We start from the raw sequence: 132,421 nt of genomic DNA, 5'->3' as shown, positions 1-132,421 counted from the left end.
ACTGCACTTTTCCCCCTAGCTTTTTTCTTTTATTTTTTTCTCCTTTTTCTTCCTTTTTTACATATTATTTTTATTTTATTCTTGATTCTAGTTTTTTCTTTTCATGCCTTTTTTTCCCTTTTTATATTTTTCTTCTTTAGTCACTTTTTCATTTTTTTTCTTTATTTTTTCCTCTTTATTAAAGTAATTTCTTGCATAAGATACATGAAAACTGGTAATATATAGATTAAAGCAATTTCCCACCGAGCTTTTAATTTTTTTTCGTGCTTTTTTCCCCCCTTTTTCTGTTATTTCATTCTTTTTGTTTTGTTTTGTTGTTTTTCCATAGATAGATGTCTAGATAGATGTCTAGATAGATGTCTAGATAGATGTCTAGATAGATAGATAGATAGATAGATAGATAGATAGATAGATAGATAGATAGATAGATAGATAGATAGATAGATAGATAGATGGATGGATCTATATCAGATAGATAGATAGATACATAGATAGATAGATACATAGATAGATAGATGGATAGGATAATATGGAAAATTTGTAGAATAGTAACATTTTGAAGACCTTCAAATAAATATTTCAAACAAAATGTCGGCTGTTTTCTTTTTTTTTATTATTTGAATTAATTTGAACCTGGCGAAAGTGATCTATGAGGAAATGAAGTAATAAAGAATTAAAACAAAATATATGGAAAAAATAATCTCTTAAGTGGGGAAAATGAATACAATGAATATACAAGGAAATTAAAAAAAATAAAACAGAAAGAGGAAATTAATACAAATGACAAGTACGTATTTGCATGTATTTTAAACATAATAATAAAACAATAACACTCATTATTCACTTTGTCGTAAGGAAAATGCTGTTTTGTTTAAAAATCTTTCCCACTAGCGCACTATATACACGGTCCCATTCCCGTATTCTGAGGCAACTGTCGTAAAACGCACGTCAATCACGTTCATTTCTGGCAAACATGGCTCTTTGTGTCTTCGGCTGAGCATTCACGTCAAACAAGATCCAACCGAATTTCGACTAGATTTATTTATTTTTACTCAATTTCTCGACGAACAAAAAGAGAGAATTTCTCTTATACGGCTTCATGGAATCAGGTTTGCCAGTTTTAATGTTCTTCCTAGCTTCGCCCTTGCCTAAAACGAATCGACGAAACCTTGACATTTTAGATACGAAAACATGTTTTTTTAACATCAATATATTTAAAACGCTATGTTCTTAAACTTCCAACAAAAAAACAATAGCTGTAGTTTTTCCAGAATGAAATAAAGAATGACACCGAAATCATACCGTACATCATGGACTTGTGAGCCAACTTGCTACTTCCATCCATTATCTGCACCGCTTATCCCCAGTAGGGTCGCGGGGCTTGCTCGATGTACTTAGTTATTTATTCATTTAAAATTCAAGAGTTTTCAAGGATTTCAAGCACCCGTACCTGTCGCCTTTGAACCAAGATTCAATGCATGTTTCCTGTGTGTTCAGAGGAGCAAGCTCGGAATCGCTTCCAATCGGAGTTGGAGTTCATCCAATGTTTGGCCAACCCGAACTACCTCAACTGTAAGTGGAATGCATTACATGGAACAGGGGGATGTCAAAGTCATTCGAACTCTGGGGCCGCCTGGTAGAAAGAAATAGTCACACAGGTGCCGTAATAATAGATTTGAGAGAGAATTAAAGAGAGAGACAGGGAATGTTAATTAAAGAGGGAGAACAAAAGAGAGCAAGAGAGAGAACAAGAGAAAGCGAGTTAAAATAGAGAACAAGAGGTAGAGAGAGAGAATCAAAGAGAGATAACCGAAAAGAGAGAATGACAGAGAAAGAAAGAGACAATGAGAATAAGAGAAAGAGAGCAAGCGAGAATGAAAGAGGAAGAGGGAGAATGAGAGGAAGAGAAATAAAGAGCGAGAATGAGAGAGGAAAAACGAGTCTTGGAGTAAACGAGAAAGGAAGAGAGATAAAGAGAATAAGAGAAGGAGTTTAAGAGAGAAAAAATAGAATAACAGAGGACAAGAGAGAATCTGAGAGAAAGAACAAGAGATGGAGAGGAAACAAGAATAAGAGTGAGAAAAAGGGATAACGAGAGAAGGAATGAGAGAGAATGAATGAGAAAAAGAAAGAGAGGGAAAGAAAGAATGAGAGAGCATGAATAAGAAAGAGAAATAGCAAAAGAGAATAAAAGATCACGACAGAAGAAACAAAGAGAGAGAGAAAAAATGAGAATGAAAGAGAGACAGAGAACTAAAGAGAGAGGATGAGAGAGAGAGAGACAGAGAGAATTAGTAAAAGAGAATGAGAGCGCATGGATAAGAAAGGGAAAGAGCAAAAGAGAATAAAACTTCCAAAGAGAGAGTGAGAAAAAGATCAAAAGAGAGAGAGAGAAAAAGAGGGGAAAGCGAGAAAGAGGGAGAACTAAAGAGAGAGGATGAGAGAGAGGGGATTAAAGAGAGAGAGACAGAAAGAGCAAAAGAGAATGAGAGAGGGAGAAAGAATTAGTAAAAGAGAATGAGAGAGGGAAAGAACAAGCGAGAATGAGAGAGAAAGCATTAAAGGGAGTGAATGAGAGAGGGAAAGCGATAGAGGGAGAATGAGAGAAGAAGAGCAATAATGAGAGAAAATGAGAGAGAAAAATACAGCTCCAATGGCTTTGTGAGTGCCACCTGTCTTTGGTGACATCAAGTGGACATATTTCGAACTGCAGCTCTATTGTATGTAATTAAAACCCTTGGCGGACCTCATCCGGCCCACGGGCTGCATCTTCGACACCCTCAAAAAACATGCTCACCTGAATACACGTTACCTGCGTTTCTCACTTGCGTGATGTGTTCACAGTCCTGGCTCAGAGGGGCTTCCTGAGGGAGAGACCCTTCATCAACTACTTGAAGTATTTGTTGTACTGGAAGGAGCCGGAATACGCCAAGTTCCTCAAGTAGGTTCAGTCTCCAAAAGGTATCCTCGTGTTGAAATACATGCGTTCGGGGGCGGAGATCGCAAAGCCAAATGGGAACAAACCCCCAATGAGAGGATAAAGGAAGAGTTTATTCGAGTGCCAAAGAAATGCCTGCAAATTATATGTTACTCTGCCGCCATCTCCTGGCTTAAAGTCATGATTGCAACTCCAGATTCCACCTTTAAGCGATCATAAACCTTACACACGCAACATGGCACCTATTTACTCACAGCAAGACAGACCGTGTGGAACAAAAACAGATAATTTATGTGAACAAGTTTATTTTATTTACAGAATAAATAACAAACAAATCTGTCAGCAACTTTCTTAGTTTTTTCCCACAAATTCAATGTTGCTTATTACACGTAGCAAATTCGCCTTGCTCGCGAAAGGTCCCCGGTTCGAGACCGGGTGGAGACATTTGTGTGCTTGGAGAGGGATGGGTGCCACCAGGCTGTACTTGCCCAAGACACACCACAGAAGTGGTGTCTCTACAGCCCTAGTGGTTAAGGGAACCTACAAATATATTAAATAAAACGTATAAAATACTGGGCAAAGATTAAAATTGACATATATGTCATTTGTATCAACATAAGGAGCTTTACAGAGGCTGCAATGATGGCACAAGCCAGGAGATGGCAGTGTAGAGTAACAAAGTTCCAAACTCTGTACACTTCCTTAAAGGGATTCCCAAATTCTAAAACATACTAAATGTGAGAGAATAGTACATGTTTTTATATAAGTATCTCATCTCATCAGCTGCACCGCTTATCCTCAGTAGGGTCGCGAGGGTGCTGGAGCCCATCCAATCATCGGGCAGTGGGCAGGGGACACCCTGAACTGGTTGCCAGCCAATCGCAGGGCACACAGGGACACACAACTCACTCGCTCATTCACACCTAGGGACAATTTGGACCGGCCAATTCACCTGAAATGCATGTTTTTGGAATGTGGGAGGAAACCGGAGTGCCCGGAGGAAACCCACGCAGGCACGGGGAGAACATACAAACTCCGCACAGGAAGTCTGGAGCTGGATTTGAACCCACACAGGAGGTTCTCATAACTTGAACTGTGCCGCACATGTGCTAACCACTGCGCTGCCGTGCTGCCTATATAAGTATATATATGTAATTGGGATATTCAAATTATTTTCTGAGATAATGCATTTTAAAGACAGTGTGTCTCCTCTTCGACTTCCTGACCTGTGATGTCATGCGAAGAACACTGGCACCCTAGCAAGCAAGTCACCCAATTGGTTTACATGGTTAACTAGTTGAGGAGAGTTTTGGTAGTCATTGTGGAGAATGCCTAGGCAATGTGTCGCAGATGGGTGCAACTGTATTACACCAAATGGCGAGTATCCAAAATGGGGCCAACTGGCAAAAATAACACAGAGAACTAAGAGGGGCTTAAACAGTCCAGACACGGCAGGCTAGCCGGCTGCCATATTGGAGGAACCGGTGCTGAACGGCGAAAAAAAAAAAACAGCAGGCTGGCTGAATGAAAACATGCAGTAAGAAGCCAGGATAACCACGAGCCACAGCAACAACGGGAGAAAAAAACAATGAGCGTGGCAGGCAAGACCAAACAAAACTGGATGCCTTCGGGAGACCGCACCCTAACTCTGTCTGGACAAAATATCATTTGCAAGACAAGTGGCAAAAAACGCGAGAGGAAAAGTCACAATCGCATACCTAGAATGAGGCGAAGGCGAAAAAGGAACACAAACTGACGCTTTAATGATCAAGCGGTCTGTTTTTCAACGGGACCTGCCACTGTTTTGCTCCCTGGGTCATCCAATGACGTCACAGCTCTAGGGGTATACGAGTTCAAACCGTCTACTTTGAGAATTCACTTTTTAAACCGGGCGAATCTCCGCAGGTACCCTCACTGCCTGCACATGCTGGAGCTCCTGCAGTACGAGCACTTCCGCAAGGAACTGGTCAACGCCCAGTGCGCCAAATTCATCGACGAGCAGCAACTTCTGCACTGGCAACATTATTCCAGGAAGAGGACGCGATTGCAGCAAGCGCTGGCCGAGCAGCCGCCCACGCAGCAGCAGCAGCCGCCGACGCAGCACGCCAACGCCGCCGGCAAATGAACTCTCTTCGCTTCGAGACGTGAAGAACGGATCGCTCAAGAAACAATCGCGGTGTTTTGGTTTTTCGAAAATAAATTTGCTTTTAGTAGCTTTTTGATTGACGCTGTTAGGAATTTCATATATTATAATGTACCGTTTACCAAATTGTTCGAATTAGTTTAGACCGATAAGAGTCCGGCATTTCCACACGGGGGCAGATTTAATTTCTTAAAGTATTTAGCTAAGTGAACTCCATCGAATTAGTGTCGCTCGAGTCTCTGTCAAGTCTCTCGATTCTCCCTCCATCTTCTGAAGTTCTGCTCCCGGCCCACGTTTTTTTCCATAAGCTGGTGTGCCGGCTCCTCCCGTGGGCGCGCCAGGAAAAAAAAACCCACGTGGCCCCAGCATCTCGGAGAACAGCGTCGCGATGTCTGTCCTTGTGCGTCTGGCCTTCTCCGTCAGAATCCTGTCATCAAAATTCCCCAGCCAAAACATTCTGCATTTGGAACGGCGTGACCTGAAGCTCTTTCAGTGAAAATCTTCCTTGCACTCGATAAATGTAACTTGTATTTAATCGTATAAAATATAAAATCATTCAACATGGGTGGGTTGGACCCAAGAGTAGGTCACAGGACTTTGCCATGGCAAATTATTGCTACGAGAAGAAAAGTAAATAACTGAGGGTCAATGACACTCCTAAAGGGACAATGTTTATTATTTAGCGCCACCTGGTGGTGAAAAAAACAACCAAATTAATTTAGATCAGGGATCAGGAACCTTTTTGACCATAAGAGCTATAGAATAATTTTTTGGGGATATATTTAATGAGAGAGCAACTCCATACGTTTTAAGCCATTATACAAAAAAAGCGCTAAAACCACTATCCAGACAAAAGCAAATTCTTCGGCACATTTTATTTCACTGTGTGGCGTTTGATGGTTTCATAAAACCAAAGAACTAATAATGTCAAAGTCTGTGTCCTACATCAATATAAATATACCACTTCAAATTGGTCTCCCTCACGCAGTGTTGAGGCTTATTGTCAAAACAAGGTGCAAGCAAAGTCCTTTAGTAAAAATGTCCCAAAATACTGCAGTCATGAATACCGACGTATTTACCCTCAGTGCAGACGGCGCTGGGCGAGAAAGACCGCGCGCGCCTCCTGTCCTGTGCATAGCTTCCCCGTTCCTATCGCTCGCCCAATCAAATTGCTCTACATGCTTTGCTAGAGCTACTGGGTAAATGTTTCGGGTTGAAGCTTGTTCTGTGGCTTTTCATCATTAAGTGTCTTTAAAATGATCATAGATAGTTTAATGAGCTTCCATGTAAAGGATTATTCTATACTTTAGTTAAAATTCTGCCCTATAAATACTGGAGTAACTGGACTGAAGCTTCGGAGTATTAGCATCGCCTCTGCTTTACATGTGCTACAAATGGATTTGCGTGAAGCGATGACTTGAAAAATTTCACATTTTTAATCTCTGACCTATATTTATATATTCATGAAAAGAACCATTTGTGGCTCGGGAGCCGTAGGTTTCCAAACCCCCATTTAAATAAGCAAAAATATATGAACAAGATCCCTTTTTTTGAATACCTAGCGATCGAGAAATTAGCATTTATTTGACATGTGATCCTCACCTAAAGGGAGCTGACATGATTGGCAGCCATCTTGCTTCCAAGGCTGCCATCAAGACCTGTGTTTTTTTTCCTATTTTCTTTCTCTTGCAAAAAAAAAGGCAATTATTTTCATTTTTCACAGATTTTTTTTTTACTGTTCCACCGTAAGAAAATGTTTGCTCATTCAAAATAACATTTTCGTTATTTATCTTTTTTTTTTAATTCTCTTTTTCTCCCCTTTTCCCTCTTCTTTTGTCCCTTGTTAGTGGCTTTTTCCTTTTTTCAGTTGTTTCTTTTATCCCTTTTTTCTTTGTTATATTTTTCTCTTTTCCCCTTTTTAACATCTTTTCATTCCTTTTTTATTTGTCTGTTGGTTCTTCGTATAAAAAAGTGAGTGATTCTGATGTATTTTGGTCACTTGGAGCCTCCGTAGTTTGTTCTTCCTTGTGCACCTCACGGAATGACAGATACATCCAGTGGTCAATTTTTACACACTGCGCCTTTAACAATGTTTGTGCAAATGTGAGTCAACACAGCAGAAGAAGACCGATAACGTTTGTTGACACATTTTGGGAATCAGCGGAGAATACATGAAATATGGATTTTATTATATTGAAGCTACTGAAGTAAATTCGATTGGAATTCCTTAAAAATGTATGTATATTATTTGAACTCTAGATGTCGCTGTATTGCGTAGTACAAACTATGGATGTACAAACAAATGTGGTCAAAGGGGTCATTCTTTTTGTTTTTTGCGGGAAAAAATGTATGTGAAAAGGAAGAAAACAGGGAAAAAGAGGTATAAAATGAAAAAAAGTAGAAAAGGGAAGAAAAACGGAAAAATAAATCAAAACTGAAACTGAACAGAGTAAAAACAAAATAGAAAAGGGGGTTAAAAAATCGTAAAAAAAGAAACAAATCATAAAAATAACGGAGAGGGAAAAAAGGAGAAAATTGAGAAATTGAAAACATGGGAAGAAAAATCTGATAACTAAAGAATTAAGAAACAAAAAATCTGAAAAATAAAGAAAGGGGACAAAAAAGAAAAAACACGAGATAGAGAAAAGAAGAGCACACAAAGAAGGGGAAAAGAAAAAGGGAAAAAACAAAAACTGAGAAAATTTAAAAAAGAGCAAAAATAAGAAAGAAAGGAAAAAAATAGAAAAACTAAAATCTGAAAAATAAAAGGAAAGAGAAAATAGAAGGGGAAAGGAAAAGTAGGGTAAAGAGAGAGAGAACAAAAGGCAAAAAGAAATACCGAAAATGACTAGAAAGGAAAACGAACAAAAAAACCATAAAAATTAAAATAATAATAAAAGGACAAAAAAAAAGCTAAAAACTGAGAAAAAGAACAGGGTGTGTGTGGAAAAAGGGAATCAAGAAAAAAGAGGGGGATAAAGAAACATTTTAGGGTGACGTGGCTTGTCCACAAGTGAGAGCAATTGAAAACCACTGATTGAAACCACACAATGTTCACTCTTATTTTGAAGTCGCGTGACCGGAAGCCTTGCTAAACATGTATACATCGCTTGATTTCCTGGAGCAAAGTCTTAAACAGTAGAGAACTAAACGGCGACATCGACATTTTCTTCAAGTTTTATCCGAAAACTGCAGGTACGTTGATGAAACCGTTTTTTTTCTAAATAAAATTTTTAGATGCTTTGTAAAGTTCTCATTTGTACCACTGCCAAATATCTCTGGTATTGTTTCTATTCTCTTCGAATCAGACTTTCCATTGTTATTGAAGACAAGTTAGCCGTGCCTCGATTTACGAGGATGGTGCTATTTTCAACACGTTTGAGATACGATTCGTCACTCGGACGCTTTTATTTTTGGTTTCGGTTTGCGTTGACTTGTATAACGGTAGCGGCTTTAAATGGGATTTTCTACAATAAAATGTATGTACATATGGTTCTGATGTTGTTCAAGTTCCAGTTTAGTTTCTTATTAACTTATTATGTTTTGTAAGTTCTAGAACCGCCTCCTAATCTCGTACTGGTTGTTGTACTGGTTTTAGAGCTCTTCCGGTTTTATGTTGCGTTTTAGATTAGCGGTCTTGAATGTAGTTGTACTTCTAGATTCTGATGTTCTGATATTTGATATACCGTAATTCTAGATTTTGTCATTGTTCATGTTTTGACTATATGAGCTTGTTATAAGTCTAGAATGATTAAGATCTGGATCTTGCATAGACCTGGTTGTAGTCTGGTTCTACATCTCTTCGGGTTTTAGGTTGCATTTTCGATTTTCGGTCTTCAATATAGTACCTCTAGATTCTAATGTTCTGATATGAGACATAATTCTAGATTTTGTCTTTTTGTTCATGTTTTGATTATTTAGGATTGTTATAAGTCTAAAATAATTAAGATCTGATGTATAGAACTGGTTGTTGTACTGGTTCTAGATCTCTTCAGGTTTTAGGTTGCGTTTTGGATTACCGGTCTTGAATGTAGTTGTACTACTCAATTCTAATGTTCTGATATTAGATGTAATTCTAGATGTTTTGATTATTTAAGATTGTTGTAAGTCTAGAATGATTTAGATCTGGATCTTGCATAGACCTGGTTGTGGTTGTTGTACTGGTTCTACATCTCTTCAGGTTTTAGGTTGCGCTTTAGAATACTTTACCTTGTTGTGGTTGTAGTCTGGTTCTACATCTCTTCAGGTTTTAGGTTGCGTTTTAGATGACCGGTCTTGAATCTAGTTGTACTTCTAGATTCGGATGTTCTGATATTTGATATAATTCTAAATTTTGTCATCGTTCATGTTTTGATTATTTAAGATTGTTGTAAGTCTAGAATGACGTAGACCTGGATCTGGACTGGTTGTTTTACTTGTCCTAGATCTCTTCAGGTTTTAGGTTGCGCTTAAGAATACCGGTCTTGAACCTAATTGTACTTCTCGATTCTAATGTCTTAATATGAGATGTAATTCTACATTTTGTCACTGTTCATGTTTTGATTGTTTGAGTTTGTTTTAAGTCTAGAATGATTTACATCTGGTTGTGGTGGTAGTCCCGGTTCTAGGTCTCTTCAGGTTTTAATTTGTGTTTTAGATTACCGGTCTTGAATCTAGTTGTACTTCTAGTTTCTAATGTTCTGATATAATATCTAATTCTAGATTTTGTCACTGGTCATGTTTTGATTATTTGAGTTTGTTTCAAGTCTGGAATGATTTTGATCTGGAACTTGCATAGACCTGGTTGTAGTGCTGGTTCTAGATCTCTTCAGGTTTTAGGTTGTGCTTTAGAATACCGGTCTTGAATCTAGTTGTACCTCTCGATTCTAATGTCCTAATATGAGATCGAATTCTAGATTTTGTCACTGTTCATGTTTTGATTATTTGAGTTAGTGTTAAGTCTAGAATTATTTAGATCTGGTTGTAGTCCTGGTCCTAGGACTCTTCCGGTTTTAGGCTGAGTTTTCGATTACTGGTCTTGAATCTAGTTGTCCTTATAGATTATAATGTTATGGTATAAGATCTAATTCTGGTTGTGGTCTTAGTCTGCTGCTTGCCCTCTTTCTTGTTTAAGGTTGTGTTTTAGATTATTGGTCTTGAGTCTACTACCACTATTACACCTTTATAATGTACTCATTTTAAATGTACCTCTAGATTTGGTCACTATTCAGGTTTGGTTACTTGATCTTTTTTTGATTTAAGTTTTGAAACATTGAGACCTGGATCTTGGCATAAACCTTGTTGTAGTTGTGGTACTCGTCCTAGACCTCTTTCTAGTTTTAGGTTGTATTTTGGAAACTAGATCTGGACCTTGGCATCGACTTCCTTGTAGCTGTAGTACTAGTTCTATACCTCTTACTGGTTTTGGTTTGTATTTTAGATTACTAGTCTTGATACTAGTTCCACTTCTTGATCTTACTGTTGTGAAGTATGATCTACTTCTAGATTCAGTCATTATTCAGTTTTTGCTTACTTAATCTTGTGTTGCAAGTCCAGTTTGATTTAGAGCTGGATCCTGGCATTGACCTGGTTCTGGTTGTAATGTAGTTCCAGACCGTTCTCCTGGTTTTAGGTCGTATTTTGGATTACTAGTCTTGTTACTAGTTCCACTTCTCGATCTTACTGTTGTGATGTATGATCTACTTCTGGATTCAGTCATTGTTCAGTTTTTGCTTACTTAATCTTGTGTTGCAAGTCCAGTTTGATTTAGTTCTGGATCTTGGCATTGACCTGGTTGTAAAGTAGTTCCAGACCCTTCTCCTGGTTTTAGGTCGTATTTTAGATGCTGGTCTTTACATTTGTCCTTTAAACTTTGGTGTTCCATCTGGAAGCTAACTGGTACCGGTTTTGGTTTTAAATCTGTTTGTGGTCTACTTAGGGTACAACCAGATAGCAGCTGGTGAAATATATGCGGACTTTCCCTTTTAGATTCCAGGTGTTCCTGATTCGGTTGTAATGGCTACTGCATTGCTCCGCGTTGCGGTGGTCGGCGCAGGGGCCGCGGGACTATGCGCAGCCCGGCATGTTCTCTCCAAACCGGACCGCTTCTCCCCCCCGGTCGTCTTCGAGGTGGGGGACAACGTGGGCGGAACCTGGTGCTACCAGGAACGGGTCGGACCGGACGTACGTTGCAGTATGTACAAAAATCTCAGGTGAGAAGTTCTTGTGACCGGATTGGAATGTAGTCCTGACCCTAATTGATTTCTGGTTCTACGAATAGTTCAAAGTTTCGGTCTTTATTTGTTACGTGCTAAATGAAGCGTCTGCAAGTTGCTATCGTTTGGATTATACAGTGCCTAGCGAAAGTATTGGCCCTTCAAGGACCTTTTGTCATATTGTCACATTTCAGGCTTCAAACTTAAAGCTAAAAAACTGGAGAATATTTTCCAAGAACAAACAACAATTGAGATATAATCGTGAAGTGGAACAAAATTATTTCACTCTTTTATATCATATGTACAAAGAAAAAACTGAAAACTAGGTGTTGCAAAATATAGCCCCCCCTTTTTTTTCCCCTTAGACTTCAGAAGTTCCCTGATGACTTCTGAATGATCCACTGCCGACTTAAGAGACCAACAGAGTGCATTAAGTCTAAAGTTTAAATGCACCTGCTCTGTGAAGGGCTCAGAGTTCTGTGAAAGGAGACATTGGAAAACAGACAGCATCAGGCTGGTCTGGGATAAAGTTCGAAACTGGTATGGGATGCAAGACAATTTTGCAACATTTACAAATCTCCCTGATCAGTGTGCAAGGTATAATATCAAAATAAGAAAGAGGATAAAACCACTGCAAAGCTACCAAGACCTAGATGTCGCTCTAAACCTTTGGCCCGAACAAGGAGAAAACTAATCAGAGAACAACCAAGAGGTCAGCCACTCTAGCTATAATTCTGTTCTAAGTGTTACTGTTGGTGAGATTCGGTCCTGATATCCAATTGACTGGAGATTTGTGTCCTACGTACTTTCCTGGAAACTAAGATCCTAGATCAGATTTTAGTTGACAACCGGAACCCTTACGATATAAGCTTTACATATTAGATCTTCCGGTTGTATATTGCAGCTAGTACTAGATCTGAAACCGGTTTTATGGCGCAAAATCCAGTCATGGTCTTTGTACTGTGCTTGGTCACATATTGCGACATTTCAGGCTTCAAGTTTACAGATAAGAAAATTATAATCGACAACATGTAAGACACAAACATGAAAAGAAACCATATGTATTTAACATTTTACACTGCACTAACAAGTACAAAATTGAAAAGTAGGTGTTGCAAAAGTATTGGCCCCCTTTGAGTTAATACTTTTGTACGACCTCCTTTTGCTGCGATCACAGCCATGAGTCTTTTGTGGTGTGTCTATAAATTTTGAACATATTAAAACTGAAACATTTGCCCATTTTTCTTTACAGAACAGCTCAATTCCTTTAGGTTTGAAGGTGATTGTTTGCTTAAAGCATTTTTCAGATCTTTCCACAAATGTTATATAGGATTGAGGTTTGGAAAGCTAAACCTGCACAGACTGCAACAGATTTTCTGTATTTGGGTTCCTCCATCTTCCCATTAACTCTAACAATCTTTTCAGTCCCTGCTGAGGAAAAGCAATCCCAGAACATGATGCTACCACCACTATGTTTGACGATTGGGATGCTGTTTTCAGGTTGATGTGCAGCGTTGCCCTTACGCCAAACATACCACTTTGCATTCAGCGCAAAAAGTTACATTTTGGTCTCATCTGACCAGAGCACCGTGTTCCATGTGTTATTTGTGTCTCCTTTGTTGCTTCTTGCAAACACCAAATGCACCTTTTTATGGTATTCTTTCAGAAAGGGCTTTTTTTTACCACTTCCATAAAAGGCAGATTCATGCAGAGTACAACTAATTGTTGTCTTATGCGCATATTGTTCTGCCTCAGCTGTGTATGCCTGCAGGTCATCTAACTTGATCATGGGCTCTTGGTTGTTCTCTGATTAGTTTGCTCCTTGTTCAGGCTGAAAGTTTGGAGGTACGGGCAGGTCTTGGTACGTTTGCATTGGTTTTATGGTCTCTTCATTGATATTATTGCTTGAAGAGTGCTCCCGGAGATGTGTTAATGTTGCAAAATCTTGCCTGGTGTGTTCTTTGGGCTGTTTTCCAGGGTCTCTTTTCACAGACGTCTGAGCCCATCACGAAGGAGGTGCATTAAAACTGATACTCTCGCTAGGCACTGTAAATACTACTGATAATAGTTGGTGTACTCACTGGTACTACACTTAAAACGCTCGTGCCCTGTCAGCAATGCTGTTCTCCGGTTCTAAGGACCAACATTCCCAAGGAGGTGATGATGTTCCCGGACTTCCCGTTCGACCAGAAGCTCCCCAGCTTCCTTTCGCATCGGGATGTGCAGCGCTACCTGGAGGACTACTGTCGCCATTACAACATCCACCCGCACATCAGGGTAAAGACTTATTGTTTACATTTAGATCAGGGTGTCTCAACTGGTGGCTCGGGACCCGAAAGTGGATTACTGAACCGTTTTCAGTGAGTCGCGGGCCTTTGCTTTGGCAAAATACTGCTTAGAAGAAGAAAAACAGAGGCCAGACGAGTAGATTAAAGAGAAAGCGAGAAAAAGAAAGAAGAAAGACAAAAAGAAAATAAGGAATATGTATAAATTAGTAAATTTTGTTCTAATGAAAAAACAACTTCTGCTGCCAACTTTGTCCCCATAGTCCTTTTGTGTCTACAACAAAAATACTACTACAAAACGAAATATCAGATTTAATGCTTAAAAACAAGGGCCTTATATATTTTTTTGCTTTCATTCTGAAAAGAAAAAAAAAATATATGAATACGACCAAAATACTACCACAGTAATAGAATACTACTCAAATACTACTTCAGAAATATTACAACAGAAATACTATAAAAATACAACTGGAGTAATATTACAAAAATACTAAAGAAAAACACAAAATATGACGATGGAAATACAACAAAAATACTACAAAAAGACTACTATTGAAATACATCAAAAATGCTTTTCCAAAAATTGGACAAAAAATACCACTACAGTATAATAGAAAAATACTACTACAGAAATCTTATGACAGAAATACTACAAAAACACTTCTATAGAAATATAATGACAGAAATACTACAAAAACACTTCTATAGAAATATAATGACAGAAATACTACTAAAATGCAACTACAGTGATACTACAAAAATACTACAGATATACAAAGAAATATAGTATGGATGTACTACTGAAATACGACAGAATACTGCAAAATACTACTATGGAAATACTGAAAAATACCAATGCAGAAATACTACAACACAACTACAGTAATACTACAAAAATACAACTGCAGTAAAGGTACAAAAACTCTAAAGAATACAACAAAAATACTACAAAACTACTACAAAAAGACTACTATGGAAATACTTCAAAAATACCCTATACGGTATTACTATAATACAAAAATAATACTACAGAAATATTACAACAAAGATACCACAAGAACACTTCTACAGAAATATTACGACAGAAATTCTTTAAAAGTGCAACAACAGCAATTCAACAAAAATACTACTCATGAAATGCTACAGAATTCCTACAAAAGTATTACTATGGAAATTTTACAAAAATACTACTGCTGAAATACTGCAATGATAAAATCACAGCAATACTACAAATATACTACAAAAGTCGTACTTCAAAAATACTACAAAAATACAGCTACAGTAATACGACAAAAATGCTAAAGATATAGTACAAAAATCTAATATGGAAATACTACAAAAATACTACTGAAGGAATACTATTAAAAATAGTACAAAAATTACTACAAAACAAAATAATAAATTCAGTGTTTTTAAAACGGGGACTTAATGCATTATTTTGCTTTCATTTTGAAAAAGAAAAAAAAACTACAGATTTACGACAAAAAAATATTACAAAATACTACAAAAAAGTGCAGTCACATTACAAAAAAACAGCAAAAATAAGACGATGGAAATACAAAAAAAAAACATTACAGAAATACTACAAAAATAACTGTCCAGTAATACTATAATATAGAAATACTACTCCAGAAAATATTTTGAAATACTACGAAAATATTACGACAGAAATACTACACAAATGCAACTGCAGTGATACTACACAGATACTATGGAACTCCTACAAAAACACTACAGTATTACTACAAAAACACTACTATGAAGATACAGCACTACAAAAATACGACTGCATAACTACTACAAAAATAAAACCACACTAATACTACAAACGTAGTACCAAAAATCTGACTTCAGAAATATTACAAACAAAGCTACTTATTATAAAAATTCTAATACGGAAATACTTCAAAAACACTACTGTGAAAAGAGCAATATATAGAATAGAATAGAATAGAATAGAATAGAATATGCCTTTATTGTCATTGTTACAACATGGGATATATTGTAACAACTAAATTGGACGACTCCAGTTCCACATTTTGGGGGGGGGGGTGATGAGGGGGGTGAGGGACAAACAGAAATGGTGGATCCAACTGGATGTTTGCTCTTACAGTACACACAGTCCAGTGTTTTTTCCCGAATTGCTCAGTCCGCTCACGAGCCATAGGTTTCCGACCCCTGGGCTACGCTAGCCCCGCTATCACCTACATCCAATTTCACCAACCGTGTTTCAGTTCCATAGCACAGTGGAGGAAGTGAAGCCCGTCGTCACGACTACGGAGGAGAGCGAGAAGCCCTCCCGAACGTCCTGGGAGGTGACGACCTGCGACACTCGAGGGGGCCGAACAACCGACACCTTTGATGCCGTTTTCGTGTGTTCAGGGTCAGTCCGGACAAAAATTCAACCAAGCTTCATCCATCCAATCGTGTCTTTCATGTTTTGTTTTTGTGCGGCAGACATTTCTCTGTGCCCAACATCCCCGATGTGCCCGGGATACACAACTTTAAAGGTAAGTTACGTCCGTCTGTTATATAATCTTCAGTTCTAATCAGGGTTGGGTAGGGTTACTTTAACCGGATTACTTTCAATGACTTTTGGATTACTCCGATACCAAATATGCTAATAAAAGACAAAAGAAACTAAATATGAATAAAATGATGACTCACAACTTGTGGTAAGCTTTCTCTCCTGGCTTTGATCTCTGTGATCTCCGGCAAATTGAACATCAAATGCGACAGAAACAACATGAAAATAAATCCCAACATCATTTTTGCCGTTCCATGTATTCCGTTACTCCCCAAGCCTGCACAAATTTTTTTCATTTTCTTCATATTTAGTTTCTTTTGTCTTTTATTAGCGTATTTGGTATTGGAGTAATCCAAAAGTAATTGAAAGTAATCAAGTTAAAGTATCCCTACCCAACCCTGGTTCTAATTTACTCATGTTAAAAAAAAAACATTGTTTGTAGGACAGATTCTCCACAGTCACTCATACAGGAGCGCAGAACCTTTCAGGTCTTGTTCAGTTGTGGTCTTGGGGGCCAAAGCATCCGGCACGGACATTTCCTTGGAGTTGGCACAAGAGGGCGCCAAGGTAAAAAAATTAACAAGAAACAGAAAAGACAATGATAGCTCAATTTAGCACTAAGGTGTTCTGAGTTCCTTCTTTAGTTGAGAAACTTAGTGTTTTGTTCAGTTAGAATTAATTGTCTTTCTGTGATGTATTTTTTCTGGTTAGTGTTGGTACAGGTAGGGATTTAATTTACGCCTCAATATGTCCGCCCCCCCTACTTTCATGTTTTTTTCAGTTAGAACTAGTTATGTTCTGTTAGAGCTGTTCGGTGTCAACTTTTAGTTTTACATTTCACGCCTGAGTATGTTTCTTTGCGGCCTCTTCTCTTCATGTTTTGTTCAGTTAGAACTTGTTGGTATTTCAATATGTCCTGTATTGTCTGACTTTGATGTTTTGTTCTGTTGGAGCTAGTTGGAATTGGAATTTTACATAGTGGTTTAATCTATGCCTGAACATGTTTTCATTTGTGTTTTTTTTTATGTTTTGTTAGTTAGAGAGTACCGTATTTTCCGCACTATAAGGCGCACCTAAAAGCCTTTATATTTTTCAAAAGCTGACCATGCGCCTTATAATACAGTGCGCCTTATATATGGCTCAATATTAAGTCGCAAGGTCTCGCACCTAACTTGCAGCCGCCGACTAGATTTTCCCCCGAACACCAAGTAGTCCGCGGTGTATGCTGGGATTTATTTACCGGCGTTTCATTTCCTAACCAATGTGTCAATCATCATTTGAATCGATCACTATTGGCTAAAGTTATTCGGAGATCAAGGGGCGGATCCTTTTTATCATTTACAGGCTGGCATAGGCTGAAGCGGCCAAACAAAGCCTGCAATTGGCCGAAAAAGATGAATGTGAATCACACGCTGGGTTGCACTACGGCATAGAGAAAACATTTTTTACTATTCTGTATTTGTAAATATTTTATTCTCCTGGATTTACCACACTCACGGATATAAGAGGACCATGGCTGCACATTATTATTGAACACAAGGACTTCGGTGAGCTACTCCGGCTATATATTTTCCCTGTATCTTGTTTCAGACTGAACTCGATGTTTCTGTGATAAGCGGTGCAGATAATGGATGGAATGGAGTGTCTGTTTTTAAATTAAACTCAATTCCAAGTGTTTATTGTCATATGTACACTAAAGTTGCGAGCGAAAAAGAAAATAGAAACTAAGGAATGGTTGGCATTTCTTGAATCCTAAGACTTTAACCTTCCGAATGATATTTGGAACGATGCATTTGAGTGACATCGTACGGACACCGCATCCGCACGTGTTCTCGACACGTATTTGCGTCCTTGCAAGCTTTGGGAATGTTAAGGGGGTAATAAGTTGGACTGAACTATCTGACTGTTTAGTCGACGTTCCCATTGTAGCGCCTTATAATCCGTTGTGTCTTATGTATGTCAAATATAGGACCAAAAACTATTTTTTCAGGGTGCGCCCTATAACCCGGTGCGCCTTATAGTGCGGAAAATACGGTAATTGGAATTAAATTATATCCTGTGGTGTTTCTTTGTTGTCTTTCATGTTTTGTTCTGTTAGGGTATTAGAACATTGCCGTTCTTCAATCTATGCCTGGCTTCGTTTTCACGCGTTCTCTTCCTTTCATGTCTTGTTAAGTTAGATCTAGTGGGGATTTCAACATATCCTGCGGTGGCACTGTTTTTTTTTTTGTTCTGATGAAGCTGATTGGTGTAGGGACATTATGTGATTACACAATCTGTGCCCGAATGATTTCCACGAGTCTCTCTTTCATGTTTTGTTCAGTTAGGGCAGTTGGTATTCCAACATATCCTGCATCTTCTTACTTTCATGTTTTGTCCATTTCGATGGAGTTAGGGTTCCTGTGCCTTGCCATCCTGTTTTTAACATTTGTTTTGATTTATTTTCCTTTTTCAATCCATGTATGTATTTGGTGTTCTCGGTTGTTGGGGTGGGGGCAAAAAGGGGCCGGGGGGAGTACAGTATTTTCTTTTTTGTACATTAATTGTTTTAGACATCACCTTGAGTTGCAAACGTGCTATTCAGATGAATTAGTTCGTATGTCAAATCACACACTTTCTTGTGCCACGAACTATTAATGGTAATTGGAGTAAACGCTGCCATTTTTTAAAGCGTCGTTTTGTCTCCCCCTGCAGGTGACGCTGAGTCATCGCGGCCCCCCCTTAGAGGCTCGTTTTCCCGCTGAGATCCGAGAGGCGAGTTCGCTGGTGGCCGTCCAGGACGATGGCACCATTCGCTTCCAGGTGAACACTTTTATTTCGTTTTTTACGGAGATTAACATTTTTTAATAATTTAAGGAAATAATCAACTCTCATTTTGAAATATTTCTAACAAAAAATAAGTTGATTTCTTTTTTAAAAAAAAATTTTTGTTGAACTGCATTTAGCCATAAATAGGATATGGATTTTATTCAGAGCAACACGTTTATTTCAAAATAAAATGTTGAAAATAATACAAAATGGAGTAAATGTCTCTTGAAAGTTATACACTATTTAAATAACGGATGTTAAACAGGCGGCCCGCGGGCTGGATTAAGCCCACTAAGGGATTGAATCCAGACCGCGAGACAACGCTGAGGGAAGCGCAAGAGAAAAACGAGCTGCAGTTTGAAATATGTCCACTTGTTTTTGCCAAAGCTAGGGACCTCTCACAAACGCTGTACTTGTATTTCTTTCTCTGTCTCTCTCTCTCTCTTTCTCTCACTTTCTATCTCTCTCTCTCATTCATTCGCTGTCTCTTTTTCTTTCTTTGTTCCTCTTTGTCTCTTTCTCTGTCTTTTACGTTCTTTTGCTCTCGCTTCCCTTTTTCCTTTTCTCTCTCTCTTGCTTCCCCCTCTTCTTTCTCCCCTTCTTTCTTTCTCTACTTCCCTCTTTCTCTTTTTATTTCTGTTTGGATTTCTTTTTCTTTCCCCCTCTCTCACTATTTCTCTTTTTATCTCTTTTGTTTAACATTCTCTGTCTCTCGCTCTCCTTTATCTCTCTCTCTTTTTCTCCCTTTCTTTGTCCCACCCTCTCTCTTTTTCTCTCCCTTTCTTTCTCTTATTTCTTTCGATCTTTTTTTCTCCTCAATCTACTAGTCTTTCTTTCTTTCTTTTGTTTCTTTGTTTCTTTTTCCCGTTCTTTCTTTCTTTCATTCTTCCTTGTTTCTTCATTTTTTTCTTTTTTCCTTTCTTTCTTTCTTTTTTTTACTGTCGGGAACCAATTAGCTTTGAATGATTTCCTATCAGGAATTTTCGCTCGTTATATGAGCAATTCGAGCTATAAGCACGATTCTGGAATGCAGGGCAGTAGCCCTGCAGAAGAAAGTGTAAAGTGTTCATAATATGCGCTAATATGGTTAAAGAATACAAAAGTAGCATATACCAAATTTCCAGAGAAAAGGGGTGAATCCGCTGTGTGCCCTGGCATATCTCTCGTCTCATGATGCCCCCCTCCCCTCTCAGTGGTATGTTCGATGATGCCTCATTCGCAATTTGGCGAAAACCTGTGTGAACATGGCTTCGAAACGGCAACAAGAGTCTGAAGCGGAGAAAAGAATAAAAAAGAAGAAACAAGATGAAGCTCAAATGTTGCTTGCAGGTAGTCAATGTTAAAACACCCATTTGGCGCACTGTTTTAAAGGGCGCGCTGTCCTTGGTTCAAATGATTTTTTTTTGGTTAGCTCATATGGTGCACTCGGCTATTGGATAAGTCTCACGCGACCGCCTTTAATACCAAAACAGATTTAAAAGAAAAAAAAAGCTTTTGTGCTTCATGGCTAGCACTGCCCGAATGAATTAAGCTTGTACAGTGGAACCTCGGTTCTCGACCATAATCCGTTCCAGAACCCTGTTCGAAAACCGATTTGTTCGATCACCGAAATCATTTTTCCCATTAAAAATAATGTAAATCGTTTTAATCCGTTCCAACACCCTGAATGTTTACCTTGAATGTTTAACGTAATCATAAAGCTAACCCAGGCTAATCGTACGTCCGCGCTATCGTAATCTTCCGTACGAAAGATTACGCTAACGTGAACGTGTAAAAATAAAAAAATCAGCTCGTTTACAAGTCACTTAGCACCCGGGTCTCCACAACAAGTGGTGAGCGCTTCATTGGAAAGGGGGCTCCGTTCCAACACCCTGAATGTTGGGCTCCGTTCCAACACCCTGAATGTTTACCTTGAATGTTTAACGGAAACATAAAGCTAACCCAGGCTAATCGTACGTTCGCGTTATCGTAAGCTTCCGTACGAAAGATTACGCTAACATGAACGTGTAAAAATGAAAAAAAAAGGATAGAGAAAATAATTATGCATAGGATTTCTTACCTTCTAGCCAGCGCACAAAAATGAGGGCTCAAAATGACTAATTAAGAAGCGACTTAAGTCAAAGTTACAGTGCATGAAGGTAAAAATAGACGGGTTCCCCTGACGTTGTGTCCTAAATGCGGTATTTTGAAGTCGAGTCGAAGTAGAATGAAGTTGAGTAATGTTTTTCGAGAACCGGCTTCTTCGGCTCGGCTCACTAAAAGGAACCGGCTCTTTCGGGTCCTCAACGGCTCTTCAGGTTGTTTTTGCTTCTTTAATCCCAACATGACCAAATATTATGTAAAATTGTGCACAAAATGACTTAAAGGAAGGGGGGAATAGAACAAAAAAGAATACCAAAATGAAAAAGTAGTGAAAAGCTGAGAAAAAAAACAAAAGGAAGAGAAAAAAAGAAGGAAAATTTAGAAAAAAAAAGCCAGGAGAAAAGAAAAAAAATGTAGGAAAAAAGTAAATAGAGAACAAAAAGAAAAAAGTAACAGCTCTGAAAAAATCAACTCAATGCGATTTTTTTTTTTTTAAAGGAATTAAAAAAAAAGTAGAAAAAAACACGGAAATAGAAGAAAAAGTTTGTGTTGCATTCAAATAATTTCCAATTATATCGAGTGAATCTTGTTGCCAACATTGTACTTCCACTAAAAAATGTGATTAAGTACAGTTCTGTATCTTACGACCGACTAAATAAGCCCCCCAAAATGTTAATATTATGCAACAAAATATATCAGGAAATAAAAAGAAACGGATATCTTGTGAAAGAATCGTATGAACAAACGACGTTTGTAGGCCGTACAACCTTTGCAATAGTACATGAGTCAATTCATTCAAATGAGAAAAATCATTTTGCATTGCCGGAAACTCAAAATGTCAAGTTTTGCACATGTTTGATAATGAATTATCTTGCCACACTTGGGATTACGGTTGCTCACTGTTGTTTCAAGCGTTGCTCACCGACTTTGTGTGAACGCTCAGACCCGTAAGGAAAATTACAGGGAACATTGATTACCGACGTTCGAACTCCGATTTTTTGACCGAACAGCGAAGCAAGAATTTCTGGAAATTTTCGGTCGGACTCCGATTTGTCGGAACTGAGAGGCGTTCGAAAACCCAGGTTCCACTGTACGTAAAGGTAGCACGGTAGTTCAACCTACCTCCGCGATGCTCATCCCAGGACGGTTCGACGTGCGGAGCCGACGTTCTTCTCTTCTGCACGGGCTACAAGTTGAACTTCCCCTTCCTGGAGGGCGCACAACTGGGGTTGCAGCTGGACGAGGAGTTGGTGGCGCCGTTGTACCGCTTCATGATGCCGCCCGACTTCCCCTCGCTGGTCTTCGTCGGGCTCTGCAAACATATCTGCCCCTTCCTCACCTTCCATTGCCAGGTTCTCTTCGCCCTGGCCGCCATTTCCGGCGCCCTGGCGCTGCCGTCCCGGGCCGGGATGAGGGCGGAGGCGAGACTGGCGCTGGAGAAAATGGAGGACGGGGGCAGGGCGCGACGACATTTGCTCGTTTTGGGCAAGGACCAGTGGGAATACTTGGCCCGGCTGGCCGCAGAAGCCGGTTTCTCGCCGCCGGCGCCGGTCGTGGCGAGCCTCTTTGATGAAGTGTGGAGAATGCGGGCGCTTTGGCCTCAAGACTACCGCAAAACGGACTACCGGTTTGTGAGTGACACCTGCTGGCAGGTTTTGGACCCTACAGCAATGACGGTTGTAGAACCATAATGGTTTGGGTTGCTGAAGAAAGCATTTAAAAATCATAAAATTCAGTTGCCAATGTATAATGAAATGAAATGATCTGCATTTATATAGTCAAGACTTCCCTAAGCGCTAACCTGCTTATTGGGGGTATTAGGGGTTCAGTGTCTTACCCAAGGACACTTCGACATGTTACACGAATGAGCCGGGATTCGAACTGCGATCTCTTGATCCCAAGACGAGCGCCCTACCTCCTGAGCCACTGCCGCCGCTTAAAAAATTCGGCCAAGGTCAAATACACTGTTGAAGAAGTTCTAGAGCAGGGGTGTCAAACTCAATTCATATTGTTTATTCAGCCAGTATAAACCATAAACATGATATATACAAGAATTCATTTGACACGCAAACTCTCAATAATGATAATATAATAGATTTAAAAGAATAGAGTAAAAAAAGATATTGTAGTGTATAATACAAGGTAATTACCGTATTTTCCGCACTATAAGGCGCACCTAAAAGCCTTTATTTTTTTCAAAAGCTGACCATGCGCCTTATAATACAGTGCGCCTTATATATGGATCAATATTAAGTCGCTAAGTCTTGCAACTAAGGCAAGCAGCCGCCGACTAGATTTTCCCCCGAAGGCGAAGTCGTCCGCGGTGTATGCTGGGATTTATATACCGGCGTTTCATTTCCTAACCAATGTGTCAATCATTATTTGAATCAGTCACTATTGGCTATTCGGAGGTAAAGGGGGCGGATCCTTTTTATCATTTACAGGCTCGCATAGGCTAAAGGGGCGAAACAAAGCCTGCAATTGGCTGAAAAAGATGAATGTGAATCACACGTTGGGTTGCACTACGGCATAGAGAAAACATTTTTTACTATTCTGTATTTGTAAATATTTAACTCTCTTGGATTTACTACACTCACGGTTGTAAGAAGACCATGGTTACGTATCATTATTGAACGTGATGGCTGCAAGACAACTTAGGTGAGCTATGCGGCTTTATATTTTCCCGGTATCTTGTTTTACAACGATCTTGATGTTTCTGTGATGAGTCTATTTTTAAACCAAATTCAATTCAAAGTGTTCATTGTTATATGCACAGTAAAGAACCCCGTTTCCCTGCACAATAAAATTCTTACTTTGCTGTCCACACAGTTGCCAGCAAAAAATAAAATGGAAACTAAGAAATGTTTAGCATTTCTTGAATCCCAAGACTTTAAACCTTCCGAATGATATTTGGAACGATGCATTTGAGTGATTGGTGACATCGTACAGACACTGTTTCCGTACATGTCTGAGACACGTATTTGCTTCTTTGCAAGCTTTCCGAATGTTAAGGGGGTAATAAGTTTGACTGAACCATCTGACTGTTTTGTCGACGTTCCCATTGTAGCGCCTTATAATCCGGTGCGCCTTATGTATGGAAAATATAGGACCAAAAACTATTTTTTGGGGGGTGCGCCCTATAACCCGGTGCGCCTTATAGTGCAGAAAATACGGTAAGTAGAATAGTTTAAAAAGAAAATATGTAAATAACAAGGCTAGAGTAGAATATGTCGGAGGAACATCCTTGGCATAATAATACCATACATAATAATCTGATAATTTCGGTAAAAACTCTCTAAGACGTGTAGTCTTGCGCACAATGGAGCCAAGACGGCGACCTGACGGCAGGTAATCAAAGTACCTGTGAGCAGGGTGACTGGGATCGGCCATAATTTCTAGTGTCCGTTTTCTCGTACGTTCGATGTAGATACTATGCAGGGACGGAAGGCCAGTACCTATTATTCCTCTGCCGTCCTCACCACTGATTCCATCTTTGACAATTATTTCTGATTGACGCCACCAAACTGTGATTGACCTAATTAAAATGAATTCAATGATAGTACGATAAAAATTGACTAGAATGAATTGACAGACTCCGAATGATTCGAGTTGACGAAGGAAGTAGAGCCTTTGTCTGGCTGACTTTGGAATATCGATAGCATTGACAGTCCATGTGAGGTCAGCTGACAAGTAAGTACCTACAAAACTTGAACGAATGGACCAGTTCGACCTCACTATCATTAATTGACAGTGGCACATGCGGAAGAGGCTTAGTACGGAAATCTATTATCATCTCCTTAGTTAAATAACAGATTACTCTCATGACACCAGGTGGAAAGTGAATCACTTTCTGCTCGGTATTCAGTTTCGTCTCCTTTTGAAATAAAGACAGAAACCGTGATGTCGTCTGCATATTTAGCGAATAATGAATGGTCAGAATTGGGTTGACAGTCATGAGTAAATAGGGAATACAAAGTTGGAGAGAATGGACCGCCCTGAGGCGTACCAGAGTTGAGGACAATAGAACATGAATATTTCTCACCAATGCGAACGAACTGTTCTCTATTGAGAAGGAAATCTAAAAACCAATATGAGGGAAAATTGAGGTCATGAAGAAGTTTAAAATGCAATTATGAAGGATTGATAGTGTAAAAAGCCGAACTAAAATCTATGAATAAAACCCTAACGTATAAATTCCTATGCTCAAGATGACTTAGAATCTCATGAATACAAATTGAAAAGGCAAAATTTGCACTTGTATTAGCACGATACGCAAATTGGTACGGATCTAGATTCGATGTTAAAAAGGACTTCATGAATTTCAATACGATCTTCTCGAAAGTTTTCATGATCACGGACATGATCCTGAGAGGGTAAAAATTCAAACCACACCTTTGGTCGTGGGCCGAACAGGATAAATATTTATTAAATACACTAAAGATTTGACTTTTTTTCAAAACATAAATATTATTCCAGAATAAACAAACTTAAAGATGAAATAACCTTAAATACTCTCCATCAAAAACCTTAAAAACCCAGCATAAGGCAACAATACCTCTTCAAGTATCTTGACATACACTAACTGATCCATGATCCCTGGTATGCGATAAATGGGCCTGACACCAAAGTAGGCGAAACGTACCTGGACCATGATACTAGCACCACCATGCTTCACAGTCTTCAATGGGTACTGAGGTTTGAATTCAGAATTTGGGGGTCGTGTCACGCACGGTCTGTGGCCCCTGGATCCAATAAGGCTTATTTTACTTTTATCAGTCCACAAAATGTTCCTCCGAGTCAGACCTGTTTTTTTTCTTGACCAAAATTGATGAACTCAGATTGGTTGCCACACTGCTATTTTTTTAACACACTCCTTGGAACTATTTGCCCAGTTGCCTTCAGAGCGTGCCCTATTATGAATGCCGGGTCTTGTTTGTTTTCGGAGAATCTACTGCACCTACTGGTAACTTGTCTGGCATGTAACAATAAAAAACTATACGAAAACCTGAGATATTTTGGTTAGTCACATTGCACTGCTTTTATTTTGAAAGGCACTGGCCCTATTTACATTAGTTCTGTGACTGCGGTCACTTCATCATCTTTATAATCACCATCACTATTTCCACCTTCATCATTATCATCACTTACATTTTCAGCCTACCTTATAATAACAAAAATTCTAACGGGTGCTCATGGTGACAACTGACTGTTTTGTGGTGTGTGTTGTCCATTATACGTCGTATCTTTGGACCTACTCTCACAGGAGGTCTGCCCCCAGGAATCATAACCACTTATTGCTAAGTGTCTTGATTTGTGCATTCAAAAAACAAGGCATGGGAGCTTGAGCCAAAGCCCTCCAGCATTAACCCCCCCATTTGTCTGCCCTAACTATGAGATCTGCAGGCCATGTCTGTTTCGTGTTCTTATTAAGATATATATCGATGTGATTGTATCTTTATTTTTTAGTTTTTTACCAACATCGCCAACATGTTTATTCACCTCATTGTTTTCTTTATGGACATAGCTCAGATTCATATTCAGATATACTTTATTGTCATTCTTGTACACGTGTATACAGAACGAAATGTCGATACATCTGACCCGCACAGTTTCCTTGAATGTACAGATATAAATAAAATGTTGTATTGAGTTGGAGTATTGAAGTACTAATAATATACTAAATAATTATAGCTATGTATAGTATTATGCAGTAGTGCAAAGAGTGCAAGAGGAGCAGCTAACCAGATGTGCAGTCCGGTTAAACAAGTCACTATACAATAACAATAACACAATAACATAGTTCCAGATTGTGCTGATTTTGACAGCAATATAACAACAACATTCAAAAATAACAATAAGAATAGACACACGGTTTATGATAATAATAACAACAGAAACAGTAGTCGTGATAATTCTGTTATTATAATGATAAGCTTAATTATTGCTTGACCCATCTATTGACTATATAAGGCTTTTGGTCATTAGCATTTCTTTATACCATTAATAATAATGATAAATAATAATAATAGTCACCTAAAAGTTATAATGATAATCATATCAATAGTTAAAATAATAACACATTAATTTAGTTGTAGCCATCTATTTACTCAATAATGCTACAAATTCATGAAATTAAAAAAGAAAAATCGTACGATAACGAAAAAAAAGGCTGGAAAAAGGTTGCGAAAAAACGGATGTTGGCCAATAAAATGGCCTTGAGCAGTGAGTGAGACGTTGAAATCTCCAAATCCCCTCACAAATATGAGTCCCCCTGATAGTGTATCTAATAACAGGGCCGTTCCCAGACATGAGCCCCAGGGGGGGCTCAACTATTAATTACCCACCATTTTTTTTTTGCACAGGACTGTTTCCCGGTGTTCTTCTGGGATGTGTTCCACGATTAGGGTTTTTAAAAAGGTTTATTCTTGTTTTTTTGTCTTTTTTTCGTTCTTCATTCATTTTGTGTAGAATCTTACTATTATTATTAGAAGTAATTTATTGAACAAGGGGTCTTTTTACCTGCCTTTCTTTTTTTTTTTCAAATATTTTTCCCTTTTTCTTCTTTTGTTTCATTTTCCTAGCTTTGAATTCTTTTTGCTTGCTTTTTCCCATTTTTTCTACTATTTTTTTCTTTTCTTCTTCTAGCTTTTTACTTCTTTTATCTTTATTTTTTTGTTTGTTTTCCATTTGGATTTGTTATTTTTTCTTCCTTTCTTTCTAGCTTCTTCTGTTTTTGCTTTTTCCTCTTTTTCTTTCCTACTTTTTTGCTTCTTTGTTATCTCTTATTCCTTTTTTTATCATTCTTTTTATTCTTTATCCCTGCTTTTTTCTTCTTGTTTCCTTTTTTGAACCTTTTAATTCTTTTTTCCCCCCTGCTTTTTCCTCTTTTTCTTTTCCTGCTTATTTTCTTTTTCTTTTCTCTCTCTTCTTCCTTTTCCTTTGATTCTTTTCTTCTCGAGCTTTTTACTTCTTTTTTTCTTGCTTAATTTATTTCTCTTCTATTTTGATTTATTATTTTTTCTTCCTTTCTCAAGCTTTTTCTGTTTTTGCTTTTTCCTCTTTTGCTTATTCTTCCCTACCTTTTCGCCTCTTTGTTTTCTGTTTTTCCCTTTATCTATTATTCTTTTGATTCTGTTTTCCCAACTTTTTACTTCTTTCTTTTCCCCTGCTTTTTTCTTATCGTTTCCTTTTTTGTGGCCTTTCAAATCTTTTTTTCCTGCTTTTTCCTCTTTTTCTTATGTTTTGCCTGCTCATTTTCTCTTTTGCTTTTCTCTCTTTTTTTATCTGATCGTTCTTTTTCTTCCCTAGCTTTTTAGGTCTTTTTTTTTGCTTTATTGTTTTTTTTTTTCCTATTATTTTTTCTTTTGTTCCTAGCTTTTTCTGTTTTAGCTTTGTCCTTCTTTATGTTATTCTTTCCAACTTTTTCTTCTTCTTTTTTTATCTGTTTTTCCTTTTTCCTTTGGATTCTTTTTTTTTTCCACAGCCTTTTACTTCTTTTTTCTTGCTTTATTATTTTCTTTCCTATCTCTTTTCCTGTTTTTATGTTTTTCTTTTTTTTCTTTTTCTTTATCCACACTGCCCTCACTACTACATCCAGTTTTCTTTGGACGGGCAGAGCGTGTCCACGGGTGGTCACTACCCAGCCCTGGCCCCTCTGGTAACGCCCCTGCTTTATAATCCGGGCTGTTCAAAAAAACAAGAGCAAGAGAGAGAGAGAAGAGAGCAGCATCCTCTCGCGACGAAAATCCACTCGCCACAGAAAGCTAACTAGACGGAGAGAGCGGAGAGGAAGATGAATTTGGAAGCTTGCTGAAGCCCAAAAGAATTTCCACTTCTCTACACTTCGGACGGGAAAAGAGGAGCATGCCGCTCCGGCCACCGCCAACCTTCTAGAATGTTCATACATCGTGAGTCTTCCCTTATTCTATTTATAAGATCTATTTATTTATTTAGTTGTGTGACTTTCTCCGTACGCCCGCGCTCCAGTCGCTTATTATGAAAGATTTACGAATTGCGAAAAAAAACAATCGGGGAAAAAATAAACCTCGATTGTAAAACTCCCAAAAATGAAGGGGATTTTTAAGGACTTTCAAGCCAATTTCCCTATGTTTCCAGCACCGTTAAAAGAAAGAAATAATACATGATTATATTGTTAAGAATAATAGTTATTATTGACAGTTGACAGGGGGGTGCGAACCAAAATGTTAAAAGAGCCCTATTGGAGGAAAAAATCTCCAAAAACAGAAGCCGCAAAAATAAAAGGCTTGGATAAACAAGAACATGAACGCGACACATGACTATTTATGGGAAGAACAACAACAAGTAAACAAACAAACAAAAATAAATAAATACAACTAAATCAAACGAGCAAATCGACTAAAAGCCATCCTGGAGAAATGCGTTTATATATATATAAATTGGGATTTTCTAGGGAATGGGATTTCCAAATGGCATGGTGTTTTAGTAGTGAAGGGGCGTCAAACTCATTTTCAACGAGGGCTACGCTTTTTCTTTCTGTCTATCTATTTTCTTTTTCTCTATATTTAACTCTGTTTTTCTATCCTTCTTTCTCTCACTATGTGTCTTTCGGTGTCTATTTCTTTGATTTTTCTTATTCTCTTTCGTTCTCTGACCCTCTTTCTTTTTGTTTCTTTGTTTCTCTTTCCCACTTTCTTTCCCCTTTTCTCACTCTTTTCCTGTTTCTCTGCATCTCATTCATTGTCTCTCTTTCTTCCTTTTTCCTTTTCTCTATATTTGTTTCTATTTCTCCGTCTCTTTTTCCCATTTCTCTCTTTTTTTCTGTCTCTATCCTTTTGTTTTTTTTCTCTTTCTCTCCTACTTTCTTTCCCTCTTTTTCTCGCTCTTTTCCTCTTTTTCTCTCCATCTCTTCTATCATCTCTCTTTTTTCCCTTCTCCTCTCTACATTTGTTTCTCTTTCTCTTTCCTTCTGTCTCTTTTTCTCTTTCTTTCTCTTTCTTTTTTCTTTCTTTGTCTCGCCTGTTGTTTTTTCTCTTTCTCACCCACTTTCTTTCTCTATTTCTTACCCTTTCCCTCTCTTTCCCTCCAAATCTTTCCTTTTCTCCTGTCTTACTTTTTCTTTTTCTCTATATTTGTATTCTGTCTTATTTCCCTTTTTCTCTCTTATTTTCTATCTATGTCTTTCTGTGTGTATTCTTTCCTTTTTCTTTCTCTTGCCCTTTCTTTTTATTTTTCTCTTCCACTTTCTTTCCCTCTTCCTCTCACTATTTTGATCTCTTTCTTTCTTCCTCTTTCTTATTTCCTTTTTCTCTTTATTTGTTTCGCTTTCCCTCTCTCCTTTTTTTCTATGTCCCTTTGTTTCTTTTTCTCTCCTACTTTATTTCTTTATCTCACTCTTTCTCTCTGTCTTTCTTTCTCTCACTCTTTCCGTCTTTCTCTCTGTCTTTCTTTGTCGTTTTCTTTCTTCCCCCTTTCTTTTTCTTTCTGCCTCTCTCTGTCTTTCTCCCCCTCTCTCTTACTATTTCACTCACTCTTTCTATCGTTCTCTCTTTTATCCATTTATTTTCTTTCTCTTGATCTCGCTCTCTCTCTTTATCTCTAAACTACCAGTCGGTCTCCTGCAAGAATGCTTTTTCAACCATGTGGCCCCTGAGCTCAAACGATTTTGAGACCCCTGGTTTAGCCAATCAGAATGCAGAACACATTTCACGATGAAAATCCGCAAAGTAGCAAAACCCCGGTAAAGCGAGGGATTACTGTACTTCTAAAAACCGGCAGCCTTTTGTGCTATTCAGAAAAAGATCTCTTATCTTTAAAAATACTGTTGACGCGTAAAGACGCTGCAAAACCAGAGTAAGAAACGTCGGAGCGCACAAACACATGCGTGTTGCGTCGCATCCATAAACATGCAGCCGAATTTGCATGGAGTCACACACGCTTTCTGTCAAACCACAGTCGCCATGGCAACACACTCACGCGCGTGAACTTCAAAGACTATTGATTTTGCCCGCCGGCTTTTATTTTGGAAATTCCGATTTTCCTTTTTGCTCATTTGAATATGCGTTGAGTGTTCCTCTTTTGAGTCATAGAAAGTCACTTTATGACTTTTTGTGTGTGCGGAAATGCAGTGCTTTTTGTCAAGGTATCATATGTTGTGTTCTGAGCAGACTGCACACAGCAAATGCTATCAGAAGGGGCAGGTTGTATGAGTGTGTGTTGGGTGAGTGACTGTCTGAATGACAGCATACACCAGCCTATCACGGTCAAGCATACAAAGATATGGGCGGGCGCACGAGACGATATGTACACCAAAACAAGCTAATGTTTCGTGGCTCATTACACTAAAAATCAATTTTAAAAAATTCAATCACACTTTGAAGAAAGTTAGAAAAGCGCATAGAAATGTTGATTAGTGGGTGCTCTGTGGATTGTTATTGGGTCTGGGAAGGGACTAATACGGCGCAGTGAAAGACCGTAATACGCTACGGTTAAGCTATGTAACAATTACCCCTGTGAAGCCTGTATATCACCAATGCCAGATCCATTACCCACGAAACCGATGACCTGGAGCTAAAAGTTGTGGGAAACAGTTACATCTGGGAGAGTTGTACTTTAATCGTTGCGGAGAACTAGCGCAATCCGAGGATACCCAATGCAGCACAGGACCAAATCCAGGCTCGCACGCAACCAAAAAGGATCTGACCCAGTCCCAGCTTATGGAGCAACCAGAGAGCCTTGAAGCAGTTAGCATGTAGCAGTTAGGATGAAGCTATAACAATTAGACATTATCATAATATTTCAGCATGTAGCTGTTAGCATAAATTGTCAATATTTAACTGTTAGCAAGTAGCTTTTAGCATATTTTTTAAGCAAGAAGCAGTTAGCATTGACCAAACAGTGTTTACAGCTAGCAAGAGTAAGCATAGCATCAGCCAATCCCAGGAAATATTTGGGCTGGCTCGTCAACAGTGTTTACAGCTAGCTTGCGCTAATACGCACCGCCCAAGCCACCAACACACTGCATTTTGTAGTCCAATTCCCACCAAAATAATAATTATTTTATTTTTTTATTTTAATGAAATATAATACAAGGATTGGTGCAGATAATTAGTAAGTATTAAGCCTCTTGTAATGATTTGAGTGTTATAAATCACTATTAGATGTCAGGAGTGCTTTTGTTTAAATCTTTGCCCACACATCGAAGGTGCCCCCACTTCCTGGTGTTGCTTCATATATCCATCGATTGAGTGTAGGCGGCCCCATATGGTGAGTAGGTAGTGAAGCAGTGTGTGAGAGAATCAAAGATAAGTACGAACAAAGCTTTTTCTTTCAAAAAGATGACGAAGTCCGTTCGTCATCTTTGGGGAAGAGAGGGATGACGTTTCGTGCATGAACACGATCGCCACGGTGACCGAAATCGGGAAACAAGTTCACGCCTCAGACATGCATAAGCTCAGCTTTTGTTTTCTAAACAAAAGTAAAAGCTAAAACATACTTTCCAATGAAAAGTAGTGGTTGAGATGTCGTATGCCTACATAGCTACCGATCAAAATTTTCTGTAGGCCTTCAAAAATGGGTTGGCACCGACTTTTCCCATTTAAGAGAAACGCATGACATTGAATGAGTCAACTCTCTTTTTCAAGGTCAAGAGTTGGTGTTGGGTTTTAGGTTTTGTTAGGAATTAAATATTAAAATGTACCGTTTACCAAATCGTTCGAATTAGTTATCTGACACCATTAACCAAACACAACCTGCATTTCCACACAGGGGCAGGTTTAATTTCTTTAACAATTCAACTAAGTGAATTCCATCGAATTAGCCGAATTAGTGTCGCTTGAGTCTCCGTCAAGCCTCCTCTCTAGATCTTCTGCCTTTCTTGACCCACGTCTCTCTGCAAGCTGGTGTGCCGGCTCCTTCCATGGGCGTGCCAGGAAAGCCCCCTCGCCTCGATGTCTGAAATGGTGAAAACATCCCCGAGCGTTTCTACGTCACCAGGGCCCCTCTGCATCGAGAAGTGCTGATTATTTTATCAGCCCTTTGTCCCAGTTCCCCGCTGTTCCTGTAGACATCACAGCTCAGCCAGTGAATATCTTTTGCTTTTAAATGTAATTTGTATTTGATCGTATAAAATCCTTCAGTTTGAATGTTTTTGTTATGATTAATAGGTTTAGTGCGACTACGCGATGCAACTTATTGTTGACATAAGTAGTTGTGTGTGTAAAATTGGGCTTGCAACAAGGTCACACACACAGCAGCTAAAAATAACAGCGTAGTGGAGTGTAGCGTGGGCCGAAAGTGCCGGATAAGCGTCTTTTCTCCCGCGCTCTAAACTCAGCTGACGCTGAAGACGCCGAGGACGAGAGAGAATCAGAAACCAGAGGGGGGTCGCGAACCGCCTTGGACTATGCTAACGGGCTGCGTAAGCCTAACCTAGCCAAACGGTTTCCTCATCTTGCATCCTGGGTAATAAGTTGGTGGTTGGTAGTTCATTGATCATTCAGGTAGTTTATTAGTGGATGTGTTATGTTCGGTATTTTGTAGAATATTCACTCATTGATGGGAAAGTGAAAATCCACATTAGGTACACACCAATTTTCCCTCTAAGCTGCGCCGTGCGCAATCGCGCACTGCTCGCGCATTCTCAGCGCACAAGAAAATCTAGCCAGCTCACAAAAATCAGGGCTCGAAATTGCTAATTAAGAAGCGAATGAAGTCAAAGTTACAGTGCATGAAGGTCAAAATACACGGGTTCCCCTGACGTTGAGTCCTAAATGCGGTATTTTGAAGTCAATGTCGAAGTAGAACGAAGTTGAGTAAAGTCAGTAGAGTTTGTCGAGAACCGGCTTCTTCGGCTCGGCTCACTAAAAGGAACCGGCTCTTTCGGGTCCTGAACGACTCTTCGGGTTGTTTTTGCTTCTTTCATCCCTATATGACCAAATATTAAGAAAAAGTATGCACAAAATGACTTAAAGGAAGGGGTAATAGAACAAAAAAGAAAAAAATACCAAAATGAAAAGGTAGTGAAAAGCTGAGAAAAAAACAAAAACAAAAGGAAGAGAAAAAAAAAGGAAAAATTCAGAAAAAAGCCAGAAAAAAAAAAAGAAAAGAAACAAAGGAAAAAAAGTAAATAGAGAACAAAAAGAAAAAAGTAACAGCTAGGAAAAAATCAACACAATGAGATTTTTTTAAAGGAATTAAAAAACGGGAAAAAGAAGAAAAAGTTTGTGTTTCATTCAAATAATTTCCAATTATATCAAATCAAACTTGTTGCCACTTTTGTATCCATCCCTATGTAGTGTTGGTCTATGCCACTCAAAAATGTGATTAAATACAGTTGTGTATCATACAACCGACTAAATAAGCCCCCCAAAATGTTAGTATTATGCGACAAAAGATACCAGGAAAAAAAAGAAATGGAAATCTTGTGAAAGAATTGTTGTAAAGACAAATGACGTTTGTAGGCCGTACAACCTTTGAAATAATACATTAGTCAATTCATTCAAAAGTGAAATTTTTGCGAATTGCCGGAAACTCAGCAAAATGTCAAGTTTTGGACATGTTTGATAATGACTTAGTTGCCACGCTTGGGATTGCTGTTGCTCACTGTTGTTTCAAGCGTTGCTCACCGACTTTGTGTGAACGCTCAGACCCGTAAGGAAAATTATAGGTACACACAGGTTTTTCCGTAGCCAAATTCAAGCACTTTTTACAAATACACTTTTCATACTGCCCTGTTAAGTTGTAGCATGCCCATATGCAATGACTCTATAGGGCAATGCTATACAAACTAATGTCAGCTGCCGTTATTCACGAAGAAATGCAAAAGTAGAGTGGAGCAGTGTCAGTGTCATTTTCAAGCAGACCTGTTGCTGCAACAATTTTAAGCACCTAACCCAAAATTCAAGCGCTTTTTAAACTTGGAATATACAACATTAAAATTTGAGCATACTCAAGGATTTTAAGCACCCGTACGAACTCTGTCCCTGATCACTTTTGAATGATCGGGTTACAACCTGAATGACTAACAATGACCACTCACAAGGTGCTCTGGTCAGATGAGAGCAAAATGTAACTTTTTGGGCTAATAGAATATAGAATAGAATATACCTTTATTGTCATTGTTACAAAATGGGTTGAACATATTGTGACAACGAAATTGGACTTGGCACTCCAGGTTCACATTTCACAGTGAGGATAAAAGAAAACAAAGAAGATAAAGGAACAAATGCAAAGCGTTATGTTTGAAATGAAAATAACTGCACATTACCCTGAAAACAACCGCCCCACTGTCAAGCATGGTGGTGGTAGTATCATCCTCTGGGGTTGCTTTTTTTTCAAGGATGGAGCAAAATACAGGGTGATTCTGGCAGAAAATCTGTTGGAGACCTGAGAATAGGGGCCTAAGTTCACTTTCCAACAGGGCAACAACTCTAAACATAAAGAAAAAGCTAAAATGAGACTTTAAAACTAACAGTATAAAGAATGGCGAGGGGTCAGCTCTTTTCATGAGTACGTGGCTCGGAGATAAAATAGAACTCGTGCAATCATTTCATGTTTTGTCACACATGAGAAAGCGAGATGATACGAGTGAATGTTGGCTTCACTCCAGTACATATAGGACACCATTTTGTCTGAAGTTTACCCTGTCACACCAACAGACCCCGTTTTAGCTGTAAATCCCTAAATAATCCTTTATATGGAAGTTCATTAAACAATGTATGTTAATTGTTGAGACACTTTAGGATGAAAACACATACAACAACCTTTAACCCAAAACAAACTTTTACCCAGAAGCTCTAGTAAAGCAATAGAGCCTTTTGATTGGGTAAGTGGTAGGAATGGACGGAGCTACAAATACGTTGCTATCCTTGTTTTGCAGTATTTTGTGACATTTTTACAAAAGAACTTTGCTTGCACCTTGTTTTGAAACCGTTGTTTAGGACAAAAATGGGCCTCAACATTATTAAGTGACTGCCTGAGGGAGACAAATTTAAAATTGTTTATTTATACGGATATGGGACACAGGCTGTGGTATTATATTATTTCAAAAATGTTATCAAACATCACACAGTAAAAAAAAAGTGCTAAAGAATTAGCTTTTTTCTGGAGAGCAATGCTTTTTCAAGGTAAGGACCACAAGATGGCAGCAGAGTTGCCAATGGTGATTGCTTCCTACTATAACCTCGATGCAAGTCAAGTCAAGTCATGTTTATTTGTATAGCCCTTTATCACAAGGTGTCTCAAACGGCTGCACAGATTATTGCAAACTACAGACTATTATTACGGCATCCCCTGATCTAAAACCTACATGAGGGCAAGGAAAACCTCAACATGAGGAAAATGAAGAAACCTTGAGAAAGAACTGCACATGAGGTCATCCCCTTTTCCAGGATGACCAGGCTTCAATGGAGGTGGCAATAACAAACATCCATCCATTTATTATCTAGACCGTTTATCCTCAGTAGGGTCACGGGGGTGCTCGAGCCCAGACTCCTTAACCAAGAAAAAGCGTTTCGATTTTTGTGCATCGTATATTCTTTTCTATTAATTAGTTCTGTAGGTTTTTGGGTATATTTCAGCGTCACCTTAAGAACGCTAGTACACTCAAACCAATCTGAGAACTGCCTTCTGTTTCCTTGGCATGTCCAGAGGCGAGCAATCAGATCTGAAGAGCAAGCATGAGCGAAGTCATTACAAAAATAGAGACGTTTTTAGCATTTAACTTTTTACATTAAATAATTATTTCAGGGCGGCGCAGTGGTTAGAGCAGTGTGCGGCACAGTTCTAAGGTCTTGGGAACTTCCTGTGTGGGTTCAAATCCAGCTACCGGACTTCCTGTGCGGAGTTTGTATGTTCTTCCCGTGCTTGCGTGGGTTTCCTCCGGGCACTCCGGTTTCCTCCCACATTCCAAAGACCTGCATTTCAGGTGGATTGGCCGGTCCAAATTGTCCCTAAGTGTGAATGAGGGAGCGAGTTGTCTGTCCCTGCGATTGGCTGGCAACCAGTTCAGGGTGTCCCCTGCCCACTGCCTGATGATTGCTGGCAGCACCCCCGCGACTCGACTGAGGATAAGCGGTGCAGCTAATGAGATGAGATCATTATTTCATCCATTTCACTCACTTAAAGCATAGACTTACACTACATATGGATGGATACAAAAGTGGCATCTTCTATCAATGGAATATTCCAGAAAATACAGTGGTACGCTGTCATTCGAGTTCTTCTAAACATGAAAATATCTGTATAAGAGTTATTTTTAAACAAAAATCCACCTCGCCAAATGAAGGGAAACCGAGTTTACAAGCGGTCCCACAAGAGGCCGCTCGAGACTGCTTACCAGCAGCAAGAGCTTGTCCAGTTTGGGCATGCAAATTACGACAGGTAACAAAATAAAAATGATACTGTAAAAAAAATCGTGTGTAACTTTAATTTTAAATTTACAGTAAGTGATTCAGGGTTGGGTAGGGTTACTTTAACTGGATTACTTTCAATGACTTTTGGATTACTCCAATACCAAATATGCTAATAAAAGACAAAAGAAACTAAATATGAATCAAACGACTAAATTTCGTGCAGGCTTGGGGAGTAACGGAATACATGGAAGGGCAAAAATGATGTTGGCAAGCTGTTTGGATTTATTTTCATTTTCTTTCTGTCGCATTTTATGTTAGTTTTGCCGGAGATCAAAGAGATCAAAGCCAGGAGAGAAAGCTTACCACGTGTTGTGAGTCATAATTATAGTCATATTTAGTTTGTGTATCATCAACAGTCTCTCATACCTCTCAACCTCAGCCAATTGCTCCCTTGATTGCAAATCCTTCCCAAGCGATAATAAACCTTACAAACGCAACGCGGCACCTATTTACTCACAGCAAGACCGACGGAGCAGTAATGCACACAAGTAAGAAGGTCACTTGTGTCACGTCGCAGTACATGATTCCTACTTTGCAGAAATTCACTTGACACGAATGCTTACGGAACGGATAAACCCGTAAGAACAGAAGAACTAGCTTAGCGGGCTAACCAGTGTTCCCTCTAAGCTGCGCGCGTGCGCAATTGCGCACTGCTCGCACATTCTCAGCGCACAAAAACGAGGGCTCAAAATTACTAATTAATAGAATAGAATAGAATATACCTTTATTGTCATTGTTACAAAATGGGTTCACATATTGTGACAACGAAATTGGGCATGACACTCCAGTTTTACACATTCACAGTGAGGTATGAGCCAAGAAGATAAAGGAACAGAGAAGATAAGGTTATAAAACAAGGGGGATAAGGCTATAGTTATAATTTACATGGTATTTACACAAGAAATGTCGGCATGTGGGATGTTACATACAGTGTTGTCGTGATACCGTTGGTATCGTAAGGGTTGTGCAATAATTAAGAAGCGACTACCAAGAAGTCAAAGTTACAGTGCATGAAGGTAAAAATACACGGGTTCCCCCGACGTTGTGTCCTAAATGCGGTATTTTGAAGTCGAGTCGAAGGAGAACGAAGTTGAGTAAAGTTAGTAGAGTTTGTCGGGGAACCGGCTTCTTAGGCTCGGCTCACTAAAAGGAACCGGCTCTTTCGGGTCCTAAACGGCTCTTCGGGTTGTTTTTGCTTCTTTAATCCCAACATGACCAAATATTATGTAAAATTATGCACACAATTCCTTAAAGGAAGGGGGGAATAGAACAAAAAAAGAAAAAAATACCAAAATGAAAAAGTAGTGAAAAGCTGAGAAAAAAAGAAACAAAAGGAAGAGAAAAAAGAAGGAAACATTTAGAAAAAAAGCCAGAAAAGAAAGAAATGTAGGAAAAAAGTAAATAGAGAACAAAAAGAAAAAAGTAACAGCTCGGAAAAAAACAACACAATGAGATTTTTTTTAAAGGAATTTTAAAAAAAGTAGGAAAAGAAAAAGGAAAAAAGAAGAAAAAGTTTGTGTTGCATTCAAATAATTTCCAATGATATCAAGTGAATCTTGTTGCCAACATTGTACTTCCACTAAAAAATGTGATTAAGTACGGTTCTGTATCTTACAACCGACTAAATAAGCCCCCAAAAAATGTTAATATTATGCGACAAAATATTTTAGGAAATAAAAAGAAATGGATATCTTGGGAAAGAATTGTAAGAACAAATGACGTTTGTAGGTCGTACAACCTTTGAAATAATACATGAGTCAATTCATTCAAAAGTGACATTTTTGTGAATTGCCGGAAACTCAGCAAAATGTAACGTGATCTCAAGTTTTGGACATGTTTGATAATGAATTAGTTGCCACACTTGGGATTGCTGTTGCTCACTGTTGTTTCAAGCGTTGCTCACTGACTTTGTAACACTCAGACCCCTGGAAAATTACAGGGAACATTGATGCTAATGTGTCGGTCTCTCGTCCAGGTTACGGCGGTGCGGAGCTGCTTCTGGTTCTGTTCGGCCTGGACGCCTCACTGCCGTGCCCGCACCACTGCGTCTGCTACACCTCCCCCAGCACCGTCTCGTGCCAGGCGCACAATTTTCCCGCGGTGCCCGAAGGCATCCCGCCGCACGGCCGCCGCGTCTTCCTGCAGAACAATAAGATCGGCCGGCTCCTCCGCGGACATTTGCCGCCGGCCGTGGCCACTCTGTGGCTTTACTCCAACAACATCTCCTACATCCAGCCCTCCGCCTTCCACGGCCTGCGGCAGCTGGAGGAGTTGGACCTGGGGGACAACCGGTACCTGAAGGCGGTGGCGGGGGACACTTTTCGAGGCCTGGCCCGACTACGCTCGCTGCACTTGTACCGCTGCGGACTGCTTAGCTTGCCGGCCGGCATCTTTGCCGAGCTGCATAAACTCCAATACCTTTACTTGCAGGTGAGTGGTTCTTCGCACTCAGATCAGAGAGCATACGGTGCCTTGCAAAAGTCTAGCCACCAATGTTCCCTCTTCCCCATCATTCAAAAGTGATCAGGGACCGAGTTCATACAGGTGCCTAAAATCCCGGAGAATGCTCAAATTTTAATGTTGTACAGTGGAAACCTCGGTTCTCGACCATAATCCGTTCCAGAACCCCGTTCGAAAACCGATTTGTTCGATCACCGAAATCGTTTTTCCCATTAAAAGTAATGTAAATGGTTTTAATCCGTTCCAACACCCTGAATGTTTACCAAGAACGTAAACATCAAGCTAACCCAGGCTAATCGTACGTTCGCGTTAGCGTAATCTTTCGTACGGAACATGAACGTGTAAAAATAAAAAAATCAGGTCGTTTACAAGTCATTTAGCACCCGGGTCTCCACAAAAAGTGGTGAGCGGTTCATTGAAAAGGGGGTGACAGATTAATTTGGGATATTAATCTCTGGCTGATATGAGAGTCAAGGAAGATGCAGGTTTGATATCAACAGGAGGCCCCCAGTTACCACAGGGAGCAAAAACGGACCCACTCCTCTGAATGACTCCTCTTTCTCCCCGTGGCCCAGTGACGCGATTGTTTTTATTTAGAAGAAGTCAAGCAGTTGTAAAAACATACCATGAGTTTCCTGTACCTTTCAAAATAAAGACTGAAAGTATGCGTGTTTTTAAACAGAATCATATAAAAGAGTAGAAAAATAGAGAACAAGTCATCAAAAACAGTATGAAAGCAGGTATATTCCATCAGAGCCATTTGTAACGTGAGTAGTTGAGAAAATTACAAATAACTAGATGTAATATACCTTACAGGGGCTCCGTTCCAACACCCTGAATGTTTAACTTAAACAAAGCTAACCCAGGCTAATCGTACGTTCGCGTTATCGTAATCTTCCGTACGAAAGATTACTCTAACATGAACGTGTAAAAATAAAAAAAAGGATAAAGAAAAGAATTATGAATAGGATTTCTTACCTTTGTGGTGGTCAGCAGAAGGCGCAGGTTGACGGTGGGGAGAGGGATGGAGGAGGAAGGGAAATTATTGTTTGGAAGGATGTTCTTTTCTCTTAAAATACCGATCTAATGACACTTGCTTTTGCCTTCTTTTTAGCACTTTTCTAAAGTGACTCATGACAGTGTCATTAAAGTCATCGTACTATCGTACCGATCGTAGATTTAGCCATGCTGTATTCCCTAGCAAGATCGGAAACTCGCACACCTCTTTCATATTTAGCTATTATGTCTTTCTTAAAGGCAATAGTTGTACGAACAACTTTTCTTTTTTCACCTGTAGCACCTGTCCTGCTTGCACCGACCTTCTTCCGAGGCATAATTAGGGGCTAAAACACTCCGTTCACCGATATTAAAAGCGAAAGCAAAAAGAAGCAAGTGCGCACGTGATAACAGTTAGTCACGAGGGGTGGGGGCTTTCTACACCCGTACGCTGCTCAGTATCGCACTCTAGCGTACGCAATCACGCAATACCGGCGTTCGAACTCCGATTTTTTGACCGAACAGCGAAGCAAGAATTTCTCCAAATTTTGGGTCGGACTCCGATTTGTTCGAACTGAGGGCGTTCGAAAACCGAGGTTCCACTGTATATTCAAAGTTTAAGAAGCGCTTGAATTTGGGGTTAGGTGCTTAAAATTGTTGCCATGTTTCTCAACAGGTCTGCTTAAAAATGACACTGACACTGCTCCGCTCTACTTTTGCATTTCTTCGTGAATAACGGCAGCTGTCATTAGTTTGTATAGCATTGCCCTATAGAGTCATTGCATATGGGCATGCTACAACTAAACAGGGGAGTATGAAAAGTGTGTTTGTAAAAAGTGCTTGAATTTGGCTATGGAAAAACCTGTGTGTACCTCTAATTTTCCACGGGTCTGAGCGTTCACACAAAGTCGGTGAGCAACGCTTGAAACAACAGTGAGCAACAGCAATCCCAAGTGTGGCAACTAAGTCATTAGTAGTACGATACACAACTGTACTTAATCACATTTTTAGTGGAAGTACAATGTTGGCAACAAGATTCACTTGATATAATTGGAAATTATTTGAATGCAACACAAACTTTTTCTTCTTTTTCCCTGTTTTTTTTTCTATTTTTTTCAAATAACTTTAAAAAAATCTCATTGTGTTTATTTTTTTCCTAGCTGTTACTTTTTTTTTTTTGTTCTCTATTTACTTTTTTCCTTTGTTTCTTTCTTTTCTTTTTTTTCTGGCTTTTTCTGAATTTTTCCATCTTTTTTCTCTTCCTTTTGTTTCTTGTTTTCTCAGCTTTTCACTACTTTTTCATTTTAGTATTTTTTCTTTTTTGTTGTATTCCCCCTTCCTTTAAGTCATTTTGTGCATAATTTTACATCATATTTGGTCATATAGGGATGAAAGAAGCAAAAGCAACCTGAAGAGCCGTTTAGGACCCGAAAGAGCCGGTTCCTTTTAGTGAGCCGAGCCGAAGAAGCCGGTTCTCGAAAAACTCTACTGACTTTCCTCAACTTCGTTCTCCTTCGACTCGACTTCAAAATACCGCATTTAGGACACAACGTCAGGGGAACCCGTGTATTTTTACCTTCATGCACTGTAACTTTGACTTAATTCGCTTGTTATTTAGCAATTTTGAGCCCTGATTTTTGTGAGCTGGCTAGATTTTCTTGTGTGTGGAAAAGCTCTCGGTAGTGCGCAATTTAGATTTTCTTGTGCGCTGAGAATGTGCGGGCAGTGCGCGATTGCACACGCGCGCAGCTTAGAGGAAACATTGTCACATTTCAAGCTTCAAACTAAAGGCTCAAACAAATGGAAATATAGTCTAGGAATCAACAACAGGTGAGACACACTCGCAGAGTGGAACTAACCAAATTTTATCAACATTTTGTATTATATTTACAACAAAAATAACAAAATATTGGCCCCTTGTTTTCTCAGCTCAGCCAACTAACTCCTAAAGTTTCCTGATTACCAATGTCGACCTAAATGACTACCAATGACAAAAAAAGAGTCTCAGTTTAAATGCACCTGCTCTGTGGTGGGCTCAGAGGTCTGTAAAAGAAGATACTGGAGCACACGCATAATTAGGAAGACCAAAAAACACATTAGGCAGGTGAGGGTTCAAGTTGTGGAAAAGGAAACATTCAAACATCTCCCTGAGCACAGTACAAGCAATAATATCAAAATCGAGAGAGCATAAAACCACTGCAAACCTACCAAGACCTGGCCGTTCTTCTAAACTTTTGGCCCAAACAAGAAGAAAACTAATCAGATAAGCAACCAAGAGACCCATACACACATTGGATGACCTGCAGGCATACAAAGCTGAAGTGGGACAATTTGTGCATAAAACAACTATTAGTCATACTCTGCATAAATGTGCCCCTTGATGGAAGAGTGGCAAGGAGAAAGCCCTTTCTAAAAGAATACTATAAAAAGTCCTGTTTGGTGTTAGCAAGAAGCCACATGGAAGACACAAATAATATATGTAACAGTGCTCTGGTCAGATGAGACCAAAATGGAACTTTTGGGGCTGAATGAATAGCGCAACGCTTTGCGTAAGAGTAACACTGCACATCACCATGAAAAACCATCCCCACTGTCAAACATGGTGGTGGGAAGATCGTTAGAGTTGATGGGAAGATGGAGGGAGACAAACACCAGGGCGATTCTGGCAGAAAATCTGTGCGAGTCTGTAAGTGATCTGAGAATTTGGCACAGGCTCACCTTGCAACTGGACAATGAAAAGCAAAATCTACAATGGAATGGCTTAAAACTGACTGATATAAAGGTGATAAAACGGACAGGCCAAAGTCCAGATTTCAACCCTATAGAGTATTTGTGAAAAGATCTGAAAAATGCTGTGCAGAAAGGATCACAGTCAAGGAAGAGTCAGCAAATATTTATATTTCAAGATTTGCAAAACTAAGAAAAACCCAAAGACTTGTAGCTGTGATTTCAGCAAAAGGAGGTTGTACAATGTATTACCTCAAATGGGGCCAATATTTTTGCTACGCCTACTTCTGTATTTTCAATTTGTTAGAAAACCTTTTGGGAGTTTTATCTATGGGTTTTAAGCCTAAAATATGGCAAAATGTCAAAAGTTTTCGGGGGGACGATACTTTTGCAAGACACTGTACACATATGATGATCTCTAGGTGTCTAACAACATGATCTCTCTTCCAGGACAACGAATTGGAGTTCTTGGAGGATGACCTGTTCATCGACTTGATGAATCTGAGCCATCTATTCCTGCACGGAAACCGGCTGTGGAGCCTCCACCAGAACACGTTCCGGGGCCTGGGGGCTTTGGACCGCCTACTCCTCCACCAGAACCGCATCCAGTGGGTGGACAGGCAGGCCTTCCATGACCTAAGTCAGCTCACCACTCTCTACTTGTTCAACAACTCCATGACAGAGTTGTCTGCGGGGAGCCTGGCTCTCCTGCCGGCCCTGGAGTACCTTCGGCTCAATGACAACCCTTGGGACTGCGACTGCGGGGCGCTGCCCCTTTGGGACTGGTTACGAAACTTCCGGGGTTCCACCTCCTCGTTGGTGTGTTTATCTCCTCCCGAGATGGTAGGGAAAGACCTGAAAAGTCTGAAGAAAGAGGAGTTTCCCCTTTGCCTGAAAGGGAAGGGCTTGGAAAGCCGTGGTGTGGGCATCGAGTCATTGAACCACCTGAACCACCGCCGCCGGCAAAACCAGCACCAAGGACCCTACCTTCCCCACGGTGACCAGCAGGAACTGCCGCCTCCTTCACCTTTTCCACGACCAACCAGGAGGGGTCGGGGTAACTGCACCCGGCGAGGACGAAAGGCCAAAGGGGGGCCCAACGAGGTGCGACTGTTTCGCAAGGGGAAGGAGAAAAATTTCATGGGCAAACAAGACGTGTTCACTAACGCCAGGAGAAAGAACATTTGCGTCCCAAGTACTACGTTAGGAACCCCAAGCGGAGTCCAAAAAGCCTCAAACGAAGCAGCACTAGTCTTTTGTTGGGATGTTCTCCCTTTGGTCCTGCTAGCGTCATTGCTAACAATGTAGCGGTGAACCAGGATTTTTGACGGGATCAAAGACAGACCCGCAGTTCGAGTGTCAAACAGCAGAAGAACTGGACCATGTCTGATGTACATTCCAGAATTTGTGCCAATTATCGTATTTTCCGCCCTACAAAATGTACCAGATCCTATATTTTTAATACATAAGGCACACCAGACTATAAGACTTCAGTAAGCTCATCCGTGTGTTAGAGTACATATTAATGCAAACCATTAATATGTGCCTCTAATTCCAACGACAAAACTTTTCGTACAATAGGAATCGAGCCCAAGTAGTGGCAGTGAGAGCGTCGACACATTTCCACTAGACCACAAGTGGTACAGATGACACACGAAAAGGCATAAGAGCTTATTTCATCATCTCACTACTTTTACTCACCGTGCCACAACACTGATTCTGATAGGTTAAAGAGTCTCTCGATTTCTACACCTATGTGTCGATAATGTTGCGGATTAACTGTAAGTCAGCTTTAAGCTGACAACAGACATCTGGCAGGATGTTATGAAACAATGTAGATACAAGAAATCACAAGTTGCTGACAAAGCGAGTCGATTCCGAGAAAAAACACTTTGGAATCCGAGAAAAACATCACGTGGTCAGGCGAAGACAGTATAAAAAGCCCAATGTCTCCTAGATGAATTTGAACGTGGATGAATAAACTGGGTTCCCTCTCTGCCATATTTCGTCTCTGTGTATATTTTGAGGCTACGCCCAATGATGTCCTCTCCAAAATAAGTGGCACCCAGGACCATCCTGCAAGATGTCTGTTGTCAGCTCAAAGCTGACTTACACTTAATCCACAACAATAACCATTCGGGTATTAGGTATGTGTATATAAGCTTGTACAGTATTTTGTTGCAATACTTTGTTTTCTCCATCCTCTAACATTCACTATGCAAATGGGCGATGTGTATCGATTTGATAAATTATTGCTCAAATACAGCATTACAGTAAAACCTGTTGACGCATACCAATGATTACTGTGTGCACTGGTTATAAGGCGCACTCTCAAATTTCTGGCTAAATTGGGGTTTTCAGGTGGGTCTCATAGTCCGTAAAATATGGTACTTTAAAATAATCAAACCAGGGGAAAATGACTGGAACTGATGTCAGTGTATATTCTCACCTCCCCCTTTTTTAAAGCCTTAATCACTTGGTCATGGATTACTGGTGATCAAGACAAAGGGACATTATTTAAGATTTTTGTCTTTTCAGTCCAGTCGGTTGTTTTTTTAACTGGGCTAATTTAATTTTCCACTCAATCCACTTGTGCCAGGTACTAAGTATTGGTAGAACAAGAGCTTGGTCCTTCACTGCCATCAAAACCACAAGGACCACCAACAAGCAAAACTTGGAATGAAAAGAAAAAAAACCTTTATAAGTTGATTTTGTTTTTTAATATCGGACAAATGCAGAGATTTTATAGGATGCCAGTTCTTTATTTTGACTGGTATTGCGACATCATTGTCGCTATCGGCCAATCAGGGTTCGGTATGGTTACTTTAACTGGATTACTTTCAATGACTTTCGGATTACTCCAATACCAAAGATGCTAATAAAAGACAAAAGAAACTAAATATGAATAAAATGATGACTCACAACATGCGGTAAGCTTTCTCTCCTGGCTTTGATCTCTTTGATCTTCGGCAAAACTAACATAAAATGCGACAGAAACAAAATGAAAATAAATCCAAACAGCTTGCCAACATCATTTTTGCCGTTCCATGTATCCCGTTACTCCCCATACCTGCACAAAATGTAGTAATTTTATTCATATTTAGTTTATTTGTTCTTTTATTAGCATATTTGGTATTGGAGTAATCCAAAAGTAATTGAAAGTAATCAAGTTAAAGTCACCCTAACCAACCCTGCGGCCAATCATGTTGCTGTTCTTTGACATCCACACCACTTAGGACTGCTTTTTGTAAACTTTAAAGATTTAATAAAAAAGCTGGGATGAAATTCTCTTATCTGAAAGGCTCTCTCCCAGTCCTCCGAGTTCAAACTTTATTGATGTCTTCTCTCCTTCATTTGAGTGTCTACTAAAGTTTAAACTACATAAATAGAAGTCCAGTTTCCTTCAACAAACCCCAAAGGAAACGTCCTGTCTCCCACCAAACACGAAATAAAAAAAGAGAGTGTCCTCAAAAGACTGTCCTGCTGTGTGAGTAATTTTGTGCATGTGTAACAGACTCACTAGTAAATGAAACCTGAGGCACATTGATATCAAGCCAGCAAGAGGAAATAATAGGGAGGGAAGAATAGTGGGAAGAATTTTGGCCTCTCTGGTGTCCTACTTCCACTGTCATATGCAATATGAGACACACACACAAATGCACACATAGTTGTCAGAGCATGTTATCTTTGAGGGGGTGTCAGGTCCAAGAGAGTGCTAGCATTAGCAATCTTAGCACGCTGCACTTATTTGTCGGGCGGAGGGTGATGAGGCCTGGCAGCGTCCTGGGACTCCGAGAACATGGAGGATTGGAGAAGGATGTTTGGAGTAGGAGGAAATTGTAAAGAAGAGGAGTTGGAGATGAAGGAGATTTGGAGTGACAAGGTTAAGTCAAGTCATGTTTTTTTGGATAGCATGTAATCACACAACGTCTCAAAGGGCTTCACAGACTAAAAGTCGGAGAGGTTAGGACACTTCCGAACCCTTTTTTCCCCTCACACATGTCAAACTTCAATAACGTTCCCTGACCAGAGGAACATTTACAGTTGCCTTCCTTCTGTGTGATGTAAAAACTGGAGCAGACCTCAGGAGGTGGTCGCGTTCTCATTAAGGCTTTCAATAACAATCTGTCGAGTTTATGCTCGTCCTACTGAGGCAAATACAGCAGCAGAGTGAGCGGCGGCTAAGTAGGAAGTCAAAAGAAAACAGGACATTTTGTGCAAGACATGATCTGCACCTGTCAATTACAGTCATGGTGGCGCCGTCTCAAGCACAAAGTACAAGGAGGGCGCTGTATTTCTCCTCATGGAGATATTCTACCTACCATACACGTGTGGCTGCGTACACACTATCTACCAAAGCTATATCCCCCTCATGGGAGGCGGCTAGAGTCAAGAACTAGCTCACATTCACCAAATATTCATTCTGCTTCGCTCTTCCCATCCTGACATCGAACATTAATCCCACGGCACAACAAGGGGTGAGTTGCTGTGCCACGCAACCTTTCATCAGCAGAGAGGCCCGACAGCATTAACAGGTTTACCCCCTCCACATTATGGAGATATTCTCCCTACCATATATACATATATATATATACCACATTATCTGACATTATCTGCACCACTTATCCTCAGTAGGGTCACGGGGGTGCTGGAGCCTATCCCAGCTATCTTCGGGCAGTGGGCAGGGGACACCCTGAACTGGATGCCAGGGCACACCGAGACAGACAACTCACTCGCTCATTCACATCTAGGAACAATTTGGACCGGCTAATCAGCCTGACATACATGTTTTTGGGAATGTGGGAGGAAACCGGAGTGCCCGGAGGAAACCCACACAAGCACAGGGAAAACATGCAAACTCCACAAGGGGAGGCTGCTGTAGCTGGACTTAAACCCTAAACCTCCGCACCCTGGGACTGCGCACTAACCATCCATCCACCATGCCGCCCCTATTGGCAAACAAGTAAATCCAAATCCAACTCCATCTGTCTAAACTTCCCTACCTTTAAACCACAGGTGTCAAACAGGCGGCCCGCGGGCCAGATCAGGCCCGCTAAGGGATTGAATCCGGCCCGCGAGACAACACTCAGAGAAGCGCAAGAGAAAAACAAGCTGCAGGTTGAAATATGTCAACTTGATGTTGCCAAAGCCAGATGCCTCGAACAAAGACACTGTACTTGTATTTCTTTCTCTCTCTCTCTCTCTCTCTCTCTCTCTCTCTCTCTCTCTCTCTCTCTCTCTCTCTCTCTTTTCCACCACTTTTCTCCCATTCTCTGTCTCTCTCTCTTTCACTCTCTGTGTCTCTCTTTTTCTCTTCCTTTGTTGCTCTTTGTCTCTTTCTCTCTCTCTGTCTTTTTAACTTCTTTTGCTCTAATTTCCTTTTCTCTCTTTTCTCTTTCTCTCTTCCAACCCTTCGTGCTTTCTTTTCTCTTTTCTCCCCTTCTGTCTTTCTATTTCTCTTTGGATTTCTTTCTTCCTCTCCCTTTCTTTTCCCCCTATCTCACAACTGATCTCTTTCGTTTCTCACGCTCTCTCCCTCTCTCTTTTTCTTTCTTTGTCCCGCCCTCTTTCCTTTTCCCTCCCTCTTTTTCTTCTTTCTTTATCTCTCTTTTTCTTTCTCTTTAATCTACTAGTCCGGCCCCCCGACAGAATGTCTGTTCTATGGTGTGGCCCGCGAGTTCAAATGAGTTTGACACCCCTGCTTTAAACCACCTTCAGAATTCTGATACCAGTCACCATGGCAACCGCCTCCCCCTCCCACCACACGCTTTCACGTGGGTGCCGCCTTCATCTGGCCCGTCAATCAAAGCTCCAGATTTTTGACAGTCTCAATGAGAGCGATAAAAATAACACGAGAAGTTCTGTGGAGCTCTTCAAAAAGTCAAGCTGCTCTTTTAATATCGTCCAAGACAAACACAAGCGTCACACCATGGCGTTACGTAACACTGCCGGACTAAATTAAGACCAATGAAGTAACTGTTGGCTTGAGCTCTGCGTTTTTTTTTGTTCTTCATTTTCTCATTTCTGTGAAGTTGGGACACTTCTCCCTGTAGCGATGGAGCTGACCCTCACGGTTTCACACACACCGACTACCCTCAAAAATGAGGTCTACTTGGATTTGATATCCTCCGTCGCTCATAAAGCTACCGTATTTTCCGCACTATAAGGCGCACCTAAAAGTCTTAACTTTTTTCAAAAGCTGACCATGCGCCTTATAATACAGTGCGCCTTATATATGGCTAAAACGCAAGGTCACGCAACTTACGCAACAGCCGCCGACTCGATTTTCCCCCGAACGTGGAGTAGTCTGCGGTGTATGATGGGATTTATATACCGGCGTTTCATTGGGTAACCAATGTGTCAATCATCATTTGAATCGATCGCTATTGGCTAAAGTTATTCGGAGCCTCGGATTGGCTAGAGGGCCGAAACAAACCCTGCAGTTGGCCAAAAAAGATGTGTCAATCATCAGTCAAATCGATCGCTATTGGCTGAAGTTATTCGGAGCCTCGGATAGGCTAGAGGGCCAAAACAAACCCGGCAATTGGCTGAAAAAGATGTGTCAATCATCAGTCAAATCGATAGCTATTGGCTGAAGTTATTCGGAGCCTCGGATTGGCTAGAGGGCCGAAACAAACCCTGCAGTTGGCCAAAAAAGATGTGTCAATCATCAGTCAAATCGATCGCTATTGGCTGAAGTTATTCGGAGCCTCGGATTGGCTAGAGCGCCAAATCAAACCCTGCAATTGACCGAAAAAGATGTGTCAATCATCCGTTAAATTGATCGCTATTGGCTGAAGTTATTCGGAGCCTCGGATTGGCTAGAGGGCCAAAACAAACCCTGCAATTGGCCGAAAAAGATGACTGAATAGCAAGCTTGCTAAACTACGCCATAAAGAAACATGTTTCATTAGTCTGTATTTGTAAACATTTTACTCTCCTGGATTTACTACACTCACGGTTGTAAGAAGACCATGATTGCGTATCATTATTGAACGTGAGAACTTAGGTGAGCTATGCGGCTTTATAATTTCCCGGTATCTTGTTTTAGAACGATCTTGATGTTGCTGTGATGAGTTGAGTGAATTCAACTCAATTCCAAGTGTTTATTGTCATATGCACAGTAAAGTTGCGAGCGAAAAAGAAAATAGAAACTAAGGAATGGTTGGCATTTCTTGAATCCCAAGACTTTAACCTTCCGAATGATATTTGAAACGATGCATTTGAGTGACATCGTACGGACACCGCATCCGCACGTGTCTACGACACGTATTTGCTCCTTTGCAAGCTTTGGGAATATTAAGGGGGTAATCAGTTTGACTGAATCATCTGACTGTTTTGTCGACATTCCCATTGTAGCGCCTTATAACCCGGTGCGCCTTATCTATGGAAGATATAGGACCAAAAACTATTTTTTGGGGGTGCGCCCTATCACCCGGTGCGCCCTATAGTGCGAAAAATACGGTATATCCTATCCTCAATCCGCCAGCAACACAAAGCTAAAAACAACATTAGAAAGATTTTGGCATGTTTATATCGACTGAATATAGTCATAGTGCAAGTACAAGGACCCTGTATTTCCCCTCATGGAGATATTCTACCTACCATACACGTGTGGCTGCATACACACTCTACCAAAGCTATATCCCCCCATGTCAAAAACTAACTCACATTCACCAAGCATTCATTCCGCTTCGCTCTTCCCATCCTGATACCGAACATTAAGCCCACGGCACAACAAGGGGTGAGTTGCTGTGCCATGCGACCTTTCATCAGCAGAGAGGCCGACAGCAGGTTTACCCCCTCCGCATTATGGAGATATTCTCCCTACCATATTTACTCACATCCAATGTTCCCTGTAATTTTCCACGGGTCTGAGCGTTCACACAAAGTCGGTGAGTAACGCTTGAAACAACAGTGAGCAACAATAATCCCAAGTGTGGCAAGATAACTAATCATCAAACATGTCCAAAACTTGACATTTTGCTGAGTTTCCGGCAATGCAAAATCATTTTTCTCTTTTGAATGAATTGACTCATGTACTATTGCAAAGGTTGTACGGCCTACAAACGTCGTTTGTTCTTACAATTCTTGGTTGGCTTCGTGACACACCGGTCAGACGAGGTGGGGAGTTCCTGGCCCGCCCAGGGGGCGGAGTCAGCACGCCCCAACGAGAGTGGCCGATGCCCCGACGTGTCAAAAAAAGAGACAAGACAGACAGACAGGAGCAGAGGTGAAAAGATGGGGGGCTCGCCAAGACTAATTCGACAATAATTTGGCTAAATTCGATGGAATTCACTTAATAATAAATTAAGAAAATGAATCTGCCCCTGTGTGAAAATGCCCGTCTCCTGTCAATGTTTCCCTAAAATCAAGAAAAGAGCATGCATTTGTTAGCAGAATAAAGTTGCGTTTGGTTAATGGAGTCAGATAACTAATCCGAACAATTTGGTAAACGCTAAATTTGTAAATATAGTTTTTCCCCTAACAGTAGTTATCCCCCGCCCTTTCGATTGATGCCATTTCCATGATGAAGGCCAGTCCATGCTAGTTTTTTTCATGCACAAGGCGCAAAGTTACATTAAAATTGCGTCTTCCTCGACACATATATTCCACCTGTCTCACTCTTAACTTTACTGCTCGGCTGCCCCCTGGCGGCCGTTAGAAAAAACGCACAAATAAGCCGCATCGTTGCATAAGCCGCGGCTTATAGTCCGAATGTTACTGTACTTTTTAAATCAAGTAACTATAAACTGTAACAAATGACTTTTTGACAGTAACACGCCCAACACTCTTAAAACCCAGATACAAAAGGCGAGTCTATAGTTCAGGGGTGGCGAACACGTTTGACACAAAGAGCCGTAACACACATTAATTTTGCCATTTTGACCATAAGGGTAACAGTCTGCACGCTCATAAAATGTTTACCTTATTTCCTGGCATTAGACGTAACCTACGCCGATGATTGGCAGTCAGTTATGTGTCCGGAGCAGCATAAAACAACAAATCTGCCAAATTAATTTCAAAATATTATTTATTATTTGTTATTAACTCTGATGGATTCAAGTGTGTTTTAAGAGGGGAAAAAAACGAAACATGAAACGAGTCAAAGAGCCACAGTATATAGAAAATATGATGAGGCAAAGAGCCGCATTCTGATTGGTCAAGAGCCGCATGCGGCTCTACAGCCGCGTGTTCGCCACCCCTGCAATCGACTTGGAAAAAGGTCACGATCAAACATGAGAAGGTGACAAAACACTTTTAATCCCTTTTTTTCTCTGAGTTCTTCTGAACAAAAGGCTTCCTCACAAGCAGTATTTCCAGCAAAAAGTGTCAAAACCCCCTACGCGCGCACACACCATGACTCACGCGCATATAAAGAGCGTCCGCACCAGCGGCTTACCGAACAAAAGACCGCATGCAACTAAAGTGATTCTAAAACTAAAAATAGATTAGATTTTATTTTCTTAAAAACCTTTGGTTGTTGAGCTGGTGGTCAACGGTGGGCCAGCGCACGGATGCTGTCCAGCAGCCTCCGGCAATGCTGCCGCTGGTCCACGGGGAGGATCTCAACCACAGTCACTTTCACCCGACTCTCGTCCTGAACATCAACAACAAATCGTTGGAATTTGTCTTTTATACGATTGACTCATAATGCGATGAAGATTTTTACAGAGTGGGCTTTAGTTCAATGACAGGTCAGGCTGTTCCAAATGCAGAATATTTTGTCTAGTTCTGTTGATAACAGGACTCTGACGGAGGACGGTAGGCGTTGTTTTGAGAAACGCTCGGTGTTGTTTTGAGTACCCCCAGACATTGATAGATAGATAGATAGATACTTTAATCATCCCCTAAGGGAAATTCACATTTCCAGCAGCATCCCTGAGCTGAGAACAGTACAATAATAAAGCCAAAAGAATGCAATATACAAATACCCAGTGTGACGTGCAAATGCCCACTGTAGCGTGTTATATAGAGTAACTAAATAGTGCTACACAGAATACATATTGCAGTAAGATTCGGTAATATCCAATGTAGGTGGTGTGGTTTAATGTGGGCCTTTACTCTGCCGGGTGGAGTTAAAGAGCCTCATGGCATGAGGAAGAAAAGATCTCTTCAGTCTGTCCGTAGTACAAGACAGTGACAGCAGTCTGTCGCTGAAACTGCTCTTCTGTCTGGAGATAATACTGTGTAGTGGATGCGATGGATTGTCCATGATTGACCTCAGCTTTTTCAGTGCTCGTCTCTCAGCTACTTTTTGTTAGGCTGTCCAGCTCTTTGCCCACAACAGAGCTCGCTTTCCTAGCCAGTTTATTGAGACGAGAGGCATCCTTCTTCTTGACGCTGCCTCCCCAACACGCTGCCGCATAGAAGAGGGCGCTTGCCACTACTGTCTCATAGAATATTTTCAGGAGCTTTTTGCAGATGTTGAAGGAGGCCAGCCTTCTGAGGAAGTAAAGTCGGCTTTGCCCTTTCCTACATAGAGCTTCTGTGTTGGCAGTCCAGTCCAGTTTGTTGTCCAGCTGCACACCCAGGTATTTGTAGGACTGGACAAATTCTACACATTCTCCCTTGATGGTTACAGGAACCGGGTGAGTTCTGGTTCTCCTGAAGTCCACCACCATCTCTCTCGTCTTGGTGGTGTTTCGGTGCAGGTGGTTTGCGTCGCTCCATCGGACAAAGTCCTGAATCAATTTCCTGTACTCCTCCTCCTGCCCGTTTCTGATACCTCCCACGATCGCAGTGTTGTCGGCAAACTTTTGCACATGGCAGGACTCAGAGTTGTACTTAAAGTCCGATGTATATAGAGTGAATAGGAACGGAGAGAGAACGGTCCCCTGCGGAGATCCTGTGCTGCTAACCACAGTGTCCGATGTACAGCCCCCCTGTTTCACATACTGGGGTCTGCCTGTCAGGTAGTCAGTAATCCATTCTACAAGGTGTGAGCTAACTCCCATCTCCGTCAGTTTCCTACTCAGTAGCAGAGGCTGTATGGTATTGAAGGCACTGGAGAAGTCCAAAAATGACGCACTTCTCAGAGATGGTGAAGCACAGGGGGCTTCCTTGGCGCGCCCATTGGAGGAGTCGGCACGCCATTATGCGGGGAGAAGATGGCCAATAGGAGAAAGCTAAAGGACTTGAGAAAAAGGCTTCCCAGAGACTCCAACGTCAATAATTCCGCCCTTTTCAATGAAGTACACTTAGATAAATAGTTAATGAAATTAAATCTGCCCCAGTGTGGAAATGTCGGCTTCCTGTTCATCTTTTTCCTCAAGAAACGAGCGCGCATAAATTGTTGGTGAATGTAGGATGTGTTTGGTTAATGGAGTCAGATAACTAATTCGAACAGTATGGTAAAAGGTAAATTTTGATAACATTGCTAATCCCATGGTGTGTATTAGTGGTACATATCTGTCAGTCAGAAGTTATCTCGGTCAGTCGGAACCACCAACCCGTGCTGAAGCCCTCTCTCTCACTGACTATTGCCGTGTTTGTCTCGACCCGCAGCCTGAACTGGAACATTGATGTCAACTTCTCCCCAATTTGAACATTTTCCAACAGAGTGTAAAAACGAGGCGCTGCCATTGCTGGCAATTAAAAAAAAATCACTCAGAGCAGGAAAACACTCGGGACCTAACTGTAGCTCATAAGTTGCGCGTTACAATAACCTCCTGTAAACCATTGAAGAAGAAACGGCATCCTGTCATAGCAACGATAGTGATATTAGATACTGTAATTTACCAATATTACGATATAAGTATGACAAATGATTACATTTAAAAATCATATCTGTAAATTGATCTGTTCATTTGCAGATACCTTCTAGAAGATACCATTGGCATCGAGAAAAAGTAGATATTTTTAGTCTAATTTGATGATGAGTAGATTTTTTTGCCTCCTGAACCTCGTAGACTGTCCACCCACAAGTGGCTTACAAAGTTTTATGGGAAACACTGTGTAATTATATTTAGGAAAAAATATATATTTCCATTAGTGTCATTATTGACTAAGCCTATATTTTGTGGTCTATAAACATTGCAGTAAATATTTGATTATATAACTTAATTATCAAATGAAATATATTATTTTAATTAGCGAGAATATTTTGTAATTCCTTGTTTCGATTACATTTGGAAAAAGAAGACACGGGACCTAACTGTAGCTGATAAGTTGCGCGTTACAATAACCTCCTGCACACCATTGAAGAAGAAACAGCCTCCTGTCATAGCAACGGTAATGATATCTAATACTGTAATTTACCAATTCTACGATGTAAGTATGACAAATGATTGCATTTAAAAATCATATCTGTAAATTGATCTCTTTATTTGCAGATACCTTCAAAAAGATAGCATTGGCATCGAGAAAAAGTAGTTATTTTTAGTCTAATTTGACAGACAGACAGGACCTGCGAATATTATAGCAATTGTTAGTTAGACGTTGCTTGAAAAATCGGATCTCTGCTTTTCAAACAAAACCTTTGTTCTGAACACCCGGTTTTGGTGTGATTCACCAAGGACGAAAATCCCGAACTAGACGAGTTTTTGAAGTCTATATTGATTATATGTTTGTATTGTTACTAGGAAAATTCCTTGGAGGATTGGAAATCTTGGGGTCGTGAACAAGTACAGGAAAGTCTGTTAATGCAGTTTGGCACTATTTGCAAATCAGAACGAAAAGGTGGGAACGTTTTAATACAGTGGAACCTGGGTTTTCGAACGTCTCTCAGTTTGAACAAATCGGAGTCCGAACCAAAATTTCGCTGTTCGGTCAAAAATCGGAGTTCGAACGCCGGTTATGCGTGGGCGCGTACGCTAGGGTGCCATGCTGAGCGGCGTACGGGTGGAGATGGCTCCTATCTTGACCAACTGTTATTGCGTGCGGACGTGCTTCGTTTTGCTTTCGCTTTTAATATAGGTGTACGAAGTGTTTTAGCCCCTAATTATGCCTCCGAAGAAAGTCAGCGCAAGCGGCAAAGTTGCTACAGGTGAAAAAAGAAAAGTAGTGCGTACAACTATTGCATTTAAGAAAGAAATAATAGAAAAATAAGAAGGAGGTGTGCGAGTGTCTGATCTTGCCTGCGCCTTCTGCTGACCACCACAGAGGTAAGAAATCCTATTCATAATTCTTTTCTTTATCCTTTTCTTTAATTTTTACGCGTTCATGTTAGCGTAATTTTTCATACGGAAGATTACGATAACGCGAACGTACGATTAGCCTGGGTTAGCTTTAAGTTTACGTTAAACATTCGAGGTAAACATTCAGGGTGTTGGAACAGAGCCCAACACTGAGGGTGTTGGAACGGAGCCCCCTTTCAAATGAACCGCTCACCACTTGTGGAGACCCGGGTACTAAATGACTTGTAAACGACCTGATTTTTTTTATTTTTACACGTTCATGTTAGCGTAATCTTTCGTATGGAAGATTACGATAACGCGGACGTACGATTAGCCTGGGTTAGCTTTAAGTTTACGTTAAACATTCAAGGTAAACATTCAGGGTGTTGGAGCGGATTAAAACGATTTACATTATTTTTAATGGGAAAAATGATTTCGGTGATCGAACAAATCGGTTTTCGAACAGGGTTCTGGACCGATTATGGTCGAGAACCGAGGTTCCACTGTAATACGCTTATTTTGAAAGATTGGAAAGCGTGACTACAGAATGTTAAAACCATTCAGTTTTGTGAATGTTTATTCCATCATTGTCCAGTTGCTTATCCTCACGAGGGGTCGCGAGTGTGCTGGAGCCCATCCCAGCACAATTTAGGCATTTGGCACCCTGGACTGGTTACTTGCCAATAGCAGGGGACGCAGAGACAAAAAACTTTTCACTCACACACTCATTTCTAGGGGCTGCCAGGGAGTGCCTGGACAAAATCCACTGAGGCACAGTGAGAACAAGAAAACTCCACACAGGACGGCTGGTAGCTGGAAATGAACCCAGGCTCTTTGAAATGTGAGGTAGACGTGATAACCAGCAGCACTGTGTTGTCTTCGTATATGTTTGTATTGAAAGAAAATGTTGAAAAAATTTGAAGCTCAAGTTGGATTTCAATAAAGGTAACGTTTTTGTTATTATGATGGATATATTACCATATTTTATGCACTACAAGGCAGATTATAGAGTTAAAACTACAGTATGGGATAGGATTGCACTAAAAATAAATAAGTAATGTATTTATGTGTTGATCACAATTGCAAAAATTGGATGCAAAGGGAATGAAACCCGGGTCGCGGCAGTCGAGAGCGGCTTATCCTATCCACTAAACCTCTAGGAATACATCATTGCACTATTTTTAGTCATGGTACCACTTTGATGATGAGAATATTGTCAGACATTAATCCAGTCCAGCAGCACGGCGGCGCAGTGGTTAGCGCGTGTGCGGCACAGTTCTAAGGTCTTGGGAACCTCCTGTGTAGGTTCAAATCCAGCTACCAGCCTACCTGTGCGGAGTTTGTATGTTCTCCCCGTGCTTGCGTGGGTTTCCTCCGGGCACTCCGGTTTCCTCCCACATTCCAAAAGACATGCATTTGAGGTGGATTGGTCGGTCCAAATTGTCCCTAGGTGTGAATGGGCGAGCGAGTTGTCTGTCCCTGTGTGCCCTGCGATTGGCTGGCAACCAGTTGAGGGTGTCCCCTGCCCACTGCCCGATGATTGCTGGGATGGGCTCCAGCACCCCCGCGACCCTACTGAGGATAAGCGGTGTAGCTAATGAGATGAGATGAGATTAATCCAGTCCATGATACAGAAAACATTGGGGACCACTGAAATACAGTATAGTATCGCGAACTCGCAGTCTCTGCAAAGCACACGGGCATTGTGGGAAGTAATTCAATTGTCCTGAAAGATATAGATAAACGCACAATGTTTGTCACTCACTATGCGGAGATAATTCACTCGTTTGTTACCTCCAGTCTTGATTGATAACGTTCTACTCCAAAATCAAGAGCCTGCAGCTGGTACAAAATGCTGCAGCGAGGCTTTTAACTAAGACAAGAAAGTTGGATCACATCATCCCGATTTTAGCTAACCTGCATTGGCTCCCTGTCAGCCTAAGATGTGATTTTAAGGTTCTGTTGGTATCATACAAAGATGCATGGACTTGCTCCCTTATATCTTTGAGATTTAATTTCCCTCTATGTTCCGGTCCGGAGCCTTCGCTCTGAAAATGCTGGTCTACAAGTGATCCCAAGAGCCAAGAAGAAATCCGCAGGTTCGAGAGTGTTCTCCATTCGGGCCCCGGTGCTGTGGAATGCTCTACCCTCTAAGATTCGATCTGCAACCTCAGTGGAACTTTTTAAATCTGGGTTTAAAACACACTTATGTTCTATAGCCTATGAATGACCAAGGTTTTTCCTTGCCCTCATGTAGGTTTTAGATCAGGGGATGGTGTCATAATTGTCCGTAGTTTGCAATAGTCTGTGGTCTGTGCAGCACTTTGAGATGCCTTGTGATTAACAGCTACACAAATAAACATGACTTGACAAATAAAGAATGAAACGCAATTTTAAACTGATTTATAATCCCTTTTTTAAAAATAATTTCTCTAACATTCTGGTATCTGGTACTGTGACCAAAAATAGTGTGATAATGAGACTTATTGCATTTTCCTATGTCATCTATGTCCCTAGTGGACTAGTGGTTAAAATTCAGCACTCTTACAATTGCTCTCTGGGCTTCCACCATTGCACCATAGACTGATAAACAATTGCTCAAATATTATTATACACCGGTATTCATAACTAGTTTTAAACATACAAAAGGCGCAAAAGCGTGCAATCCAATTTCTGGCAAATTTGGGGTTTTTGGGTGTGCCTTAAAGTAGGGAAAATACGGTAATAAGATCAAATCGCCAACCAGTTAGTCATGTCCAAGTGGTCCACCATTCTACTCATGTGTGAGCACTCACATTGTACGTCTCCAGCTTGATTCTATTCTTAAAGACGTGCGTGCTGAAGTGGACTTTCTGGAAAACGTTGTTGAAAGCTTCCTCGTTCTGACACACAAAGGACACAAACAATTTCAGTCAGCAAAGAAAAAGGCTACAACATCTTGAAAATACTGATACAGAGATACCGTTTTATACGAGCACTTGTACACACGAGAATTCTGATACACGAGTTTTGCTTTTTAACGAAAATCTTGCTCGCTTTAAGAAGGTAAATCCAGTTTACCAGCAGTCCCAGAGGCTACCACTAGAGTGCTCGTGACAGCTCACTGCCATCAGCTCGGTCCAGTTTGCACATGCACCTCCCTACATCAGGTACCTGATTCTGCGCCCTTGGTTATCAGTGTTTATTTTACCTCTAAAAAGTGATGGGTTCCAGGGAATCGCATGCTCAAAAATCTATGGGTCCCAACAGAGATCTATGGGTCCCCAAAATTTTGTGTTATCGCGGTTGAAATTGTAAATCGGCGACAAATATATAATATAAATCTATATATTCATTCACAGTTTATTAGTAATACAAATCAGTTATCACTTCAAGATGTTTCAGTTCACAACCATATTGTACATTATACAAAATATTATTGCTGAAATAATTATATGAATCTATATTTTCATTCAGTTTTAATCATCACAGTTAATATGGAATACAAAGCAGTTATCACTTCAGATTTTTCAGTTCACAATATTGTACACTATACAAAATAATATTGCTGAAATATTTATATATTCTTGCCGTTTTAATCATCACAGTTAATTGGTAATACAAAGCAGTTATCACTTCAAATTTTTCAGTTCATATATTCTTTGTGGTTTGGTGTCCCGCCACAGTTGTAATGCCTTCTCAAGGTCCAATCCATTATCATCTTCCTCATAGCGTCACCAGGAATATAATTTAGTCCATTTTGGCAGAAAAGTCCTTTTCTTGCTCGTAGTATTCTTTTGTTTATTTTCTTTCGTCGAATCGTTCGCTTCAAAACACGTGTTTTCCTTGCCTTCGCGGTCTTCTGAAGAGTTTCTCCGCCGTTTTTTTCGTGCCGGAATTATTGCCGTTGTTACCACTATGTGTTATGTTTCGACTTATTACCGACACTGAAGAAATTACCATTTTTTTGTTGATTTGCACTAAGTACCAACTGTTTTTTCAGAGGCATACTTCTCTTTCACTCGACAACCGCCACAACAATGACTCCATCTCGAAGCAACGAGATCTCGTTTGCCGAGATCGGCGCGAGACCAAAACAACAATGGCGGATCTGCCTGACGAAAAGTTTGGAGTGCGGTAATAATGACAATTTGGTGTCAAAAACGTTGCGTTGATTTGACCCAATGTGTCCCCAGCAAAAATGATGCATCTAGGACGCAGGGACGCAGGCAAACGAGAACACTGGGTTATACCTGTAGAGCAGGGTTTGGGAACGTATGGCTAGCGAGCCAGATATGGCTCTTTTTATGAGTACATATGGTTTAGAAACAAAATGAAACGGGCCAAATAGTTTTAAATTGGAGCTACGAGCATGATCCTGGAACAAATTAAGGTCGTATGTAGAGGTACCACTATTGTTTTAGAAATCTTGTCTGAATGTGCTTTACCGTGTCTTTCAGTTGTCCTAGTTGGTCGGCGCTGATACCAAGCAAGGTCTCTGCGGTTTCCTGGAAACACGTGGCCCACATGTTGTCCCCAAAGTCGGCCAAGTTCACCTCAAAACAAAAAATGAATATTTAACACAAAAATGAATTAATTACCTTAGGTGTGAAGTTTCCAACAACTCTTTAAATGTATTCCCAAATTCTTAAACATCCAAAATGTGAGGAAATAGTACATGTTTTTTGCATAAAATCTATTACAAGTACTAACAACTAAAGCAATAAACATGGAACCCCCAGGAATAAACCAAGGGACGCGGTTAAATCAGCTAGCTGATAAAAAAAAGCATCCAGTGAGCAGCCAGGCTAACCGGAAACCAAAAGCGAAAAGCAGCGGCTAAGGTAATAAAAGCAAAACCAGCTGTGAAAAAAACGCCCCTCACGCCAGGCTAGCCAGCAAAATAACACACGATGGGCAGCCAACGAGTGCCAACCAGGAGCAAACAAAGCAGGCAAGCCCTCGGCAGCCCCGAAACTGATGTGGAGCTAGCCGGACGAAATTATACCAAAAGCAACACACGCGGCAAAAATCAAAATGCCACTATCCTCTACCTCCAACAATAAATGAGTAGTATGCAATTGCTGTTCACTACAACCATGTTGTGTTTACGGAATTCGCCATTTTGAATGTGCTGTGTTCCTTCAATGGCGTCACAGCTCTACAGGAAAAACCCAGATGGGTCAACTTTGAGACTAAATATCTCAAGTCCCCCGTCGCGTGAAATATTTTGCTTGATATTTGTATAATTGCGGGGAGGAACAACACACGTTCTGCACCTAATTGAAAAAAAAAATCATTTTGGGAATACCTTTAACACACACCAAGACCACAAATTATTTTTCTTCTTCCACCGGATGCTAACGTTAGCATAGCGCTAGATCTCCTGCCCGCTGCTATCAATAAACAGCAGCTTGCACACCCCAGCGGAGCTTTTATCGTCGCCGGCGACTTTAATCGGGCATGTTTATGGACCTTACTTTCCAAATCCATTCAATACGTGGACTGAACAGTTACGGAAAAAAACACTGGACCGTGTGTAGAGTACGATCAAACATCTAGCTGGATCCGCCCATCTCTGTCTGTCCCTCACCCCCTCATACATTCCCCCTCCGGAGGAAAACAAAGCCTATACAACAAGGACAGTACAAACATCTTCTTTGTTCCTTTATCTCTTTGTTTTTCTTATATCCTGACTGTAAAATGTGGGCCTGGAGTGCCACGTTCAATTTTGTTGTCACAATATATCCCATGTTGTAACAATGTATCAGGTTTTCAATGTAAATCTCTTGAATTTCTGTCTCAAGGTAATTAGCTTGTTTTTATTACTAAATATAAAAACAATGTTTCTCATACACACACACATAAAGTAACGTTTCAACAACGAGTGTAATTTTATCTCTTGTACGTTTATCAACCTTGTATTCTTTTATTTTGAAGTCATGTTCTTGTGTGTACTGATTTCTCTGACGCAAAATAAACCGCTCCCTCTCTCTGTTTGGACTACATCCAGGACGGCTGTAAGTTCTTTTCTGCTATCATCATGTAGAATTAAACTATATACATGTATTTTATCTGTGCAAATATAGCCACCAAATAGTCTTAATAATGTCGATCTCTGACACAATGACAATAAAGGTATATCCTATTCTATTCTCATCTCATCTCATCTCATTAGCCGTACCGCTTATCCTCATTAGGGTCGCGGGGGGGCTGGAGCCCATCCCAGCCATCTTCGGGCAGTGGGCAGGGGACACCCTGAACTGGTTGCCAGCCAATCGCAGGGCACACGGGGACAGACAACTCATTCGCTCATTCACACGTAGGGACAATTTGGACCGGCCAATTCACCTGAAATGCATGTTTTTGGAATGTGGGAGGAAACCGGAGTGCCCGGAGGAAACCCACGCAAGCACGGGGAGAACATACAAACTCCGCACAGAAAGTCTGGAGCTGGATTTGAACCCACGACAGGTTCCCATGACATGAACTGTGCCGCACAAGCGCTAGCCACTGCGCCGCCGTGCTGCCCTCTATTCTATTCTATTCTATTCTATTCTATTCTTCTTTGGTCTATGCCGCAATTTGGACGCATACTTACAGATAGAATGAACCGGTACTTGAAGTCGGGGTAGTCACAACCACATTTGTCGCACCAGTAGCGTTCATTGTCTTGTTGGTGGACCTTCTTGCAGCAGGAGGGGGCGGGGCATGCTCGGTAGAGGCAGTTCTCCTTGCGGCTGAATACCACCGTTGCCACACAGCTGAAATAATCCGCCTGCACAAACAAAAATAGTTTATTTGTGGAAAAGCCTCTAAACAATTTATAACTTCATATATGAGGTCAATATGAGTTTCAATCGAAGCTCTACACTGCAATGTTCCCTGTAATTTTCCACGGGTCTGCGCGTTCACACAAAGTCGGTGAGCAACGCTTGAAACAACAGTGAGCCACCATAATCCCAAGTGTGGCAAGATAATTCATTATCAAACATGTCCAAAACTTGACATCACGTTACATTTTGCTGAGTTTCCGGCAATGCAAAATGATTTTTCTCTTTTGAATGAATTGACTCATGTACTAATGCAAAGGTTGTACGGCCTACAAACGTCGTTTGTTCTTACAATTCTATCACAAGATATCCATTTCTTTTTATTTCCTGATATATTTTGTCGCATAATATTAACATTTTGGGGGGCTTATTTAGTCGGTTGTAAGATACAGAACTGTACTTAATCACATTTTTAGTGGAAGTACAATGTTGGCAACAAGATTCACTTGATATCATTGGAAATTATTTGAAAGCAACGCAAACTTTTTCTTCTTTTTTCTGTTTTTTTTCTACTTTTTTTTAAAAATTCCTTTAAAAAAAATCTCATTGTGTTGATTTTTTCCGAGCTGTTACTTTTTTCTTTTGGTTCTCTATTTACTTTTTTCCTACATTGCTTTCTTTTCTTTTTTTCTGGCTTTTTTCTAAAATTTTCCTTCTTTTTTTCTCTTCCTTTTGTTTCTTTTTTTCTCAGCTTTTCACTACTTTTTCATTTTGGTATTTTTTTCTTTTTTGTTCTATTCCCCCCTTCCTTTAAGTCATTTTGTGCATAATTTTACATCATATTTGGTCATGTTGGGATTAAAGAAGCAAAAAAAACCCTGAAGAGCCGTTTATGACCCGAAAGAGCCGATTCCTTTTTAGTGAGCCGAGCCGAAGAAGCCGGTTCTCGACATACTCTACTAACTTTACTCAACTTGGTTCTACTTCGACTCGACTTCAAAATACCGCATTTAGGACACAACGTCAGGGGAACCCGTGTATTTTTACCTTCATGCACTGTAACTTTGACTTAATTCGCTTTTTAAATAGTAATTTTGAGCCCTCATTTTTGTGCGGTGGCTAGATTTTCTTGTGCGCTGAGAATGTGCGAGCAGTGCGGAATTGCGCACGCGCGCAGCTTAGAGGGAACACCGGTTCGGAGGCATGCCATATTTTAACTATTAAGAATTGTAGGCTGAAACACCATAGAACCTCTGAAACACATGCAAAAACAGAAATTAAAATGTGTAAAACAAAAATCAAAATATTATCAGTTTCCCCTTAATATGGGCATACAGAAACACTCTCCTTTAGAGCCATTAATATAATTAAAGTGAATCTAAATCAGGATTATTACCCCACTAAGACCCATTTTTTATCGCATCCTGTTCCTGTGCTCATTGTGCTGCAGGCACTGAGGATGACTGAATTACTACCCACAATGCCTTTCTCTTCATTCAGTTCAAAATATCATGCGCTCCGTAAAATACTGTATTTCAGTGGTCCCTAACATTTTCTGTATCACAGTCTGAAAATATTCTCGCGGCCCTGCCCAATAATAACATAAACAACAAGGTACTGTAATTAAAAAATAGTATGATGATGACATAAAATCTAATGCCTTTTTGCGTGTCGTCCATATCCCTTAGTAGTCTAGTGGATGAGATCCAGCGCACTCCACACTGCGATCCGGGTTTGATTACTGTGGATCAATTAACGCTCAAATATAGTACACATTTATTTATAGTGCAACCCTAGTCTTTTTTTTGTCATAATTCTGTGCATATTATAGTCCGGTGGGCCTTATATATAAAAAAAAATATCTTGAAAGACAAATTTTAGGGGTGTGCCTCATAGTGCGGAGAACAGAGTACCTAATTCTTTAAAAAACATCTGACACACTTCAAAGTTTTGAAATCCGATTGGGTGATATTCAACATTTTACTCTGGTTTATCGGTAATTTCATTGTTTTGGTTTGAGGCAAGGGTGTGCCATGTCACCTTGGCTGTTCAATTTGTAAGTGGATGGAGTGGATAGAGAGGTGCGTGTAAGAGCAGGGAGAGCAGGTATAGTGTTTGAGGGTGGGTTGCATGTAAGGTAGCTGTTGTTTGCAGATGGCACTGCTTTGGTGGCTGACTGAAGCAGGACTGAGTGGAAGGATGCTGAAGGGGAATGCAGACAAGAGTACGGTAATGAGGTGTTCGAGAGGTGGTGAGGTCGTTCGATTAAAGATTTTGTTGAATGGTTTAAAGTTTCAGGAGGTAGATGGTTTTAGGTATTTGGGTTCATATGTGGCAGCAGGGGGTGGTTTGAAGGAGTATGTGAAGAAGACGGTGGGTGAAGTGGGCAAGACAACGGGTGTGCTCAACAGATTGTTGAAATGTAGAGATCTGAGAAAAGATGCAAAGTGAAGATTGTATGAAGTTGTAGTGGTACCAACCCTGCACTTCTGAACCATAGGTATATTATTATTATTAATTATTATTATTATTATGTCTCAGAGACGCGGATTTGAGAGTAAATGAGAAAACCATATAATGCAGAGGGGGTAAACCAGTGTATGCTGTCAGGCCTCTCTGCTGATGAAAGGTTGCATGGCACAGCAACTCACCCTTTGTTGTGCTATGGGCTTAATGTTTGGTTTCAGGTTGCGAAGAGCGAATGGAATGAATATTTGGTGAATGTGTGCGTGTTCTTGACTCTAGCCAACTCCCACTAGGGCAGGGGTCGGGAACCTTTTTGACCCAAAGAGCCATAAAAGCAAAAAATGTTTTAAAAAGAAACTGAGAGAGCTGCACCATATATTTTCTGACAAAACTGAAAAAACTGCCAAACACGCTCTCTAGACAAAAGCTAATTCTTCAGCACATTTTATTTCACTGTGTGTCATTTGATGATTTAATCAAATGTATGAAATGATAATAATGCCAAATCCTGTGTCCCAACTCAATGTAAATAAGCCATTTAAAATGTGTCTTCCACCTTCAGTTAAGAGTGTTGAGGCCATTTTTTCCCATGAAATTTGTCCTTAATAACGGTTTCAAAACAATGTGCATGCAAAGTTCTTTTGTAAAAATGTCACAAATGACTGCAAACGATAAGCATATCGTCATATTCACTTTGGGTGTAGACTGCACTGAGCGAGAGAGAGAGAGAGAGAAGGAAGTGCCTTGGGCTGTGTGCAGGGATCCGCCCACCTGTACCGCTCACCCAATCAAAGTCGTTTGCCAGTGTTTTTATTTATTAGTTTCAATGGTTTCTTATCGAACTTCTGCATTAAGTTGCTTCGGCTTTATATGGACCAAAATCGGGATGAAATCACTTGACTTTGGAACGCCACGGAGAGATGTGCGAGAGTTACATTTTATTTCGGAGCCATACGTACTAATGAAAAGAGCCATATATGGCTCCCGAACCATAGGTTCCCTACCCCTGCACTAGGGGGATATGGCTTCGGTATATAGATGGATAGATTTCGTGTTTAATGTCAGGTAAGGTCAAATCAAACTACTTCTAACTGACTGCGTGGTCTGTTGTTTTGTGGGGCATAATAAAAAGTAAAACCAATTGGTTTCAAACTTGGCTTCATCGGATGCCAAGCGTTGGCAGCTGGAAAGCGCCAGCACAATCAAAATTCAGACACTCACATCTGCGTAGAACAGCTGTCCAAAATTCCTGGCGCACGTAGAACCTGGCCTAACTCATAGAAATCCGATTGTCTTATAAATCCAATAACCCTTGTGACAAGCAGGTACAAATTATGTTCATGGTTCGTAATTTCAAATAAAGAGTATTGAGAAGTAAACACTTGGGAGCTCAAATCTCGAGGCATTGTGGTGTGATTTATGTTATTAGAATTGGGAGCCAAACACACACTATACACAAATCATGCCATGTACATTATTTGGATGTATAGACGTCCATTATATTGTATTATGTTTGATACCTTAAAATTCGGACTATAGAGCGCGCCTGATTATAAGCCTCACCCACCACTTTTTAAGCGATTTTCCACTTTTGTACTTACACAAGCCGCATCTGTGTATAAGCCGCGTGCGCCCGCATTAAAACTTGCGACATGATCACAAGTTTAATCCAGACCAGGCTGTAAGTTCCACGACTGTGATTTTGGAGAGATTTATTGTACTACATTCTTTATCAATTATCCGTCAAATTATAATTCATTACAATGCCAATAGGCCGAGAATCTTGCCCCCAGCCAAGAGGCTGAGTCAAGGTCCTAGCCTCCTAGTCTCCTACTGACATAATCCAAAAGTCAATAGTACACAATCCTAGAACCACAGTCGGCATCATGAATGGAAAATGATACCCGTAATTAACGTATGATGCAGACTTGTAAAGTCCGGGTCCCGTTGAAAGTAATCCAAGGAAACAAAATGTATATTTCCAAAGTTAAGGGTGGGAAAAATATATATCCACTATTGTCCGCTGCGACAACAGACAGATCTACCGGTAACTCAGCTTTACCCCACTTCCCATCAGCCCGCGTTTGCTCCGCCCCTTCTTTTTTGATTCGCCCGAAGAACGCATAACAGAATAAATCTCTAAAATAAATACATGACAAAAATATACAGTTGCAAATACATATTATACATGGTTACACATATTTACGAAGAAAGACGGTACACCGAGAGAGTTTTCAAAGCTTTAATAATAATAATATAACTTTCATCCCAACCCGTGCCTTTGAAAGGTACCAACACGCTAGTAGGATCACGCTCGCAATACATCAAACGTGTGGTGTTTGGATTGTATGCTATATTTATAGATACGATTGCGGCACCTAGTCAAATTTGGGATAAACTTTTGACTTTGCCACATGTTATAATGTGGGCGCATGCGGCTTATATACAGGTGCAGCTTGTATAAGGACAAAACCAATAATGCCCTTAAAATGTTGTGCGTGCGGCTTATAATCAGGTGCGCTCTATAGTCCGGATTTTACAGTATATGTGTATGATAGGTCTGATGCAACTGAACACTTGGAGTGTTCGGAAGTTCAAAAATAATGGCTGAGTTATCACACTTTGAGTTCACGTCCAAATAACATACACTGACATGCATTTTGTCACAAAAGTGAATGAATTCTACGAGGGCTAAGTACATTAATACGAGGATTCGGATGCTATGATGAGACTTTCATTTTATAGCTTACTTCCTTCGAGTTGTACCTTGCCAATCAATTGCCAGAAGCAAACCCCGATTGTCATGCCAACCAAATACACGAGACACAAACTGGCAATGCCGTGAATATTACCCAGCAGACAAAACGCGTGGGACACATGAAGAAACACATGCGGGGCACATACCGTGTATTACATATATATTACACGTGTTCCTTGAAGATGTCGGGTGGTGGAGTTGTCAAGCTTATGCCGATGTTGTCAAGAATACCTGAGCTGACAAGTCTTATATCTGCTGTGGCATCAGATAGTGCCAAGGGCAATCAGACACGTGATACTACCTTGTGAGGGGGAGCAATATGGCCGACATAGTGGCAGACGTTTTGTTTTCGTGAATTAAAACGGAGAAATTTGCAACACCTTCCGGTGACAAACGGTCGAGTTAGATGATTAAATTCGGTCTTTCGCGAGGCTTCATTTTTTTACACATACAGACGCTGCCCTACTTACGGACGATCGTTCGTAAGTTGAATTTGTTAGTAAGTTGGTAGAGTGCTATATTTTGCATCTTTCAGGTTTATATAAGTACCGTAAATTCCGGACTATAAGCCGCTACTTTTTTTTCCCAAACGTTCAACCCTGTGGCTTATTCAGTGATGCGGACAATTTATGTAATTTTTCTAACGGCCGCCAGCGGCGCTCAAGTACAAAAGGTAAGATTTAGACCGCTGGAATTTATGCGCAGAGGAAGACTGCAACTTCTTGGCTTGTGCATACAGTACCGTATTTTCCGCACTATAAGGCGCACCGGGTTATAGGGCGCACCCCAAAAAAATAGTTTTTGGTCCTATATTTGACATTCATAAGACACACCGGATTATAAGGCGCTACAATGGGAACGTCGACAAAACAGTCAGATAGTTCAGTCCAACTTATTACCCCCTTAACATTCCCAAAGCTTGCAAAGAAGCAAATACGTGTCAAGAACACGTGCGGATGCGGTGTCCGTACGATGTCACTCAGATGCATCGTTCCATCATACGGAAGGTTAAAGTCTTGGGATTCAAGAAATGCCAACCATTCCTTAGTTTCTATTTTCTTTTTCGCTCGCAACTTTACTGTGCATATGACAATAAACACTTGGAATTGAGTTTAATTTAAAAATAGACACTCCATTCCATCCATTATCTGCACCGCTTATCACGGAAACATCGAGTTCAGTCTGAAACAAGATACAGGGAAAATATATAGCCAGAGTAGCTCACCGAAGTCCTTGTGTTCAATAATAATGTGCAGCCATGGTCCTCTTATATCCGTGAGTTTAGTAAATCCAGGAGAATAAAATATTTACAAATACAGAATAGTAAAAAATGCTTTCTGTATGCCGTCAACCACGTGCTATACGCATTCATCTTTTTCGGCCAATTGCAGGCTTTGTTTTGCCGCTTCAGCCTATGCCAGCCTGTAAATGATAAAAAGGATCCGCCCCTTGACCTCCGAATAACTTTAGCCAATAGTGATCGATTCAACTGATGATTGACACATCTTTTTCAGCCAATTGCAGCCTTTGTTTTGCAGCTTAAGTCTATGCCAGCCTGTAAATGATAAAATGGATCCGCCCCTTGACCTCCGAATAACTTTAGCCAATAGTGATTGATTCAAATGATGATTGACACATTGATTAGCCAATGAAAAGCCGGTAAATAAATCCCAGCATACACCGCGGACGACTTCGCCTTCGGGGGAAAATCTAGTCGGCGGCTGCTTGCCTTAGTTGCAAGACTTTGCGACTTAATATTGATCCATAAATAAGGCGCACTGTATTATAAGGCGCATGGTCAGCTTTTGAAAAAAATAAAGGCTTTTAGGTGCGCCTTATAGTGCGGAAAATACGGTAAATTAAATTAGCGTAAACATACCCGATTCATGCAAAATGCAAAGAAAAAGGCACATGACGCAGCTTTCAAGCTAAAAGCAATCGAACAGTCCGATAAAGAAGGAGCGAGCGTGTTGCCAGCGTGTTTTGGAATAAGGGAGCGTGGGACGACGTCTATATGACGAAGTTTCTTTCCGACACTGAGGAAGACAACTTTGACGCCTTCAGTTCTAAGGAGGAAGATGAGGACGGTTTACCGTGATTTTTACAAGCACGGTATGTTTTTCTTCCCACCCTTACCTTTGGAAGTATACACTTTTTTCCTTGGATTACTTTCAACGGGACCCGGACTCTGCAGGTCTGCATCAAACCTTAAGTACCGGTATTATTTTCCATTCATTTTTGGACCGTGTACTTTTATGAAGGACATTCAGTTTCAATCGCGGGACTTAGTCGGGTTTGGGTTAATTTTGTGTTTGTGTTATATTTTTTAATGTGGGCGCATGCGGCATATATACAGGTGCAGCTTGTGTAAGTACAAAATCGGTTTTCCTCTTAAAATGTGGTGGGTGCGGCTTATAATCGGGTGCGCTCTAAAGTCCAGAATTTACGGCATGTTTAAGGCTTGTATAAGTAACCTGTATTGTTTTTTACTAAAAAAAACATTTCATAAAATAATATGCTCTATAAAGATAAATAGAGTTGAGTTTAACCTACTTTTGGAAGATGGGTTTCAAGAGTTAGGCCACTTCCTCCTCGGTGGTAAAAAGTGGCCGAAAAAAGCGTTCTGACCATTTTCTCAACCGCATCAAGCTTCCTTATTCCACTTTCATTTCAAAAGAAACGGCTCGCCTCTTCTTTATACTTTACACCAGCCATGTTGAATGGATGCTCGAGACCAATGTCCTGAATGGAGGGGAGTGAAGTCCCGATGATTTTCTCTGCTGTCCTCGTCACCCTCCTCACACTACCCCAGTCGGAAGCGCTGCAGCCTCCACACCACACAGAGATACAGCTGGTCAGGATACTCTCTATGGTGCCCCTGTAGAATGTGATGAGGGAGGGTGGGGGCAGGTGGGCTCTCCTCATCCTCCGCAGGAAGTACAGGCGCTGCTGTGCCCTCTTAACCAGTGATGCAGTGTTCACGGACCAGGTGAGTTTGTTTGTGATGTGCACCCCTAGGAACTTGATGCTGCTGACAACCTCCACAGCCTTGTTGTTGATGAAAAGTGGGGCATGGTTGGGCTGGTTTTTCCTGAAGTCGACAATGATCTCTTTAGTTTTGTCAACATTCAGGACCAGGCTGTTGTCCCTGCACCAGCCCACCAACTGCTCCACCTCCTCTCTGTAGGCCAGGTCGTTGTCGTCCCTGATGAGGCCCACCACTGTTGTGTCGTCCGCAAACTTCACGATGTGGTTTGTGGCGGACCTAGGGACGCAGTCGTGTGTCATCAGGGTGAACAGCAAGGGGCTCAGGACACAGCCTTGGGGGGAGCCCGTGCTGAGGGTGATGACATCGGAGATGTTCTGACCAATCCGCACTGACTGGGGTCTGTCAGTGAGGAAGTCCAGCAGCGAGTTCCGCAGGGGGGTGTTGAACCCAGGAGTCTCATTTTGTCTACCAGGTGTTGTGGGATGATGGTGTTGAATGCTGAACTGAAGTCCAGGAACAGCATCCGCACATGGGTGTTCTTCTCCTCTAGGTGTGTCAGGCTCAGGTGAAGCGCAGAGGAGATGGCATCCCCGGTGGAGCGGTTTGTCCGGTAGGCAAACTGAAAGGGGTCGAGTGAGGAGGGGAGACTGGAGGTGATGTGCTCTTTAACCAGTCTCTCAAAGCACTTCATTATGATGGGAGTCAGTGCAACGGGCCGGTAATCGTTGAATGGTAAGATCTGGGGTTTCTTTGGCACTGGGATGATGGTGGCAATCTTAAAGCATGATGGTACTGTGGCTTGGTCTAGCGAGGTGTTGAAAATGTCTGTTAGTACACAAGCCAGCTGATCGGCGCACTCCCTAAGGACCCGCCCTGGAATGTTGTCCGGGCCTGGAGCCTTCCGTGTGTTGACCCTTCTCAGGGTCTTCCTCACGTCAGTTGAGTCCAGGAGGAGTGCTCTTTCGTCCTGATTTGGAACCGCTTTCGCTGCAGGGGTGCCATTTTGTGCCTCGAACCTCCCAAAGAAGTTGTTGAGGTCATTCAGAAAGTCCATGCTAGTGTCCTGCACAGGGGCGGTGGTTGGCTTGTATCTGGTGATGGCCTGAATGCCTTTCCACATATCCCTGGTGTTGGTTGTGCTGAGGAAACGGTCCTGGATTTTTTGACTGTGCGATCGCTTTGCTAGTCTGATAGCACGGTTCAGGTTAGCCCTCGCTGATCTCAGCGCCTCCTCGTCACCAGATTTAAAGGCAAGGTTCCGTACCTTTAGCAGTTTGCTCAATACAACATTTTATTTATATCTGTACATTCAAGGAAACTGTGCGGGTCAGATGTATCGACATTTCGTTCTGTATACACGTGTACTAGAATGACAATAAAGTAGATCTGAATCTGAATCTGATATTAAAAAATAAAAATGTTCTTGGTGCGCTGGACATACAGTTTAGACAGTATAGAATGTTTACACACGAACTAGGAAGAAGAAGCGCATTTTTTTTCTTCGGGGTGGATGCTGGGTGACCTCTTATAGCGCCACTGGGCGGAAACAAGCACGACAGTAATGTGCTGTACTCGGAAAAAGGTTCACACAATACAAAATTTAACTTACAGCGATGTCCAGATATTTTTCGAAATCCCCGAAAAAATGTTCGTATGTTCCATTATTGGTAAGTCAAATGGTCGTAAGTAGGGGAGCATCTGTATCGATCTTAATCGTGGCCACATATATTCAACATCATTTTTTATTAGCTCAGGAGGTAGAGCGCTCGTCTAAGGGATCAAGAGATCGCAGGTTCGATTCCTGGCTCCTTTGTGTTATATGTCGAAGTGTCCTTGGGCAAGACACTGAATCCCTAATGCACCCAATAAGCAGGTCGGCGCCTTGCATGGCTGCCACTGTGCACATTGGGACCTTCAAAGCAGCAGAAATTTTTCTGTATCCTTCCCCAGATTTGTGCCTCAAGACAATCCTTTCTCGCAGGTCTACAAACAGTTCTTTTGACTTCATGCTTGGTGTTTGTGCTCTGACATGCACGCTCAACTGTGGGACCTTATATAGACAGGTGTGTGCCTTTCCAAATCATGTCCAATCAACTGAATTTACTGCAGGTGGACTCCAATTAAGCTGTAGAAAGATCTCAAGGATGATCAGTGGAAAAAAGATGCACCTGAGCTCAATTTTAAGCTTCATGGCAAAGGCTGTGAATACTTATGTAAATGTGATTTCTTAGTTTTTTTATTTTTAATCAATTCAAAAAAAGTACAACAAAAACGTTTTCACATTGTCATAATGGACTATTTTGTGTAGAATTTTGAGATAAGAGATTAAATTAATACAATTTGGAATGAGGCTGTAACATAATAAAATGTGGAAAAAGTGAAGCGCTGTGAATACTTTCCGGATGCACCGTATACTCATTTTTAACGAAAAATTAGGGGTGTGCTTTTTGCTCAACTGCGCGTTATACACCAAAAAATACACACATCTCGTATACAGTTTTGAACAAAACTAACAAACAATGCGACGCAGCCCTGCCTGCGGTGACAAGTGAGTCACTGTCTTAATCCACTATGCAATAATGAGGCGTCCATCAAGCATCCAAAGGCACGTTTCCGCCTGCCTCGTTTCATTTCTCAGACTGCCATGCTTCCCGAGGCGCTCCAGCATGCTAGTGGTGGCGGCGAGTTGGCGATGAAGGCCCCCGCTCCAAAGCTCAAATGCCAACATGCTTTGGAGCATGTTGAGAACTAACAAAGTATGTCAGCGGACTTTCAGGACAGAGTAGGCTCAATCTTGACGACTCTTTATAATATGGGAACTTTCTCGAGGATGGCAGTAAACCAAAACTTTGAGTTTAAGTTGAACAATGTTTGAGTTTCACCCAATGTTCCCTCTAATCTTTCACAGGGGTGAGCGTTCACACAAAGTCGGTGAGCAACGCTTGAAACAACAGTGAGCAACAGCAATCCCAAGTGTGGCAACTAAATCAATATCAAACATGTCTAAAACTTGACATCAAGATTTTGCTGATTTTCCGGCAGTGCAAAATTATTTTTCTCTTTTGAATGAATTGACTAATTTATTATTGCAAAGGTTGTACAGCCTGCAAACGTCATTTCTTTTTACAATTCTTTCACAAGATTACCATTTCTTTTTTTAGGGGCGGCAGTAGCTCAGGGGGTAGAGCGCTCGTTTTGGGATCAAGGGATCCCAGTTCGAATCCCGGCTCGTCCGTGTTACATGTCGAAGTGTCCTTGGGTAAGACACTGAACCCCCAATACCCCCAATAAGCAGGTTAGCGCCTTACATGGCTGCAAGGCCGCTATTGGGAAATGTGGAGCACATTGTAAAGCGCTTTGGGAAGTCATTGACTTGAAAAGCGCTATATAAATGCAGATCATTTCATTTTATTTCATTTTTTCCAGGTATCTTTTTGCCATTTTTGGGGGCTTATTTAGTCGGTTGCAAGATCCAGAACTGTATTTAATCTCATTTTTTAGTGGAAGTACAATGTTGGCAACAAGATTCACTTGATATCATTGGAAATGATTTGAATGCAACACAAACTTTTTCTTCTTTTTCCCTGTTTTTTTCTACTTTTTAAAAAATTCGTTTTAAAAAAAAATCTCATTTATTTTTTCCTAGCTGTCACTTTATTCTGGCTTTTTTGATCTCTATTTACTTTTTTCCTTTAGTTGTTTTTCTTTTCTTTTTTTCTGGCTTTTTCAGAATTTTTCCTGCTCTTTTTTTTCCACTTTTTCTCTCCTTTTGTTTCTTTTTTTCTCAGCTTTTCACAAATTTTTCCATTTGGTATTTTTTTCTTTTTTGTTCTATTTCCCCCCTTCCTTTAAGTCATTTTGTGCATAATTTTAAATAATATTTGGTCGTGTAGGGCAGTGTTTTTCAACCTTTTTTGAGCCAGGGCACATTTTTTACAATTTTGTGGCACACCAATAACCAAAATTGTTATAAAATGACACTGAACACCAATCTTCACTGTAATTTTGCAGGGGTCTGAGCGTTCACACAAAGTCGGTGAGCAGCGCTTGAAACAACAGTGAGCAACCATAATCCCAAGTGTGGCAAGATAATTAATGATCAAACATGTCCAAAACTTGACATTTTGCTGAGTTTCCGGCAATGCAAAATGATTTTTCTCTTTTGAATGAATTGACTCATGTACTATTGCAAAGGTTGTACGGCCTACAAACGTCGTTTGTTCTTACAATTCTATCACAAGATATCCATTTCTTTTTTTTTCCTGATATATTTTGACGCATAATATTAACATTTTTGGGGGCTTATTTAGTCGGTTGTAAAATACAGAACAGTACTCAATCACATTTTTTAGTGGAAGTACAATGTTGGCAACAAAATTCACTTGATCTCATTGGAAATTATTTGAATGCAACACAAACTTTTTCTTCTTTTCTTCCGTGTTTTTTTTTCTACTTTTTAAAAATTCCTTTAAAAAAATCTCATTGTGTTTATTTTTTCCGAGCTGTTACTTTTTCTTTTTGTTCTCTATTTACTTTTTTCCTACATTTCTTTCTTTTCTTTTTTTCTGGCTTTTTTCTAAATTTTTCCTTCTTTTTTCTCTTCCTTTTGTTTCTTTTTTTCTCAGCTTTTCACTTCTTTTTCATTTTGGTATTTTTTCTTTTTTGTTCTATTCCCCCCTTCTTTTAAGTCATTTTGTGCATAATTTTACATAATATTTGGTCATGTTGGGATTGACCAAATATTATGTAAAAACAACCCAAAGAGCCGTTTAGGACCCGAAAGAGCCGGTTCCTTTTAGTGAGCCAAGCCGAAGAAGCCGGTTCTCGACAAACTCTACTAACTTGACTCAACTTCGTTCTACTTCGACTCGACTTCAAAATACCGCATTTAGGACACAACGTCGGGGGAACCCGTGTATTTTGACCTTCATGCACTGTAACTTTGACTTAAGTCGCTTCTTAATTAGTAATTTTGAGCCCTCATTTTTGTGCGCTGGCTAGATTTTCTTTTGCGCTGAGAATGTTCAAGCAGTGCGCAATTGCGCACGCGCGCAGCTTAGAGGGAACACTGCTGAACACTATTGTTTATTACAATGTAATTTATAATACCGCCAGTTTTTACAGCACAGACACTTGACAATGGCATAATATTTGCAGAAAATGATTCATAAATGTTTTATAACATTTTTTATTTTTAAAAAGTGAGGATAATTTCTCACGGCACACCTGACAATCTCTTACTGCACACTCATGTGTCGCGGCACAGTGGTTGAAAAATCACTGATGTAGGGATTAAAGAAGCAAAAACAACCTGAAGAGCCGTTTGGTACCCGAAAGAGCCGGCTCATTTTAGTGAGCCGAGCCGAAGAAGCCAGTTCTCGAAAAACTCTACTGACTTTACTCAACTTCGTTCTATTTCGACCTTGACTTCAAAATACCGCATTCAGAACACAACGTCAGGGGAACCTGTGTATTTTTACCTTCATGCACCGTAACTTTGACTTAATTCGCTTCTTAATTAGAAATTTCGAGCCCTGATTTTTGTGAGCTGGCTAGATTTTCTTGTGCACGGAAAAGCTCTGGGTAGTGCGCAATTGCGCACACACGCAGCTTAGAGGGAACATTGCTTTCACCTTTTGGCCGTGTCCCAGCTGTTCCGTCTTGACGTCACTCAGCGTCTTCCAGTTGGTCCTGAATTCGTTGCTTGCCGAGTGCAGCTCCGTTAAGGGTTGACTGCTGAGCGTGTGGCCAACCTCGTTATACCTGTGCAACATAACCAGCACGGATCTTTTATTTTGTAACTTGTAAATATGTGTAACCATGTATAATATGTATTTGCAACTGTATGTTTTTGTAATGTATTTATTTTAGAGACTTATTCTGATGTTTTCCACGGGCGAATCAAAAAGAAGGGGCGTGGCAAACGCGGGCTGACGGGAAGTGGGGTAAAGGTGAGTGAGACCTGTTGTTGCGGCGGACAATAGTGGATATATATATTTTCCCCACCCATACCTTTGGAAATATAGACTTTTTTTCCTTGGATTAGTTTCAACGGGTACCTGGACTCTGCAGGTCTGCATCAAACCTTAATTACCGGTATAATTTTCCGTTCATTTTGCCGGCTGTAGTTTTTGGACTGTGTATTTTACATTCAGCTAGAAGACTCGTCTGCACCCACCCGGAGGGGGGAGCCGGAGCTACACTGTGGGAGTCCCGGCAGCAACGGCCTGGGTTGTGGAACCCAGAAGGGAGAGGACACACGCAGAAGGGAAAGGACCCACACAGAGGACTGGAAGAATGCTGCTTGGGAGGGTGGGATGGCAGAGCTATGCCCTTGCACAATAGTATTGCCTTTTACACGCTGGTTAACTACTGTTAAAAGAAAATAACTCTGAAATTGTTTAATTGATGTTGAAAATGTCAGGAAAAAATGTTAAAACGTCATATCGTCACGTCATATTGTCAGATATAAAAAAATTGTGAATATGCTTGATGGCTGTGTTTTGCTGCTGTTGGTGTCGGTGGATTTGTTCAGACCGAGGACAATCGACTTTGGCCTGGACGGATCTATTGACACTAACAAAGATGTTATATAATGAAATTGTGAATATGTTTGATTTTCGAGAAGGTTTGTTCAAACCTCACTTTGTGTTTGCTGTTAAAAACGTAATATTGGAATATAATATTGTGAATGTGCTTAATTGCTGTTGAGATTGTCATGATTGTTTTCTGTTTTTAGTGTCAATAAATTTGTTCAAACCAAAAAAACATTCGCGCAACTCAAGGTCGGGTTTGGGTTAATTCTGTGATTGTGTTAAATGTTTTAATGTGGGCGCATGCGGCTTATATACAGGTGCGGCTTGTGTAAGACAGAAGCGGATATCCTCTTAAAATGTGGTGGGTGCGGCTTATAATCAGGTGCGCTCTATAGTCCGGAATTTACGGTAAATTAGATCATATCACCCCAACTTTAGCTGACTTGCACTGGCTCCCTGTCCGTTTAAGATGTGACTTTAAGATTCTGTTACAAACATACAAAAGTTTGCGTGGACTTGCCCCTTTTTATCTTTCTGATTTAATCGTTTCATGCTCTGAGCCTCTGCTCGGAAAGTGCTGGTCAACCGCTGACCCCAAGAGCCAAGAAGAAATCCGCAGGATCAGGAGCATTCTCCGTTTGGGCCCCGATGCTGTGGAATGCTATCTTCTAAAACAAGATCTGCAACCTCAGTGAAAAAGAATCTAGACACATATATTGTATACATTATTGTTTATGCTGACCTCATACTTTTGTTTTTCTGTCTTTTCTGGCTGCCTGGCTGGTGAGGGAGTAAGAAAGAAGTAAAAACTTGGATGGGTCAGTGGGCCAGGATCTGGACCTGAGACATGTCATCATCTGCATTGACCAACTGTCTGAGATCGAAAGCTGTGTAGTCGCCGTCTTGGACTTCTTGAACAATTTTAATTTTTACCTATGTTTATTGTTGATGTTGACTATGTCCATTGTAGCATCCATTGTAGCATTGTCCTCCTGGAAGGGGTATTAAATATAGTGCGACCCCTTCACAGGGTTTCTTATTTTCCTCATGCTGAGGTTTTCCTTGCCCGCGTGCAATTTTCAGATAAGTGCATGTTGAGTCTTTTGAGACTTTTGGGGATTAAAGGCTATACAGATAAATGTGACTTGACTTCCAATGGTGTCTGTTTGCGAGGAATTAAGCCGGAAGGTAAGCGGAGCTGTAATCTTAGCAAGTGTCAAAGACATAAGACAAAAAAGACATGTAAGGTATATACCGTAAATTCCGGACTATAAGCCGCTACTTTTTTCCCAAATGTTCAGCCCTGCAGCTTATTCAGTGAAGCGGCCAATTTTTGTAATTTTTCTAACGGCCACCAGCGGCGTTGGAGTATAAAAGGTAAGATTAAGACCAGTAGATTATATGCGCCAAGAAAGACTGCAACCTCTAAGTGTATGCATACATTGTCTGTAAAGTAAAGGTACGTTCCGATAATGAGGAAGACGCCCTTGATGGCAATAGTTATGAGGAGGAAGTTGAGGACGATTTACCGTGAATTTCACAATTACGTGATGCTTTCTTTTGACAGGCACATTTGATGCATTGCGAGCATGATCCTACTAGAGTGTTGGTACCTTTCAAAGGCACGGTTTGGGATGAAAGTTATATTATTATTATCAAAGCTTTGAAAACTCTCTCGGTGTACCATCTTTCTTCGTAAATATGTGTAACCATGTATAATATGTATTTGCAACTTTATATTTTTGCAATGTATTTATTTTAGAGATTTATTCTGTTATGTGTTCTACGAGCGAATCAAATAGAAGGGGCGGAGCAAACGCGGGCTGATGGGAAGTGGGGTAAAGGTGAGTTACCGGTAGATCTGTCTGTTGTCGCAGCGGACAATAGTGGATATATATTTTTCCCACCCTTAACTGGAAATCTACATTTTGTTTCCTTGGATTACTTTCAACGGGACCCGGACTTTACAAGTCTGCATCATACGTTAATTACGGGTATCATTTTCCATTCATGATGCCGATTGTGGTTCTAAGGTTGTGTACTATCAACTTGGCCTTTTGGCTGAGAGTAAGAGTCCTAGGCTTTGTAGCATATTATGAACTGACCGATAACGGATAATGGATAATGGATAATGAATAACGAAGATAGAACAATAACCCTTAAAAATCCCTCCCCTAATCAATCGTTGAACTTACAGCACGGTCTGGGTTAAACTTGTGACTGTTTGCGCACGCGGCTTGTGTAAGTACAAAAGCGGCAAATCACTAAAAAAGTGGTGGGTGCGGCTTATAATCAGGTACACTCTATTGTCCGGATTTCACGGTAGTTGGAGATGATTCAAATAGAGATTCTGCTAAGAAGAAATGACAGGTTCGCTTTTTGCTTTAATATGACTGAGGTTAGCTGTGCTAGAAAGCCAATTCTCAAAGTCGTTACTTTATCCTCTCACTGAAAGATGACAAAACAAACACTTAACTGTCCCTCCACAATCAAGTAGGGGCCAAATAATGAGTGATTTTTGGAGTTTTATTTACAAAATCCTACGCCGACATGGTCCAAGAAGCAAGAGCGAAGCGAGCAATTGAACATTGCGCAAACAAACGAGCTCCTATTCTCTCCCATGCAGCTTTAATGACGAGATGAGTCACCATTAAACAACCCCGCACCTCACGCCGACTCATAAGCTCAGCGTTAAGGCTTCCCATCTGCTCTGGCACACGTGCAAGTACGGGCGTTCTCCCGGTGTCTCTACGACTCCGGTCGGGATGCGGCCGAAAAAAAGGGTTGATTAGTATGCAGTGGGTTTATTTTCATTAAGAAAAAATGAATATATTAATGAATCAATATTCAAGTGTGGATGGTAGATTTGCAATGACACATCCATATTCATCATTTTGGGAGAAGCAAAGAAGCGACCTCGACCATGCAAAGTGTAATACAGAGGGGGACCCCTCGCTATGCTGGTTCACTGCTTCGCGGATCTTGAATTGAATTCTCTTCAATGTCATTGATATCAGCGTATCGGGTTCTGAGCAGACAGCACACGGCAAATGCTATCACAGGGGCAGGTTCGGTAGGGCTTTGTGTGTTTGGTGGGCGTGACGGTGTGCGCGACTGTGATTGGCTGGTGTAAGCTGTCAGTCAAACAGTCGGGCAGGGCGGGCACACAAGTCAATGTGTCAAACCCCTCCCAAAACAAACTGTGGAGAATGGCTACAGCTAAACTAGTATTTTAGCGGCTCGTTACATCGGGAAAAAATGATCAATTAAATCGGACTTTGAGGAAAGTCAGAAGAGCGCAAAGAATTAGTGATCACCAGTGCGGATTGGGTCCAGGAAGCGAATGAGGCGGGGACAGGGCAAGAAGGCAAAGGCGACCCTACTGATACAGCTAAGCTACATAACAACTCTCACAAGCTGCCCCTGCAAAGCCTGTATTTCACCAACGCCAGATCCATTACCTATGAAACCAAAAACCTGGAGCCATAACTTGTAGGAAACTGCAGAATTCGAGACGGTTGTATTTTAATCATCGCAGAGACCTGGCTCAATCCGAGATTACCCGATGTTAGCGTGCGGCTATCCTGCCGCTCTTTAAATCGCTTTCTTGCACTGAAAGGAGAAGCCCTCCAGTTTCATTATACTTTTGTGTAATGACGATAAATAATATTTATTCAACTGCAATTCTGTACACTGTGTTTTATTTCGAGATCTGTAGTTGTTATTTTGTCACAGTCGTATACTCTCAGTCGTTAAGGACGTCATCTCGAGCTAAGTTTGACCCTTGGGGGCTTTTACGGATTTTCACTTTTCGCGGGGGGTTCAGGTCCCCGTTAAACGCGATAACCAAGGGATTACTGTACTAGTTAGAGTGATCTAAACTCACCAAGTCCTTAAGGCGGAGGCCTCAGGGATGTCGGGGTCGACCATCACCGTAGAGCTGAAGAGCGCAGATAGCGAACGGCCGCCGAAGGCAGCCAGACGAGCTCCTTTGATGGCCACCACGGGGTGACAGGAACCATTGAACTTCTGGGCCTGGGATTCATTTCAGGGTGTGTTGAAGATAAGACCAATTTGTTGAATCGTCTCATACGTGTTCAAACAAATGCAGGAATCAAAATGACATAAGAGGGAGTTCTTTTTATTGATACACAATTTCAACAAGAGACTCAGCGAATCAAAGATATGCGTGTGTCTTTATCGTTTTCAACATAGCACGTGTACCCGGTTTGGCCCCGTCCCTTTTCACGCCTGAAGGCGTACATGCCCAGGGTTCCGTCCTTATTTGGAAGTGTTCTTAAGTTTATGCCAGTTTATGTCACCTTGCCCTTTGCCGTTATCTCTTGTCCTCCCTTAAGGAGGATTGTTTATACTAATTCGTCCGCAGAGACCTTCGCGAGATGTAAAGAACATTTCTCCCAACTGTAAGCAAGTCTTTCTACATTTCTTTCTAAATGTATGCAAATCTATTCTACAAATGCAAGTTTATTTTCTACAACAGGTGAAGCACAACAAAATTTGGTCGGAGAAAGAAGAGGAACCAATTTCAAAATGTCATTACCTGATCCCCCCAGAGAGTGAGCGTCACCATCTTCCCGCTGGGGTCGGTCAATGTAAGCGCTCTCTTATTGAGCTGCTTGCCAGCCTTGGTGGTGATCAGCGCCACGTCCTCAGCATCCTCGCACACGCCTATAACATCTGAAGAATCAAGGGGGAGGATTCAGGCAGACCATTCCAAAAAGGGCAAGACGACAGTATACTCTTCACCGATAACCGTGTCGGGATCTTTGCCCTCCAGCTCCGAAATGGGCACGAAGTCGCAGCGCACGCTGGGCAGGCCCTGGGCGTCGTCGCAGGGCACGATACGAGAGTTGGCGCCCAGCGTGATCTCGTAGTCGTTGTTTAATGACGTGAACTGCTTGTTTGCGATCTTCAGGGAACCTTTGGAGATCAGGTAAACCTGCCAGATCAAGCCATTAAATGACTGTGTTTATTTTTCAAACAGTTTGCAACGCCCGAGGTACGAGAAAAGTACTGGACAAAATCTGAGCGATATGCAAGCAGATTTAAAGCACATATTTTCTGAAACAGCAAACTCTTACGAGATTACCAACTAGCATTGGTTTAGCGAGTTTACCGAGGGCCAGCGTAATGAATGTCTTCAAAGGGCCTGATGTAACTTATGAATGTAACGGAATGTAAATAGTCTCATCTCATCTCATTAGCTGCACCGCTTATCCTCAGTGGGGTCGCGGGGGTGCTGGAGCCCATCCCAGCAATCATCGGGCAGTGGGCAGGGGACACCCTGAACTGGTTGCCAGCCAATTGCAGGGCACACAGGGACAGACAACTCGCTCAATCATTCACACCTTGGGACAATTTGGACCGGCCAATCCACCTGAAATGCATGTCTTTGGAATGTGGGAGGAAACAGGAGTGCCCGGAGGAAACCCACGCAAGCACGGAGAGAACATGCAAACTCCGCACAGGAAGTCCGGTAGCTGGATTTGAACCCACACAGGAGGTTCCCAAGACCTTAGAACTGTGCCTGCACACACGCTAACCACTGCGCCGCCGTGCTTCCCAATGTAAACAGTATGTAAAATAAATGTAAATACTCCTTCATGTAGAGTAACTCTGAATTTGTTAATCATTCAAGTGAAAGTCAAAGTCAGCTTTATTGTCAATTCTGCAGCTTAAATAGAGAATTTAAATTGTGTGTCTCTCAGCCCTCAGTGTCTAGAACCCAGGTGTCAAAACAGGCGGCCCGCGGGCCAGATCAGGCGCGCTAAGGGATTGAATCCGGCCCGCGGGACAACACTCAGAGAAGCGCAAGAGAAAAACAAGCTGCAGGTTGAAATATGTCAACTTGATGTTGCCAAAGAAAGGTGCCTCGAACAAAGACACTGTACTTGTATTTCTTTCTCTCTCTATCTCTTTTTCACCCCTTTTCTCCCACTCTCTGTCTCTGTCTCTTTCGCTCTCTTTGTCTCTCTTTTTCTCTTCCGTTGTTGCTCTGTCTCTTTCTCTCTCTGTGTCTTTTTAACTTCTTTTGCTCTAACTTCCTTTTTTCCTTTTATCCCTTTTCTCTTTCTCTCTTCCTACCCTTCGTGCTTTCTTTTCTCTTTTTTCCTCTTTCTGTCTTTCTATATCTCTTTGGATTTCTTTCTTCCGCTCCCTTTCCTTCCCCCTCTCTCACGACCTCTCTTTTTATTTCTTTTCTCACGCTCTCTCCCTCTCTCTCTTTCTTTGTCGCCCCCTCTCTCCTTTTCCCTCCCTCTTTCTCTTATTTCTTTATCTCAGTTTTTCGTTCTCTTTAATCTACTAGTCCGGCCCCCGACAGAATGTTTGTTCTATCGTGTGGCCCCCGAGTTAAAATGAGTTTGACACCCCTGCTCTAGAAGATTAACAAAACAAAAACACTATGCTAGGACACAAAACACTAAGACACACATGTAGGCAGTACGACACAAATATAGACAGTGGGTTTTTTTTCCTTTTTTTTGGTTTCACTTTTGGAGATGACCCCGCAAGGACATCGGCTTGTGCGGGGAAAAAAAGAAAAAAAAAAGAAAAAAAAATGTTTTGACGAAACATTTTTGTCTACGAATGATTGAAAGTCGCCCGAAAACTCCCATCTTTTATAATGGACAGAATTTTTTGAACTGCTTTTCATTTTCCAACTGTATTTGGATCTCTTTTTCTTTTTGATGCGAATGCCGTCATTCAGGAGTCGCGTACCCGTTGCCCGCAGACCGGCTCCGATCTTGGTTTCCCGGTCACGGATCATCGCGATTTCCTGGGAAATGAGATCGAGCGTTCGCTTGAGAACTCATTGACACGATCGCGGGTTTGAGTCGATGCTTTGAATTTCGTTTTTGCGCTCGGTAAAAATGCTGCTGCGTGATACTCAGGCTTGGCGCATTACAGTGGGACCTCGCTACTTTGCGGTTCGACGTTCGCGGCTTCAGAGCTTTGCGGTCTGTAATGGTTTAAAAAAAATATATATATATTCATCTCATCGCATCTCATCAGCTGCACCGCTTATCCTCAGTAGGGTCGCGGGGGTGCTGGAGCCCATCCCAGCAATCATCGGGCAGTGGGCAGGGGACACCCTGAACTGGTCGCCAGCCGAATTGCAGGGCACACGGGGACAGACAACTCACTCGCTCATTCACACCTAGGGACAATTTGGACCGGCCAATTCACCTGAAATGCATGTTTTTGGAATGTGGGAGGAAACCGGAGTGCCCGGAGGAAACCCACGCAAGCACGGGGAGAAACATACAGACTCCGCACAGGAAGTCTGGAGATGGATTTAAACCCACGCAGGAGGTTCCCATGACTTGAACTGTGCCGCACATGCGCTAACCACTGCGCCGCCGTGCTGCCCTAATAATATATATATATATATTTTTTTTTTTTTAAGGGGCGTCGCTACTTTGCAGATTTTCACTTTTTAGGGAATCCCCCTCAGCCGACGACCCTAGCACGGCGCGCGGTTTTGGTGCAGCTTCCGCTTCACCGCCCCCCTAACCCCACAGGTCCCCCCTACCCCTTTCCCCCCCGGCCGCCCGGCCGTCGGCCGGAGCCATCGAGGGCCGTGTAGCGCCATCGCGGCCCGAGCGGGAGACGCCGGGCGCCGGTGTTGTGCCCAAATCCGATTCCCGTACAAAATCCTCCCCCCCTCGCGTGAACGCGCATTCTGCTGCGCTTCCGACAGGCGGGCCTCCGCGCCGAGCGCCCGACCCGCTCGGCTTGTCGCGGTGTCGTGTGTAACGCGCCTGAAAGTACCCGCGCCGCGGGGTTAGGGGCTCGCTCGCGACCCTAATAAGGATAAGCGGTGCAGATAATGAGATGAGATTATATTTTTTTATTTTTTATTTTTTTTTGAAGGGGCGTTGCTACTTCGCAGATGTTCACTTTTTGCGAGTGGTTTTGCTCCCCATTAACCGGGTCTAAAAAAAATAATAATTAAAAAATAAATAAGTAAATAATAATTTCTTTTTTTCTTTTTTTTCTTTTTGAAGGGGCGTCGCCACTTTGCGGATTTTCACTTATCGCGGGTGGTTTTGGTCCCCATTAACCGCGATAACCGAGGTCTTACTGAGTCATACCTAAGACTTATAACATTGGTAAAATGGCGGCGCCCTCTGTTGGCTGCGGCTGCATCGGCTCGCTACAACGGGTCAGGTGTATCGACATTTCGTTCTTACAAAAAGAATGACAATACAAAGGAAATTATTATTATTATTATTATTGTGTTCCCTCCAATTCGTAAGAAATGGTCCAATATGTGAAGATGATTTTTCTCGGAAACGACATTCCGTTAGACAGTGCACACATAAGTCATAAAGTGCATCGTGGTACCTTGTAAACAAAAAGTTCCAAGTTGTAAAACGTACATGCTTGTGCATTGAGCAAGGTTAGCTTATTTTGGTCCTAAAGTGTTAATTTCTATAAACATATATATATATATATATATATATATATATATATATATATATATATATATATATATATATATAAAATGAATAGATACAATGAGACCTCTACATGTGAGCTATGAGAGCCAAAGGTTTCCCCTTAAATGCGAGAAAAGCCAGTTTACAAGAATTTCGAGACCCTACCTCTAGGCTTTAAAGTGATGTTATTATCATCCTATTTATCGTATTACTGTATTTTCACCTTCAACTACTATTTAAACGTGTTTCTAGTTAAAAAGAAGATATTTTTACAGCTTTTTAGGATTTACTTGGATGCTTTTGGGAGGCCGGGAACAAAATCATTGGTTTTCAGTTCTTTCATATCGGGAAAATTCGCTCAAGATACACGCAAATCTAGATACGAGCATAATACGGGAACGGAATTATCTCAAAATAACAAAAACTTGGACGTTTTCACGATCATTTATTTCTCATTTTACTCATTGACATGGAAATACTGGCGTCTAGTGGCGCTGACTCATCACTTTACGGATATCGTAGTTGACAGACATCGTGGGGGATGAAGTTTTGGGTCAAAGAACTCCTTTGAATCGTTTATTTTTAGAGGCGCGGAGATTTTTTAGCTCTCGCTGGACATGGGAAATGATGTGGTTGGCCACATTTGCATGCAATGATTTGACCCATTTGCTTCAGAGACCCGGGTCAAATTAGCAGCTAGCATTGCAATTCAACTAATGCACTAATGCTAGCATCGCCAAAGCTACATGCTGACGCTAGCATCGCGAAAACTGTCGCCAGCCACACAAAACGGTGACAAAAGTGCAAATTAGTCTAGAAAAAATCACGAAAATAATCTCGAGAAAATAAGTATATTTAAAAACTGTGGTAGATTTTGCCCTTATGCCTTATTGGGAGGGTAGAAACAATTAGAATGAAGATATTACCAAGACAATTATTTCTGTTTTAGTCTCTTCCTGTTCTGATTCCGGGCTCCACATTTAAATTATTACATAAATTGACATCAAAATTTCTTTGGCAATATAAGAGACGTAGAAATAAATACAAAACTCATTTAGCTTGGATCTACCAATATTAAAATTATTATTGGGCAGCTGAAATTAGAGATCTTATTCTGTGGATTACTAGATACAAAGTTAAAATATGGGTGGACATGGAGCAGCGGTCTTGTCCAAATGTCCCTGTGGAATCCTTACCATTCAGATCAGTTGTGATGTGGAAGAAGTTAAAACTCTAGAATGAATGGATTAAGGGAAGGATTAAAACATGGTCGACAATACAAAATCAATTAAAAATATCAAGGTGTCAGGAACCGGAACAGGATCAGGATCCAAAAGTGTGGCGTTCTCACACAAGCCTTTTATTTTACAGGAAATGAGGAGTCATGCACGTCAGGCAGCGGTCTGGCGTGGAAAGACAGGAAGCCAGAGACCGACAAGATCGATTCCAATCGGCCGAGCAGATATCGGACCGATGAAGTCGATACCGGACAGGACGGGACAGACAGGATTGATAATGAAACAGGATATCGAAGTAAACAGGACAAACATGGACGGGATCGAAGCGGGAAACCGATATTTAACAGGACAAAATAAACGGGAACAATACCGGACAGGATATACCAACTGGAAAACAGGACCGAGTCAGAACCCACGTCTTGAGCAAATGAGCAAATACAGGCACATACTGATGGAAGATGGAAAACAGCGATGTCATATACAGTGGAACCTGGGTTTTCGAACGCCGCTCAGTTCGAACAAATCGGAGTCCGACCAAAAATTTCGAGAAATTCCTGTTTCGCTGTTCGGTCAAAAAAATCGGAGTTCGAACGCCGGTAATGCGTGAGTGCGTACGCTAGGGTGCGATGCTGAGCGGCGTATGGGTGTAGATCGCTCTTTTTGTGACCAACTGTTATCGCGTGCGGACGGGCTTCGTTTTGCTTTCGCTTTTAATATAGGTGTACCAAGTGTTTTAGCCCCTAATTATGCCTGTCATGAGTCACTTTAGAAAAGTGCTCAAAAGAAGGCAGAAGCAAGTGTCATTAGATCGGTATTTTAAGAAAAAAGAACATCCTTCCAAACAATTATTTTCCTCCCCACCGTCCACCTGCGCCTTCTGCTGACCACCACAAAGGTAAGAAATCCTATTCATAATTCTTTTCTTTATCCTTTTATTTGTATTTTTACACGTTCATGTTAGCGTAATCTTTCATACGGAAGATTACGATAACGCGAACGTACGATTAGCCTGGGTTAGCTTTATGTTTACGTTAAACATTCAAGGTAAACATTAAGGGTGTTGGAACGGAGCCCAACATTGAGGGTGTTAGAACGGAGCCCCCTTTCCAATGAACCGCTCACCACTTGTTATGGAGACCCGGGTGCTAAATGACTTGTAAACGACCTGATGTTTTTATTTTTACACGTTCATGTTAGCGTAATCTTTCATACGGAAGATAACGATAACGCGAACGTACGATTAGCCTGGGTTAGCCTTAAGTTTACGTTAAACATTCAAGGTAAACATTCAGGGTGTTGGAACGGATTAAAACGATTTACATTATTTTTAATGGGAAAAATGATTTCGGTGATCGAACAAATCGGTTTTCGAACAGGGCTCTGGAACGGATTATGGTCGAGAACCGAGGTTCCACTGTACATGCAATGAATGTTATTAGTAGATTTATAATAAACTTAATTAGTGTTGTTCTGTTATATATTCTGATTATCAATCATTAATACTTTGCAACAATGTTTTTTTTCTCTTTGCGATTAGTTGTCTTATTGTGTTTCAAGTTGGGAAAAATGGGGCAGGCAACTTTATGGCTGGGCAGGCAACTTGTCTGCCCTGGTGTCCTGTAACTTTTTGTCATGAGTTTCAGACACTGTAGATTGTTATAAAACAAACGTGGTATATTATCTAGAATTAAGATTTTTGTCCATTGATCGGGTTTCCTTGAAATACAAGAGAATCAGTTAAAGGGTTTCTTTCAGATATTGGCTGCAATATATATTATTTATCCTCTGAAAAGAATGACTCATAATACTGCTGCTTATTGAGCAAGCATTTCTCATTCAAGTGCACGTGAAAACTCGAAAAGATAAACCGAGCTCACCTTGTTTTGCTCCACCAGGGAGAAAAACTTATCCGCTTCATTATTGAAAGCTGTGATCTTGATTTCTCCCTGCGCACAGAGTGAGCGACTTTAAAGTAAACGTGGGGAGGTGCGCGAAAACACGTGTTCAACATCGCTCACACTCTCATCCACAATCTCGAAGCTGAAGACTTTCCCCTCGCCTCTGGAGTTGCTCCAGTTTCGGATATCAGACTTGTTGGTCACTCGGGCTCTGACGGTCCAACTGGAAGGTTGAACACCGTAAAAATTAGATCTACACAGAAGACGGAGGGTTTTCACTCTGAATATATGTGTAAACGCTATCCTGTAGATTTACATAAACGTTTCATGAATTTTCTTTTAGCATAATCAGGCACATGTCCCCATACATCAGGACATGTGGTGTGAGCTTAAAGCTCCATCTGCTTACAGGGTTATACCATAGGTGTTATTTAGCTGAGATTGTGGCCAAAGGCAAACATAACTGTAAATCTATTACATAATACATACATGCTTCTTTGAAATAATTAAAGCTGACGCCCACAAGACACTGAAAACGTATAAAAAAAGAGAGAAATTTGGCCTACATAAGCTATCTTCTTGGGGCATGTCCCTTTTTGTGATCGAAGACATACCGATGACAAAAGAAATGAAGGTAACAAACTCGGAATCATTTCACACGCACGTTGGAAAAACAGTGTGGCCTCCTGCACAAACACTTATAAAAAAATAAAAAAGTTTCAGGCGGCTTAGGCAGAGACGCTTTCAACTAATGAGCATCCCAGCCGCTCGCATCAGGCGCCAAGGCACAGCTGCACAACTGAGCAATTCCCAGGGTAACGCCATGAAGGACTCGGATGTCTTTTTAATGTTGGGCAAAGGAGAAGAAGGGTAAAAAAAAAAACAGGCAGACAAAGTTGATTTTTAAAGAACTAAAGAAGAAGGCACATCTGCCAAGTTGGGCATCAGGAACACCCGGATTTGTCCCTAACTCATAAGTGCCATAACATTTAAATACGTTTTCATAAGCATTGTTTCCGAGTGCCAAAGCGGATTTTTTTTTTTTTTTTCCAACTATTGTAAAGAGTTTGGCGAAGCTCATCAGAAAGTATCAAGCCTCCAGGTATGTTTTCAGTTTGAAAAATCACCATTAGTTGGCAGGAGTGGCTTTGATCAGATCTTTGTCCACATATCTTATTTTTCCTTCGACTCCCTTCGCATTTACAATAATATCCACTACATCCCGAGGGATATACAGAGACCACCGGATCTCCCTGGAAGATTTGCCGCCTGCCGACAATGACAACGACGGAGAAAAGGCTGAGCTAAGCTAAGAAGGCGACCACACAGACCAGCGCTCCCAAGCATGTTCAACCAACGCCAGATCCATCCGTCCACAATGAGTGAATTGAGCTGCGGATCGCCACCAACAACGTCCGGAATTGGAGGACTTTTTTTTGCCATCACGGAGTCTTGGCTTTCCCGACGCCGCATTACATCACCGGCTCGAACGAGACGAAGACTCCGGTAAAAACAGGGGTTGGAGACTACACACTACAATAATAGCGGAACCATTGATACACAATGCTCACTCGATATGGAGTTTCTAGCTATGTACCGGGAGAGTTAACTGTGGTCTTTGTGTTTGCTGTATACTTTCCACCGCTAACAGTTTCACCAGATGCTAACGTTAGCATAGCGCTATATTTCCTGCCCGCTGCTAAACATCAGCTTGCACTACCCCAACGGAGCTTTATCGTTGACGGCGACTTTAATCGGGCATGTTTATTGACTGTACTCCCAAATCCTTTCAATTGTGGACTCCCAAATCTACTAAATTGTGGACTGAGCAATTCGGAAAAACGCTGGACTGTGTAATGTAAGATCAAACATTCGGTTGTGTCCGGGAACTCTGTTTGACCCTCACAACAAACACCCCACCCCCCCGCCGAGGACAACAAAGTCAGTTAGTACTTTGTTCCTTTGTTTCTTTATCCTCACTGTAAATGTGGGACTGGAGTCGTCCAATTTCGTTGTCACAGCATATCCCATGTTGTAACAATGACAATAAAGGCATATTCTATTCTATTCTATTCTATTCTATATCGAGGGAGCCCCCACTTCCTAGTCTTGCATGCAGCAATTGAAGTGTGTAGGCAGCCCATACATAAAGTATAGGCATAGTGAGGCAGTGTGGTCAGAGTAGTGATGATTTAGATAAATACAGTTAACTCTTCGAGATTTTTTTTGTTTCAAAAAAATGACGACGTCTCCATCATCGTGGGGACAAAACAAATGCCTGCAGGGATGTGATCGCCATGGTGACCAAAATTGGCGCTGAAAAGTTCCAGCAAAGTTCAGTCTTTGTACAATAAAATGTTATTTTGCAAGAAAAGTGTCCCTGTGTATATGGAAAGCATTGTTTAGCTCTTGGATCTATCACTAAGGCAAAAACAAACACCTAAGTGAAAGTTCTGCTTTAAATTGATCCTTTCACAAAAAATACTTTTTCTCAAATGTTTTCTTGGAAACGAGTATTTTCAAGATACTTAGCAATGTTCCACTGTTGTTTATTAAACAATGATAAAATCTGGAAACTGATAAGGGTTGAAGGTTTCTTTTGATATGTGCTATGTCAGATAGCAACAGAACTGCATTTTCTGTAGACCTTCAAAAATGAGTCAAAATGACAAAAAAAATGGCTGGCATCGGCACTTCCTTTTTGAGAAACACTTGGCATCGGATGAGTTTAGGAGAAAAATAAATTAAAGAAGCTTTTAAATGATAGAGAGTAAAGGAAATGAAAATGTCATACTCAAATCAAGAACTTGAAGGCAAAAAGCTGCACCAATGACAGAAGTGAAAGAAACAAGAAAGAATTAGTAGGGGAGCTTTGATGACAATGCAAGTCGAGGATTCACTCTTACGTAACAAAGTGACTCAAAAATGTGTCAAATTAATTGTGGGATAATGTGGTCGGAGGCTGGAAGCAGTTTCAACTTACTTGCTCAGATACGGGCTGAGTTTCTGTATTGGGGTCCATTTGATAGGACTCTTAGATGGACTGGAGGAGGGCGATGCCGTTCCAGACCCCTTCATGGGTGATTCCATTCCAGACCCTTTCATGGGGGACGCCATCACAGATCCCTTCACAGGTGATGGCTGCATTGGGGACCCCATCACAGACCCCTTCATGCAGGACCCCTTATTTGGAGAGTTTGCAGAGCCTTGGTCGAGAAACAAGAATTTGGAATTATTTAAAGTCGTCAACTGCCGTGGAAGTATACAGAGACCCCTCGCTACTTCCAGCTTCGATTATCGCTGGTTCACTGCTTTGTGGATTTTGAATTGAATTGTCTTTTTTGTCATTGATATCAAGGTATTGTGTATTATGGTCAACAGAGAGCACACAGCAAATGCCATTACAGGGCAGATTGTGTATGAGTGTGTATGTTAGGTGGGCGTGAGTGTGTGCGCGACTGTGATTGGCGGGTGTATGCTGTCAGTCAAACAGCGGGGCGGACACAGAAGTGGCCAGCAACAAAAAGAATGGCGGCAGCTTGTAGCTTTAACGGCTTGTTAAATTAAAAAGAAAATCATCAATTTAATTGGACTCTGGCGAAAGTTAGAAGAGCGCAAATAAATGTTAAACACCAGCGGCTGCTCCGTGGATTGTTATCAGGTCCAGGACTGGAGAGAAGATAGCGAGGCTGCAGGTCCGGCCTACAGCTACGGCTAAGCTAACAACTCACTTAAGCCACCCCTGCAGAGCCTCTATCTCACCAACGCCAGATTCATTACCCAAGAAATGGATGACCTGGAGCTACAACTTGTGGGAAACGGCTACATTCAGGACAGTTGTATTTTAATCATCGCAGGAGACCTGGCTCAATCCTAGGAGCCCCGGTGCTAGTCTGCAGCAAGACAGTCGCTCTCCAAATTGCTTCCTTGCACTGAGAGGAGAAGCCCTCCAATTTCGTTGTACTTTTGTATCATGAGAATAAAGACCGTTTATTTTCCTGCGATTCTGTTTTTTTTTTGTAGGTCTATAGTTGTTATTTTGTTACAGTCGTATACTCTCAGTCGGTAAGGACGTCATCTCGAGGTAAGTTTGACCCTACTTTGCAGATTTTCACTTTTTGCGTGGTGGGTTCTGGACTGCTGAGTTTGAATTCTCCACTCTCAATAGAATAGAATAGAATATACCTTTATTGTCATTGTTATAAAACGGGTTGAAAAGTTTGTGACGACGAAATTGGACATGGCACTCCAGTTTCACATTTTACAGTGAGGATAAAAGAAAACAAAGAAGATTTACCGTAAATTCCGGACTATAAGCCGCTACTTTTTTCCCAAACGTTCAACCCTGCGGCTTATTCAGTGATGCGGCCAATTTATGTAAGCCGCCAGCCGCGCTCGAGTACAAAAGGTAAGATTTAGACTGCAACTTCTTAGCTTGTGCACAAATTAAATTAGCGTAGACATATCCTCACCATGCAAATTGCAAAAGGAAAGGCACATGACGCAACTTTCAAGCTAAACGCAATCGAGCAGTCCGATATAGAAGGAAACAGAGCTACTGCACGTAAACTTTACTTTGCGAGGGTGTTGCTAGCGTGTTTTTGATTAATGGAGCGTGGGACGACGTCTATATGACAAAGTCTCTTTCCCATACGGAAGGAAGATGACTTTGATGACATCAGTTATAAGGAGGAAGATGAGGACGGTTTACCGTGGTTTCTACATGTATAGTATGTTTTTTTAACAGACCCGTCGACTGTGTTGCGAGCGTGTTCCTAGTAGCGTTTTGCTACCCTTCACAGGCACGGTTTGGGATGAAAGTTATAATATTATTATTAAAGCTTTAAAAACTCTCTCGGTGTACCGTCTTTCTTTGTAAATATGTGTAACCATGTATAATATGTATTTGCAACTGTATATTTTTGTAATGTATTTATTTTAGAAACTTATTCTGATGTTTTGCACGAGCAAATGAGAAAGAAGGGGCGGGGCAAACGCGGGCTGACGGGAAGTGGAGTAAAGGTGAGACGTGTTTGTGGACGCGGCCGACAATAGTGGATATATATTTTTTCCCCACCCTTACCTTTGGAAATATACACTTTTTTCCATGGATTACTTTCAACGGGCACCAGGACTCTGCAGGTCTGCATCAAACTTTAAGTACCGGTATCATTTTCCGTTCATTTTGCCGGCTGTGTTTTTTGGACTGTATTGGGTATGGGTTAATTTTGTGTTTGTATAGCATTTTTTAAATGTGGGCGCATGCGGCTAATATACAGATGCGGCTTGTGAATGTAGAAAATCGGTTTTCCTCCCAAAATGTGGTGGGTGCAGCTTATAATCAGGTGCGCTCTATAGTCCGGAATTTACGGTAGTTAAGTTTTCTCTCTGTAAAAAGTTCTCAAATTCTCTTGGCAGGACATCCTTGTGATATCATCGCACATGGAGTGCTTTTGTTTTATTTTACCGCCCACCATGAGCTCACCTCCCCTCCTTACCAGTAGCGCATGACTAAGCGGACGCAACACTTTTAGGCCACGGCCATATTGAGCCATCAAGGGACATCCGCGGACGTTTGTTATGCAACTCAAAAAGTGGCGACTTGGCATGCAAGCAAGGAATACCGAAAGATGTAACAGAGCTGAATTGAGATAAATGCGGCCCATTCAGTATAATTCTCAAGATATGTTAAGTCTAGTCAAGTCATAGTTATTTGTATAGCCTTTTATCACAAGGAGTCTCAAAGGGCTGCACAGATCTTGGATTATTAAAAACTATAGACTATTATGACACCATCCCTGATCTAAAACCTACATGAGGGCAAGGAAAAACTCAAAAACCTCAACATGAGGAAAATAAAGAAACCTTGACAACGGACTGCACATAAGGTTATCTCCCTTCCAGAGGACCAAGCTGCAATAAGTTGCAAAATTTAAACTTTGGGATGTTCATGTGTAGAACAAGTCTCTCTAAGATGCCTGTTTGCTATTGGTCAACGCTATTTAAGATGGTGATCTGCTACTGGTTTGTGTCACAACATCATGAAAATGCCCATTCGGAAAGAGGGTAATTATAACTTAAGGGGCTGTAGTAAATTCATAATCCAAAGCTGAGAAGCACCTAGTCTGACTATTGGCTGAGCTCACTCCCAAAAAGTATTCATCTCTCTCCCTTCGTGTAGTTCAGAATATCCATTTTTTTGGGCTTTGTGAGCAAGTACAATACAATACTTTTGTGTTCTTTATTTACTATGGGTTCCAAGATGAAAAAGGGAGGAGCAAAAACATGATAACGATGGAAACAAAGCTTTATCTAGTAGTACTTAATTCAAAAAAACGCTGTTATTTTCATGTTTTTAATCTGGGGCACGGAAAGGAAAATGTTGTACAAAACAATGCCAGCTGCAGTTCATCATTAGGAAAGAAGAAATTTAATAGAAAAGTTAGCGTCAGTGACATTTTTTAAGCACACTTGTTGGGAAACATGGTAACAATTTGAAGCATTTACAAAATAATTATCCAAAATGCAAGCACTCTAATACTTGAAAACACAACTTTAAAATGCAAGCATTTAAAAGTTTTCAAGCACCTGTGCGAACCATGCGTGTAAGCCAATTCATTTAAATATCTATAAAAATAAAATGAAAAAATCAGTAGGGTGTACAGATATACTCAACGTAGTGATATAGTTCCTGCCTTCATATAGGTTTAAATGATTCATAATTTTGATTTATACTATTTTCAATTAGTTTGGATTTAAGAAAATCCAATATTGTCTTAAAGAAATTAAAGCCCCAAGTCAGTGATAGAAACTATGAGTAAAACCGAATCTTTGGCTTGTTCGTCATTTTTTATCCGTAAAATACTATATTTTATTTTATTGTGACAAATATGCCATCTTGTAAAAAAAATATTTGTCTTAAAAGACCCCGTGCTGTGCATATTACGTAAAAACATTTGTTTTCAATTACTCAAGAACACGCTCAATTCCAGGCTTTTTCTTAGACTGATACATGGCGCCACCTGATGTTGAGACTTAGAAACTTAAATCCATTTTAAATTGACACAGATTAAATCATAAGTAGCGCCACACTCACTGACAACCAAAAATTCCTGAGACAGTGAGCTTCTTAGCCCAGTTTTCACTCATTTTAAAGCAGAGAAGCTCCACTCACATGCAACCTAAGTAAAGGAAAGGCTCAACAGGAACCTATATGCCAGCCCAATTAAATTTAGGTATCTGTTGTGACAAGACCTGCTCTTTTCTTCCTTTTCATTTCTTTTTCTTTTTCCCCCAAGCTTATCTTCTTTTTTTCTAGCATTTTTCTTGCTTTTTTCCCAATTTTCTCATTTTCCTTGTATTCTTTTGATTCTTCTAGCCTCTTTTTTTCTTCCTTTTTTATTGTTTTTTCTTTTTAATAATAATAATAACAATAATAATGCATTTTATTTAAAAGCGCCTTTCAGGCCACCCAAGGAGCAAAAACATGATAACGATGGAAACAAAGCTTTATCTAGTAGTACTTACTTAATAAAACGTTGTTATTTTCATGTTTTTAATCTGGGGCACGGAAAGGACAATGTTGTACAAAACAATGCCAGCTGCAGTTCATCATTAGGAAAGAAGAAATTTAATAGAAAAGTTAGCGTCAGTGACATTTTTTAAGCACACTTGTTGGGAAACATGGTAACAATTTGAAGCATTTACAAAATAATTATCCAAAATGCAAGCACTCTAATAAACAATAAAAAAGTACAATTTAAAAAAAGTTGTAAGCAAAGTAATAAATAAAAACAAGACATAAAATAATAAAAACATAGGAAATGGAGAAGCTATGTGTTGTAGGCAGTCCTTTTTCTCTGTTTCCGCCTTCTTTTTTGGGGTGATTGTCTTTTGTTCTTATTTTTTCACAAAAGTTATTGTGTGCATGATGTTAGCAACAAAAACCATTTGAAGAGGATTTTTGGGAGCCGAAAGAGACGGCTATTTTTAGTGATCTGAGGCAAAAGAGCGGAATTCCCATCGCCACGAGCTTATTTGAGTAATCACCAAATTATGCGAACACACATCACAACACACAACCGGGGACACACAGATGACACGCAAAAAGGCAAAGAGGAGTGAAATGAATGATAACAATCCTTCTTTTAACGCCTTTCTATTACTTTTCCTGGCTTTTTTGGCTACAACTACCACCTTTCTGTCATTTATCATACCAGACTCATTTATCCGCGCTGGTTTGTGTTCATTTTAACGCTATAGAAAAGAAGAGTGGTGGCGGACCAAACCAACTTAAAATTTGTGAGGGGAGAATTCCCCCAGGTGGTAAAACTCACCTCATCCGTTGCTCTGAATGTGGCCAAATGACTAGAGAATGAATGCAAGAGTAAGGTTAGATAGTGTAAGTGACAGATACATGTTCAAATTCTTTTTCTCAAAATCTACCATTTTGGTGTTGGTTTGTTTTTTCGAAATTTAAACTACAACAAAAATATTGCCTCAAGACTAGCATTTTAGTCTGCTGCTTTATTTTGAAGCGCTTGTGCTAGAATAAAACGCTCCAATGATCGCATGAAATTTCAGTTATGTTTAAAGTTTGCCAGTTCTGGTTTTAAACAACATGTTGTTTCTTTTTAATATTCTGGAGATGGGTTGTGTTTCAGGATGAGTGGTTAGCGCGTGTGCGGCACAGTTCTGAGGTCATGGGATCGAATCCTTCTGTGTGGAGTTTGCATGTTCTTCCTGTGCTTGTGTGGGTTTCCTCCGGGCGCTCCGGTTTCCTCCCACATTCCAAAAACATGCATGTCAGGTTAATTGGCCGGTCCAAATTGTCCCTAGTTGGGAATGAGCGAATTAATTTAATTGTCTGTCCCTGTGTGGCCGAAGACAGCTGGGATGGGCTCCGGCACCCCCGCGTCCCTACTGAGGATAAGCGGTGCGAATAATGGAGGGGTTGTGTTTCGCGAGTAAAAAGAGTGCACAAAAACATCCACACGTTTTAATGTCAAAAGGTTGGCATGAATAGTAGCACCTTTATTAATCTTTCAGTTTTAAGACTGCCGGACTGGGATAAGTAGGACATTGTTTAGACATTCAGATCATGAGAGTTTACGGAATGTTTCTACTTACTCCTTGCGCAGTTTCCCGAGGGTCCAGGAATTTCATCGGACCTGGAATCTGCTCCCAGCTGGCCTGGGCTTTGTTCTGAGGAGTAAGGAGTCCAAATAGCAGAGTAAGTGCATCGTGGGAGTTATTTTCCTGCAGTCCAAATTATCAAAATTAGATAGATAGATAGATAGATAGATAGATAGATAGATAGATAGATAGATAGATAGATAGATAGATAGATAGATAGATAGATAGATAGATAGATAGATAGATAGATAGATAGATAGATAGATAGATAGATAGATAGATAGATAGATAGATAGATAGATAGATAGATAGATAGATAGACAGACAGACAGACAGACAGACAGACAGATAGATGTCTAGATAGATGTCTAGATAGATGTCTAGATAGATGTCTAGATAGATAGATAGATAGATAGATAGATAGATAGATAGATAGATAGATAGATAGATAGATAGATAGATAGATAGATAGACAGACAGACAGACAGACAGATAGATGTCTAGATAGATAGATAGATAGATAGATAGATAGATAGATAGATAGATAGATAGATAGATAGATAGATAGATAGATAGATAGATAGATAGATAGATAGATAGATAGATAGATAGATAGATAGATAGATAGATAGATAGATAGATAGATAGATAGATAGATAGATAGATAGATAGATAGATAGATAGATAGATAGATAGATACTTTATTCATCCCCGCAGGGAAATTCACATTAGATGATTTACTAAAACTTTTCACTGCACAACTGCTATTTAAGGTCAACAAAAACATAGTGCCAGAAAACATCCATAAATTATTCATTCGGAAAGAGGGAAATTATAACTTAAAGGGCTGTAGTGAATTCATAATCCCAAAGGTGAGAACCACCAGGAAAAGTATGTGTGTGTCTGTGTGTGGAGTCAAGCTTTGGAACGGATTGCAAGACGAGATCAAACGGTGTCCAACTATTCACTTGTTCAGGTTTAAATACAAAGGAAAATTCCTGGCGGAATACAGAAATGTGGAGGGTGGGGTATGAGTGGTGCGGGAGATTGGGAATAGTGCGTCTACCGTAAATTCTGGACTATAAGCCGCTACTTTTTTCCCAAACGTTCAACCCTGCGGCTTATTCAGTGATGCGGCCAATTTATGTAATTTTTCTAACAGCCGCCAGCGGCGCTCGAGTACAAAAGGTAAGATTTAGACCGGTGGAATATATGCGCCGAGGAAGACTGCAACTTCTTAGCTTGTGCACAAATTAAATTAGCGTGGACATATCCACTTCATGCAAATTGCAAAAAGAAAGGCACATGACGCAACTTTCAAGCTAAACAGAATCGAGCAGTCCGATATAGAAGGAAACAGAGCTACTGCACGTAAACTTTACTTTGCGAGCGTGTTGCTAGCGTGAGTAAGTAAGTTATTAGGAGGAAGATGAGGACGGTTCACCGTGATTACTACAAGTACGGTATGTTTTTTTAACAGAGTCGTTTAATGTGTTGCGAGCGTGTTGCTAGTAGCGTTTTGCTACCCTTCACAGGCATGGTTTGGGATGAAAGTTATAATATTATTATAAAAGCTTTAAAAACTCTCTCGGTGTACCGTCTTTCTTTGTAAATATGTGTAACCCATGTATAATATGTATTTGCACCTGTATATTTTTGTAATGTATTTATTTGAGACACTTATTCTGATGTGTTTTGCGAATTAAAAAAGAGGGGTGGAGCAAACGTGGGCTGACGGGAAGTGGGGTAAAGGTGAATAAAACCTGTTGTCGCGGCGGACAATAGTGGGTATATATTTTTCCCACCCTTACCTTTGGAAATATAGACTTTTTTTCCTTGGATTAGTTTCAACGGGTACCCGGACTCTGCAGGTCTACATCAAACCTTAAGTACCGGTATCATTTTCCGTTCATTTTGCCGACTGTGATTTTTGGACTGTGTACTTCAATGAAGGATATTTAGTTTCGGCCGCGCGACTTGAAGTCGGGTCTGGATAAATTAAATGTTTGAGTTACAATTTTTTTAACGTGGGCGCATGCGGCTTATTTACAGGTGCGGCTTGTGTATGTACGAAATCGGTTTTCCTCTGAAAATGTGGTGGGTGCGGCTTATAATCAGGTGCACTCTATAGTCCGGAATTTACGGTAGTTAACTTTGTGTTATTGTTGCTATTCTTATATCAAAACTGTTATTATTAAAAGGCAACTGGGGAAGATGAAGGGGTAGGGAATATAAGCATTTGCTTCTTACTACCCCTTTTCGTACGTATTATGTAACATTATTTTGTTGTTGAGTTATTGTTTTTGTTCCGTTTTTATTTTGATGTTCGAATAAAGTTTTCATTCATTCATTTTTACTGCATGCATTCATAGTATTGGTGCTCGACTACTACCTATGTCAAAATTGGAGTGTTATCAGAAGAAAACGTGTCAAAAATTAAAGCTTTAAACAAAATCATTGTCAAGTTTTTTGCTAATCCATTGTGAATAAAGTACTGGGGTTTTAATCAGCAATGATATTTCTGTGAAATTAAAGATTACCCATCTCGTCCTGGGATCTTGAACTAACCGGTTAACTGCGTAGGATTGCCAATCTTTCCTCCAGTCTCAGCGGCGGTCTGCAAAACTTCCATTTCAAGCACCACCACAACACGCCTGCCGGGCGAGGACGGAAACACAAACAAAAACAAACTATGACACACGACTGAAAAGTCGGACGCACAAAACTGTGAAAACATATCTTGCGATTTATTTTCTCATTTCATCTCATCTCATCAGCTACACCGCTTATCCTCAGTAGGGTCGCGGGTGTGCTGGAGCCCATCCCAGCAATCATCGGGCAGTGGGCAGGGGACACCCTGAACTGGTTGCCAGCCAATCGCAGGGTACACGGGGACAGACAACTCGCTCGCTCATTCACACCTAGGGACAATTTGGACCGACCAATTCACCTGAAATGCATGTTTTTGGAATGTGGGAGGAAACCGGAGTGCCCGGAGGAGAACATACAAACTCCGCACAGGAAGTCTGGAGCTGGATTTGAACCCACGCAGGAGGTTCCCAAGACATGAACTGTGCCGCACATGCGCTAACCACTGCGCCGCCGTGCTGGTCGGGTTGGGTTGTTGTAATTTATGTAATTTTTCTAACGGCCGCTTATGATCTAGACCGGTGGGACGTGCGCGTCGAGGAAGACTTCAACTCCTTAGATTATGCAAAAACTGTCTATATGACAAGGGTTCTTTCAGATGGCGAGGAGACGCTTTTTAACGCGTCAGCTATAGGGAGGAAGATGAGGTCGGTATACCTTGAATTTAACAATATCGGTATGCTTCTTTAACAGATACGTTTGATGCGATGCGTGCGTGTTCATAGTAGCGTGTTGGTACCTTTCACAGGCAAGGTTTGGGATGAAAGTTATATTATTATTATTAAAGCTTTGAAAACTCTCTCGGTGTACCGTCTTTCTTTGTAAATATGTGTAACCATGTATAATATGTATTTGCAACTGTATATTAATTTCATGTATTTATTTGAGACACTTATGCTGATTTTCATGAGTGAATAAGAAAGAAGGGGCGGAGCAAACGCGGGCTGATAGGAACTAGGGATGGGTAAAAGTGAGTGTTTGTGAACGCAGGAGACAATAGTGGATATATATTTTTCCCACCCTTACCTTTGGAAATATACACTTTTTTTTCCTTGGATTACTTTCAACGGGCACCCCGACTCTGTAGGTTTGCATCAAATGATAAGTAGCTTGCTCTGATCACTCCACGTATCGGCCCGGTATTGCAGTACCACAAACCAAAAAAAACAAAATTGTGAATATGCTTGTTGCTGTTAAGATTGTCGAGAAGGGTTGTTCAAACCTCACATTATTTGTTTGCTGTTATTAGTGTCAATAAATTTGTTCAAACCGAGCTATAAAAAAAAGGTTAAAAATGTCAGAAAAATTTTAAAACGTCATATTGCCAGACATAACGAAATTGTGAATATGCTTAATTGCTGTTAAGGTTGTCGAGAAGGGTTGTCCAAACCTTATTAGTGTCAATAAATTTGTTCTAACCAAAAACTGATAGTATCTTGGCCCTTTGGCTAGAACCTTGACTCAGTTCCTTGATTGGGAGCAAGTGTCTCGGCCTAATGGCTTTGAAATATATCATGAATAGATTAATAATATGTGGTGGACAATTAATAAAGAATATAGATTAATAAACCTATACAAAATCCCCCTGTCAACAGAATAGTTATTTCAAAAAACATTCATTATTTAATGTGGGCGCATGCGGCTAATATACTGGTGCGGCTTGTGTAAGTACTAAGTCGGTTTTCCTCCCGAACAGCGGTGGGTGCGGCTTATAATCAGGTGCACCTTATAGTCCAGAATTTTCGGTACACTTTTTTCCTTGGATTACTTTCAACGGGCACCCGGACTCTGCAGGTCTGCATCAAACATTAAGTACCGGTATCATTTTCCGTTCATTTTGCCGGCTGTGATTTTTGGACTGTGTCGGGGATGGGTTAATTTTGTGTTTGTGTTGCATTCTTTTCAAAGTGGGCGCATGCGGCTAATATACAGGTGCGGCTTGTGTGTGTACAAAATCGGTTTTCCTCCCGAAATGTGGTGGGTGCGGCTTATAATCAGGTGCGCTCTATAGTCCGGAATTTGCAGTAAATTTAATACAGCCATTGAGGCCGATTCCAACACACCAATCATATCACGTACTTGCCGGCCAAAGACGAGCTGACTGTCTTCTTGATAACGCAGACACATTTTGGCTCCAGCAGCTCGGATTCCCTCAGGTGGTTCAATTGCGTCGCAAGCAGGAAACCTACAGAGAGCAAACACTCACAATCATAAATAAAACCCCAAAATGACACTTATACATGAGAACACTCACAGGATAAGCTATGCATCCCGTCGCTCAGGTTCAGGCGGTACCTGGTGTTCCCTTGTTTGCCAGGGGGGTAGTCTCGGATGTTCTGAAATGGGAACGACAGAATCAGTGAAAGACTAAAGAATAGAGAGAATGTATACATCACGGGTGTCAAACAGGCGGCCCGCGGGCCTGATTCGGACAACCCTCAGAGAAGCGCAAGAGAAAAACAAGCAGCAGGTTGAAATATGGCAACTTGATGTTGCCAAAGCCAGGTGCCTCGAACAAAGACACTGTACTTGTATTTATTTCTCTCTCTCTCTTTCTCTCTCTTTCTTTACTACCCCTTTTCTCCCACTCTGTCTCGGTCTCTTTCGCTGTCTCTCTCTTTTCCTTTTTCCCTCCCTCTCTCTTTCTATCTCTCTTTTTTCTCTTTTACTGTCTGTCTCACTTTGTTTTTCCCTCACTTTCTTTCTCTATTTCTTTCTGTTTTTTCTACATCTGTCTGTCTTTCTTTATGCCTTTCTTTGTCTTCCTTTTTCTTGTATTTTTTCTTTCTTTTCCTATTTCTTTTCTTCATATTTTTCTTTTCCTTTGTTGCTCTTTGTCTCTTTCTCTCTCTGTGTCTTTTAACCTCTTTTGCTCTAACTTTCTTTTGTCCTTTTCTCTCTTTTCTCTTTCTCTCTTCATACCCTTCGCGCTTTCTTTTCTCCTTTCTCTCCTTCTGTCTTTCTATTTCTCTTTGGATTTCTTTCTTCCTCTCCCTTTCTTTTCCCTCTCTCTCACGACTTTTTTTGTTTCTAATGCTCTCTCCCTCTCTCTTTTTTTCTTTCTTTGTACCGCCCTCTCCTTTTCCCTCCCTCTTTCTCTTATTTCTTTATCTCTCTTTCTTTCTTTTTAATCTACTAGTCCGGCCCCCGACAGAATGTTTGTTCTATCATGTGGCCCCCGAGTTAAAATGAGTTTGACACCCCTGGTATACATAATGGAGGAAAATTAAAAGTCACTCACTAAAACCTGCAACACCGGATTTTTCACTGCAGAGTTGTTGAATAGGGCCTGACGTAAAATGAGAAGAAAATAAACATCAAGAATGACTTTGCAAATCAAACTCTTTTAGAGGGCACGTTAACCTCAATTCACAAAATGACTTTGCAAAAAAATAAGAACTAAAGGCTGAACTGCCCATTTTGCACATGTGGTTAGCTGCTCCTCTTGCACTCTTTGCACTACTGTATAATACTATACATAGCTATAATTATTTAGTATATTATTAGTACTTCAATACTCCAACTCAATACAACATTTTATTTATATCTGTACATTCAAGGAAACTGTGCAGGTCAAAATTTTGAGACTCTGCTGCCATTTCCTGGCTTGTGTATATGAATATAAGTACATTACTTTAGATGCGCTCGAATAAACTATTCATTTTTTATGTTTCTCGGGATTTGGATTGGCATTTGGACTCTACCTGAGGCAGGCCTTTTCATGCTATATAACGAATGGAAAGGAAAAAACACAGGGATGATCATGACGTCACCCCCAGCCCACGTTCCTCGCACCTGAAGTGTTCCTCCCCGAACAGCTCTACTAATGGTGAAATAAAAGCAGATAGAAAGTAGGGGGAGAAAGCATAAGGGCTCTTTAAACTCAGTTGGGCATTGTTGAAAGATACTTAACAGAAAATATCTAACTTTTTAGGGACACCTTAAACGACGCAAAACTTCTTTAAAAGGAGAATCACGTGAAGGGTAAATAATGACGTCACAAGTAAAATAACCATGGATGATAACGATGTGGGGGCGTGTATTTCATGCCGCTTTCTTTAAATGCTTGGTAAATAAATGAACATGAAATCATAGATACTAAAAAGCTAATCATATTGTTAACACAAATTTCCTGTAGTCACGTCATATTTGAATATGAACGCATGTAGCATCTTGTGGCTAATGGTTGTTTTATGGGTGGGGAAGGACTTTTTTTTGCGAATGTCGTTCTAATTTCTAAAACTGTCCTCACCTCAATCGCCCCTGGCGTGAGTTTGACACTCATGTCTCCACGTGGAATTCTTTTAATATTTAAAACACTCACGTAGCCAGTTTCAAACGCGCTACCTGGTTTAGAAACATCAAAACACGGAGCAGAAATGGTATATTCGTGCTTTCAAAGTAAAATAAATAATGACATTTAAGGATCTAATTAATGTTAAATATGAACACAGAAAAACCAAATCCTCTTAAATATATATTCAAAATGTAAATGATCTAATTAATAGCAGTACATGCGCAGTCTTGGACTGAACCCGGGAACTATATTTTATTTTGAAGTCAAAATCTCACCCGGAAGCATAACATGACAACACTGCTTGCCCGGTAATTGTTCGCTCGTACGGCATGAAAACAAACTTTCCCCTCAAAATGGATTTTCCGTGCGTCCCGTGGCAAAACCACGTTGCTCGTAAGTGGGCAGAACTCCAACCTGACTTCAGGGAGCGTTTTAAGTTCCTGTTTGGAATTGAAGATATCTTTGAAAGCGCTCTGACTGTAACGACGTGAGTAGCTTGTTGCTAATGCTAACTGTGTAAATATGTGCTGTAGTTTTTGTGTTTGCACACTAGAGGGCAGTGTAACACTATACACGTGGCGATTTTCTTAGGAGCAAAAAAAACAATTAGTAAATTAAAATATGAATACGGGGTTGTTGTTATTCAAATCTTATTGAGGCGGTTTTCAGTTTTAATAAGCCATACGCACTTAAAATAATCCGAACAATTATAAGATTCTACAAGAAATGAATAACATTAACTAAATGGTAAATAATCTGCATTCATATAGCGCTTTTTCAGGTCAATGAAGAGCGCTTTACAATGTGCTTCACACCTACCCACTCACACACACACACCAATAGGGAGTCAACCATGCAAGGCGCCTACCTGCTTATTGGGGGCGTTAGGGATTCAGTGTCTTGCCCAAGGACACTTCGACACGGAGGAGCCGGGAATCGGACCTGCGACCTCTTGATCCAAAGATGAGCGTTCTACCTCCTGTTGTCAACTATGCTATATGAACAACATACGGCACTGATGGAATTACTTCCCCTTCCTCGCTTGCAACCTTGAATTAAATTAGACACTATACACATAACAAACAGAAGCAAGTTTTCTTTTGCCCTTTTTGTCAAAAAGAGTATGCATAACAATGTAAAATTATGCATACGCGTATATGTATATGTGTATAGGTTGAGCAGTTTTGCAGAAGGCAGATAGGTGGGAGCGGGTAGGGCAGGAGAGAGTCCTGAGAGCCGTCCTGACAGCCGTCCTTGAGCCTGCTGGTTCTATAATTTACAAGTGTGCCTCTATCTTGTGGCTGTAAGTTAAACAACTCGTGACACAAACAAGTAAATACTTTCCTGTTTATACTGACATTCTTATTTTTCTCCAAGTCTTTTAATACATGTTCATCCTAGGTGCCACCTCTAGGTGTAAATGTATGTATGTTCTCTACATTGTTTTTAATAACAAAAGTAACAATTCCAATTTTGATGATGACGTTTGCGTTTAAGGTGAGGTCATTTTTTGAGGTGACCTTAAGAAGTTAAAAGTTAAATGTTTTCCCTTAAGTATCTGTTAACTTAGTTCAAAGAGCCCTTATGCTTTATTTTCCACTGCACCTATCTGCTTCATCTTAGTTTTATTACAACTGTTTGGGGTGGAACACATTATGTAAAGTAAGGGTGACTGGGGGAGTGCTGGAAGATTACGTAATGCTTGTCCCTGTCAGTGTAGCGTGAAAATGGTGAAAGTAAGAAAAGGCCTGCTTCTAGTAGAGTCAAAACGGCAACACAAATAGGAACATGATCACCGTGGTGACCGAAATCGCGTGATCACGTCATCCGAAACATCGGGCGCTGAAAGGTTCTTGCAAAGTTCATCCATCATTCATGCATAAGTTCAGTGTTGATGCAATAAAATATTATTTTGCAAGTGAAGTGCCTTTTTTTAGACATTGGAGGTATCACAAAAAATGTAAAAAAAAAATACCAATGTGAAAGCCCTGCTTGAAACGCATCCATCCTTTCACAAACAGCCGTTTTTCTCAGAAATTTTCTTGGAAATGAGTATTTTCAATAAACTAAGCAACGCTCAATTGTCTTTTAGAAAACAATGGTAACAGCGAGAAACTTCCTTTTTTTATAATAAAGGTGAAGGTTCAAGCTTTCTTTTTGATAGGTCCTATACTTATATAGCTACAGAAGTCAATTTTCCGTTCACGTTCATTGATCTCTTAACCACCAGGGTCGTAGGGGCACCACTTCCTGTGGTGTGTCTTGGGCAAGTACAGCCTGGCAGTGCCTATCCCTCTCAAGGCTGTTTTTTGGGGTATGGCTTTGCTCCCCCACATCAAACACGTACTGGTTTCCAGTAGCAGGAAAATCCCTCTAAACTGACTCAAATACAGCGCCTTCATCATATAGTCACCGTTAGCGCCATCCCGCTCCTCAGATATGTGCGGATCTCTGCATTGACGGACAGCGACGTGACCAGGGTTGGGTAGGGTTACTTTAACTGGATTACTTTCAATTACTTTTGGATTACTCCAATACCAAAATATGCTAATAAAAGACAAAAGAAAGTACATATGAATAACATTACTAAATTTTGTGCAGGATTGGGGAGTAACAGAATACATGGAACGGCAAAAATGATGTTGGCAAGCTGTTTGGATTTATTTTCATTTTGTTTCTGTCGCATTTTATGTTCGTTTTGCTGGAGATCAAAGAGATCAAAGCCAGGAGAGAAAGCTTACCACGTGTTGTGAGTCATCATTTTATTCATATTTAGTTTATTTTGTCTTTTATTAGCATATTTGGTATTGGAGTAATCCAAAAGTCATTGAAAGTAATCAAGTTAAAGTAACCCTACCCAACCCTGGATGTGACATTACTAATACTACATCCTAAATCACTGGGGGGAAACTTTTGAGTATCATTTCGTTCAGTAGGCCTTCAAAAATGAGTCCAAATTGCAAAAAACTGGGCGGCATTCCCATTTGAGAGAAACGTCTGGCATTGATTGAGTTAACTCCCCTCAGCAGTCATCGATAAGTATTGTTTTGTTGCCATTATGCTTGACTTTGTTTGCAGGCAGGACGATGTGGAGATACTGCGCAACATCTCCGCAGAAGGTCACACAAGGAAGGACGCAGGCGCGGCATCTGGATACAGGGAGAGAGGAAACTTGAGCTTCAAAAACAGAAAGTACAAGGAGGCGGCGCTGCACTACTCACAGGTCGCTCTTTTCAGCCTCATCACTTTATTTTTTTCTTCCTGATGAACGTGAATTAAATATCTCCCGCCACTGCAGGGCGTATGTTTGGCCCCGCAAAGTTCTGAGGAGTTGTCTCTGTGCTATGCCAACCGCTCTGCAGCACTGTACCACCTGCAGTGCTACCAGGTAAGACCGTCTGAATCATTGCTTTTAGGTAGAAGTGGAGGATTAAATTAGGGCTGTATGATTTGGGGAAAAAAAACGAATTGTGTTTTTTTTAGATCAGTATTTCTATTTCGATGTGATTTTCGATTTTAAAAGACAAGTGCATTTTCTGCTCTAGATTTTTTTTTGGGTGAGTATCTAATCATAGTCTAATCATGGTGTTATGAGTGCACTGCAGGAAAGAGGTCTAAATATAACGGAAGCTAGAGCTTTTGTTGGTAATAGAAAGGAGTGGAGAGGTGTTGTGAAAGGATAGTGGGATTGTGGACGCGTTCTTAAGGATGGGCTGGGCACCCGTGTGATGCGGCAGGGGTAAACCAGTGAAAGCTGTCGGGCCCTGCTGTTGAACAAAAAGAGTGTGTTGTGTCACCCTGACCCGAGTGACACGGCCGCTTTCTTGTGTCCCGTTTCATCTGGAGGGACGAAAGCATGACTCACTTGGGTGCCGAGGTGCCTAACTTGTTTGGGCAATTGAGTTGGCCATGGTCCAAAACTTTTTGTGTGTTTTTTATGCTATTTATTTCCCTTTTATTTTCTTTGTATTTGTATGTGTGTGTCTTGCTGTTGGTCTATCTACCTGGTTTGGACACGTGGAGAGGATGGATGAGGAGCGAATGTTGAAGAGGATCTAGAAAGCAGAAGTCAATGGAAGGAGACCAAGAGGAAGGCCGTGATTGATGTGGATGGATGATGTTATGAGTGCACTGCAGGAAAGAGGTCTAAATATAATGGAAGCTAGAGCTCTTGTTGGTGAAAGGAATGAATGGAGAAGTGTTGTGAAAGGATAGTGGGATGTTTGGACGCGTTCTAAGGGATGGGCAGGGCACCCGTATGATGCGGCAGGGGTAAACCAGTGAAAGCTGTCGGGCCCGAGTGACACGACTGCTTTCTTGTGTCCCGTTTCATCTGGAGGGATGACCAACTTAGGTGCCGAGGTGCGTAACTTGTTTGGGTGTTTGGGCAATTGGGTTGTCCATGGTCCCAAAATTTTTGTGTGTGTTTTTTTTGCTACTTTTTCCCTTTTTATTTTTTAAATTTTCTTTTATTTTCTTTATTTTGTATGTGTTGTCTTGCTGTCGGTCACCCCTCTCGAGGGATATGACGAGGGTAGATGGATAGATTATTTTCAGTATATGCTGCAGACCAATGAAAAATAGTCCAATGGCTGTAATACGGGCACCCTTTTTATGAAGGATTTCTCCCCAGGCATCTTTGAACGACATATCCGAGGCCGAGAAAAGCGGCTACCCTTCTGCGCTGGCGCACAAACTGGAAAAGCGTCGCGAACAATGCCTAGCGCGACTCACTTCATCCGACACCAATCCAGACCAAGAAGAACCCAAAGGGATGTCTCCTAAAGTGAGCGTTTGTTTCAGTCCGGAAAAAGGTCGCCACCTGTTGGCATCGGAGGCGATAGCGGCCGGGGAGGTGATCCTGAGCGAGCGGCCATACTGTTTGGTCCCGGTGGCGAGCGGTGGAGAGACGGGCTCGGAACGACGGCGCTGCCACGTCTGTTCGAATCCCACGTGGCGGCCGGTCCCGTGCGGCGGCTGCTCCTACGCCCGCTACTGTTCGTCCCGCTGCAGGGACGCCGCCTGGGAGGAACATCACCGTTGGGAGTGCCCCCTAGGGGACTGTTTGATGGTGACGGGCACCTTGGCGCAGTTGGCACTGAGGTTGGCACTCAAAGCCGGACCCGCCCGCATCCGCGCCACCGCTGCAGGCGAAGAGTCATCGGCCTACGCCGGCGTTTTCAACCTGCTGCACCACTCGGAGCGGCACAGCGCCACCATGCGCTTTCTGTGCGCTGTGACGGCGGCAACGCTGCAGATGCAGCTCGGTAAAATGGAGCGGCCGTCCGATTCCGAGGAGGACGGCGGGTGGCGGCTGCTTGGCACCGCCACACTGAGGCACCTGCTGCAACTGCGCTGCAACGCACAAGCCGTGATCATGCTACAAGAGCAAGGTGACACTTTTTCACATTCAGCATTGGCGACAAAAATCGATAATAGAAATAGTCCACTATGAACATCGACTGTTGTCGCGGGACACATTTTTCCAACAGAGAGAGACATCTCTCTGTGAATATCATCTCTGATGAGAGTCGCACATGCACAAGAGCAAATAGCGTCTCTGTTTAGAGCGAGGGTGTCAAAGAGGTGGCCCGCGGGCCGGATCAGGCCCGCTAAGGGATTGAATCTGGTCAGCGAGACAACGCTCAGAGGAGCGCAAGAGAAAAGTGAGCTGGAGGTTGAAATAGGTCCACTTGATGTTGCCAAAGCCAGGTACCTCTCACAAAGACGCTGTACTTGTATTTCTTTTTCTCTCTCTCTCTCTTTCCCTCTCTTTTCCTCTCTTTTCTCACTCTCTGTCTCTTTCACTCTCTGTGTCTCTTTTTCTTTCTTTGTCTCTTTGTCTCTTTTTTTTTACCTTCTTTTGTTCTCTTTTCCTTTGTTCCTTTTCTCTTCTCTCTTTCACTCTCTCTTGCTTTCCTTTCTTTCTGTCTCTCTCTGTTTCTATTTTTCTTTGGATTTCTTTGTTTCTCCCTCTTTCTTTTCCCCTCTCTCACTATTTCTCTTTTTATCTCTCGTTTCTCACATTCTCTTATTATTCTCTCTCTCTCCCTTTCTTTGTCCCACCCTCTCTTTTTCTCTCCCTCTTTCTCTTATTTCTTTGTCTTTTTCTTTCTCTCTTATCTACTAGTCCAGCCCCCAAGAGAATGTTTGTTCTATCGTGTATTAAAATGAGTTTGACACTCCTGGTCTAGAGCAACATTAAACATACAGTAATGGCAGCGTCAACATCAACTGTGCGTTGAGTATTTCAGTCTGGATACGCCCAATAAAAAGACTACTGTATATTATGGACCTTACATGTCATTTTTAGAGAAATTTTGAAATTAAATAGAGCTCAACAGGCTGAATAAGAGTACGCTATAAAAATGTTAGTTGATTGACGTGCTTGGTAATGACAGGAACGACGTAACATATTAAGAGTTATTCAGATAACTCAAGCATAAAGAACATATTTACCAAACTGTTAGTTTCACTCGAAACCTTAAATCCAATGAAATCTTCATCCTCTATGCCACTTTTACTGGGAAACAACTTCCCCAACCTCGGGAGGAAGACCATAAGCCGCTTCCTCTTCCACATTGCTTACGTCAGACTCATCGTCACCTACCTGCAAACTCCAAACTTTTTTTCTGCTTCTTCATTACCGTTTTGCAGCTTGTATTCTGAAGAATATTTGCCATTTTTGTTCAGTTGTTTTCATAAATTATTTCAATGTTGAAAATATCAACTCAGGCCTAGAGCGTCCTCATGCAGTTTAGTGTAAAAATAACATGTGAAATGATGTACTGGTATTAAAGATTTAAAACTCAATTATAGATTAATGTGTTAGTTTACCATATAAGTCGCACCAGGAGTATAAGTTGCACCCTAGGCCAAACTATGGAAATACTGTGACTTGGTTACAGTCCGCAAAATACCGTACCTGCAAAGTTTGCAAAGCAGATGTTGCGTATCATGGCGGTACATCGATGATGTACAAACATTTTTTCTTCAGGAAAAAGAGAAAAAAAGGGGGAAGAAGGATACACAAACATTCAAACAGCATGTTGGACTTTAGAACAAAATATTTGGCTATAAAAGAGAGCTTGAGCGTTATGCCAGACTAGGGGTAAGATCGGGCCTTAAAAAAAAATCCAGCCTGACCCGGCCCGCGGGTATTAAAGCCCAAGCCCGACAAAACTTGATTCGAGGGAGCAAGCCCAAAACAAATCCCAATGATCGTATTTTATTTGTAAGGAGGAGGGATATTTTAGGTTTAGGTTAAAAGACTTATCAGAATAAAAGGCATACAAAAATATTTCCAACGTAGTGTTTAGAGACTGACCTAAATTATAATAATAATGCACTGTTTGTGAATGAGAAAAATATTGCATCGTAACAATAGTGCAGTGAAAAGTATAAGATTAAAAAAAAAGTCGACTTGATTTCTATCGGTGACTAGTAGACTATTAAAATCATAGTTCGTTACAGCCCTACCGTCGGGTTTTTCACCCCGCGCATTTCCATGAGATTGACGTTTTGCGTTCCAGGTTTGTCGGATGCTGCGGTGCAGTCGGTTGAGGAAATTCGGGTGGCCACGGCCGTCTTCCCGAAACTGAGTCTCCTCAACCACTCGTGCCAACCCAACACCAGCCTGACTTTCGGCCTTGGCGGGGCCGTCACACTGAGGGCTGCGCGCAGCCTCACCCCTGGACAGGAGGTGGCGCACTGCTACGGTGAGGATGATAAGTTTTTGTGTGCATTTTCATTTTTCTTTGATGTTTGTTTTGTGGCTGTCTTAAAGATATTCCCAAACAGATTTGAAATTGTATCTGTTGTTGTTGTTCTTGTGTCTGTGTAGTATTCCTCCCCACAATTATGCAAATATTTTGCAAAAGATTCCACGGGACTGGGGAGTTGAGGAACTTAGTCTTAAAGTTGACCCATCTGGCTGGCTTCCTGTAAAGCTTTGACGTCATTGAAGGAATACAACACTTTGAAAATGGCAAATCGCATTAACACACGTGTGAGGATAACTCTGAAACAGACAGCAATTGGAGTAAACGGTGGTTGCATCCCGCGAATTTTATCTTGAAGGTATTGTGGATTTTAGCATGTGTTTTTTATGTTTTTCCCAGTTGAGATAATTTTTTTTCTGGCTAGCTCCCCATTAGCGCCAGAAAATGCCAAGGTCTTTCCTGTTTTGTTTGCTACCAGTTGGCGTTTGTTGACTGCCCACTGCCTGTAGTTAGCACCAGTTTTGCTGTGTCCCTTTATTCCTGGCTGGCTTTGCATTTATCGTCGTAGCCATTTCTGCTTTTTGTTGCCGGTTACCGATTAGCCTGGCTGCTTGTTTTTCGGTCAGCCAGCCTCGCATTATTCCGCTGAAGTTGCAGCCACTTTTCATTGATCGTTCCTGTTGGAGACTCTTTGTGTTTTTTTGTTTTTGTTTTTTGGGCCGCTCGCCCTTTTTTGTACAATTCCTGCATCCACCTGCGACACAATCCCTTGGCATTCACCACAAAAATGACCAAAATGTTGCCGAAAACACTCTTTACCTTTTAAACTACTGTAGAATTCGGACTATAAGCCGCGGCTTATGCAATGGTGCGGCTTATTTGTGCACTTTTTGCAGGGGGCGCCCGAGCAGTAAAGGTGGAATATATGTGTCAAGAAAGACGCAAGTTTAATGTAACTTTGTGCTTTTTGCATGAAGAAAAATAGGTTGGAAAGACCTTCATTGTGCAAATAGTGTCATCGAAAGGGTAGGGCTAACTCATTTTACGAGTCTTTTTATTTTCAAACAGAAATAATGCGGTGAAAATTATCGTGTGTTTTGGAGTAAATATTTACACGGTTGGATTCTATGGATTGTCCTTGATGTAATGAAACGAAACCATTTTTGCGGACATTCAAAGAAGTTGAAGACGGCCAGGGGAGGTAATGGTGTGTTACGTCGGCTTTATAGTTTTCGGATATCTTGTTCCATACTGGTCGTGATGTTTCTCTGATGAGTATCATATCTTGAATCCCAAGACTTTAAGCTTCTCAATGATATATGGCATGACTGATTTCAGTGACTGGTGACATCGTACAGACACGTATTTTTTTAACAAAAGTCAGGCGGCCATCGGAACATAGAGGTCGAGGTACCGTATATTATCAAAATGATTTCTGTGTACCGACTTTTTTTGCAAATAACTCACGTTTCAATGTAGGCACATGCGGCTTATAGTCAGGTGCGGCTTATGTATGTACAACATAGATTTTCTTTTAAAATGTACTGGGAGCGGCTTGTAATCAGGTTCGCTCTATTGTCCGAATTTTACAGTAATTCACACATAAAACAATACGGCGACCGGGTCGTAGGGTGCTGGTGTTTCTCCGATAACGTCACAGCTCAGGATCACAAAGACGAGATGAACTTTTGCATGTTGAATAATTTGGGATCACCTTTAACTCAGGCCCTCACAGCAGTAGAATGGCTGCAGAAGAGCGCCGGCGTCTCCTGCAGGAGCAGTACTTCTTTCTGTGTCGGTGTGAGGCCTGCGTTCACAACCAGGCGGATCAGTCCCAGGACGGACAACTGGGACTCTTGTGCAGCAAGTGCAACACTACCCTCTCGGTAAATTATTTCCTCTTCGGTTGTTGCTGTTCAATGATAGACGAAAGAATGTCATAAGAAAGAACGGAATTGTCCCTAGAGAATAAAAGGGCATTTATCCAATTGATCGGTTGCAAGTAGACAAACACTGGACTAGTCACCTGTCAGTTGAAAGCAGGGATGTTCATACTTTTTGAGAGTTATTTATAAAATACTCCGGATGAATAGGCCCAAAATGTAATAATTACAGCTCGGTGGCCTTGGGGGTATGGCGCCCGCCCCGAGACTGGGAGGTTGTGGTTCAAGCCTCGGCCGAGTCATACCTAAGACTTAAACATTGGTACCCGTTGCCTCCCTGCTTGGCGTTCAGGATTAGGGGTTGGAATTGGGGGGTTTGGTCACCTAATGACTCCCAACACATCATATGGATTGAGCGAGGGGGCTGGGAACCCCCTCCTCTTTATCAATCTCCCAGAAAGAGTTAGAAATGTGACTTCTTGACTCTAGTCACCTCCCACTAGGGCAGGGGTCGGGAACCTTTTTGACTCAAAGAGCCATAAAAGCAAAAAATATTAATTTTATTTTGGGAAAGAGCCACACCATATATTATGAGACAAATTTACTAAATTGCTAAACCGGCGCCCCAGACAAAAGCTTAGTCTTCAGCACATTTATTTTTGATGATTTGATAAAAATTATGAAAAGAGAATAGTGCCAGAGCCCCTGTCCCAAATTCAACAAACAGACCACTTTAAACTTGTCTCTTTCTTGCAATTACTCAAGATCGGATAAACTCCTTTTGACCCTTTTTTTCATACATATTGGTTTCAAAACCAGATGCAAGCAGTTATTTTGTAAAAACGTCACAACATTCTGAGAATAGGGAGCCTTATGTGCTTACCTTTGGCGAGAGATGGGAACGAATGCTTGTACTTTTTGCATAGTTCCACCCATCCCTCCCACTCACCCAATCAAATGACTAAGTTCTCTTCCGGTGTTTTGGCGTATTTACAGTTCTGTGGATTCATCATAAAGTATCTGAACACTGAACACAGATTATATAGTGAACTTTTAAATAAAGGATTCTTTAGCGTTGTACAGGCAAAACGAGTTTTTTTTCCCCCTTTTTTTGTGTGACACCTTGACTGTAAATTGTAGTGAAAAAGTGCCCTATATATACTGCGAAGTGTTACCTTTGAATTTAGCTTTGGTTTGGCTTTACGTGTACCTGAATAGGATAGATAACTTCGGTTTTGAACAAGATGGAGAAATTTTGCATGCAATCAAATTGGTCTCTGAGCCACAGATACTCATAGAAAGAGCCATATATGGCTCGCGAGCCATAGGTTCCCGACCCCTGCACTAGGGGGATATGGCTGTGGTATATATATATATATATATATATATATATATATATATATATATATATATACAACATAGTGCTTAGAAAAACTGTTAAAATTAATTAATAATATAATTATGATAATAATGATGCAACTAGACAATTCTGATCGTTGGTGCCTGATCTGTATTTTGTATGTTAGCATAAAAACGGTAGCATGAATTTGTTAACATCTAACCCTAAGCATGTAGTCTTTAGCAATAAGGAGATGCCTTTAGGGACAGGATTAAAAAATCTCATTTATAGTAATAACATAGTATTAACACCTTTATTACACTGTGTAATAGCATTTTGATCGCGCCCATTCAAAATGAATGGCCCATTCAATTTGGCAATGAGTTAGCCTGGAATCAACCAGCCCCAAAAGCGATTTGGGCTGGCGTAGCCGGCAGTGTTTACAGCTAGTCTGAGCTAACATTTGGGCTGGCTTTTCCAGCCCAACTCATCACCAACAGTGTTTACAGTTAGCCCTAGCTAAGAATTGGGCTGGCTTTGCCAGCAGCGCATGTAGCTCTTAGCATCCACTCGTTTTCATCAACTCGTTTTCATCAACTCGTTTGCATCCACTCGTTAGCATCCACCAATTGTTCATGGTTAAATTTAATGTGGGTCAGTGACCTATTCATGCCACCTCTGGAAACTCTCTGGTTACCATGGTGACCCATTGAAATGAATGGGACCAAAAATCGCGTTTCCCGTAAGACTGTGTTGCCCAGGATCGCTAACCCAAGACATAGCCCGCGATTCCCGATCAGGCCAAAATTTTTGGTATATACATACTTGGGCTACTATCAAAGCTCAAACTGCCAAACTTTTGGCATTTCTACTGTGCTTACACAGTGCTTACACACTACCAGGGTTGGGTAGGGTCACTTTATCTGGATTACTTTCAATTACTTTTTGGATTACTCCAATACCAAATATGAAATTACTAAATTTTGTGCAGGCTTGGGGAGTAACGGAATACATGGAAGGGCAAAAATGATGTTGGCAAGCTGTTTAGATTTATTTTCATTTTGTTTCTGTCGCATTTTATGTTAGTTTTGCCAAAGATCAAAGAGATCAAAGCCAGGAGAGAAAGCTTACCACGTGTTGTGAGTCATCATTTTATTCATATTTAGTTTCCTTTGTCTTTTTTTTAGCATATTTGGTATTGGAATAATCCAAAAGTAATTGAAAGTAATCCAGTTAAAGTAACCCTACCCAACCCTGCACACTACTGTGCTGGTGAAGCCAGTACCAACTAATAAAACAATTGTGCATTGTAACAATAGTGCAAATGAAAAAAAGGACAATAACATTTAGCGGCAGAAATTATTAAAAGGAAAAGGCAATATCATTCACAAGTTGTGTGTATATATAATGCATACTTTTCTAGGTTTCATGCAACAATATATATTTCTTTCAGTTTCATTTGGCAACAACAAAAAGAGAATTAATTTAAATTAGCATGACATTGGTTTTCAAAGTTTTGCGTGTTTGTTTAGGGTTGTGATGGCCCTGGGGGAGAAGGTTTCTCTGAGATCTGTTTGTCTTAGTTTTGAGGGACCTGCAGCGCCTACCAGAGGGCAACATGTTTTGGCCGGGTTGGGAATTGGAGAACAATGCCTTGCGTTTTGACTGCACGATGATCACTTCATAAATTTTCATTCCAACCAAAGGAACGGAGAGTCCTTCATTGCCTCACGATCTAATCACACGGTTGTTACGATCGACATTTTGGGCTCCTAATCTACATCCATTTTTAGTGATGGGGTCCTCATCAGAGCGAACAAACCGATTTATAGACTGATTGGTCGCCTGTCAAACAGCCTTCCGATGGCGGCGACCTTGCCTGTGGTCTGTGCAACCGAGCGTGGCCAATCGGCGAGCTGAACAAGCTTCTACAGGACGTCCGGCGCAACTTGGACGCGGCAACATCTCTCCTGGAGAACGACAAACCCGGCGAGTGGTCTATCTCTTCTCCCATCTAAATTTTTGACTGCTAATTTTTCGATTTTTGCGCAGTCGAGGCGGCTGCCCTGCTAGAACGGTCGCAGAAACGGCGGCGGCAAGTCGCCGTGATGCTCGCGAGCACCAACAAGCTCCACGGACAGGAAGAGGATGCTTTGGCCCGGGCATACGCCGCTAAAGGTCACTAGATTTTTAATTTCGGCTATTTTCGACAACACGCTTTACACAGTAAATTATGGGGGAAATATGAGTTGTAAACGCACGCCATTGATAAAGCAGAACGTAAGAATTCAGGTCAGACTATACTAGCCGATTGACAGAAAAAATATCATTGATCGTTAAAAAATAACATCTCTAATGAGCACAAAGTATGTGCAAGCAGCAAGATAACGACTTTATTTTAGTGATCAAAGTCAATAACAACAGAAAAAACGTCCCTTTGATCGTGCGAGCCACATGGTTGAGCGTTTGTTATGATTAAAATACCTTTTAATGGACGATAAGAGTGCCAGTTTATAGTTACAGTAGCCTAGTTAGCAATAAATTTAACTTTAGAAGATTTGACTTTTTTTGGCTTGCACCCACCTTGACTCATTCAGTGCCATGACGTATAAACAGGTTTTCAGAAGCATTGTCCCTGAGTGCCGAAAGAAAAATACATTTTTATTGTTTTAACTGGAAAAAAAAATATTCTAAAGGTTTTGGCACAGTTGTTAGTAAGTATCAAGCCCCTGGGAGTGGTTACAGTATAACCATAAGATGGCAGGAGTGGCTTTGATCAGATATTTGTCCATACATCGAGGGAGCCCCCACTTTACATTTGCTTCCTGTATCCAGTTATTGAAGTGTGTAGGTGACTGCATAAGGCGAGTAGGTATGGAAGCAAAGCGTGAGATAAGTGTATGGATCAGTACAACAGTCTTTTTTTCCTTCTAAAAAAGATGACTATGTCCCTTCGTCATCGTCGGGGCAAAGAGGAACGAGCTTTTGCGCACGTCCGCAGTAACGCGATCGCCGTGGTGACCAAAATCGTGTGATCATGTCACCAGGAACATTGGGCACTGAAAATTCTGAAAGTTCTTGCAGAAGTTGGGTGTTCTTGCAATAAAATGTTATTTTTTAAGGCAAATTTGTGTTAATGGAAAGCATTGTGGGCAGCACGGCGGCGTGGTGGTTAGCGCGTGTGCGGCACAGTTCTGAGGTCATGGGTTCAAATCCAGCTACCAACCTTCCTGTGCGGAGTTTGCATGTTCTCCCCGTGCTTACGTGGGTTTCCTCCCACATTCCAAAGACATGCATGTCAGGTGAATTGGCCGGTCAAAATTGTCCCTAGGTATGAATGAGTGAGCGAATTGTCTGTCCCTGTGTGCCGTGTGACGGGTTGGCAACCAGTTCAGGGTGTCCCCTGCCCACTGGCCGAAATTGGCCGGGATGGGCTCCAGCACCCCCCGCGGCCCTACTGAGGATAAGCGGTGCAGATAATGGATGGATGGAAAGCTTTGATTAGATATTGGAGCTATCACAAAAAATGACTCGGTCAATTCAGTTATTTTAATGGCTTGGAGCCACAGCCTCCTACAGTGCTTTCGAAAAGGCCCATTTCCTCTTGGAATTCATCCTTAAAATAGTCATTTGTGCCCCTGTACACACAACGGCCGGGCATGTTGTTTTTGTAGATTGCGACTCCAAAAACCCAACTCGACCTACAAATCTTCTCTCGCTCTATTCCAACTCGTACTGCTTCCGCCTCCGTTTTGGATCAACAATGCATCTGGAGCTGACGCTGTGATGGCGTAGACTGGATAGCAGTCTACAAAATGTCGAATTGAAGAAGAAGAAAAAAAACATTTCTTTCCTGCTTTTGAGTGCAGGCGATTGGGCGCGCGCAGCCGAGCACTTGGAGCGCAGCGGCACTAGCGTTGCCGCTCGCTACGGAGCAGACAGCGTAGAGATGGCGCGACAGGTCGGCAAGCTGGCGCAGTTGCATTTTAACGCGTGAGTTCCCCCCCCAAAAAATTAAATACGAAAAACTCTTCGATTTTTTTTTGGTCTGTTCTAACCTTATGTCTGCCCGCAGCGGATCAAGAGCAGAGGCCCTCTCTGTCATCCCTGAGGCGCGCCGCCTTCTCAGTCTGCACTGCGGCGCCCTCTGCCCTGAAGTGCAGGAACTGCAGGCCATGGAGGACTGCTTACGGCACTCATAAGAACAGGCTGTCGACGTTGAAAAAGTGGAAGAACCGCTACGTAGATAATAAAGATAATGAAAATATATGTTCCGGATGCCTGAAATCATATGAGAAGACTATGTTTTTAATTATTGATTGAAAGGTATCTGTACTTATGTGTGTACCTCTCTACACATATACAGTGGAACCTCGGTTTTCGAACGCCTCTCAGTTCGAACAAATCGGAGTTCGACCCAAAATTTCGAGAAATTCTTGCTTCGCTGTTGGGTCAAAAAATCGGAGTTCGAAAGCCGGTAATGCGTGAGTGCGTACGCTAGGGTGCGATGCTGAGCGGCGTACGGGTGTAGAAAGCCCCCACCCCTCATGACCAACTGTTATCACGTGCGCACTTGCCTCTTTTTGCTTTCGCTTTTAATATCGGTGAACGGAGTGTTTTAGCCCCTAACTATGCCTCCCAAGAAGGTCGGTGCAAGCAGGAGAGGTGAAAAAAGAAAAGTTGTTCGTACAACTATTGCCTTTAAGAAAGACATAATAGCTAAATATGACAGAGGTGTGGGAGTTTCCAATCTTGCTAGGGAATACAGCATGCGCCTTCTGCTGACCACCACAAAGGTAAGAAATCCTATTTATAATTCTTTTCTTTATCTTTTTTTTCACACGTTTGTGTTAGCGTAATCTTTCGTACGAAAGATTACGATAACGCGAACGTACGATTAGCCCGGGTTAGCTTTATGTGGGTGTTAGAACAGAGCCCAACTTTCAGGGTGTTGGAACGGAGCCCAAAATTCAGGGTGTTCGAACGGAGCCCCCTTTCCAATGAAGCGCTAGCCACTTGTGGTGCTAAGTGACTTGTAAACGACCAGAATTTTTTATTTTTACACGTTCATGTTAGCGTAATCTTTCGTACGGAAGATTACGATAACGCGGACGTACGATTAGCCTGGGTTAGCTTTATGTTTACGTTAAACATTCAAGGTAAACATTCAGGGTGTTGGAACGGATTAAAACGATTTACATTATTTTTAATGGGAAAAATGATTTCGGTGATTGAACAAATCGGTTCTTGAACAGGGTTCTGGAACGGATCATGGTCGAGAACCAAGGTTCTACTGTATATTTTTGAATCTTTTTTTTTTATATACTATGTTCATAACAGTGCTTGAAATGCTTGACTTTTAATGTTGTGTTTTCAAATATTGAAACGTGCTTGAATTATTGGTGAAGTGCTTGAAATTGTTGCCATCTTTCTCAACTTAAACGCTTGAAAACGACGCCGATACTGTTCTCTGATGGCTCCGCTTTGCCATTGCATTTCTTCTTTGTAATTAACTGCATCTGGCATTAGTTTGTACGGTATTGTCCTGAATCGTCCCTGCATTATTCACAAGTATAATATCATTGCGATTCTCTAGGGAAATTTTAATTCTAACTGAAATGTTTTGTTTTTATGTGTTTATGGTTGACTGAGCCTGTTTACCTCTACTTCTCATAGTTCCAACCTGGTAATAACAAAGTAACATATAGTAATAACATAGTCATTTTAGAAATTAATTTCAAACTAGTAGCTCTTCGCATCAATCAGGAACAAAAGTAGATTAGAAAAACCCCAAAAACAGGCTTTTTTTAGGTGAAATTATTCCAAAAAACACCTGAAATGTGGTTTTAGAGTGAATTGGAGGAAGGAAGATGAATGGGAGGGAGAAGAAAATGGAGGGAGGGCAAGTGATCTTGGGGGGGGGTTAAACCGCAAACGTATCCGAGGCGCCAGACAGTATCGCCTGTCCATCCTCCATCAATTAGTAATCCGAGAGAAGCTTGGACACCGGGACAAACGCGTCCATTAGCGCTTAGCTTAGCATCACCTAAGGATCACATGGAGTTACAAATGGGACCAACGACCGGCACAATGATACCCGCCTGCTTGGATTCTTTATCCCTTGCAAAGAGCGAGCGATACGGCTCCATAAAATAACTGTCCCTAAAAAATGCTCTTATTAGCTTAAGGCGAGCAAAGCTTTTCGAATATTCCCCAATTTTCTTCAGCAACATCGTGAAAAAAACTGAAGGAGCTTTACACAAGTTCAAATTGTCCCTGTCCTATCTTTTAGTAATGACGCGTCATCTATTATTCCATTTTCCGCCCTTTCTCGTTCGCCTGTCCGAAAATATTTCCGCCGCCATAAAAAGTTAAAATTCCATCTGGCGCGGCAGGATGAGGAATGTTTATGAAGACCTGCGTCACGCCGAGGCTTCATAAGTCTTCCTTTTTTTATTTTTGGGGGACATTCTTTTTAATCATCCCCGGGAGCTCTCCCGACAAGAAAGTTCTTGTGAAAGTTAATAAAAGGAAGAACTGAAAAAGAGTGATAAGAAGCGCTATATAAAACTATAACTTTGGCTCTATTGTCCACCACTAGAATGCTAATGTCACGAACCAGGACAGGAAAAGGGAACGAGAACCCAATCGCGTAACGTTACTCGCAATTTATTGGCGAGAAGAGGAATGCGCGTACACTCGATCCGTGGATGGATGGTCGCGGAAGTAGATTGAAATCAAACAGATGGGGCCAAAAATAAAACAGGATCAAAACAAAGGAAAAAACAGAGATTCACAGGACTAGGCATATCGCACAGAGTCTAGCAGAAGTTTCGCAGACGCTCTGACACCAGGCAACTCGCAAGACCACGTTTAGATAGTCTGGCACCAATCTGTCAACGCGTTTCAGCTGGTGTTCGTGGGCAGGCCCAATTGGGCACCGTGGCAACCGTGGCAGAACCTGGCGCCACACGGCGGGAAGCAATTGGGCGCCATGGCAACCATGACAGCTAATGCTAAAAAAAACATCGGAGGAGCAATGCTTGAATATTTATCCAGCTGATTAAAGAAACATTGCATAGTTACACATCTAAAATTTTATTATAAAGTCCCTCGTGGGCCTCCAGGGTCTAATTCACATGTGTCAAGCAGGCGGCCCGCGGGCCAGATCAGGCCCCCTAAGGAATTGAATCCGCGAGACAACACTCAGAGAAGCGCAAGAGAAAAACAAGCTGCAGGTTGATGTTGCCAAAGCCAGGTGCCTCTCACAAAGACACTGTACTTGTATTTATTTCTCTCTCCCTCTCTCTCTCTTTCTTTCTTTTCCACCTCTTTTCTCCCACTCTGTCTCTGTCTCTTTCTCTTCCTTTGTTGCTCTTTGTCTCTTTCTCTTTCTGTCTTTTAACCTATTTTGCTCCATCTTCCTTTTTTCCTTTTCTTTCTCTCTTCATACCCTTCGCGCTTTCTTTTCTCTTTTCTCTCCTCCTGTCTTTCTATTTCTCTTTGGATTTCTTTCTTTTCCCCCTCTCTCACGACTTTTTATCTTTTGTTTCTCACGCTCGCTCCCTTTCTCTCTTTCTTTTTTTTGTCCCGCCCTCTCTCCTTTTCCCTCCCTCTTTCTCTTATTTCTTTAACTCTCTTTTTTTTCTCTTTAATCTACTAGTCCGGCCCCCGATAGAATGTTTGTTCTATTGTGTGAGTAGGACACACCTGGTCTAATTGGTCCCGCCAGGGTTTCATTAACTTGCATTATGATTTTTTAAAAAATCATATTTTTAAATGTATATGAATGTGAAACTTGAAGGATTTAATATTTTATACGATTAAATAGAATTTACATTCATCGAGTGCAATGAAGATTTTCACCGAGTGAGCTTCAGGTCGAGTGTTTTGGCTGGGGAATTTTGATAACAGAATTCTGATGCAGATGGCAGGCGATGTTTGGAAAACAACCTGATGACGTAGAAACGCTTGGTGTTGTTTTGAGTATCTTCAGACATCGAGGAGACGAGGTGGAGCCCACGTGGGGAGTCTCTGGCCCGCCCCATGGGAGGAGCCGACACGCCAGCTTGGGAGAAAGGCGTGGGCAGAAGATCGCGAGAGAGAATCGAGAAAGGAGGCTCGACGAAGAGCGACAATAATTCGGCTAATTCGATGGAATTCACTTAGTTTATTATTTAAGAAATTAAATCTGGCCCCGTGTGAAAATGTCGGCTATTCTTGTCCATCTTTTCCCAAAAAGAAACGAGCATGCATTGTTAGGAGGTGTTTGGTTAATGGACCCAGATCACTAATTCGAACCATTTGGTGAACGATACATTTTTAATAGTTTAATTCCTAACAAACTAGTTTAAGAGAAATCATTTAAGAAAGATCGCAAAAGGTGCGAGCCCTTTAGTGATACCTGTGGTGTTCCACAGGGTTCAGTACTTGCCCCACTTCTTTTCAGCATTTACATGCTTCCATCAGGTGATATTAATCACAAGTATAATATCAGTTTCCGTTGCTACGCAGATGACACTCAACTATATCTTCCTAAGGAGAAATTTCCTCATGGTGAGGTTTTTGGGTTTTTCCTTGCCCTCGTGTAGGTTTTAGATCGGGGGATTGTGGAATAATAGTCTGTAGTTTAAACACAGTGCGCTCTATGGATGTGAAAATTTGGTAATTGGTTGATTGGTTAATATGCGTATTTTTGTCTCATTTGTTCACTGGGCAAAAGGAGATTGCACATAGATGACAGGAATAGGTCAAGAGGAAAAACATGAGTCTGAGTGGGAAAATAATCCTATGTCAGGACCAAAACGAAGACAGGACCCACTTGCGTGCGTTTCTCTTAGTTTTATTTGGAAGAAGGGAAGGATAGTACACGCGATCCGTAGATTGCTGGTCGCGGGGAGCAGGTTGCTCAGACGCGGGAGTGGTATTTCCGTGGCGAGCGATGACGGTGTCGAGAGCGGGAAAAACAGATTGGTGGCAGGAATCAGAACAAGAGAGAGTCGGGGTCAAAAGGCTTGCCTAGCGTAAGCTGAGGTTTGCAGACGGACTGACAACCGGTGACAGGAAGACGGGGGTATGAAAAATGAGGGAGCCAATCAGCAGGCTCAGGTGCCTCGCATCAGTAATCATGACATCCTAATTTGGACTCATTTTAATGATATTATTTGCTGTAAAGCAGAGTGTTCCTAACTACTAATATTCAAAAGAGACTAATGATCGTTTTCTTTTTGTTTTACACGTTTCAATTTACATTTTTGCATGTTTTACAAAGGTCGTGTTAAAAGTTGAATTGTAGATAGTTAAACGTTCTTGTGTTTAATAGTTTCTTAGGTAGTATTTGTATTTTTTATTTTGTTGTGTAGTCTGTTTTGCAGGGATTCTGTGGTACTTGACTTTAAAGTTGCTCCGTATTATAGAGTTCAATTAGTTAACGGTTCACAGTAGAGTGAAAAAAATAAAAGATCCCAGCCATCTCCAGGCAGTGGGCAGGGGACACCCTGAACTGGTTGCCAGCCAATCGCAGGGCACACAGGGACAGACAACTCATTCGCTCATTCACACCTAGGGACAATTTGGACCGGCCAATCCACCTGAAATGCATGTCTTTGGAATGTGGAAGGAAACCGGAGTGCCCGGAGGAAACCCACGCAAGCACGGGGAGAACATACAAACTCCGCACAGGAAGTCTGGAGCCGGATTTGAACCCACGACAGGTTCCCATGACATGAACTGTGCCGCACAAGCGCTAACCACTGCCCCGCCGTGCTGCCCGGCAAAAATGATGATTGGATTTCTTTTCATTTTGTTTCTGTCGCATTTGATGTTCGTTTTGCCGGAGATCAAAGAGATCAAAGCCAGGAGATAAAGCTTACCACGTGTTGTGAGTCATCATTTGATTCATATTTAGTTTCTTTTGTCTTTTATTAGCATATTTGGTATTGGAGTAATCCAAAAGTAATTGAAAGTAATCAAGTTAAAGTAACCCTACTCAACCCTGTGTATTAGTATAATCAATTTTTAGTCATTCATTCCATGCGTGGATGTAACTTTTTGATTTTGCTCTCAAATTGCACCGAATTGGTGAGTTTGAATTTTAAAAATACAAAATTTCCTTCTTGGGGGTGGGGAATTGGGGGTTATGCCACAAGACCCCCCTAGAGTCTCAAAAATTCTACTGGAAACTCAATCCATCGTTTGCATATTTTTTTGCTATCCGTTGGTTAAATTTAGCATCATTCTAAAGCAGAGGTCTCCAACCTTTTTCAAGATTCTTTTTGCTACTTATTGGTGGAAAGGGCACCCAGTTTGATATACATTTTTGAAATAACAACTTATATTTTACAACTTACTATGTTGTTACTATGTTATTGCCAGGTTCCTTTTTGGAAGTAGAAAGAAGAGGGAAAAAAGACAGAAAGAGAGAGAAAAAAAGAGTGAAAGGAATAAATAATGAGAGGAATAAAGAAAGAGAAAGGAGAAATATAGAGAAATATAAAGAAAAAGAAAGAGAAAGAAAGACAATAAGAGCGAAAGAAAAAAGATAGAAAGAGAGACAAAGAAAGAGAGAAAGAGAGAAAGAAATAGAGAAAGAAAAAAGAGACAGACAGACAGAAAGAAAGAGTGAAGGAAAAAGAAAGAGAACGAGAGAAAATGAAAGTGAGAGAAAAGAAATATAAAGAAAAAGAGAGGAAGAAAGAGAGAAAGAAGGAAATTGGGAAAAGGGAAAGTAAGAAAGGAAAGAAAGTAAGAAATTGTCATGGTCGCCTTGGCGACCAGTCTGCCCCACCCCCTGGACCCAGCTGAAGCAGTTCAACTAATCGAGTGTCTGCTATTTAAGGCTGGATTGTGGGTTTGCGGGTGCGGGCTCATTACATATACACACTCCCGGTCTGTTATGCCTTGTCCTGTTTTAGTTTAAAACATTGTCCGTTCTGTTATGCCTTGTCCAGTTTAGTTGAGTTGGAAGAATCAATTGTTTGTTTTGTCATGTCCCAGAGTTTTGGACAACTTTTATTTTGTTAAATAAAACTTTTGGATCGTCACGCAATTGAGTTCTCCCTTCCTGCCTCCTGCCTCCGTTCTGGTCCGATCACCCCTTCGACCCCCACCACGCCTCGTGACAGAAATAATGAAAGAAAGAAAGAATGAAAGAAAAAAAGAAAGGGAAAGAAAAAAGAGACAGACAAACAGAAAGAAAGAGTGAAGGAAAAAGAAATAGAACAAAAGAAAATGAAAGCAAGAGAAAAGAAAGATAAAGAAGAAGAGAGGAAGAATGAAAGGGGGAAAAGGGAAAAGTAAGAATGAAAAGAAAGAAAGGAATAATATAAGAAAGAATGAAAGAAAAAAAGAAAGAGGGAAAGAAAAAAAGAGAGAGACAGAAAGAAAGAGTGAAGGAAAAAGAAAGAGAACAAAAGAAAATAAAAGCGAGAGAAAAGAAAGATAAAGAAAAAGAAAGAGAGGAAGAATGAAAGTGGGAAAAGGGAAAGTAAGAATGGAAAGAAAGAAAGAAAGAAAAGAAGAAAGAAAAAAAGGAATAATGCAAGAAAGAAAGAAAGAAGGAGAGAGGGAAAGAAAAGAGAGACAGAAAGACAGAAAGAGTGAAGGAAAAAGAAAGAGAACAAGAGAAAATGAAAGTGAGAGAAAAGAAAGATAAAGAAAAAGAGAGGAAGAAAGAGAGAAAGAAGGAAATTGGGAAAAGGGAAAGAAAGAAAGAAAGAATGAAAGAAAGAAAGAGGGAAAGAAAAAAGAGGGAAAGAAAAAAGAGAGACGGACAAACAGAAAGAAAAAGTGAATGAAAAAGAAAGGGAACAAGAGAAAATGAAAGCGAGAGAAAAGAAAGATAAAGAAAAAGAAAGTGAGGAAGAAAGAGAGGAAGAAGGAAAGTGGGAAAGGGAAAGTAAGAGTGGAAAGAATGAAAGAAAGAAAGGAAGAGTGAAGGATAAAGAAAGAGAACAAGAGAAAATGAAAGCGAGAGAAAAGAAAGATAAAGAAAGAAAGAGAAAAGTAAGGAAAGTGTGAAGGGGGAAAGTAAGAATGGAAAGAAAGAAAGAAAGAAAGAAAGTACTGTAGGCTCAGTTTGACTCAGTCAACCACCCAAAAAATCATTTTACTATAAAATCGCAACGACATAGCTGTCCTTCGGGGGAACCTAAGCGCCCGCGGCACCAGGTTGTAGACCCCTCGTTCCAAAGCCTGCCTTTTTCACGCGTGTAAGAAACACACGCCTCCCCGCGGCTTTCCGGATCAAATGACAAGAATCCGCCGCACGGTGGCCAGCAGCGTCGGGGACGACGCAGGAAAAAGAGAAAACGTATCGGTGACACGCGGCCCGAGTCGCTCCGAGACCGGAGAAGGAGGCCCGCCGCTTTTAGACGGCGCCCGGAACCCGATCCGGTTCCAAAGTGCAGAGTGCGAGTGAGGATTTTTCCTTCCACTGCCAAACACTTTGTTTTATTAAATAGTGCAGAGTGATATCCAGGAGGGGATGACCGTGACACGCACCGTTTAAGAAGTGACTTTAAGCTTCTGTTACGAACATACGAAGGTTTCGTCCCCTCTTATCTCCCCGATTTGATATTCCTGGGAAAATGCTGATCTACCTGTGACTCCCAGAGCCAAGAAGAACTCTGCATGGGGTCGAGAGGAATCTCCATCCGGGCCCCGGTGCGGTAAGATGCTCTGCCCCCCCGAGATAGGATCTGCAACCTCAGTGGAAGTGTTAAAATCTAGACTTAAGACACACTTCTATAGACTATGATGTCACTGTTCAGTGCCTGCATCCCTTCCCAAGAGATGGCAGCTTTACCCGATTTTCCAGTCTCCCCTCTTCACTCTCCTGTTCAGTTGCTCCCATTCATTTTTGCCGCCCACTACTATAAACTCCAGTCTCCTATCTCTTTGTGTCACGGTTGCCGTGGCGCCCAATCGGTCCGAGGCTGTGTGGCGCCAGGTTCTGTCACGGTTGCCAAGGCGCCCAATTGGCCCCGCCCAGGGACACCAGCTGAAACGCGTTGACAGATTGCTCCCTGACTACTTAAACGCTGTCTTGTGAGTCTGCTGGTGTCGGAGCGTCTGCGAAACCCCTGTGAATCCCCGTTTTTTCCTGTGTTTTTTGCTCTTGTTTTGCCAAGCCTTGTGAATCTCAGTTTTTGCCTGTGTTTTGCTCCTGTTTTGTTCTCGCCCCTTCTGTTTTTGACCACTTCTTCGTTCTGATCAATCTACTTCCGCGATCAACGATCCCCGGATCGATCGTGCGCCCATTCCTCTTCTCCCCAATAAACTGTGAGTAACGTTACGCGAGTGGGTTCTGCTTCCTTTTTGCTGTCCTGGCTCGTGATACTTTGTTGCTGAATTGTCTTTGAACTCTGCTCAAGATATCTCCTCACCAAGACTCAAAACTTTCTTCGCCAGATATTTTCATTCTTCCAATATCCTTTTCAAGACGTTCACCCATCCCCCCCAGACCACAAGTCTCTCTCCCAAGATTCCACTCCTTGGCAGTCCCATTTCCACCCTTTTCAGTCGCGAGTCGCATTGTTATTAAATAAACACACCTTGTTGGGGTTTGATCACATCCCCCGTTGTGTCCTGCATTTGGGTCTCTCTGTCACGTATGATTAATTCCGACATCATACTTGTCTTTTAGTTAGTTTGACCCTACTCAGTGGTTTTTCACATTTCTGCCCCCCATTAACTGCTATAGGTGATACTTTATTATTAAATATCTTTCACGGCAGTTTAGCTTGCTTGTAGGAACAAATCCATTCATGCTAACGATGCTAAATGCTAACCGCACCGTAATGCTAACGTGACGTGTCTATCAGCATGTCCTCGGAACGCCTGTCACCATCGGGGTGAGCCCGCAGGACGAAATGCCGCCGCGTAAGGCGCCGCACAAAAAACACATTAAAATACGACAGTGTCCCCGCGTGGGGATCGTCCTTGAACGCCTCGTGCCGGCGCTGGTCGCAAAAAGCGTGATGAAGTAGGACAGCGGGGCATCGTTCACGGAGCTTAAAATACTCAGTCGTTAGCGGAGGAACATTTGCGGAGATGGATGAGAAGAGAGAGATGTCCCGCAATATATTGGCGTAATGCGTTTTACTTATAGCTAAAATTAAGGATATTCATTTCAGGGGAAATTATGGGGATGAGAATGTATGAGTGAGGCTGTTCAGCGTATACTGCAGTGGTCGGCAACCACCGGGCAGCGGACCTGAACCGAGCCTTCAGTAATTTGGTCGCACAGAAAGAAACATAGGTTCCATCGTTTTTTACCCTCACACATTTTAGATCGTGGGTTCAATTCTGTGGCCTAACTTCGCAGTGCAGAGAAGAATTAAACACATTAGGACGGCCCTAGAGGTCTAAATCTAGTGAAAGCTAGAGCTATTGTTGGTGATAGGAAGGAGTGGAGAGGTGTTGTAAAAGGATAGTGGGATGTTTGGACGCGTTCTAAGGGATGGGCAGGGCACCTGTATGATGCGGCAGGGGTAAACCAGTGAAAGCTGTCGGGCCCTGCTGTTGAACAGAAGAGTGTGTTGTGTCACCCTGACCCGAGTGACATGGCCGCTTTCTTGTGTCCCGTTTCACCTGGAGGGACGAAAGCATGAACTTAGGTGTCGAGGTGCGTAACTTCTTTGGGTGTTTGGGCTGGCCATAGTCCAAAAATGTTTGTGTGTATTTTTTGCTACTTTTTCCCTTTTTTATTTACTTTGTTATTGTATGTGTTTGTCTTGCTGTCGGTCATCCCTCTTTAGGGATATGACCAAGGTAGATAGAGATGGATGGATAGATGTCTAGATAGATGTTTGGACGGACGGACGGACGGACGGACGGACGGACGGACGGACGGACAGACAGACAGACAGACAGACAGACAGACAGGACGGCCCTGTACTACCCACAGGCCAACAAAGGGGTGGAAAGATCCTACCAGACCCTGAAAACGGCTTAAGAGTGCATCCATCTGAAGGTCATCCATTCAGCACAGTGCTGCGGAACATCACAGAGTTACACTACATGACACAACAGGTAGATCACCATCCCTCCTGACGCTGGGACGGGAACTCCAACTTCCACTCGATCGACTGCGGCCCCCATGAGGAGATCATCAAGGCCCTCAAGCACCGGGACCCTGTGTCAGTGACACAGCAGCAGACACTGATAGGAGACACACTTAAAGTCTCGGACTGGATCCGTATCCGCTGGCCCCATCGGTCCTATAAGCTGCTTTCCTTCTTATCCCCACCGCAACAGATAACACGGTTAGGGACTGGGATTTCCCTTCAGGGAAGCCCCCCAGAACTCGAAGCGCAGGGTGACATCTTCGCACCAAGGCTACGCCCTTTTTGGGGTCCCCCGGAGCCCCTTGTACCTCAGAGGTTATGTTCTCAACGTCGGTTCAGGTTAGTAGCAGTTGAATCTGCTTACCCTGTGAGGTTGATGACTTCAATTGTGTTCTGGACTTAAAGTTCTGTTCTACACTAGAATAGAATAGTATGAGGGGGGTGAGGGACAGACAGAGATGGCCGGATCCAACTAGGTGAGGGGAGGGAGAAACTCTATACGCATGTTTGATGTTACTGTACACACGGTCTAATAGGTTTGAATGTGTTTTGCAAAGC

General features: G+C 41.3%; 5 protein-coding genes across 6 annotated transcripts; 4 read left to right on the top strand and 1 right to left on the bottom strand.

Moving 5' to 3' along the window:
* The first annotated feature begins 948 nt into the window (after positions 1–948).
* Positions 949–5,164, top strand: med31 (mediator complex subunit 31). The gene is made up of 4 exons (XM_088321234.1): positions 949–1,109; positions 1,498–1,572; positions 2,845–2,941; positions 4,844–5,164. Exons 1-4 carry the CDS (start codon positions 1,100–1,102, stop codon positions 5,061–5,063), a joined length of 402 nt encoding a protein of 133 aa, XP_088177360.1. The 5' UTR covers positions 949–1,099; the 3' UTR covers positions 5,064–5,164.
* A 1,459-nt stretch (positions 5,165–6,623) lies between these two features.
* On the top strand, positions 6,624–23,538 carry unm_sa30652 (un-named sa30652). 2 transcript variants are annotated; one of them, XM_088321232.1, is made up of 8 exons: positions 6,624–8,276; positions 11,049–11,272; positions 13,414–13,552; positions 15,795–15,943; positions 16,018–16,070; positions 16,530–16,654; positions 18,782–18,889; positions 22,120–23,538. In XM_088321232.1, the coding sequence occupies exons 2-8, from the start codon at positions 11,076–11,078 to the stop codon at positions 22,666–22,668; spliced, it is 1,320 nt and encodes a 439-aa protein (XP_088177358.1). In that variant the 5' UTR covers positions 6,624–8,276; positions 11,049–11,075; the 3' UTR covers positions 22,669–23,538. The 2 variants fall into 2 exon arrangements, with proteins under 2 accessions (XP_088177358.1, XP_088177359.1); XM_088321233.1 differs by lacking the exon at positions 11,049–11,272.
* Positions 23,539–28,660: 5,122 nt separating this feature from the next.
* rtn4rl1a (reticulon 4 receptor-like 1a) lies at positions 28,661–46,884 on the top strand. Its single transcript, XM_088321344.1, has 3 exons — positions 28,661–28,884; positions 39,344–39,798; positions 44,002–46,884. The coding sequence occupies exons 1-3, from the start codon at positions 28,872–28,874 to the stop codon at positions 44,857–44,859; spliced, it is 1,326 nt and encodes a 441-aa protein (XP_088177470.1). The 5' UTR covers positions 28,661–28,871; the 3' UTR covers positions 44,860–46,884.
* Positions 46,885–52,795: 5,911 nt separating this feature from the next.
* LOC148349161 (replication protein A 70 kDa DNA-binding subunit-like) lies at positions 52,796–105,910 on the bottom strand. The gene is made up of 17 exons (XM_088320623.1): positions 105,808–105,910; positions 104,797–104,844; positions 103,810–103,891; positions 103,635–103,740; positions 101,475–101,560; positions 98,901–98,975; positions 92,755–92,977; positions 89,892–89,994; positions 89,751–89,819; positions 82,938–83,130; positions 82,732–82,868; positions 82,057–82,205; positions 77,268–77,397; positions 63,250–63,426; positions 61,097–61,204; positions 59,465–59,551; positions 52,796–53,152 (listed from the first exon to the last, which is right to left on the bottom strand). The coding sequence occupies exons 1-17, from the start codon at positions 105,838–105,840 to the stop codon at positions 53,048–53,050; spliced, it is 1,911 nt and encodes a 636-aa protein (XP_088176749.1). The 5' UTR covers positions 105,841–105,910; the 3' UTR covers positions 52,796–53,047.
* Positions 105,911–106,145: 235 nt separating this feature from the next.
* On the top strand, positions 106,146–121,064 carry smyd4 (SET and MYND domain containing 4). Its single transcript, XM_088320622.1, has 10 exons — positions 106,146–106,339; positions 108,931–109,075; positions 109,151–109,240; positions 110,486–111,245; positions 113,385–113,570; positions 115,299–115,459; positions 118,652–118,784; positions 118,848–118,973; positions 120,665–120,788; positions 120,871–121,064. Exons 1-10 carry the CDS (start codon positions 106,182–106,184, stop codon positions 120,995–120,997), a joined length of 2,010 nt encoding a protein of 669 aa, XP_088176748.1. The 5' UTR covers positions 106,146–106,181; the 3' UTR covers positions 120,998–121,064.
* The last annotated feature ends 11,357 nt before the right edge of the window (positions 121,065–132,421 follow it).

The sequence above is a fragment of the Urocampus carinirostris genome, chromosome 17 (assembly GCF_059441175.1).
Source record: "Urocampus carinirostris isolate Australia breed hairy pipefish chromosome 17, RoL_Ucar_1.0, whole genome shotgun sequence".
In the NCBI taxonomy this organism is placed as follows: Eukaryota; Metazoa; Chordata; class Actinopteri; order Syngnathiformes; family Syngnathidae; genus Urocampus; species Urocampus carinirostris.
This window is presented reverse-complemented; position numbering and strand designations above follow the sequence as displayed.

What these genes read in the sequence shown, in the direction of transcription:
- med31 (XM_088321234.1), top strand. An exon ending in CAACCCGAACTACCTCAACT is followed by an intron (nt 1,573 to 2,844) that starts GTAAGTGGAATG and finishes ATGTGTTCACAG; the next exon opens with TCCTGGCTCAGAGGGGCTTC. An exon ending in GAATACGCCAAGTTCCTCAA is followed by an intron (nt 2,942 to 4,843) that starts GTAGGTTCAGTC and finishes GAATCTCCGCAG; the next exon opens with GTACCCTCACTGCCTGCACA.
- unm_sa30652 (XM_088321232.1), top strand. Translation starts at nt 11,076, where the DNA reads ATGGCTACTGCATTGCTCCGCGTTGCGGTGGTCGGCGCAGGGGCCGCG. An exon ending in AGTATGTACAAAAATCTCAG is followed by an intron (nt 11,273 to 13,413) that starts GTGAGAAGTTCT and finishes TCCGGTTCTAAG; the next exon opens with GACCAACATTCCCAAGGAGG. An exon ending in ATGGCACCATTCGCTTCCAG is followed by an intron (nt 18,890 to 22,119) that starts GTGAACACTTTT and finishes TGCTCATCCCAG; the next exon opens with GACGGTTCGACGTGCGGAGC.
- rtn4rl1a (XM_088321344.1), top strand. An exon ending in TCCAATACCTTTACTTGCAG is followed by an intron (nt 39,799 to 44,001) that starts GTGAGTGGTTCT and finishes TCTCTCTTCCAG; the next exon opens with GACAACGAATTGGAGTTCTT.
- LOC148349161 (XM_088320623.1), bottom strand. Translation starts at nt 105,840, where the DNA reads ATGAGTGTCAAACTCACGCCAGGGGCGATTGAG. An exon ending in GCCTCCGCCTTAAGGACTTG is followed by an intron (nt 77,398 to 82,056) that starts GTGAGTTTAGAT and finishes TATGTTGCACAG; the next exon opens with GTATAACGAGGTTGGCCACA. An exon ending in TCAAGCTGGAGACGTACAAT is followed by an intron (nt 53,153 to 59,464) that starts GTGAGTGCTCAC and finishes GTTGATGTTCAG; the next exon opens with GACGAGAGTCGGGTGAAAGT.
- smyd4 (XM_088320622.1), top strand. Translation starts at nt 106,182, where the DNA reads ATGAAAACAAACTTTCCCCTCAAAATGGATTTTCCGTGCGTCCCGTGG. An exon ending in CGGCGCTGCACTACTCACAG is followed by an intron (nt 109,076 to 109,150) that starts GTCGCTCTTTTC and finishes CCGCCACTGCAG; the next exon opens with GGCGTATGTTTGGCCCCGCA. An exon ending in GCGCAGTTGCATTTTAACGC is followed by an intron (nt 120,789 to 120,870) that starts GTGAGTTCCCCC and finishes GTCTGCCCGCAG; the next exon opens with CGGATCAAGAGCAGAGGCCC.